Here is a 144,179-nt window from a genome sequence, read left to right as displayed (position 1 = left end):
CGGCTGGGGTGGGTGTTAGGTGCGTACATACACGGGTGGGGGTTCGGGGCGTACATACACGGCTGGGGGGGGTTCGGGGGCGTACATACACGGGTGGTGGTTCGGTGCGTACATACACGGCTGGGGTGGGTGTTAGGTGCGTACATACACGGGTGGGGGTTTGGTGCGTACATACACGGCTGGGGGGGGTTCGGGGGCGTACATACACGGGTGGTGGTTCGGTGCGTACATACACGGGTGGTGGTTCGGTGCGTACATACACGGCTGGGGTGGGGGTTTGGTGCGTACATACACGGGTGGGCGTTTGGTGCGTACATACACGGGTGGTGGTTTGGTGCGTACATACACGGCTGGGGTGGTGGTTTGGTGCGTACATACACGGGTGGTGGTTTGGTGCGTACATACACGGCTGGGGTGGGGGTTCGGTCCGTACATACACGGGTGGGGGTTCGGGGCGTACATACCAGGGTGGGGTGGGGGTTCGGGGCGTACATACACGGGTGGCGCTTGGGTGCGTACATACACGGGTGGCGGTTCGGGGCGTACATACACGGGTGGGGGTTCGGGGCGTACATACACGAGTGGGGGTTCGGGGCGTACATGCACGGGTGGGGGTACGGGCCGTACTTCCACGGGTGGGGGTACGGTCCGTACATACCCCTGCCCACGCTCTGCGTGCCTGGGTACGGGCCGTACCCATGCCTTTGGTGTGTGGGTACGGTGCGTCCCACCATTGTTGCGGGCCGTGGGGTCCGCACCGTACACAGGCCTTGGGGGCGTGGCTACGGGTCGTACCACGCGTACCCCTACATGACCCCAGCAATGCTGGTACGAGCTGTACCAAGGCCTTTCTGACGTGGGTACGGGCCGTACCGCTATTGTTGGAGTGACGTAGGGGGACGCGTGGTACGTTCCGTACCCACGCTCTTGCGGCCTGGGTAGGGTACGTACCGGTTCGCGTGACCATCCACTTCCGTTGTGGCGGACGCTTGCGTTGCTGGCCTTGCCCCCACCCCCTGGAAGTGACCAGGCCCTGATGGTCAGGTATGTCCAGGCCATGTGTGATTTGGTACCATGTGTTGGTGTTGTGTGTCCTGCCCCTGCCCCCCCCTTTGCCCCTGGTTGTTGTGCTGACCTTCTGCGGCGTCTGCGTCGGTTCCTGTACGCCAGGTGGACTGCTAGGAGGGCAGGGATGGCACGTAGGTTCGGGTCCATGTCTGTTCGTCGCGTCCAGCTGCTCCTTGCGTGTGTCGTCCTGATTTCCCGGCAGTTTTTGGCAGCCGGTAAATATTTTCCGTGCGGGATGACGTCGGTTCGAATCGTACTTCCTGGTTCGTGAAACGTAGGCTGGATGCGTACCGACGTCACGTCGGCTCCTTTCAGGATCGGAATTGTGTTTAGTTTCTGTTCGGTCGGTGTTTTGTTCGAATCGTACGGAAATGGTGTTTCCGTATGATTCGTACTTGCATTTTCGGATGGATTTCGCACCGGGTACGAGTCGGACGGAGAAAAGGCTCCGTCCGACGGTTCGTACCCGGTTTTTACCGGATCGGAATTGGCACCATTGTCTCTAAGTTAAGCCTAACTGCTTTATGTACTAAGCTTCCCAGGGTTAAGCTTAGGCTAATTAAGTGACTTTTTGTGGTTCACCCTTCAAGTGAATGTGGCTGTTGCTTGACCAGCGTTCAAACCCCAATCAACCAACAACCCAATTCCTCACAAGAATCTATTTTCATTCCTTGAATTTTCTCCTCTAGGGCATTGGGCAACAGGGTCTGTAAATAAGAATATAAGAAATTGAATTTTGGGTATATTTCTCACTCAATGTGGGCTGTGTAGCCAATATTCCATAGTTTGGGTGACATTTAAGGCCTACACCCGAGTACAATGCATATCCAAACATTGTAGAGTGTTGAAAACGATTCGCATTTCTTTAGCCACACTGGAGAGTCAGCTTCAGAGACTGGAGTTTGAATATGCACTCGGAGCTAATTTTTCAATTCGTGGTAAATTATTGGCTGCTCTGGCTGAATGCAAGCGACATGAGGAAAAGAAATTCAATTCCTGTATAAACAGGTCAAGGCTCACCAGTATGAGCAAGGGGATAGACCAAGCAGATGGGGCTTGCATATTAAAACCCAGATGGGCCGCTAGGGACACTGTAGAGATAATTGGGCGATCAGGGTCTGAGATACACTACTACACAAGATATTTATCAAAGTCACTTATTTTTATACTCAACTATACGGGGCTCAGCTGCCTGCTGGGGTAGGTACACCACAAGCCTCATTGGACGGGATCACATTGGCCTGGCTGGAGCTAAATAAGCGTGAACCACTTAATGATTCACCTAGCCTTTAGGGAGGAAAAGCAGTCATTAAGTCTCATCTGGATGGTGGAGCACCTAGTTCTGATGGTCTAGTACCCAAATTCTGTAAGGAAGTCTCACACATCATAGCCTCTTCGCCTCTTGCAAGCTTATAGAGATCAAGGCAGGTTAGTGTACTTCCCCCTCCCCTCTGTGAAGCAGTCAGTTTGATTCCTTTAAAACCTGATAATGACCCTGAGAATCACTGACACAATATCGAAAGACAAAAAATCGACCTACAAATATATCGATACAAAATAATCGATCACATTATTATCGACATCATATACTTATTTAAAACATTACAAAAATATCGAACACACAATTTCGAACTACATAAATATAGGTACACAAAATATCGGCAACACAAATATCGAAATCCTAAAATATCGATGCTCAATAATATACATATACTTCATAACAAAATATCGTAAACTAAAATATCGACCACTAAAATATCTCCATTTTACTAATATCGACTATATAACATTTAATGAAAACCTAAAATCAAACTACATAAACACCAAATAATGTCTTTTATCTCTACACAAAATTATTATTAAACAATTATATATTTACTACATTTAAAAATGGATTTAAATAATTAACTCTTTACTAAAACATTATTAACAACATTCCTACATTAAACAACTATATTATTAAATTATACTTTATCAATTCATGCATCCAATACATAATATAATGTTTAGAAAAATACATATAGAATAATACACCACAAAACCACTAATTAGCGTTTTCCTTATTAGGAAACTAACTACCAGAAAAAAAAAAAAAAAATTCGAACTAACCAATAAAAACACTCCGAATTCAAACTGACCAATAAAACACATATTACAACATCCAAAGCACTATAAAAAGAAGTTCAACTTCATTCACAGTCCAAAACCAAAAAAACGAAATTGAATGAAGAGGAAAATCGACTGGATTGCAACTACAGATATAAGAAAATCAACATACAGGAAATGTTTAAAACTATCAAAAGTAAGTTAACTATATTATTCTCATGAAGACTCAAATAGAATAAATTGTAATTACAATATACATACACTATAAATAAATTAATGTCTTCTTTCTATTTCATGTTTTCACTACAGGAAACTCCAAAAGAAACTAAGAAAATACAGAACAGCACCAAAAAAGATACAACTAAAAAGTAAGTATTTCACAACCAAAAATCAACTAATAGATTAAAATACCACCCTAATTAAATCCCAATTGCAAATCCCCTAACCATTCCCTATAAAAATATAGAAACAATTATTACAACACATTTCCTTTTCTTTTCCAGACAAAGAAAATACTAGAGGAAAATCCCACAAATAAAGAATCAGGAGCATTCTACTCAAACACATCAAAACCAACGTTGTAAGTATATAGTAACTAAATCTTGTTTTTTTCTACTGAAAATTAATATAACATCATATATAATAACTATAATATATATTTTTCATAGATAAAGCTACATCAAAATGACTGAAGGAGCTGAATTCATAACAAGCCAGAAGGGAAAAATGTTACTATGCTATATGGGGTACACTTACACACAGGAAAAAGTGTATGGTTTAAAAGTTAACTGGAAATGCACTAAATACTACTCTAATAAGTGCTATGGGCGTGCTACAACACGACAAACAACAGTACTATACACTAGAGAACATAACCACCCACCAAACATTACTGAAATCGAAGTCAGATCTGCTTTAGAAACTATAAAGGAAGCTAGCACAAGTTCTCAAAAACCTACCAGTGTAATTTTAAAAGAGCAGCTTCCCAAAATTCCTAAAACTGCTACTACACAAATGCCATCTGTAACTTCACTCAAAAGAACTATTGCACGTACTAAAAAAACCACTACTACTTCAACCCCAATTCCTCACACATACAGTGAAGTTATTCTAAGTCCAGAACAAAGTATAACTTTCAACAAAGAACCATTTGTCATTTTTGATAATAAAAACAATGACAAAAGAATAATAATATTTGGAACAGCTAAAAATCTCTGTAAACTACAAGAATCACATAACTGGATGATGGATGGGACTTTTACCATATGTCCCAAACCATTTTTCCAACTATATACAATACATGTCATATATCACAATTGCAATATACCATTAATTTACACATTATTACCAAACAAACATAACTCCACATACACTGAACTATTAAATATAATAAAACAAAAAACAAATGACTTTTCCCCACAAAAAATAATCCTAGATTTTGAACATGCAATGATTAATTCTATATTAAAAACACACCCCCATACCTCCATACAAGGCTGTTACTATCATTTTAATCAATGCCTATGGAGACACATGCAAAAATCAGCCCTAAGCATTGAATATGCAACTAATTCATCTTTTGCATATCAAATAAAAAAACTCATAGCACTAGCTTATGTACCTGACACAGACGTAACAGAACATTACAACATTTTAATAGACAGCGCCTTCTACAAACAAAATGAAGAAAAACTAAGTTCACTATTGGACTATTTCGAAGATACATGGGTCGGCAGACTACATAGATCTGGCCACAGAAGAAACCCTAAATTCTTAATTCCCTGGTGGAACGTATACAGAAGCACCTTAAATGGAGAATCCAAAACTAATAACGCAGTTGAAGGATGGCATAACGCCTTCCTACAATCAACAGGCAGAACAAAACCAACACTAGAAAGATTTATATCATGCCTACAAAAAGAACAGAGTTATCAAGAGTTCCGAATGGAACAATCCATAACTCAGCTAACTCCAAAAACCTCAAAACAAACTAAACAAATGTATAAATATCTAGAGCAACAAGTAAAATTGTACCCTACTACCAAAGGCCTAGAATACCTAAACATCATAGCTAAAACACTTCTTTAAAGTACAAATACAAATAAATGACTAATTACCCATTTTCAATAATATCAAACACATAAAATATATGTATCTTATTACAAAAATAATTACTGTGTGTAACATATTTATACATATTGTCAAAAATATATTAACACACATTAATAATATTTGTAATAAAATAAAAATGAACAATAATATTAAACAATACCCACCCACAAGAAATAATAATAAATTAACTTACCACGTTTATTCCAAAGTCTGAAAAATCCATTTCCTGCTTACACAATCCAAACATTAAAAAAATGGTTCCCAAAAAAAAATGCAAAAATACAACTGGCGATTAAATCCATAAGCCATTCACCAAATATCCTTCGAAAATCCATGAAAAACCCGAAAATAGCTAAAAATATTAAAAAACGATCCATGAAAACCGAAACATTTAAAGTAGTGTAAAAACCATATTGTTCAATAAAACGAACACACACTTCTTTAAAAAAAAAAAAGAGTCCATCCGAAACGAATAACCTAGAAAAGAAATAGTAAAAACAAAGCAACTGACATTCCCACCCACATAAAACAACACATAAACACGTACTAACAATAATACTAGATTTAAAACACTTCTAAATATACATTAAACACCTTAAACCTAACTTTCGAAACATGCCTACACATCGTTAAAAACACGTAAAAACACAACACGCAACTCTAACACATAACATTTCCAAATATAACTAATATATGTACAGCTACACTAAACATTATCTAACTAGGCTCAAAAGTAAATTTAAAACCATCTAAAACACATAAAACAAACCTTACCTTTCACGACGCGAAGTAACTCCCAACCGCGAGCTTCCCTTCAAACCAAATGACCCAAAACAACATTACCCGGTTACAAAATAGAGTGTCCAAAACATAATAAAACATTTAACTATACTAAAAAGCCCTAAATAAATCAGGTAAAACAGTAAATTCACACACAAATATTTTATATTATTTAGTAAAAATATACCTATTTTTTTAATTTACCTACAAATTGTCAACAAATGTTCCTAATTTGTAAAATTATATTAATAAATATTTTAAAATTTAAAATATTTATTATTATAATTTCTAAAAAGATAATACTACAGAACAATGTATGAAAAATTGTTAAATTTTTTTTTGCATAAATGCTAAAATTTTATTTATGTTAAAAAGATGTTTGTTTCGAAAACATTGTAAAAATAATTAATATTAATATTTTACATATTAATATTAATAAAAAAGGTATAACATGTTTGTACTACAAATATTAAAATGTTTATATATGAAAATATTTGTTAAAAGTTTTGTATAAAGATTTACAAAACCTATTGCTATGTTAATTTTAATTTAAAACACTACATTGTACAACATTATTAATAATCTTTATAATTTACTTAAAAATGTTTGAAAATATACTTAATGTACATAAAATTTGTTCTGACCTATATTCAATATGTTTGAATGTAATTACAATGTAAATAATACTATTTCTGAATGATCTTACTCAAATGAATAAACAATAACAAATTTAAAAAACTACAATAAAAACCATGTTCTTGTCTTATGAATTGTGTTTCTCTGATTATTAATATTAATCTTCTATTATGAATATTTAACATATAGAATAATTATTTTATAAAAAATTACAAATCAATCAATATTATAAAATTACAGAATGCCATTACCCATTATTCCAATACAAAATATTCATATATTTTTCCTAATAATAATATTAAATATTCCAAACATATCAAATTAAAAGGTTACATGTATATATTATCCTAAACTATAAATATAGAATTAATTACTACAAATCCAATATATAAACATACAATACAAATAATATTCACTTAAATATATTTTTATAACTACTATATCAATGTAATTTAATTAAATTAAATACCAGACAGATTAGAGTAGTTGCTGGACACTGACCATAAACAATTTACTATTCCCACTCCACTCTATAATAAATAAAAGTAGATGCTTGACACTGACCATAAATAATTTACTATTCCCACTCCAGTCTATAATAAATTAGAGTAGGTGCTGGACACTAACCATAAATAATTTACTATTCCCACTCCAGTATATAAAAAATTAGAGTAGGTGCTGGACAGTGACCATAAATAATTTACTATTCCCACTCCAGTCTATAATAAATTAGAGTAGGTGCTGGACACTAACCATAAATAATTTACTATTCCCACTCCAGTCTATAATAAATTAGAGTAGGTGCTGGACACTGACCATAAATAATTTACTATTCCCACTCCAGTCTATAAAAAATTAGAGTAGGTGCTGGACAGTGACCATCAATAATTTACTATTCCCACTCCAGTCTATAATAAAATAGAGTAGGTGCTGGACACTAACCATAAAAAATTTACTATTCCCACTCCAGTCTATAATAAATTAGAGTATGTGCTGGACACTGACCATAAATAATTTACTATTCCCACTCCAGTCTATAAAAAATTAGAGTAGGTGCTGGACAGTGACCATAAATAATTTACTATTCCCACTCCAGTCTATAATAAATTAGAGTAGGTGCTGGACACTGACCATAACTAATTTACTATTCCCACTCCAGTCTATAATAAATTAGAGTAGGTGCTGGACAGTGACCATAAATAATTTACTATTCCCACTCCAGTCTATAAAAAATTACAGTAGGTGCTGGACAGTGACCATAAATAATTTACTATTCCCACTCCAGTCTATAATAAATTAGAGTAGGTGCTGGACAGTGACCATAAATAATTTACTATTCCCACTCCAGTCTATAAAAAATTACAGTAGGTGCTGGACAGTGACCATAAATAATTTACTATTCCCACTCCAGTCTATAATAAATTAGAGTAGGTGCTGGACAGTGACCATAAATAATTTACTATTCCCACTCCAGTCTATAAAAAATTACAGTAGGTGCTGGACAGTGACCATAAATAATTTACTATTCCCACTCCAGTCTATAATAAATTAGAGTAGGTGCTGGACACTAACCATAACTAATTTACTATTCCCACTCCAGTCTATAATAAATTAGAGTAGGTGCTGTACACTGACCATAACTAATTTACTATTCCCACTCCAGTCTATAATAAATTAGAGTATGTGCTGGACACTGACCATAATTAATTTACTATTCCCACTCCAGTCTATAATAAATTAGAGTAGGTGCTGGACACTAACCATAAAAAATTTACTATTCCCACTCCAGTCTACAATAAATTAGAGTATGTGCTGGACACTGACCATAACTAATTTACTATTCCCACTCCAGTCTATAATAAATTAGAGTAGGTGCTGGACACTGACCATAAATAATTTACTATTCCCACTCCAGTCTATAATACATTTGAGTAGGTGCTGGACAGTGACCATAAATAATTTACTATTCCCACTCCAGTCTATAAAAAATTACAGTAGGTGCTGGACAGTGACCATAAATAATTTACTATTCCCACTCCAATCTATATTGAATTAGGATTACTATATATGTTAGATTTTTTCAAACAATTACTAATTTGTAAACACTACCCACCCTTATCCCCTATAAATCCTACATCACTCTTATTAAATGAATTATCTTCTTAAAATTGTTAAATGTTAATTAAAATAACATTTCTAAATGGAAATAATTTTTTATGAATAATAAAATTTTGATATATTTATAAAACACTCCCCACCCTTATCCCCTATAACCCCAAAATACCACTTATGAAATTTTTTTTATTATTAAAAATATTAAAATTTACTTTTATTAAGAAATTAGAACTTTGCATTATATTTTTCAAAAATAAAATATTACATATATTTTGAATGCACTCCCCACCCTTATCCCCTATAACCCCCAATTCCCACTTATGAAATTTATTGTATTAGTAATTTATTTAATTTTAATTTTTAAACTCAAAAATTAAATTTCAATTTTTTTTTTATAAAATATTAAATATTTCTCAAAAACACTCCCCACCCTTATCCCCTATAACCCCAAAATCCCACTTATTAAATGTATTTTATTAGTAAAATGTTTAATTGTAAATTTTAATACAAAATTTTAAATGTAAATTTTTTTGAATTCAATATTAAATAATAAATATATATCTAAAACACTCCCCAGCCTTATCCCCTTTAACCCCAAAATCCCACGTATTACATTTATTTTCTTATTACAATTTTCACATGTAAAATTTTAAAACTAATTTGAAATGTTTTTATTTCTAAATATAATATTTCAAAATTTATATCATAAATTATTAAATTTTATTACTAAAATTTTTAATTTTAAATTTTCATACCAAATTTGAAATTTTTTTTTTTAATTAAATATTAAATATTAAATATATATCTAATACACTCCCCACCCTTATCCCCTATAACCCCAAAATCCCACTGATTACATTTATTTTATTATTACAATTTTCACATTTAAAATTTAAAAACACATTTGAATTTTTTTATTTTTTTTTAAATATAATATTTCTAAATTTATATCCTAAAATATTAAATTTAATATTTATTTCCAAAACACTCCCCACCCTTAACCCCTATATACACAACATCCCACTAACAATATTTTTTTTCGTTATTAAAATTTAAATATTACTATTTTGTTCAAAATTTAAATTCAAATTATACAAATATTTATTAAAATATTTTATTTCTAATATATATTTTTAAAACACTCCCCACCCTTATCCCCTATAAACCCAACATCCCGCTCCTAAAATTATATATCCAAATTTAAAAAATTATATTAATAATAGTTAAATAATTATATCCTAAAATATTAAATATAATATTTATTTCCAAAATACTCCCCACCCTTAACCCCTATATACACAACATCCCACTAAAAATTTTTTTTTTCACAATTAAATTTTAAATAATTGAATTTTGTTCAAAATTTAAATTTAAATTCTACAAAAATTTATTAAAATATTTTATTTCAAATATATTTTTTTAAAACACTCCCCACCCTTATCCCCTATAAACCCAACATCCCGCTCCTAAAATTATATATCAAAATTTAAAAAATTATATTAATAGAAAGAAAATTGTTATTTTTAATACACTTAAATAAACATTTGCTGACACTTCTAAACAATAATTTTTTACAAATCACAAAGTGACTTAATACTATACTTTTTCGATATTTTTACTACACGATATTATGTCTTTCGATATACTATACCTCGATATTTTACTACACATCACAATCTCGACATTTTTTACATCGATATTGTTGACAGAGATATATTGTTCCATCGATATTTTGACTTCGATATTTCTGTATATCGATATTACATTTCCGATATTTTGTCTACTCACCGACCCTGAGAACTGCCCCTCCTATAGGCCTCTATTACTACTTAGTTTAGATACCAAAATTATTGCCAGGATAATAGTAAAGAGAGTTCAACCATATGTGAGAGGTTTGATATCCCCTGAACAGCAAAAAAGTTGCTTCAGATAATCTGTGCACGTTTTTCGCTCTCTAGCATGCAAGTTGACCCAGATATACAGGCAGCTGTCATCTTTTTAGATATGCAAAACGTATTTGATCCTTTAGACTGGACTTATTCAATTGCAGTCCTCAATAAAATGGGCATTGGAAAGAGAATTATTGGCTGGATTTCCTAGTTATATATAAATCCGATGACCCGTATTAGGATCAATGGACAACTTATTCCATTGATTCTGATTAAGTGGAGCACCAGGCAGGGATGCCTGTTATGACCTCTACTCTTTATGAGAGTAACAGAAACCCTCATAAATATTATAAGAGAAAATCGAGCCCATAGGGGACTTTAAATGCTGGGAAGAAGCTTCAATTTATCTCTATTCATGGACAACACTGCAATATGTAAAGAGGCCTTCTCTTAATTGTTCCTACTAATTAGGGAGATTATCAGTTATAGAGATTATTAATCAAATGGACTAAATCGGTCACGTTCCTGCTAACAGCGAACACCCCCAGGCCTAGTTTGACCTGTTTCTTACAGTGGTATCCAGTACTTGGGTGGGCGTTAAGGTCCATATTGAACATTGGTTATCTAGGAGAATGAAGACACCCATTATAAGGAGAAATTAGGCCAAGGTGGAGAAATGGGTGCTGTCTCCACTGTTAATGGCCAGCAAGATAGCAATAGTTAAAAGGGTTGCACTCCCCCAATTTACTATACCTCTTTCTGCATATCCCATTCATATTATCCGTTAAACAGGTCTCCAACCTCTTGGTAATCCTGGGAAAATTTATATGGGTGGGCAAACACCTCCATATTAATTGGAGCATGCTAACTCTCGCTTATGCCAAGGGTGATTTCTCTGTACCCAATACTGAGTCCTACTACTGGGTAGCACAGGCTAGAAATATCCATGGATGGATCATGTGGAGCAGAGATCACCAGCTTACCTGATAGGGGTGGATATGATACTCCCAGGTGCATTGAGGACCATTATTGTTAAGCTCTGATCTTGGCCTTCTATTCATAGTATTTAGTGCACACTACTGTATATGCCTGGTATAGACTGGTCCGGCTAAAATATCTGGGTAATATTTATGAGCCGGTAATACCCCTAGCAGCCGATCCTCAGCAGAACATGAGACAAAACAACAGTTAAAGGACATTGGATTGATAATTGTTCACATTGAATAACTACAAGAAAAATGAAGTTAAATCTCCGCTAGATGTCTTATTATTTTACTTTAGACTGTGCCTTGCATTGAGGGACTATTACTCAGACTTTCTGGAGGAATCTGCCTCATTTTCAGATTTGGGCACGGTGATGCCCACAGAGTCTCCTTGTAAAATGGTTCCTAGACTCTGCAATGCAATCTCCGAGCTGAGGAGTCTAACTTTAAACCAAGACTTAGGTGCCAATTCCGATCCGGTAAAAACCGGGTACGAACCGTCGGACGGAGCCTTTTCTCCGTCCGACTCGTACCCGGTGCGAAATCCATCCGAAAATGCAAGTACGATTCATACGGAAACACCATTTCCGTACGATTCGAACAAAACACCGACCGAACAGAAACTAAACACAATTCCGATCCTGAAAGGAGCCGACGTGACGTCGGTACGCATCCAGCCTACGTTTCACGAACCAGGAAGTACGATTCGAACCGACGTCATCCCGCACGGAAAATATTTACCGGCTGCCAAAAACTGCCGGGAAATCAGGACGACACACGCAAGGAGCAGCTGGACGCGACGAACAGACATGGACCCGAACCTACGTGCCATCCCTGCCCTCCTAGCAGTCCACCTGGCGTACAGGAACCGACGCAGACGCCGCAGAAGGTCAGCACAACAACCAGGGGCAAAGGGGGGGGCAGGGGCAGGACACACAACACCAACACATGGTACCAAATCACACATGGCCTGGACATACCTGACCATCAGGGCCTGGTCACTTCCAGGGGGTGGGGGCAAGGCCAGCAACGCAAGCGTCCGCCACAACGGAAGTGGATGGTCACGCGAACCGGTACGTACCCTACCCAGGCCGCAAGAGCGTGGGTACGGAACGTACCACGCGTCCCCCTACGTCACTCCAACAATAGCGGTACGGCCCGTACCCACGTCAGAAAGGCCTTGGTACAGCTCGTACCAGCATTGCTGGGGTCATGTAGGGGTACGCGTGGTACGACCCGTAGCCACGCCCCCAAGGCCTGTGTACGGTGCGGACCCCACGGCCCGCAACAATGGTGGGACGCACCGTACCCACACACCAAAGGCATGGGTACGGCCCGTACCCAGGCACGCAGAGCGTGGGCAGGGGTATGTACGGACCGTACCCCCACCCGTGGAAGTACGGCCCGTACCCCCACCCGTGCATGTACGCCCCGAACCCCCACTCGTGTATGTACGCCCCGAACCCCCACCCGTGTATGTACGCCCCGAACCGCCACCCGTGTATGTACGCACCCAAGCGCCACCCGTGTATGTACGCCCCGAACCCCCACCCCACCCTGGTATGTACGCCCCGAACCCCCACCCGTGTATGTACGCACCATACCCCCACCCGTGTATGTACGCACCAAACCACCACACCAGCCGTGTATGTACGCACCAAACCCCCACCCCAGCCGTGTATGTACGCACCGAACCACCACCCGTGTATGTACGCACCGAACCACCACCCGTGTATGTACGCCCCCGAACCCCCACCCCAGCAGAGTATGTACATACACGGCTGGGGTGGGGGTTTGGTGCGTACATACACGGCTGGTGGTTCGGTGCGTACATACACGGCTGGTGGTTCGGTGCGTACATACACGGCTGGGGGGGGTTCGGGGGCGTACATACACGGCTGGTGGTTCGGTGCGTACATACACGGCTGGGGGGGGGTTCGGGGGCGTACATACACGGGTGGGTGTTTGGTGCGTACATACACGGCTGGTGGTTCGGTGCGTACATACACGGCTGGGGGGGGTTCGGGGGCGTACATACACGGCTGGTGGTTCGGTGCGTACATACAGGGCTGGGGGGGGGGTTTGGTGCGTACATACACGGCTGGTGGTTCGGTGCGTACATACACGGGTGGGGGTTCGGGGCGTACATACGCGGGCGGGGGGTGGTGGGGTGTTCGGCGCGTATGCGGGCACATGTCTCCATGGTTGCTATGGGAGTTCGGTTCGGACGGTGTTTTTTGCGTACGGTTGTGAAATGGGGAGGACGGGAGGGATCGTACTTGCGCAGTCGGACTTTATTTTTCCGCACGGTGGGTTTCTCGCCCGGGGACGTGTCGGTGACTTTTCCCGACCCGAGGACGTGTGGGGAAATCTTCCCAATGCGATTCGTATGGACTTTTTTCCGTTCGAATCGTACTTGGCAGTTTGTACGCTACTTTGACGATTCGGACGGAAAAAAATCCGGATACGAGTCGGACGGGGAATTTTTTTACCGGATCGGAATTGGCACCTTAGATGGGAGGAAGATGTTCAGGTGCCCATTACTAATACGTCTTTATTGCTGTACACACGCAACCAAGGTTTCCCTTACTAGTAGACATCACTTATTCCATTTTAAATTTCTCCATCCTATTTATTACTTCCCAACGAGATTTTCTTCAATGGGCCATGGGTGGAGTCACACTGTGCTAAATGTTCAGCCCCAATAGCTGATTTCATAGACCGTACATGGTAATGCCCACAGTTTACTAGATTTTGACTGAAGGTCATTGGGAAACTTCACCCGTCCAGTCTTACTGATTGGATATGTAAAGAAGATATCCAAAGTAGTGTGGCTAAAGCGGACCTGCTACCTAGGGGCAAAGTGGTGCTTAGATTGGTAGGGTCCAACCATCAAAAATCGGTAATTGGCTGAAGGATCTTCACTACAGAAGACACATAGGGGGATATGTACAAGGAAGTGGCGGAGAGAGGCGTTAGTCTTCCTGACTTAACGCCTCTCTCCTCCACTTCTAAAACGCAAGGCTGCACCATATTTACAAGAATGCTGTGCAGCCTTGCGTTTCCCTCTGCGATGGCGCTAAGTTTAGCAACTTAGCGCCAACGCAGGCAACCTTGCACCAGAGCACAAGGGTGTCTGCGTGCAGGGCAGGATTGTTTAGGTGCAGGAATGTGTCCCCTCCGGCATATAAACACAATCCTAGAAATGTCATTCTGTCACTTTTGCACACATGAAAGTGACAAAATTGCATTTTTTTTAAAGTTTGTTCATGTACAGGAAGGGACACCTTCCTGTACATAAACAAACCATATCATTTTGTTTTTTCCATGTTTGTTGCACAAGGCAGCAGACATGGAAAATGCAAAAACAAGGAGAAATAATGCATTTCTCCTTGTTTCGCCAACTTAGGACCAGTTTTTACCTGGTCTTAATTTTGGCGCTGCCTCCTATGTACGCCACCCTTGTACATAGGGGGGCAGCATCAAAATGAATGGGTGTTGCAGTTGAAGGCCCACCGCAACACCCACTGCCAACCCTTTCACACTAACCATAGTGTGAAAGGGGGCCTTATGCATAAGGCAGTGTTAAGCCAAGTTAAGTAGCTTAATGCTGCCTTGTACGTAAGGCGCAGCCCCTATCGCCACCACAACGTCAATATAGGTGACGTTGTGGTGGCGAAAGGGGTTTGTACATATGCTCCATATAGTGATACTCTTCCTACCGTTTTACGTGTTAAGAATATTTGGTCTCCTCTTCAACATATTATCTCAAACTCAGAACTTGCTAAAATTGATACCCGAGTGGATGTGGGGAGTTCGGATAGTCTCTGAGATAGCTGGGGGGTGGGGGGTGCATATTTCCCCTCAGTGAATGGGGTGGGCTTAACTTCTTCTCTGTCTAGCAGATGAATATTTATATCATATATCATGAGTTTGATTCGTAATACTGGTTGGGGTCGCCTATGGGCCATGCTTTACAGACTGCTAAAAGATTTGTAATTGTGCAGACGCGCTGACTATGCACCCTTCATTATGCTTAGAACGGATTATGACATGGTATTCTTCGTCCACTATAGTTCCATTCTCACAGGTATTGTTTCTTAATTGTTTAATCATGGTACTGGTAAAGCCTGATGTGAGCACTTGCGCACAGTTATGCGTTCTTAGGGGCATATTTACAAGGGCCATATCTCTGCTTTTTTGGCTTTGAAAGCCAAAAGAGCGGAGATAAAAATATCGCCCTATTTATAAGAGGGTGCTAACATGCATTACCGCATGTTAGCACCCTTTTTTCCGACGCCTCCCTTTGCATCTCTAATGAGATGCAAAGTGGGCGTCACTGGGCAGTACAACCTTGTAAATATCGCTGATGTGCACATCGCGATATTTACAAGGTGGCCCATGCATTTTAGCATACGTTAGTTTTGAGCGAAAACCGCTGTTTTCGCCAAAAACTAACGTCTGCTAAAATCATGACTAACCCATACCTAACATGGGGGATGTGGATTCTTGTGTTACGACCACATGGTCGTATCAACAAGCATATCGCCGTTTTGCAGGGAACATCGCTGGAAAATCAGCGATGTTCCCTGCAAAACGGCGATTTCCCAGCTATCGCTGGAATTTATATCGCCATTGCGCTATGCGTTGTAAATACAGCGCAAGCATGGCGATAAATTCCAGCGATAGACGGCGATAAATATAAAAGTGCTAAGCGCGCTTTGCGATATTTATCGCCGTCTGTTGTAAATATGCCCCTTACTTCTGTTGTGAAATGACAAATATAAATAATAAAAAAAGCAAACAATAACTTAAAGTAATTTTATAAGGGAAACGTCGTTTAACTGAATTTCAAGTAGTTTCTTTATACTCGTTATCAGATAGTGCAAAGTCTAAAACTCTGTTACAGAGGTAAACAGTCACACCAATTAAAGTACGCTTCGCAATTTAATTTTCTGCAAAGGTACACTCTTCTAAATAGTGCATATGGCAATATATTAAGGGGCTTATTAACAAGCCCCTTGCGCCGCCGTCACTTTTTCCCATATTAAAAGTGACGCACTGGCGACGCAATGGGCATGTAAATAACTAAATAACCCTTCAAGCGTCACATACTGGGCAAAGGTTTACATAGATGACGCTGTATAGGGAATTGAGACAGGAAAGCAACTCATGGAATGTCGTTTGCGTTGGTTTTGAACGCCATTCCTTTATGACCTTGGTCAGCACATTGTCCAGTGACAAGCTCGGGCAAATCGTGTTTTAGTGGCGTCGTTTTCTAGGCTTTCGTAACCTCTCTCTTTTTTTTCCAAAATCTATTCATCAAACCAGGTGGGTCTAGAATTATGTCAGTGTGAAGTGCAAAGCTGCAGCTCCCTTCAGCATCCTAGTCTTCGGGGAATGCTCGTGCAGGCCGGGAGACAGCTAAACTGTCCTTCTGAATCATTCACAATGAATTCATTTTCAACTGAGGGAGACGGAACTCGAAAACCTAGGGCTCGTTGGAATCATATTCTCGACGTGCCAGCATAAGAAAAATAGGCCAGACATGTTTTGATGGATCGCAGCAAAAAAGCAACGAGAACAGAAGGGGCCCCGAGGAATTCCTACAAAAGTTGAAAGGCACTTCCCGTGTTTCGTTATGAATTAGCTGTTGCACCTGAACATTTGTTCCTTTTTAAGAAGACGGAGACTCCTCAGTCATTCCGGGTGAATTAAGGACACCACTGTAAACATCATTTAAAAAATAAATGACTGAGATCAAGGTCATATTCCACCCTTGCCCGGCATTCATTTTGCATTCCACGAGGAACAGGCATTGGCAAATCCAAAAGGTTTATGTTCTTACAATAGCAGTGTTAGTGCATTAGAGAAAAATATAGCGTTTGACACAATGCCGTAACCCACTCTCATCCAATGCCTACACGACATCGGAATCCAAGGACATGCACTCCAAAGGGTCTGCTCCTTGTGGACTGGAAGGACCGAATCTCTTAGCCTTGCACTGTACACCTCGGACGCCCTTGTCTGCGGAGATCTGCAAGTATTCTCCCTGACCCCGATCCTCTTCATTGCATACATGATCCTTCTAGCATGGTCCGCTCTCTCAACATCAACGTCCTCTCTAGGCTGATGACAGTCAACTAATTAACTCTCCCTCATGGGCAAACGGTCTGTACCCGGATCAAGTTTAATGCCTGCGTGTCAGACATCACCCTCTGGATGAAGAGCTGAACACCGACAAGACAGAAATTGTCATCTTCAGGAACAGCAATTCATTTTGAGACTTAACTTGATGGCTAAGAGAGCTAGTTCTGCCACTCACCCCCACCACCCATGCCAAGGACCTATAGATCATCATCTACAGCAAACTCAACATGACCTCCCAAGTCAACACTGTCACTGCCTCATGCTTACATATCCTGGCGATGATAAGGAAGATTTAGAAACAGGTCCTAATCAGCACCCGGAAAACTGTCGTGCACAGCCCTGTCACAAATAAGCTGGATTTTTGGAACCCCTTCTTGGCAGCCAGATTCACTCTTGGCCTCCAATTCCTGACTCACATCACACCACCCTGAAGGAGCTTCACTGGCTCCCCCTACAGAAATGAGCGCAATTCAAACTCCTCACCAACACTATCAAGGCACTATATAACACTGTTGTATATAACACTGTTGCTCATCATACTGCAACAATTGCATTTGCTTTCACAAACCGTTCAGATACCTCCGCTTGTCTGGACACATCCCACACATACTGTAAACCAGATGCAGCGGTCAAGCCTTTTAGATTGCCTGTCGTGAAACGACCTGCTGCTAGATATAAGAGCCTCCTCACTTCTTAAATTCTGCAAGACGCTGAAAACCTTGCTTTTCCAGAAGACTCACTAGGCCCTAAGTTTGGTTAGACTCACACCTACTCTGTGAAAGGATTTCCTCCTGAGTGATTGTACACTCTACTAAATATTCGCAAGATAACATGACATAATATAACACCTGGGCGAAAGGTAGAAAGTATAGGGAGGGCTGTAGTTGGAACGTCGCCAATCATCTCTAGCAGTTCAATGCAACCACTCAAGTGAAATGGGATGGATACCCCTATATAGCCAATTGCATCAGGTGACAGATGAGTACTCCACTTGGCTGAGAAAATTCATGAATGACAAAGTCTCCAGCCAATGGATAAAAGATCCAAAGCAATATACAAAGCATGTATATTGTTCGCAAAGGGTCTGTATGAATAGGTCTGTATGATAGCTGTCCTGAGCTCAGACATTTTGAAAAGCTGTAGGGGTGCATGCTTGAGTAGACCTGGTTTACTCATTGGTTCACTATCTACCTCACTCTGGCAGCTCAATGCGTAAGTTTAGTTGGCTCTAAACGTTACAGGAATGGGCAATAATCCTATTGTGCTTGTGTAACATCTGCTATAGGAACAGAATACGGAAACACAACTTAAAAATCACTTTACCTCTGTCATGGTTGTGGATTCAGAAAACCCAAAGGGCCTCATTTATGAGTTTTTGCCATAGGACAGCACCACAGGCCTTCCAGCTGCACTGCCCTACGGCAAAAGAAAAGGGCAAGAATGTGCCATATTTATCAGATACGGTGCATTCCTGTACTTTTCCCCTGTGCTGGCGCTCAATGGGCTGTCGTTTGCCAATACAGGCACCTTTGCACCATGGTGCAAGGGTGCCTGTGTTGCAGGGATGCTGGTTTTTGTGTAGGAAGGGACACCTTCCTACACAAAAACAATCACAAGAGTCTTATTCTTCTTTCTATGTGTGCTGCAGAATGCAGCACACATAGAAATGGAAAAACAAGGTGAAATAAAGATATTTCTCCTCATTGTGCCTCCTGTATGCCTCCCCTGGGGAGGCGTATGTTTTTGGTGCTGCCTTAGAGGCATGATTTCTCATAAATCTGGAACAGTGTCAAAAAGTCATGGATGTTGCTGGGAACGCCTCCAGCCACACCCATTGCACGTCCCTTTAACGCAGAAAACTGCATTAAATGGAGCCATATTTACAAGGCAACATTAAGCCAAAAATGGTGGCTTAGTGCTGCTTGGTGAATATGGAGCAGGCTCCTTCGCCACTGGAGCATCAGGGGCTAATAAATAAGCCCATTAGTCCTTTGCCTGCCATGTATGTTAACCAAGACAGAAAAGCACGCAAAGCTACTGAATGACATACACAGAAAATGTATTTATCCAATCTGTCACTGTAGCAACAGGGCCAATACAACATTTAAAAACCACAGCTCAGCAGAAATTGGGGGTACATCACTCTCATATGAGGAGCACATGATCAATCATCCTGTAACTTGTTCTCTGGTCCTTTTAGCTCACACTTATATTGGTAAAGTTACAGTTAGGCCTGGGTGAAGTTTTAGTCTTGTGGGTGAAATGTGCAAAATTTCTCAAAATGTCACTGTAAGAAAGTGCCCTCTTTTTGCATGGTTGCCCCCACTTTTTGCCAAACTTCTGATGTACTGTGACTGAGTGTGCCCTGGGTTCCTGCCAAACAGATACCCAGGGCCTATGTTCTTTCCCTAAAACTGCATTAAGACAAAACCAAAATTGGCACTCTTGCCACAGGCCAGTCCCTTGTAAATGGTACCACAGGTACCAAGGGCACTGTGGCCAGGGAAGGCCTCTAAGGGCTGCACCCCTTTTTGTGCCACCCTTAGGAGCCCTGTACCTTTTTGCACACACACTGCCATTGCAGGCTGTGTGTTTTAGTGCAGAACAAATTGAAGAATCAACATGGCACACATCCCTGTGTGCCATGCCAACAACCCACTGCCCTTGCATAGGTCAGCCACCCTTCTAGCTAGGTGCACTATACCAGTGGTGAGGGTACAGGTGATATAGCGGTAATTTCACAGTAATTTCTCAATGCAAAACCTCATTTACCTCTAATTTACCGCTGTAAAGGTGTTGGACATTGCCACCGTGTATTACCTTCAGGAGATTTTACATAAACATGAAAAATCAAAAATGCAATTAATATTTAGGCCAATAAAGAGAGTTGTAAGTATTTTTTAAAGGGTTTTATTTTCTAGTTAAGGTTCTCTGACCCTTTATTCCTTAGTCAAATATCAATCAGGTTACAGAATTGAAAATAGGAAAAATAGAATTAATACAAAACATATTATAGGTTGCATGCAAAGCACTCCATAAAGGAGGAAAAACCCCAAATTCTATGTCAGTAAGAACTCAAGAGTTTCATGAAAATATAATTCAAGAGTGAGTTTGCAAGGCTAATCAATAATTAATAATTGGCAAAAACCTCCCATGAAGAGAAATAAATGCATAAGACAAATAAATCTTTTTCAAACTAGTTAATTAGTCAAAGCATAAACTTAGAGTTTTAGCATCTAAATCTAAACCTGTTCCATCAGCTGTACTCTCTGCCCTGGTCTGTTCATTCTGCCTTTCTGTGCTTCACAGAGAGAGACAGCCCGCCCTTCACAAGACCACAGAGGAATGTGATCTGCCTTGCCAAAAATATGACGTGCAAGGACTCTCTGAAAACAAATATGAGCAAGAACCCCCACATCCCTCTGTCTCTCCTCGGACGCAATCCCCACCCATGCTGCACCTGCGACGTTCACAGACCTAACCCATATGATGTCTGGTCTCATCTGCTCCCTCTCCTCTCACCTCCTATCTCTTCTAGTCTGACACGCACCCTAAGGGGTCATTATTTATACTCTAATTCTTGGCTGACTACACTAATAATGTTGCAGTTTCAGTATAAACTCGCACTGTGATTGGTTAGTATAGGTGACACGAGGGGCTCACCATCCTGTTCTCATTGGAAATCCAACTCATACCGCTTTTAACAAAGGAAGCGTTAATGCTTAATACAGTCTTATGTTTCACCATCAATAATTATACAAATATGCAACATTAAGGCAGAAGAATGTATCAGTCCATTTCCTCCTTCCTTTCACATCGCACGCAGGAATGACACTCTCCCACCACCACTGGTACATTGGCACGATGACAAGAATGTACAGTTCACTGTGGCCTTGACCCATGTGTCTTCACTTGAGGCAAGCTGGTTCTGCGCATGCGTCTCTCATTCAGCCCAACTCTCAGCCATGCTGGATTCCCAGGCAGCCATTTTATAGTAGGCCAAAAACAAAACAAACACAAAAGAGTATTAATTCATGAAATAAAACCCATTATGTTTACCTACCCCATACTAGTACCCTGTATTAGTTATTACCTAGCAAAAGCTATTAGTTTAAAGCAGTTATCTATTATTTGTGCACATCGTGCAAAAAATGGGCACTGTACAACATAGCATAAACATGCACCAGTGCACATTTTCAAAGCGCAAACAGTTAATACATCAACATGCTCTAATGTTTTAGATAGCTTTTCATGCAAAATGCTTTTGCCCCACTTGTAGTGGTAATGCATGGTTGCTTAATTAATACACATTATAAAAAGATGTGTGTTATGAACTGAATAAGCATTGTCTAAATATGCAACAAAGCCAGAGTCTCTTGAGACGGGAACAGGGAGTGTAGATTATAAGGGAAAGGAGTTGGGAGGAGAGAACACATTCCATTTTATCTTCAAAGCTAAAAAGGAAACTGCAATCATGAGTTTCTCTACACTGCAAAAACACATGATGCCAGTGTTTGATTTAATGGAAAATGCACTCAAAGGGCATCTTAGAGATGCCCCCTGAAAAACAACCTAACACTAGTGTCCAGGATGAGTGGCTGCTCACCAGCTGTCACCACCAGACATGTTTCTGGACCCCTCGGTCAAGAGCCTGCTGCACTCGGGGGTCTGAAACAATGCACATCCTGGGACGAGGTGCCAAGCCTCCTCCCCAGGATGGGAAGGGTCCATGAAGGGAAAGCTTCAAAGGCTTGCTTCCTTTGTGAGCTATGCCAGGCATTTGCTGCTTCCAACAACTGGCCCCCACCGGTTCTGACTTACACTTTGGGCGGGAGAATTGGCGGGAAAACCAAGTGAGGAAGGGAGGTGTGCATACCTTTGCCAACCCCACCGCTCGGGTGGGGTAGGCAAGGCGAAACACAACTCCCAGCTCCTGCCATCTTGCAGATGGGGGGACCGGGCCAACCAAAGTAAGGCATATGCCCCACTCCCACTGGAGGGTGGCATAATATGGGGTGTACCCACCCCAAGGAAGGGACCCATTGGTCCCAACCTTTACCTACCTTTAATGCCCCTAGATCTAGTATTTAGGGGCAACCCTGAACCTTGCCTCCTCAGACAAGAATCTACAAGAAGAAGAGAGGAAAAAGGACCAAAGAAGCTGTGCTGAAACTAAGAAGAGGAGGATGCACACTGACTTGGACCCAGCCCTACCGGCCTGTCCCCACCTTGAACCTACTCCAGCAAAATCCCAGTGTGTCCTGCAGCCAGCAACCTCAAGAACCCGGAGGACCTGCCCTGCCTTCCAAACCAAAGACTTTGCCTCCCGTGAATGCCGGATTTGCTCTCCCACAGACTCAGGCACCAGCCAAAAACACGAGTCTGCACCACTCTGCACCCGCCGCCCATGACCCGAGTTCAAGTGGCCCAACACCACGAGGAGGTCTCCCTGGAAATCCAGACTAATATCTGCTGATCTCTGACCTGCCTCGAAACTCCAAGGGAAGCCTGCAACCTTTTTCTGGAGGATCCTCCTGACCGGAGCTGGTAATAAAATCCAACACCTAAAGACACCCCTGCACCCGACATCCCACAGCCTTGGGTGGCCTAACTGACGGTGGCCCAGCATTTCCAGGCATCCTAGTTTACCTCTCTCATCCGGTGCTCACCTCCAGAAGGTCTTCGTCTCCGAGCCTGCAGTCTTTGTTGCAACTGGAGAATACCCATTGAAAGCAACAGGGTACCTGATGCCAAAACAACGCCCTGCACCCAGCCGCCCCTGCACCGCTGCGGGTGTACTTTGGATGCTAACTCGGATCCCCCTCTTCCCTGAGCCTAACACCAGGAACTGTACTCCCACAACCTTGTGTCTTGCTCGTGAGCAGCCGCCAGCCCGACGCCTCCTATCCCCCATTGGATAACACTAGACCTCAACAGTCTGCACCCGGCCGCCCTAGTGCTGCAGAGGGTGCTTTGAGAGTGCATCCTTGACCCTGGAGGAACCCTGGTTCTAACCCCAGAATACTAACTGGTTGGTTTTGTATGAGAACTTGAAAAACTGCAAATAGCTTAAAACTGCTTTACTTACCTTTTCTCTAGGAAATGTCCCAGTGTGATATCTAGGCAAATCATACTAAGTAGAAAAGTAGTCCATAAAGGAATCTGAAAAGTAATCTAAAGTAATCTAATTGTAATTTTCACTGTATTGAAAAAATATACAAACCTGTAACTAAGACATTTTTAATTCAGCTTTCTTGTATTGTTCAACCTGCCATGAAAAGTACAATTTACATCTACCTGTACCAGGCTGCTTGGTTCTAGAAAATAAATATATATAATTTTTTTTTTTATACAAACAAATTGGTCTGAGTTTGGTCTTTGAGCGTGTGACATCATTTGCTGCCTGAGTGTATACAACAGATGCTTAACACTACCCTCTGATAAAGCCTTACTGCTCGCCCACATTACCACAAATAGAGAGATAGGTGCTATCTACTTTAACCTCTGCCTAACTCTGGGGTTTCACAGGACTCTGTGCACCCTATACCTCATTTTGGTATAATATATACAGAGCCAGCTTGCTACGGTCACATTATGCGATTGTGTGTAATTTTCTTATGCTGGAGACTGAATCAGACAGAAAATGTCTCGCTGAGATACTTTTTTTCCTTGAATTTGTTTCCTGTCGATATCTCATGTGACATTTTGATATGAGGTGTGCCCTTTTAGTAATTAGAAATGTTGTAGAAGAAAGTGCACAGTTTTGCACACTCCTGGTTGTAATCCTTCCTACTTTCCAATATGGGCACCGTATTCCTCCATGATGAGTTAAATCCAGAAGTGTCTTACACCAGCTCTGGAGTGGTGCACAATAAATAGTGAGGCTGGGTTACATTGTGCAAGCCACTATGAGGAAAATTATTCCTAATCCTTTTATGGTCCACCTAAATGTTGGGCCCTTCTAAAAGTCCTGTCATGAAAGTACAAAGCTAGTGCCAATGGATGTGGGCTGAAGTCGGTAGGAAGGATATATTCCACAATGATAAAATCAAGGTCTCTGAGCTCTGAACTCATCAAAAGGACAGTGGGCCCTTCGTTATGACTTGCTGTGCATCACCCACAGGCTATGAAAACATGGATGGAGTACCCAGCGCAACAGGAGGGCTAATGGCTATAAATGTGTGAAAAACAAACTTCTGCCTTCTTTGGAAATCAGTCAGGAAGTGATCATATACTTAGAATTAATCGTTCTGTATCATAATTCTAATAAAAAGATATTCAACATATCAATATATTTTCATTTTTAGAACAAATCAAGCACTTACAAAAAAGTTTATGTCACACATATAAGCATTTCACTCTTTTTAAGAAGCTATAACACATTTATTTATGCACCATCAATGAGTAGTGAAGAGCATATTTGAAAGACAAACTTCATTACATATCATTAGTATTTATCAATGGTCATTTAGTTACATCCAAAAATATTGTCAATGTGGTGACCCTTGTTAATCAAAATTTCTTATGCAAGTGACATTTTCTGCTCCATGCCAACCACATGTTGCTTGCCAGCTGGTATCCATTCAGGGCTGCCCTGGGGGTTAGTACCCAAAAGCACTGCCCCATTCTCTTCATAGACCAGCTGTCAGTTACCCTAACTGCATCGTCTTTCCTTCCTGAAAGAGACACAATATCAGCTTTGTCTTGGACAAGTCTGTGTCCAAGCACACAGACTTGCCTTGCAGGCATCTGAACAATTTACTCCCTGCAGTTACATACCTCCCTGCATGAATATCCACATATACTTGAAGGAAAGTAGACCTACGCCCCTCCCATTCAAGAATTGCCCTTCTGGTATGGTTACATAATTTGTATTCACACATTTGGACACCAAGTAGAATGCATGATGCATGCACTCATTTAGTTGTCTTACGACATTCCTTCAGTCCCTAAGTCAAATATTCCCAAAATACTCCCAACTATGTACATATGTAACAGGCATGCTAGGTGTTCTTAAAAACTATATATGCCAACCATGATTCCACAACTCTGCTTGCTGAATGGATAGGCAGTGTTTAAATTTAGAAGGCATAGAACTTTGTTAAGCTTTTCAAAAGATCTTCTAAAGATGAACGCGACTTCCAATCTGAACAAGAGAAGCTGCACTGGAGGGTAACAAAGATATGAGACTGTTATTTCTAATAGCTGGCACAGAATTGAAGTAGAAAGACTGGACCGGGTCTTTAAAAATTGCAAGATAGATTGTAATATTTCTGTCAATTAGCTCAGGAGACAGACCTGGAAACATTTATGTTCTAACAAGGACTCCTTGCCAGTTCGTATTGTAAGGTGACATGGGAAACCATGATTATTTACAGTTGTGTTCCTACACAGCTGAAACCTATCTTTTCAGAATTTGACTGCCTGGTATGTGTTGGCATTTTCCCACCTGATCACCAACGGATAAAATGAATTTCTGTACAGGGGATGTGAAATGAACTAATTTAAATAAACCTCTCATTTCCGCCATTGGTTTACCCTTCTCTCCTGTTGAAATGAAAATAGGCAGGACTACAAGATACACTGAATCATGTAGCAATTTTTACACAATTTTGATACCAAGAAAACACTAAGAGGCCGATAATGATGTCGACCGGAAAGGCTCTGAACGTCATTCGGATTGTCCAAATCCAATTCGGAACATATGTTTCAAATCGAATTGAATACATCTCCGACCGACTGATTATTATGCAAGGAAGCCATTCGGGCTGTCCGAATCAGTTCCGATTGGCATGCGGAGAGCACGGGTTGTTCGGAGCCGAATATTACAGCTCTATGGACACGGTTTCTGACCGAGCGATTACGATAGCCGGTTCTGACAGCCGTTCCGAATCAGTTTGCCCAACATAAAATGGCTGTGAGAATCAGACTCTGGGGGCCCATAGCAGGCCCCCCTTCACCCGTAGGCCTCTGGATGGGGCCCAGGGGGTACCCATGGTTCCCCTCTTTCCAACCATGCACAGTGTGGAAAGCCCCATGAGGTGCCCGCAACAGGGTGCAAGTTTTTATCCAACACCCCATTTTTAAATGAGAGCCTGAGTTAACGTTTGGAACACAGGCTCGTATTGTAGTCAATGCGAGTCCGACCGAAATATGTTGGGAAGCATCGTAATCAGTCGGTTGGACTCACAGAACCCAATTCGGTCGGAAACCATTTCGAAACCGATTTGGTCAGAAGAGTTTCCGACCGGCATCGTAATCTGGCCCTAAATTATGTCACAACACTATGTGAGATAATTGCTTTACTAATGAAGTCTCAAATTTGCACCAACAAGTCAGTGATATGTGGTGAGTCCAGATTTGCAACACAATAATTCTCCAGTGGCAGTGTCCTAGACCATCACAGTTTGTTCTGGGATGTTGATGCCTTCTTCGACTCTTGCATAGAAAATTACCTAAAAATTCACTGTTAGTCTTGGCATCTTTGGCGTGGTTTTCCCCCTAACTTTTTGCCTTCAGACCTCTTGCCTGATGACTGCGTTTTGATGGCTTCAGGACCCTGCACACTTTACCCCTACTTACCAGTGCTAAAGTGCTTATGCTCTCTCCTTAAAACATGGTATAATTGGCTGATATCCAATTGGCATTATTAATTTACTTGTAAGTCCCTAGTAAAGCGCATTATCTGTGCCCAGAGCCTGTACAATAAATGCTACTAGTGGGTCTCCAGCACTGATTGTGCCATCCACTTACGCCGTACTTTAAGCATGTCTCAGACCTGCCATTGCAGCACATGTTGTATAGTTTTAAGCTGCCATTTTGACATAACAAGATATACCTTTTGCCAAACCCAAACCTTACTTGTTAACACATATAAATCATCCCAGTGTAGACCCTGGACAGCCTAGAGGACAGGGGTCAATGTGTTTAAAAAGTAGGACATGAACAGAGGTAGAGTGCAATAGAAAGGGAAGCCTTTGTAGTGGTCTGGGCACTGAAGAAGCTGAGACCATACCCGTTAGGTGTCTTATGATTCTTAATAATTCAATAAGACTGTGCGTTTGGGCAACATATGTGTCAAAACTATGGGGGACTGAGTCAACTGATACCATCAGAATATGTTGAACTAGTTCCTGGCTAGCTCACAGTATGCGATCTGGACCTCTATCCCTTACAAGGTACCAGATGGTGTCTGCAACCTCAGAACATGATGATCCAAATTCCCCCAAGGAAATCATGGGAACAGATCTACATTTTCAGTGTTAACTCAGGCATTCCCAAAGAGAGACACAAAGAATACACAAATTGGCTTTTCAAACATTTATTGAAGCAATTAAATTCTTGTGTAACATATGTGTGCTTCAATTATTAGTAGAATAAAGCAGAGGATAATAATCAGCATTACCACAATGGTGAAAAAGATAAACAATTCAACTATTGTGCATCTACATTGATTATATGAATACCTATAATTGTACTCCTACCTAGCCTAGAGAGCAAATGGTGGATACTATTCTTCCAGATACCTTGGAGTGGTCTAACTCCCCATTTACCAGCGTGCAAGGGTCATCTAGTAGCCAGACGTGGTGTAGATCAGGCTGCCATCCCTCTTGGGATAGTGATGGAATTTAGCAGGGCTAGAATTTAAGTACTAGGCATCCGCGACAATCCATCAAAATGCTCCTCTGCCTAAACAAAGGCTTGGTGTAGTATATATAATAAAACTGAACAAATTTGCACTGTGTCTAAGCTCTAGTCTGGCTGTCATGTTGATTCTACCCACCAAGGGCTGTCATTGAACAGACAACAACAAACAAGGCCAATTTCTGGAGAGTACCCGGTCCTTGAACAGAATGTTCCTAGGTATGATAATGTGTCCATTAGGAAATGTAATTTTAAGCAAACTTTTTCCGAGTACAATATTTCAAATGGTTGCTCAAGCAAATGTGTGCAAAACGTCGTCGTTTAAAAAGATGTCAACTTAAACGTGAGCATGTAAAATGGAAGTGTTTGTGCACAGGACCTAATAACCTCACTACATTGGCGCACACTTTAAGGTTCAGACAGCCAACAGACGCTTCAGATGGCTAATGCAGATGAGTGGTGAGAATCCCAAACTGTTGAGGTGAACCATCTTACTACAGGGAAAGGACTTTATGGTGGAACACCATACTGGAATAGACCACACCAATGTTGATGGTCTGTCCAGGTTTTTCTGCCTTAGTGAAGATAACTCCCAAGAGGATGGGTAATTCTCCCCACTTTCAGCTGGGGTGACTTGTGTTAGACCTGACATCCTTGCTATGGGTTTTTCCCTAAATGTGTGCATTCAGACCATGTCCCTAGTAAAGCAGCGCTACATGCTCCCGGGGCATCCAAATTAATTGCTACCAGTGGACCTGCAGCACTGAATGTGCCACCTACTTAAGTAACACTTTAAACATGCCTCAGGCCTGCCATTGCAAACTGTGTGAGCAGTTATAAACTGCCAATTCGACCTGGCAAAAAAAAACTTTTGCCAGGCCCAAACCTTCCTTGTTAATACATTCAAGTCACCCCTAAGGTAGGCCCTGGACAGCCCAGAAGGCACGATGCGTGTGTTTAAAACGTAGGACATGTACTTTAAAAAATGTCATGTCCTTTTAATGAAGAACTCTTAAATTAGTTTTTCACTATTGCAAGGCCTACCTCTTCCGTAGGATTATATTGGGGTTACCATATTACATTTAATAGCTGTAACTTCCAAATGGCAACAGTTAATTCATTCAAGTTTGGTATCTTTGGAATTATAATGAAAAATACTCTCCTATGTTGGAGTTGGATTTTAAATTGCAATTTTTAAAATGACACTTTTAGTAAGTTGCCATTTTCCTGCCTCAGCCTTTTTGTGCCTGGAGTCTGTCCCTGGGTCACACGACTGGGTGTAGCTGACAGTTGAGATTTGTGTATTCCACCTAAACAGCCACACACAATAGGGAGCTTAGGCGGGCCTAGTTGGGTAATCTCTGGCAGGATCAGAGGGTGGAGCTGTGCTCTGAACCCACACAAACTGCTACATTCTCCTCGCAGTTAGTCTGGAATGAGGGCATGGAGGGCAGGGCACCTGAGTACTTCAAAAGCCTGCCTCTAGAAGCTTCTCCCACTCCAAAGGCAGAACTGGGTGTACATATCAGACCTAAGACAGCAACTCTTCAGTACACTTCTAGACCTGAGTATTCTTGCCAGGAAAGACTGCTGTGCTTCTGAAAAGACTGCCACTCTGCTGGACTGCTGCTCTGAAAGACTGCTGCCCTGCTGTGCTGACCTGCTGTCTTCTTGGCAAATGTAGCGCACAGGAGAAGGTAGTCTCAGTTAGCTTTGGAGAGCAGACAGAAGTGAACCTAGTTTTCCAGTCGATAAGGAGATGGTGCCAAAAGCCCATTTGCCTGCAAATACTTGCAAGTATAGGCTGTAGGTCTCCATCAATGGGCAATGGGTGGAGGTTCTGAGGGATACATGAGCCAGCTTGACTTCTGTAAGGTGTCATTTGGTGCCCTCAGAGCATCCAAATCTACAAATGTAATGTTCCCTCAAGACCTGCATTTTTTTCAGTTGTGGCTTCTCAAAGCTCAAACATAGGGCATAAAGAACATTATTCTCCACACAGAGGTGCTGATTCCGATCCATTTAAAAAATGTTGCGTACGACTCGTATCCGTATATTTTCACTTACGAATCGTACAAGTACCGTACAAACTGCGAAGTACGAATCTTGCGTGAAAAATACATACGAATTGCGTCGGGAAAATGGTCCGAGAGGGAGCCGTACATTTTTACGTCGGAATAGCTTCGTGAAAAGTGTCCGATAGGAAGCCGGACATTTTTACGTGCAAATCCTAAAACAGAAGTCCGAGCGCGCAAGTACGATCCGTACCGCCCGTCCGAATACACAACCGCATGTAAAAGGCCCCGTACGGAGTGAACGCTGTAGCCTACATGTACACGGGTAAACTTGTGCCCGGATACGAGTCGTACAGCCCCCCTCACCCTGCACATGTCAGCACCGTACCCCAACACCGTAGCACAGCCCCGCACCTGTACGCGCCGCACCCAAGGTCTGTCTCCCAGGCCCGCACCTGTACGCCCCGTACCCCAGGACCGTACCCCAGCCCCCCACCTGTACGCGCCGCACCCCAGGCCCGTCTCCCAGCCCCGTACCTGTACGCACCGTACCCCAACATCGTAGCCCAGCCCCGTACCTGAACGCACCATACCCCAACACCATAGCACAGCCCCGCACCTGTACGCACTGTACCCCAACACCCTAGCACATCCCCGCACCTGTACGCACCGTACCCCAACACCGTAGCACAGGCCCGCACCTGTACGCACTGTACCCCAACACCGTAGCACATCCCCGCACCAGTACGCACCGTACCCCAACACCGCAGCACAGCCCCGCACCTGTACGCACCGTACCCCAACACCGTAGCACAGCCCCGCACCTGTACGCACCGTACCCCAACACCGTAGCCCAGCCCCGTACCTGTACGCACCGTACCCCAATACCGTAGCCCAGGCCCGTATCTGTATGCACCGTACCCCAACACCGTAGCACAGCCCCGCACCAGTACGCACCGTACCCCAACACCGTAGCACAGCCCCTCACCAGTACGCACCGTACCACAACACCGTAGCACAGCACCCTCACCCAGCATCGAGTATGTACGGACCTTACCTACGCGAAAAACACTCGTACAGACCCAGGACACTGTAAAACAGCACAAGGAGGGTCAATTCGACTCGCACAACACCACAAAACACGTCAACATGACAAAATACATCTCTATGACCGACCTGGCACATCCAAACAGGCAAACAGAGGCCCTAAATCACAACCACCTCTTATAACACACCCACCACAAATTCAAACCCAGCCACACCCACAAATGGACCAATAAAAAGGTCCCACACACACAACCCATGAGCCTTTGCAACAGACCCACTGCTGACAGACCCCATAGACAAACAACTGCACCTTACTTATACCTTAACTACACCTTAACTTGCACACCGTCACACAACCTCATTCACAAACACCCCCTCTTCACATTCACACACACACTGTCACATTCACACCCACACACCCACAACCATCCACACCCACACCCCACACCATGCCCACAGACAAGAATCCAAAGTTCACAAGGGCGGAGCTGGACCTCCTCGTCAACGAAGTCATCAGAGTCGAGCCGCAGCTGTTTGGAACATTGGTCAGACAGACCAGCATAGCCCAAAAAACAAGCCTGTGGCAGATGATTGTCGATAAGGTGAATGCTGTTGCGCCCATCCGAAGGACCAGGCATGAATGCCAAGCCCGGTGGTACAATCTGCGCAGGGCAGTCAAGAGGAAAATGAACAAGGAATACACCCAGAGTAACATCACTGGAGGCGGGCTGCCCCGCAGACCCGTACATTACCATCCCTGGGAGGAGAAGGTGATGGCCATGCTTCCGCCGATGGGAGTGCTCGGAGTCGAAGGAGTCGCAGAGCCTGGTGAGTACACAAACAACTCACGTAACATGGGGGGAATGCCATCCACACCACAAATACACAAAATGCACGCAACTTCCCCCAAGCCCTCACCGCACACAACACACTCAAAAACCACGCTCATGCCACTAACGTCTCCATGCCCCATTCACAAATAAAGGCAATGCCATGTCCCAGGCCACACCAACCACAAACCCAAGACTGGATGTCCGGGATGCTGGGAGGGTGGGACTCACATAACACATTGTGCAACTCCGAAGCAGACACCAATGCCCTCAGCCTATATGGCCTAGGTACATACCCATGCACCATGTCCAATGCACAGGGACTGGCAAAGTACTGACAAGGTAGCTGACACTTGGCCCTGCTGTATGCAGCACAAGGCCCTTCTGTGACCACTGTACACTCAAACACCAACTACACAAGCTCAGATATCTAGCACAGGCACTCAAACTCATTGTCATGCCAGCATGCACCATGAGGGGACAGATACATCACCTGGGAGACCCAATGACAAATCACACTACACCCAACAGCAGGCCCGGTCACACACCCCCCCTCACACAAGCACACACCCCCGGGGCAGGCAACGGATTTACCCACTCTCTCAATGGACATGTGACACAACAAGACCAATACATCGCCAAATAAGCATCCGAGCCAAAATTCTACTGGTCAAACACTCAGGAGAACATGCCAATCTTGCCCCCGTAACATACCCATCCCCAAGTGGACATTGAGAGGAATGCTAGGCACATCCAACTACCTGGAGGATCTGTGACAACTTGAATATGTATGAAACATGGATGTGGCATGAAACAGCATTACCATTGTCTCTCTCTCACACACAGGGCAACGTCATCGACCTCCCCCCAACAATGGGGGGAACAATCACAGTCCCAGGCTCAGCGTGAAGATGATCCCACCGGCAGCGACGACTCTCACCACTCCGTGGATGACCGTGACCAACCTGGACCCTCTAGTGCCCAAGCCCCTGCAGCACCTGCGTCAGGTACATCTGTGCCAACCCCCACCCCCATTCCTGCCACATCCCAGGAGATACCCAGGAGCCCTGCTCACACTGAACAACAGAGCCAGTCTGACCAGGAGGGACAAGGTTCTCTGGGCACCCAGGAAGAGGCAGACAACCCCGCAAATGCCATCCCTCAGGGGTCCCGTAGACCCGATGTGCCCACAACAACAGGTCAGGCTCATGTGGGCAGGGGTGGTGGGAGTGGAGGCAGGCGGAGGCGCAAACCTGACCAGCCAGCTGAGGGAACCGGCATGTCACACATACGCCACATCCTGGACACATACCGGCGTGACACCAGGGGCATCAGCCAGGTAGTGTCGAGCCTCACAGAGATGAAGGGGACCCTCGACGAGATGAAGAACCTGCAGGCCGAGCAACATGCCAGTCAAATACAACACCAAGGACGGATGGAGGCAAGACTGGCTGAGCTCCTGGCGGTGCAAACGGACATGAGCCGTTCACTCCGTTGGATCGCCGACAACATGGGCAACCCTCCCTGTGCCAGCAGGTGAAGACCACCACCAGCCACAGGGAGGGAGGAGGAGGAGTATTCGTCCGACGGAGCATCACAAGCATCGTCAAGGCCTGCATCTGAGGGTCCCCCCAGGAAGGTGGGTCATCCACGGAAAAGACCGTGAGAGTCAGCGGACCATCCACATCTCCCAGGTCACCTGGCCTGGCACCTGGCCCTCTGGCGCAACAGCAGCACCTCACCCAATGAAATTCTCTGCCACATGGACTTGCTGGTCACAGTCTGACCAATGATGACCAACACTGTGGTCTGGACTCTGATGACTCCAACTGACAAGGATGCCATCTCCCCCTGCGAACTTTGGATTCTATGCACCCGGTAGAGCACCTTAGTACATCTACCAAAAGACTTACCCCACCAAAAATAAAAAATAAATTTTTTCATGAGATGTTGCTGTCATTTGGCATTAGTCCACAACATATGTGTGTGTAAATGTTAAACTATGCCTGAGTGTTGAACTAACTCCAGCCATCCATACCCTGGGATCTGAGTCTGGTACAGGACACACATGGGTCACAATTTATCAGTCAATGCAGACATGGAGCACAATACTCACCTGTGATGGCCTCAAGCTGCTGAGGGGTTGCTTGCAATACTGTGTGGACAGATCTATTTGGAAGAGTATCATTAAGGCGTAGAGGTCATGCCTCATTTGGAGGTTCCCGGGGAGGGAGTCCCAGGTATGTGTTCCCAGGTGGGAGATCTATGTCCTGCATGCTGGAGTACGGTGGATCTGAAGAATGGTGGCCAGGTCAAGGTTGGATGCACGGAGATGGCACTACGGGTTCTCAGATGACAGTGGTACAAGGTTGGTGTTGGGTCGGGGTTGTGGCGTGCCTCCTGAGTGTGGGTGGGGAGTCTGAAGGTCATCCTGCAGCACACAGTGATCCATTGCAGCTATCTCTGCTGGACGGTGATGTGGCTGGGGCGCGGTATGTTGCAGCTGAGGTGTTCAGATGCAGCCTGGATGTGGACAAGTGTCCTGGGAGTTTGGATGTGGCTGCCCCATAGAGGGCAGGGCAGTATTTGACACGGATGTTGTCGTGGATCTGGGGGATGGTCCTTCTTTCCTTGGAGTGGATCTATCTGGAGATCATGGGCATAATGCAGAGGGTGTTGCAGTCTGAGGCACAGATGCTGGTGATTACCATGGCAAATGTGAGCAAGCAATCCATGATGCACACCATCTTGTGTGCATGGACACTGGGTGCTTGTGCGGGGCTTCTGCGGGTGGGACACAAGCAGTTGACCCAGCTGTAAGGGGGCAATCCTCAGATGTTGACCTCAGTCCTGTACAAGTCCAGCCTCAGGTGGCTGCTGTTCTGCCATTCATCAATGGATCTCATGCAATCTAGAATATTGGAACTGGCAATGTCTGCGTCCTTGGTGAGGGTGAGGAGCACGTGGCTGTCAATGGCATACGAGTTGATGATGAGGTTGTGTGCGCATGTGATGGTGGAGAGGGGGGTCCTGGACACACTGTAGATTGACATGCTGAGAGATGATACCTGTGCCATGTGCCTCACAATGACAGCATACTACATGCAGAAGCCTTGAGTCCCACTCCCATGGCCTTGCCGGGGTACAGAGCCGGTGGGGAGTAGGAGGGACATGACCTGGTGGGTGTGACAGGGCCTGGAAGGCGTGGCTGCGCTGTGTAGACAGTCGGAGTTGCACACTCATCATGCAAAGGTGTTGTGTGTGCGCTTAGTGTATGCCTGAGAGCTGGTGGCAGATGTGTGGATGGACATTGCTTGGAGGGTGGCTGCAACATCAGACTGTAGTGTGATGTGGGTCATGCAAGGACATGAGGCTCGTGCAATGTGCACGTTGCATGTGCAGACGGTCCAGCCTTTGGCACCGCGTGGCCGCAACTGTGACACAGACAAGCTGATGACAGCCAAATGAATGGGTTGATGGAGGAAGGGAGGAGCATCTTTGATGTGTGTGTGTTGCCAAATCAGGAAACAGTGTGCCCTTGCTGCAGTGGCTGCAACAGCAGGCGGCATGTCCTGGGAACTATGCCACAATTTCCACACAAAGACTAGGATGTCAGAAAGGACTACTGCAACAGGTGTATGTCAAGGAAGGAGTGACCGGTTTTCAATGGCACACCCAGAGACAAAGGATGCACAATGCCCAAAGATGACTGACACCGGATCATGAAACTGAAGGCCAAGCTGCGCACAGGAAACACACCCCAGAAGGTGTTGACGGCCCGTTGTGGGGACCAACATACCAAAACACATACACAGCCATGGACTTCATGCACAATAGAGAATCAAACACATGTAGAACAGCATGCAGGTTGCTAATCTAAACATAGACTCATATGCACAATCATTGACAACCATGCCAGAAATGGCGCATTCACAGTGGCAAGAGACCTGCATTGACAGAGATGAGGCACCTTGGAGGGTGAGGAACACCTTTATTACTCAGGCTCACACCTATGGAAATGCATCAATATGAACAGACTCACAGGTCTTTTGGATGAACATGTGGGACCTACACTGGACACCCCCTTCACACTACAGATGCTGTAAAACACATGGGAGTGGCACACAAGTGAAGGGGGTGAGCCAAACATCCCCTGCTGCACACGGAGAGGCTTCAATTCCCCATTGAGCATCTTATGGGGATGTCCCGCAATATGTCCACCCGCAGCCTCCCGTATGTTTCCGAGGGAAGTTGTACACACATTGATGCCTTCATCACAAACCACAATCCCATTACAGATGACTGTCACGAAGTGTGACTATCAATTCATGTGAGTCATGCTACATGTCATGGGCCCCATGGTGAGTCGACATGTATGCATAGTAACAAAACCTGCACAGGAACAGTGCCCACACATTACAAACAACTACCACACCCAAAAAGCCTTGCTGCAATCCTTACCCAAAGGAGACTTTTCACCATGTCCGTGCACGTAACGCTGATTCAGCACACGTTGCATTACTCATGAGGAATAGCAGGAGCACAATGATGCCACGAGCAGACAGCATGCGCAACTACCTGGGGATGAGAGACACACAAGAAGTCAGGAAAAACATAGTCATCCGCATGCATGGTCATGTACTCTACATGAATAAGGTTGACACCATGCTAGTTGTCAATTGAGTGTGTCAGCTAAAATGTGTGGAATGACATCAGCACTCGAGTGACACATCAGCACACACCTCAAAGTCACTTAGCATACAGTCAGCTGGACACACACATTGCAACACATGCCACACAAGGCTCCAAGCGTGCACACTCAGACCCAGGGACTCACCATTATGAGAAGAAGTTGCGTATGAGCTGACTCCGAATGTCCTCCTCCTCCTCCTCCTCCTCCTCCTCACTTGCCTCGCGACCAAGGCCGTCATCCTCCACGGGGGGATGTTCCTGCTCCTCGGGATCCAGGATGAGTGGCACAGCTTTCTCCACTGCCATGTTGTGCAGCATGTAGCACACAAGGAAGATTTTGCAGATTTTCACCGGTGCATATGGGAGGGACCTGCCGGTTTTGTGGAGGCAGCGGAATCGGCTCTTCAGGAGACCAAACGTCCTCTCAATCACTCGCCTGGTCTGCCCATGGGCGTTGTTGTAACGGTGATCTGCAGCTGTTCTCGGGTTGCGGAGAGGCATCACCAGCCATGGCATGTTGGGATAGCCAGAGTCCCCTACATGGAAACATCATGTAAAGAAGTGGGTCAGGAGATGCCGTCACATACTAAGATACCGCTGAATACTGGACAAACAGAGTCTACCCACCAACAAGACATGCTCGTTCGTTGTGCAGCTGCAGCATCATTTCTGGCACCCTGCTACGCCTCGTGATGTAGGCATCGTGTGCTGACCCTGGAAAACGTGCACAGACATGGGAAATCAGCATGTTAGCAAGACACACCACAAGGGCATTAATGGAGTGGTAATGTTTACGGTTACGAAAGGCTACCTCCTGTGCCTGTGGTGGTACCAAAGCCACATGTGTCCCATCAATGGACCCAATTACATTGGGCATCCCTCCCAGGGCATAGAACTCACCCTTGATACCTGTCAACTGCTCAGGAGTTGGAAAATGGATGAATTCATCCAGGTGCTCCAACATGGCTTCTAAAACATCATGCAGGACACGGCTGAACATGGTCTGGGACATGCCACAATATGGTCAATTGAAACGTACCGGTGGCAACGAAATGTAGGGCTGACATCACCTTCATCTTTGGGGTCAGCGCAGTAGGATAACTGTGTCGTGGTTGGAGATATGGTGCTAGCCTGTTTGTCAGGTCCACAATTAACCGTTGGGGGAATCTGTAGCGGCGTAAGCAGTCACGTTCCCTCATGGCAGCCAATTCTGGCATTGGTCAGGGGAGAGGCGGTGCCCTGCAGAAATTTGGAAGGAATAACGAAGATTGAGTACATTACTACACCATTGTCAATGAACTGAGCACATGTTCAACAGCTAATACACATATGCTACATACAGAGTCTGGTCTGTGCAATCCATCCAGCACATGTATGCCAGCCAGGTGATACTCCTACCAAGAGCCAGCTACAAACGTGGATTGTCAAGGTCTACATGACATGCCATGAAAGTAGCTGTGGGCCAGTGTGAGTGAACTAAGCCTGGGCGAAGCACTACGCTACGCTCGCGTAGTTTGCGAAGTTCGCGCTACTTCGCACTACGCGAACTGCACGTAGCACAGTGCGAACACGCGTAGCGTAGTGTTGCGTAGTGCTGCGGACATTGTTTGCTTGCTCGCGGTCCTCAACGTCAAGATGGCGACCGCGAGCAAGCAAAATGACATCCCGGCGAGACTTTTTCCTTGTTCGCGATCAGCAACTGCAAGTTGGCGATTGCGAGCATGGAAAATAAACTTCCCGGCGAGATTCCCAACGCGAGGAGGTCAGGTTTCTCATTGCGAGTGGTCGCGTATGCTCGCGACCACTCGCGATGAGAAACTACCAGTTCGCGTTGAGAAAGCTGAAGCTCGAGTAAAAATCTACTCGAGCAGCAGAAAACTACAGCTCGCACTGTGCAAGATGCCATTTTCAATGATTTCACAGTGCCGGTTGCTTGTCCGCACTGTGCAATCATTGAAAACAACATCTTGCACAGTGCGAACATGTTACTATGCAGTTCGCGAAGTGTGACATACATCCACATATGTGCATTTGAAGGATCTCATCTCATACAGACAGCTGCCGTCAAGCTAGGCGCACAGGTCACATGTCATGGAAAAAGGACAGACCACACACCTTGCCATGAAGGGGTGCATGTCAACAATGATCACACAGACATTGAGACTACGCAGATATGTCCTATGCTCGCAAGTCCCTGTTCGATGCATACAGACACACGTTACGTGTTATTCCACATGTGTCGTGGTGTGCGTAATAGTGTGACATTGGCATCTACACACAGACACATGTTGGATGCAGCTACAGCAGATGCCATTGACGGAACACCAACAGCAGGATCATGGGAACACATGACACACACATGACATAGTCACATCGGGGCACGCTGGTAGTGAGATGTCAGGTGTCATCATCCATGTACCTGGCATCAGGGGACAGTTGCGGGTGTTGGTGACTGTGCCATGCCAGTGATGCAGTGCTTGACAAGTTTGAACTACATGCACACATGTAAAAGGTGTGAAGGGGAAGTGCGCCACATAGTGCCCCATCACACATGACATGTATACACAGGTCATCACACAACTATTGGGTTAAAACATGAGGAGACATGTGCCAGCTCACTGCCTGACACACCTAGGCCCTACACATGAAGTACTGCACTGACAATGACTTGATGTCCATCCTTGTGCGAGTCAGACACCTCCATTCCTTTCCTGTGCACCTCCTATCACCTGTGTAAGCTGTGAAACGCACCGTACACACGCTCTGAGGGCGTGTGTACGGTCGTATCACTATATGTGATTTGGGTAGGAGTACGCGTGTGTGTACGGACCGTACACACGTACGTGTACACACTGGTCCTATCCCTATGGGAGTGTCGCCGTAGACGTACGCCATAGAGATACGGCTCGTACACGCGTGTGTAGGGCCCGTAGCACTATGGTAGTGTTGGCGTAGGTGTACGATATAGTGCTATGGGCCGTACCCGCGTGAGTACGGCCCGTAGCACTATGGCGTACGCCTATGGCAACACTACCATAGTGCTACGGGCCCTAGACACGCATGTACAGCCCGTAGCACTATGGCGTACGCCTACGGCGACACTACCATAGTGCTACGGGCCGTACACGCGCGTGTACGGCCTGTAGCACTATGGCGTATGCCTACGGCGACACTACCATAGTGCTACGGGCCGTACCCGCAAGAGTACGGCCCGTAGCACTATGGCGTATGCCTACGGCAACACTACCATAGTGCTACGGGCCCTACACACGCGGGTACGGCCCGTAGCACTAGAGTAGTGGTGCCCTAGGGGTACACCATAGTGCTACGGGCCGTACACGCATGTGTACGGCCCGTAGCACTATGGTAGTGTTGCGGTAGACGTACGCCATAGTGCTACGGGCCGTACCCGCGTGTGTAGGGCCCGGAGCACTATGGTAGTGTTGCTGTAGGCGTACGCCATAGTGCTGCGGGCCGTACCCTCGTGTGTAGGGCCCGTAGCACTATGGTGTACGCCTACGGCGACACTACCATAGTGCTATGGGCCCTACACACGCGGGTACGGCCCATAGCACTATGGCGTACGCCTACGGCGACACTACCATAGTGCTACGGGCCGTACACACGCGTGTACGGCCCGTAGCACTATGTCGTACGCCGTACGCCTACGGCAACACTACCATAGTGCTACGGGCCCTACACACGCGGGTACGGCCCGCAGCACTAGAGTAGTGGTGCCCTGGGGGTACGCCATAGTGCTACGGGCCATACATGCGTGTGAACGGCCCGTAGCACTATGGTAGTGTTGCCGTAGGCATACGCCATAGTGCTACGGGCCGTACCCACGTGTGTAGGGCCCGTAGCACTATGGTAGTGTTGCCGTAGGTGTACGCCATAGTGCTACGGGCCATACCCACGTGTGTAGGGCCCGTAGCACTATGGCAGTGTTGCCGTAGGCGTACGCCATAGTGCTACGGGCTGTACCCGCGTATGTAGGGCCCGTAGCACTATGGCAGTGTTGCCGTAGGCGTATGCCATAGTGCTACGGGCCGTACCCGCGTGTGTAGGGCCCGTAGCACTATGGCAGTGTTGCCGTGGGCGTACGCCATAGTGCTACGGGCCGTACCTACGTGTGTACGGCCCGTAGCACTATGGCGTACGCCTACGGCAACACTACCATAGTGCTACAGGCCCTACACACGCGGGTACGGCCCGTAGCACTATGGCGTATGTCTATGGCAACACTACCATAGTGCTACGGGCCGTACACACGCGGGTACGGCCCGTAGCACTAGAGTAGTGGTGCCCTAGGGGTATGTGTGAAACGCACCGTACCTGTGTGGGGATTTGACATTTACAATGGGGACACATAAGGGACAAGTATTAGGGCCTACATGCATGCTGGTTGTCATGGATACCCAGTTTGAAGTTAAATTTTTCCATCATGTGGCCTGGAAAAAGCAGTTGGCCACAATATACATTGTTGCAAAGTGGTTGTTGACTTGACATGATGCTGCAAATTTAAAAAAATGCTAATGCTGTCACTGGTGTATGTTTAAAGGGATTGGAGGAAACGTAGGATGCAAAGGAGTCTGACCAATCACTCTGCACTCCCGTTACTGAAATAGGCCAGCAAGGCAGATATAAGTCAGGCAGAACCCATGAGAGGGCACTTGCCTGCACAACCTTTGATTCGACACCACTGCTGCTGCTTGTGATTCATCTGGCACCATGTCACGGTCTGTGGAGAGGGCCCGGCCATTCACACAGGAAGAGAATGAGGCGTTGCTGGACGTCATCCTCCCACAGTTCCCCAGCCTATATGGTAGACCAGGGGTGCAGGTGAGTGCTGACTTCACTACCTTTGACTGTGCCCCTTCTTTTTGTGACTGGCACTTCTGGCATTGTGTCCAGGTGTGACAGACATGAAATGTTGTTTAGAGTGGGTCCCAGGGGGGGAGGGGATGGCTCATGTCTGTCATGCAGAGCATGATGTGGTTCATGTGTGCACTCCTCACTTGCATTGTGCTTACTGTGACATTCACTGCATGCTGCATGGCACATTCAGCATAGCTAATGCTCTTGGCCCTTCTTGTTCTATAGTCCTGAGGTGATTCAGTGTTCCCCCCGTGTGACAGGTGACTGTACCCACAGATGTGTGTGAGTTGAGTGGAGCTGTGGTGAGAGTGTCCAAATGATCTGGACATTGATGTGTATGAATGTTCCTTGTCATGTGGGTGAGTGTCTATGTGGAGTGTTGCACCACAGCTGCATGGAGGAGGCAACAGCTCGACCCATCTGATGTGAGAAGTGATCCGTGCTGTGTGTCTGACTTGCTGGGCAGGTGAATGATCTGTGCCTGTGTGTGTCTGTGTAGTCTGTTGTTGTTGGGTCAGTGGCCTGGGGCATGTGACTGCTTGGGGGTGCTGGCCATCAGCTTTGTGTTGCTTGTGATGTCCAGTGTGTGCCATGATCAGGGAGTGTGTCGCACCCCTCATGCCACCTGTGTACTTTCAATGTCATGTAGTGCATTTGGGCTTCCACAGAGCCTAATGTCCCTATGACAAAGGTGCTATTCGTTGGCAGCATACTATGCCCTGTTCAACATATCAAAGATGTTCAAATGTGTGTCTCTGTGACATGGAGCAGGTGTAGTGATGTTGTCTCACTTTGTCATCCTCACAGGTAACCGCCTACGAGAAGGGGGAGATATGGAAGCGGGCCGTCAGGGCCGTGAGATCTGTGGAGGGTCGCAGTCGGCGCCTGGCACAGGTGAGGAAACGCTGGCAGGACATCCGGTGCTGGACCAGGAGGATCGCCCGGGTCCTGCTGGGGGACTCACCAGAAGGCAAGAACCGCGGGCGCCGGTGCCTGACCCACCAAATGAAGCGTGTCCTGGCGGTGGTCTTCCCTGACATGGATAGGCGGTTACAGGTGATGCAGCAGCAGCAAGAGGGTAGGTACATGTGTGTTTGTTGTGTGTCACCAGCTTTGGGAAGTGCCCAGTCGCATGGATACACTGACAGGGTTAATATGTGTATTGCATTTCCTGTTCCCCAAAGTCATCCGCTGCTGTTCTTCCTCCTTTCCCCTACTTGACATGTGTTCCCTTGTCTGTGTGTAATCACTATTGCACATGGTCATCTAGGCTGGCGGTTAATCCAAGTGCACATTGCTGTCCGCATCATGTGGGGGTGGGGTCAGAGACATGTGTTTTTACCTTGCCTGTGTCCTGTCCTGTTCAGTCATTTGGGGGTCCATATCAGTTGGCACTGATGCTGAGCCTCAACATAGGAGTGTGAGTGTTCAAATGAACAGACTTGAAGCATGCATGACCGATGTAGTGGCCTCAGACATGATGTGCATGAGTGGGAGATATGCATAGTGCCGGGACGGTAGCTCATGTTACAGTCAGATAATTCCAGGCCCATGGAGCAGTGTGCACACTTCAGTACCCTAAGACACCCTTGCCTCGGTATCATGTGTGTCATCCAACACTGTGCCCATTCTCAATGTGTTCAGCATAGTTTTCCCTCTGTGGTATTGTTCCCTGGCCTCATTTGTATTTATCTAAAGTGTGCTACATGTGCCCATTGTGCAGGCTGACCCCATTTTGCTTCTGCATCCTCACACTGGCCAGTGCCTGTGTGTCTATGTACAACAATCTGTTGAGGTTTTGTGTCACAAATATGTGTTGGCAGCCTCACGAGGTGATGTGGAGTACATTTAGGATTTCCTGATGCACTTTTTAGTAAACCCAGCTTGAGAGGTGTCACTTTTTGAGCTGTCTCAATCACATTGTCTCAGGTATGGGTTGTTTTTGCGGCCAAGGACTACATGTCCATACCTTATGTCCCCTTGCCAGGTCTGACCAGTGTGTGATGATTGTCTGGACAGGCACTCAACGTGCAGTGACCCAGGCATGTTGTGCAGGGTGTCATGTTTGTGCTTTGCAGCATGTGTCACAAGTTAAAAAACATGTTTCCTGCTCATCCATTATTGGCACGGGTGTGTGCTCCAGATGCTATGTGGTTTGGTCTGTGTGTGCTGACATCTGTGTGGACATTCTTCGTTCACATCAGGGTGTCTCCTCAGTGCAGGTGCTCCTTACTCCAACACAATTTAAGGGCCATTTGCTAATGCATTGTCCTGTGTCTGGACATGTGTGCCACTCCACATGACAGGTAGTGTGTCAGATGTGTTGTCCAACTGTGTCAGCATGGTACGGATGGCCATGTGACAGGTGGCATGTTTTAAGTTGGTATTCAAGAAGGCATGTGCCCTGGCACTCACTACACTTGTCAACATGTCCCAATAGTTTATATGCTTCACTTTGATTTTTGTGAAGGATAATGATGTGCCTGCATGACAGAGGTCTCCCAAGGGAGTGCACAAGTACCACTTTTAAACTTTTGTGGAACACGCTGGCACAATTAGAACATGGGCACATTTCAGGCCAAAATTTGTTTAGGATTTATACATATCCATGTTCCCACAGTGTGTTAGCATTTGGGTTAGTTCTTGGTTGTTGCTGAAGGCAACTTACCGGTGTCAAGTCATCCCGACCACCGTGGTGCCATGTATGTGTACTTCCTGATACCACATTTCTTCTTAACACTGGCTTCTTGCTATAAGGCGGGCAGCTCATACTATGACTGTGTAAATGTAGTTTTGTGTACACCTCCTTGTGTGACTTCTGATATTCATGCACATATGTGTTCTGTTCCACAGGTGGGACATTCACACATTCCAAATATGTCAATTGTTAAAGTTTTGTGCTTCCCAATGGATCAGATAGTATTACATTTGCTTTTCTACAGTACTCACAGGTCTATGAGTGTGGGGACCCCTTCAGCATTGGCGTCTGTTATTTGGCATTGGGTGCACCAATACTATTTCGTTCACAGTGACCAGGAGGTGGCATGCCGTCATGGTCTGCCTGTGCTCCACTGTTCACAGACACTAGCTTCTCTGTATAATTGGATATCCAGTTATTTGCTGTGGTGTCCTGATTTTCATTATTTCAGGGGGCATGTTGGGTGAACCAACTAGTTAGTGCAGGGCTTACATATGTGCTGGGTATTCTAAATGTTCCTCAAGATGCTTTTCATGATATGCACTGTGACCTATTTAGTTTGGACTCATGTGTCAGATGTACACAGGTGACTGATTATTTCCTGTCTCTTCACCTTGCCCACAGCATCATCGGGGGACACCGAGGGAGACACCTGCACGGACGTGGAGGAGGGATCCAGCACCAGTGCCACCACACCTGGCGAGTCGGCAGCATCAAGTGGCACAGTGGGAGAGGGGAGTGCAGCGGAGGACATGGGTAGTACCACCACCGACTACGACGCAGACGGGTCTGAGGCTGAACTCCCTGAGGGGGCGGAGGCTGCTCCAACAGCTGGCAGCAGCACTGCAACTGTCACCGCCCCCTCCATTCCCATCACCGCCCTCTCACTTGCTCGGGTCCCTTCTGTCCATGTAGGGCAACAACGTGTCTCCTTCGTGCCAGGCACCGCACCCCCTGCCCCTGTCTCCCCTGCTGCCCTCACTGCCGAGTCTGTGGATATTCAGCGGCAGTTGCAGGTTGGGCAGACATCGATCCTGACTGTCCTCCATGGCCACACCAGACTGCTGACACAGATGGTGTCGTACATGGAGGGCATGTCATCAGCGATGTCTGACCAACGGATGTTGCTGAGGTCCATGGACTCGTCACTGACGGCAGCAGTGAGTCTCCTGCAGCGCTTCGTCCCCCCACCTACCCCTGCGCCATCCACACTTCCCACTCCCATTTCTGTCCCAAGCACACACACACCTTCCCAGGCAGGCACCACACCAGACACAGGCAGCACACCAACAGGGAAGGGCAAGTGCACACCTCCTGTCACGCACACTCAGGGGGAAGAAGGCACACCCACTGGGTGTAGGGCACACAGGCAGACACGCAGCCACAGTAGGAGTCCCCATGCCTCACTCCCCAGTCCCTCCGAAGTCACTCCCCTCGGCTACCCTGCCCCAAAGTCTGAGAAGGAGAGCTACTTGGCTGTGCTGGGCCTCAGCCCCACTGTTTCACCTGCGCACAAACGGGCAAGGCACTCCACGGGTAGGGGAGTAGAGTCCCCCCCTGTCCACCACCTCCCCCAGTAGCGCTGCAACCCATCCCTCCGAACCCCCCCTCCTTGGGGCCTGTGGTTCCTTCGGGTGCAGGGGAGACGCTGCAAGATCCTGCGGACGTGTGCAGCGCAGTACTGACCTCCACCTTTGGCGCTGCCCCACCCCCTGTGGTGGAGTCGTCCGTCCCTGCACCCCCAACACCTGCCCTACCCCCTCCTGTCCCTGCGGTGCCTGGTCCTTCCCCACATGATGCCCCTACCCCAGTCGATCAACCAGAGGTATCTGATGTGCAGGCAAGCTAGGGGAGACACATGGCCATGTGTCCCCCCCCAGGACTTCGTGTCTGGACTGGCCTATGGCCTTTGTAAATAGTGTCCTTTTCTACTTTTTGTTTTCATGCTGAATAAAGCATTTTGTTTTTCCTTTGCTCACAATTGCTTTTCAGGTATTGATGTTGGTGCTGATGCTCCATGAGTTGGGGTGGTGATCATATGTTGGGTATCTGGGAAATATAGTAGTCTGCTGCTCATGGGGTGTGCCCTGGTATATGCGTGGCATCACAAGGTCTCTGCAATGATTCTTTGGTCATGTATGCTCTTTGTGTTTTGAGACATTGTCCCAAGGAGTGTTCCTTCCTCTGTGGCACCTGACATCTTCCCTGCAGGGAGTTGCACCATTGTTATGCTGACCTGTGTCTACATTCCCTTGGTGGCTGATGGATCCCTTCAACTATGTCCATGCCTGCTCAGCAATGTGTCCGGCTGCATCGTCTGTGCCATCCTTGGTAGTCACTGTACTTGTGTATAGAGTATGTTGCCATGCCTCCATGGGGAGATTGTCCCTTTTCCGCACTATGCATGTGTGTACTCCCAGCCTAGCACACATATGGTACTTGTTCTGCAGGGTATTTGGTCACCTGACTGACAATTGTGGGCATTGTATCTGTGGGAAGTCCACCCTATTCCTTCCATGGGAGACAACAACTTGGTGGCTGTGCCAGCACCTGTACATTCCTATCAGTCCTGGAATGTGCGTGACAATGTGTGTTTCCTTTGGCTCTCTTAGTTTAGTGGGTTTCACATGACTATACAGTCTTGTGACATGATCTCAGTGTGTGTATTGTGCAGCCTCCGCAAGGGGTGGGTATGCATGTGTCATTTGTCATCGCACCCACATGTGGTGTGTCATGCAGTGGGGGAATGACATCCATCCTCATGGGAGTGGGACACTGCTGTCAGTGATGTATTGATATGGCACTCTCAACATAGTCGCACATTGCGGATGCGTTCATGGACCCATGGATGTTGTGGTCATCTAAGGATGATGCACCCACCCCTCATATGTCTGGGCACTGCTGGGAGTGATATGCACCCACCCCTCATATGTCTGGGCACTGCTGGGAGTCCTCTGCACCCCCCCTCATATGTCTGGGCAGTGCTGGGAGTCCTCTGCACCCACCCCTCATATGTCTGGGCACTGCTGGGAGTGATATGCACCCACCCCTCATATGTCTGGGCACTGCTGGGAGTCCTCTGCACCCACCCCTCATATGTCTGGGCACTGCTGGGAGGCCTCTGCACCCACCCCTCACATGTCTGGGCACTGCTGGGAGTGATATGCACCCACCCCTCATATGTCTGGGCACTGCTGGGAGTGATATGCACCCACCCCTCATATGTCTGGGCACTGCTGGGAGTCCTCTGCACCCACCCCTCATATGTCTGGGCACTGCTGGGAGTCCTCTGCACCCACCCCTCATATGTCTGGGCACTGCTGGGAGTGATATGCACCCACCCCTCATACGTCTGGGCACTGCTGGGAGTCCTCTGCACCCACCCCTCATATGTCTGGGCACTGCTGGGAGTGATATGCACCCACCCCTCATATGTCTGGGCACTGCTGGGAGTCCTCTGCACCCACCCCTCGTATGTCTGGGCACTGCTGGGAGTGATATGCACCCACCCCTCATATGTCTGGGCACTGCTGGGAGTCCTCTGCACCCACCCCTCATATGTCTGGGCACTGCTGGGAGTCCTCTGCACCCAGCCCTCATATGTCTGGGCACTGCTGGGAGGCCTCTGCACCCACCCCTTATATGTCTGGGCACTGCTGGGAGTGATATGCACCCAACCCTCATATGTCTGGGCACTGATGGGAGTCCTCTGCACCCACCCCTCATATGTCTGGGCACTGCTGGGAGTCCTCTGCACCCACCCCTCATATGTCTGGGCACTGCTGGGAGGCTTCTGCACCCACCCCTCATATGTCTGGGCACTGCTGGGAGTGATATGCACCCAACCCTCATATGTCTGGGCACTGATGGGAGTCCTCTGCACCCACCCCTCATATGTCTGGGCACTGCTGGGAGTCCTCTGCACCCACCCCTCATATGTCTGGGCACTGCTGGGAGGCTTCTGCACCCACCCCTCATATGTCTGGGCACTGCTGGGAGTGATATGCACCCACCCCTCATATGTCTGGGCACTGCTGGGAGTCCTCTGCACCCACCCCTCATATGTCTGGGCACTGCTGGGAGTGATATGCACCCACCCCTCATATATCTGGGCACTGCTGGGAGTCCTCTGCACCCACCCCTCATATGTCTGGGCACTGCTGGGAGTGATATGCACCCACCCCTCATATGTCTGGGCACTGCTGGGAGTCCACTGCACCCACCCCTCGTATGTCTGGGCACTGCTGGGAGTGATATGCACCCACCCCTCATATGTCTGGGCACTGCTGGGAGTGATATGCACCCACCCCTCATATGTCTGGGCACTGCTGGGAGTGATATGCACCCACCCCTCATATGTCTGGGCACTGCTGGGAGTCCTCTGCACCCACCCCTCATATGTCTGGGCACTGCTGGGAGTGATATGCACCCACCCCTCATATGTCTGGGCACTGCTGGGAGTCCTCTGCACCCACCCCTCGTATGTCTGGGCACTGCTGGGAGTGATATGCACCCACCCCTCATATGTCTGGGCACTGCTGGGAGTCCTCTGCACCCACCCCTCATATGTCTGGGCACTGCTGAGAGTCCTCTGCACCCACCCCTCATATGTCTGGGCACTGCTGGGAGTCCCTGCACCCACCCCTCATATGTCTGGGCACTGCTGGGAGTCCTCTGCACCCAGCCCTCATATGTCTGGGCACTGCTGGGAGGCCTCTGCACCCACCCCTCATATGTCTGGGCACTGCTGGGAGTGATATGCACCCAACCCTCATATGTCTGGGCACTGCTGGGAGTCCTCTGCACCCACCCCTCATATGTCTGGGCACTGCTGGGAGTCCTCTGCACCCACCCCTCATATGTCTGGGCACTGCTGGGAGGCTTCTGCACCCACCCCTCATATGTCTGGGCACTGCTGGGAGTGATATGCACCCACCCCTCATATGTCTGGGCACTGCTGGGAGGCCTCTGCACCCACCCCTCATATGTCTGGGCACTGCTGGGAGTCCTCTGCACCCACCCCTCATATGTCTGGACACTGCTGGGAGTGATATGCACCCACCCCTCATATGTCTGGGCACTGCTGGGAGTCCTCTGCAGCCACCCACCCACCCACCCGCTCCCTTGGTGTAGTACACTGCTCTCCTGTGCATACACACACACCAATATACTGCTTATATGCTGCAACAGGCCCTATGCCAACATTCGTGGCGTGTGTACGCCTTGTATCCATTCTGTACTGGTGCCGTAGGGGTAGAGGATGGACGGACCCTAACCCCGCATTCATAGGGTGTACGCGCTGTACCCACGCTGTGGGGGCGTGGGTACGGGCCGTACCACCATTGGGGTGGTGATGGACGGGTACGCGCCATACCCACGCTGTAGCGGCGTGGGTATGGGCCGTACCACCAGTGGAGTGGTGATGGAGGTGTACGTGCCGTATCCACGCTGTGGGGGCGTGGTAAACGGGCCGTACCACCAGTGGAGTGGTGATGGAGGTGTACGCGCCGTACCCACGCTGTGGAGGCGTGGGTACGGGCTGTACCACCAGTGGAGTGGTGATGGAGGGGTACGCGCCGTACCCACGCTGTGAGGGCATGGGTACGGCGCATACCCCTCCATCACCACCCCAATGGTGGTATGGCCCGTACCCACGCTCTGGGGGGCGTGGGTACGGCCCGTACCACCAGTGGAGGGGTGATGGAGGGGTACGCGCCGTACCCATGCTGTGGGGGTGTGGGTACGGCCCGTACCACCAGTGGAGTGGTGATGGAGGGGTACGCGCCGTACCCACGCCCTCACAGCGTGGGTACGGCGCGTACCCCTCCATCACCACCCCAATGGTGGTACGGCCCGTACCACCGCCCCCACAGCGTGGGTACGGCGCATACCCCTCCATCACCAGCCCAATGGTGGTACGGCCCATACCCGTGCTCTGGGGGGTGTGGGTACGGCCCGTACCACCAGTGGAGTGGTGATGGAGGGGTACGCGCCATACCCACGCTGTGAGGTTGTGGGTACGGCGCGTACCCCACCATCACCACTTCACTGGTGGTACGGGCCGTACCCACACCCCCACAGCGTGGGTACGGCACATACCCCTCCATCACCACCCCAATGGCGGTATGGCCCGTACCCAACCCCGCATTCATAGGGTGTACGCGCTGTACCCACGCTGTGGGCGCGTGGGTACGGGCCGTACCACCATTGGGGTGGTGATGGAGGGGTACGCGCCATACCCACGCTGTGGGGGCGTGGGTACGGGCCGTACCACCAGTGGAGTGTTGATGGAGGTGTACGGGCTGTACCCACGCTGTGGGGGCGTGGGTATGGGCCGTACCACCAGTGGAGTGGTGATGGAGGTGTACGCGCCATACCCACGCTGTGGGGGCGTGGGTAGGGGCCGTACCACCAGTAGAGTGGTGATGGAGGGGTACGCGCCGTACCCACGCTGTGAGGGCATGGGTACGGCACGTACCCCTCCATCACCACCCCAATGGTGGTACGGCCCGTACCCAACCCCACATTCATAGGGTGTATGCGCTGTACCCACGCTGTGGGGGCGTGGGTACAGCCCGTACCACCAGTGGAGTGGTGATGGAGGGGTACGCGCCGTACCCATGCCCTCACAGCGTGGGTACGGCGCATACCCCTCCATCACCACCCCAATGGTGGTACGGCCCGTACCAACGCCCCCACAGCGTGGGTAGGGCGCGTACCCCTCCATCACCACCCCAATGGTGGTACGCCCATACCCGTGCTCTGGGGGGCGTGGGTACGGCCCGTACCACCAGTGGAGTGGTGATGGAGGGGTACGCGCCATACCCACGCTGTGAGGGCGTGGGTACGGCGCGTACCCCACCATCACCACTCCACTGGTGGTACGGGTCGTACCCATGCCCCCACAGCGTGGGTATGGCACATACCCCTCCATCACCACCCCAATGGTGGTATGGCCCGTACCCATGCCCCCAAAGCGTGGGTACAGCGCGTACACGTCCATCACCACTACAAGGGTGGTACGGCCCGTACCCACGCCCCCAGAGCATGGGTACGGCCCGTACCACCATTGTAGTGGTGACGGGTACGCGTCCACGTCCACTTCCGTTGTGGCGGTACGTGGGATTGGTGGACACGCCCCCCGAAGTGACCAGACCATGGGGGTAAGTTATGTGCAGGATTTATATGTTTTAACTTGGGGGGGTTATGTTTCCTGCCCCTCACCCCCCACCCCTTTGCCCCTGGGTGTTGTTCTGACCTTCTGCGGCATCTGCGTCGGTTTCGGTGCACCAGGTCGCAGGCTAGGAGGGCCGGAATGACACGTAGGATGGGGTCCATGGCTGTCCGTCGCGTACCGGTGCTCCTTGCTCGCGTCGTCCTCAATTTCCCGGCAGTTTTTGGCTCCCGTAAAAAATGGTCTGTGCGGAGTGACGTAGGCACGAATCGTACTTGCTGGTCCGTAAAACGCTGCCTGACTCCGTCCGGACGTCATGTACGCGATGTCCCGGATCGGAATTGTGGGTATTTTTTCGCCACACGTAGTTTTGTACGATTCGTACGGAAATGGTATTTCTGTACGAATCGTACTTGCTGCTTTGTAAGGTGGATTTCCCGGGTACTAGTCGTATGGAGAATACGCTCCGTACGACCATTTGTATCCGGGTTTTACAAGATCGGAATCGGCACCAGAATGATTACTTATTCTTGCATATTTGATTTCATTTTTCCTTTTTTTATTTTAGTATTTCACATTCTTACATTTTTTTTATATATCTTTTCAATTATTTTCTCAATGTATTTACAACAATATGACTGTCATCATCTTTCAAGTTATGCTATACATAAGATACAATTAATCTCAGCACCTGTACAGTCACATCTGACTGGATAATATCAGTTTAATTCAACACATCCCCACACACACTCACACCTCTATCAACTCTGCAAACATATCCCTTGCGCTCAGTACATTCACACTCTGCACCCCAGAACAACACTCCGTGCACAGATGGAAAAATGCGGGTGATAAAATTAAGGGTGGGCGTAGTTCACGAAGTAGCACTTCGCGAAGCTACGCAAAGTGAAGTTCGCACTATGCGAGCTACGCCTAGCACTTCGCGAACTGCGTAGTAACATGTTCGCACTGTGCAAGATGTTGTTTTCAATGATTGCACAGTGCGGTCAAGCAACCGGCACTGTGCAATCATTGAAAATGGCATCTTGCACAGTGCGAGCTGTAGTTTTCTGCTGCTCAAGTAGATTTTTACTCGAGCTTCAGCTTTCTCAACGCGAACTGGTAGTTTCTCATCGCGAGTGGTCGCGAGCATACGCGACCACTACCAATGAGAAACCTGACCTCCTCGCGTTGGGAATCTCGCTGGGAGGTTTATTTTCCATGCTCGCGATCGCCAACTTGCAGTTGCTGATCGCGAACAAGGAAAAAGTCTCGCCGGGATATCATTTTGCTTGCTCGCGGTCGCCATCTTGACGTTGAGGACCGCGAGCAAGCAAAAAATGACCGCAGCACTACGCAACACTACGCCACGCGTGTTCGCACTGTGGTACGTGCAGTTCGCGTAGTGCGAAGTAGCGCGAACTTCGCAAACTACGCGAGTGTAGCGTAGTGCTTCGCCCAGGCTTAGATAAAATCAACCCTCGCTTGCTGTGCTGGTAGCTAGGGGGTCGCCTTGTTAATCCAAGTGCCCCCAGAGCAGGTCATCTCTAATACATTTAGTCAAGCCATAGTCGCCGGCAATAGTGAGAGTCATCTGCTGGTGGCTCTTCATATTTTTGAATGGGGGGGTCTCAGGTTTTCTAAACATAGCTGTGATCCATGCCATACCTGTAGATGTCTGTTAGGAAAAGCCCTGGAGCACACTATCTGGAAAGAAGTAGAGCTCAGGTCACACTTAGAGATGTTGGGATTGCCTGAATGAGTTTATATGACCATAAGATCCATGGCTTCCTGGGAAGTGCCTCATGGGTACATGGAGCAATGGCCCAGGCAGCTGCAAAGAAGCGGGAGAGCAAGGGGCATGGAAAACCAGCCCCTGAAGTTCCACTGGTTGAGGTTGATGGAGTTCTTAAGGAGGACGCCCCTGAGCCAACCCTGCCTTCCTAGGTGACCTGCCTGAGCAAGTTGACAAGCTGAGGGCTGACCCACAAAGGAGGAATTCTGTGAAGAGGGCTTGATGTGGCATGTTGTTGAGGCCCAGGCAGCAGGTGACACATCTGGAGATCACCTGATTTATTGGGAGACTGTCCTCCTATATAACAAGCCTAAGGTTCCTGGATCTGGGACAGCCCATGTACTGGTTGTCCCACAGTGTTACAGGACCTTCTTACTAGTTGTGGCTCATGCCATACTCCTAGCAGGACATCTGGGGCAAGACAAGACATTTACCAAACTTGTTGTCCACTTCTATTGGCCCGGATGAAGAAGTCCTCAGATGCATTCAGTAGGTCCTGTTCCACCTGGCAGAACTGTGGGAAGTTACATGTCAATGGCACCCCCTTTGAGAGAGTAGCCATTGACATTGGCGGACCTTGGACCACAAGACAGCTTTAGACAACAGATTCATCCTGCTCTTGGTGGACCACACACTCACTTCCCAAAGGCCATCCTTTTGAGGTTGGTGACTGCACCTGCAGTGGCCAGGGCCCTGATGGGGATCCTTACCTGTGTGGTGTTCCCCAAAGAGGTAGTGCCTGAGAAAAGCCCAAACTTCATGTCCGCGTACATGAAGTCCATGTGGGATGAGTGTGGCGGAACTTAGAAGTTCTCCACACACTATCACCCCCAAAACAACAGTCTTGTGGAGAGATAAACCAAGACGTTGAAGGGCATGATAATGGGCCTACCGAAGACCACGAGGCATAAGTGGGATGTTCTCCTTCCATGCTTTCTCTTTGCCTACAGGGAGATGCCACAGAAGGAAGTGGGGTCTACAGCCCTCTTGTTAGGGGACCTCTTTTCCTTTTGAGAGAGGGATGTGAGCAAGCTCTCAGGGAGGCCCCTCAGGATGTGGTCAGATACATGCTGTATTCCACATCCAGATGCGCAGTTTCTGGTAGAAGGCAAAAAGCAATCTTCAGGCCAGAAAGAAATTATGAAACTCTGGTATGACCAGAAGGCCACTCTGGCAGAGTTTCAACCTGTTCAGAGCATGTGGGTTATGGAGCCTGTGGAGCTCAGAGCTCTCTAGCATCTCTGTACAGGCCCATACGAGGTAAAAGAGTTGAAGGGAGAGGCCACTTACTTGGTGGATCTCCAGACACCTGGAAACCCTTTAACGGTGCTCAATTTGAACCGCCTCAAACTGCACTTTGACGGGTAAGAACTGAGCAGACAGATGAAGGTGTGGAAGAGAAGAGCAAGCCTCTCCCTGACCACCTCTGTGCCAAGGAAAGCAATGGATAAGTGGAGGGTGTCAAACTCTCTATAAACACATTCAAATCTGCAGACGCCACATCATAATATTGGCATAGTTCTTGATATTTAATATAATAATATGTTCGTGATCCGAGACATCCATAGTAAACCCATCTATTACTGAAATTGTTTTTCTGTGTGTAACTCTCACTTTTTTATCTTGTATAGCATAAGTATATTAATATGTTTTATCAGAAGAAAATTCCAATCACAAAATCAGTTTCAAGAAACATATTACAAAATGCACCAAACACCTATGAAATTTATGTAATTTATAGTAAGCCACCGGCACTCAACTCATACTAAAAAAAGTCACATCCATACTTCAATCAGTCATACTTCATTCACTCTAGCTCATCCAGACTACAAACCATTAAAAACAAAATGCCTTGTCAAACCAAATGATACCCTTAAATACAGTGTGAATTACCACATAGTTTGCTCAATAAAATGCAATAATCCTGATTTTCATGAAAAGATATTCAAAGATAGATTATACTAGGCCTGGGCTAAAATTTCGTTCCGTTCGCAGAAATTGCGATAATTTGACATTTTCGCGTTCCGCGGAAAGCGCAAAAATGTCAAAATTTCCACATTCCGCAGCTTGGCGATAATTTGTTTCTTGCTCGCGCTGTAAAATAATACATTCTCGCGCGCGATCGCCTTACCTGAATCCCTGCGTTCGCCGACAAGTTTACTTGATCCGGTCGCGTTCTCCATGAGATGTTGCATTGTTTTTAGCCATTTGCGCTGTCTCGCGACAGTTCGAGCCCGCAGTGACGTCATGCGTCGCGCGATCACGTCTTTCTTCTCGCGATCATGCACCGCGAGACAACTGAAAACAAGATGGCCGCGCCCGCGAGCAACCACATGGGTAAGTTGGTGAGCCGCAACCATGCAGAAAATCTCGCGAACATGCGGGAAAAAAACTTCTGCATCTTCGCGATATTTCCGCGTGTTTGCGATAATTTTTTACATTTTCGCGATAATTTGCTAAAGTGGATTTCGCAAATTCCGCCTACCCCTAGATTATACAAAACAGTTTTAATCTTTTCAGTTATTGCATCAGAACAATATTTCATCACAGAGATTACAATCTTTTCACTGGTTCACACTCACGTTGTAGTGACGCTGATGTGTGCTTCGGTGAGACACCAAAATACGGACCACCTTCTTCAGGGTGCTACAGGACAAACTAGACAATATAGGATGTGAAGCAAACAGAGGGAACACAGGGGCTATCCAAAAAATATAACGAATGTCTGAAAATAAGAAAGGTCTCAAATTAAAAAATTATATGGAACATCTTATCAATGAAAGACATGTATTCCGACAACCAACACCATGTGAAAACAACATGCAGCATTTCATTCAACTAAAAGGAATATCTTTGCTGAGACTTACCAAGATTTGTGGGTGATTATGTGTAACACCCTGCTATTTCCAATAGACAAAGTGTAATATACTAAAGTAAAAAGGCATTCCATAGCTGGACATTCCACCATAGATTGTGGTATGAGCATGCAAGAAAAGTGTGCCAGGAGTAGTCTCTACACCAGTTGAACTTTTGACATCTCAAGCATATGGAAGCAAAATCATACCTATGATGGGTCAAAGAAAGGAATGCTACCAAAAGGGGTAGCCAAAGTTAATATATAGAACAATGGGGCAAACAGAACTATTCACTCACAGGGCAATGCCCCTTAATAGATGAGTGCAATGGAGAGATCCATGAAATGTTACCGCACGGTGAAGCTTATATCCGCTATACACAATACATCGGGGACAAAAAATGTACCTAGGTGGAAACCACGCTTGATAAGCAAGTAGCTTAATGTCTCATTGTGGTGGGCTGCTAGGCACCTACAAAGGACCCTCATATAGCGGGGGCTTCTCCAAGGCTTCAACAGGGGGAAAAAGGTCCTCTATAAGCAGACAAAGTAGTGTAACTAAGGAGGGAATAGCCAAGAAATCTTTTGAGAACAACAAATGGAATACATGTAAACTGAGTTAAGCTATCCCACTGGATGAAAAGTTTAAAGGCATGAGATAATTAGAGGAAAGAATAGAATGCAGGGTGGCTTGTCAGCCAATGGGAACTAATGTAGGACTGTGTGTAAAGGATGCAAATGTACCGAAAGATACCACAACATACCACAACTCTCAACTTAAAACAGATCTACATAAGTCCCTAAAGATTATGTGGGCCAAGAAAAATATTTGATTAAATTGCTACATGCTGCACAAACTACTGAGCACCTAGTAAACCGATTACAACACAGCGATGGCTAACAGGCTTAAATCTCATAGCTCCAACAGTAACTAGTTAGTTGAGTGCTCCAAGAACACCTGAAGGTATACAAATCTAGTAAGGGTGTTACCTATTTAGAGGGGCAGCCTAAAAAGAAAATATATTTAAGAATAAAAGATAAAGGTGTGATCCCAAACTCCCCACTGTATTTAACAGCTAGCGAGCCAATCCAAGATATATCACAGCCCACCAGCGCCGACACAAATAATTTCATATACAATGAAGTAGATCCCTTCTATGGGAATGTTCAACAATGGGCCAGATAAATAGTTGACATTTTTTATTTAGAAAGCAGAAGAAGAACAACTCCAGGAATTCCTGCTGTGGATCAAGACTTGTAAACCACTTGTCAAGTTACTCCCAAAAATGCAAAAACAACAATTGATGGACAGAATGCAGAACAATGTCATACATTCACCCCAGTACACAGATCTGGGCCTAAATCCATAGTTTTTTTGCTCACCGTGCCATTCCAGTTTGGTCCCAGCCATATGCAAATTAGTCTTGACCCTGCGACCAATGGGAACAGTTCAGCCCGAACTGCCAGGCCAGGTCCTCCCTGGACTGGAAACAAGCATCCTAGGACCGGTTTCGGGCTTTCAGCCCTCATCAGCCAGGATAGCTTGACTCCAATGGCACGGGGCCCTCTCCGTCCATCCATCCATTGTGTGTCTTTTGATTTCTTGCCCTAAGTGCGCCAGGTATGCCCAGACATGGGTCATGGGCTCACTGTGCCACTGGAATCACGCCATCCTAGCTGAAGAGGGGTGAACCCCCGAAATAGGTCCTAGGATGCTTGTTTCCGGTCCAGGGAGGACCTGGCTTGGCAGTTCGGGCTGGACTGCTCCAATGAGGCACAGGGTGAACACTGATTTGCAATTGGCCAGGTCTAAACTGGAGTGGCATGCTGAGCAAAAGAATGATGGATTTAACCCAGATCTCTTGACTGGGGTTGAATGTTTTGATTTGTTCTGCATTCCGTCCATCCATTGTGTGTCTTTTGCTCTTTCGCCCTAAGTGCACTAGGTATGCCTAGACGTGGGTCCTGGGCTCACTGTGCCACTGGAATCACGCAATCCTGGCTGAAGAGGGGTGAAACCCCGAAACCGGTCCTAAGATGTTTTTTTCTGTTCCAGGGAGGACCTGGCTTGGCAGTTCGGGCTGGACTGCTCCAATGAGGCACAGGGTGAAGACTGATTTGCAAATGGCCAGGTCTAAACTGGAGTGGCATGGTGAGCAACAGAATGATGGATTTAACCCAGATCTCTTGACTGGGGGTGAATGTTTTGATTTGTTCTGCATTCCGTACACCCATTGTGTGTCTTTTGCTCTTTCGCCCTAAGTGCACCAGGTATGCCTAGACGTGGGTCCTGGGCTCACTGTGCCACTGGAATCACGAAATCCTGGCTGAAGAGGGGTGAAACCCCGAAACCGGTCCTAGGATGTTTGTTTCTGTTCCATGGAGGAGCTGGCATGGCTGTTCGGGCTGGACTGTTCCCATGAGGCACAGGGTCAAGACTGATTTGCATATGGCCAGGTCAAAACTGGGGTGGCATGGTGAGCAAAAGAATGATGGATTTAACCCGGATCTCTTGACTGGGGGTGAATGTTTTGAGTTGTTCTGTATTCCGTCCATCAATTGTGTGTCTTTTGCTTTCTTGCCCTAAGTGGGCCAGGTATTCCCAGACGTGGGTCCTGGGCTCACTGTGCCAGTGGAATCAAGCTATCCTGGTGGAAAAATGGTGAATCCCTGAAAGCGGTGCTAGGATGCTTGTTTCCGGTCCAGGGAAGACCTGGCTTGGCAGATCGGGCTGGACTGTTCCCATGAGGCACAGGTTCAAGACTGATTTGCATATGAAAAGGTCTAAACTGGGGTGGCATGGTGAGCAAAAGAATGAATGATTTAACCCATATCTCTTGACTGGGGGTGAATATGTTGATTTGTTCTGCATTCCGTCCATCAATTGTGTGTCTTTTGCTTTCTTGCCCTAAGTGCGCCAGGTATTCCCAGACGTGGGTTCTGGGCTCACTGTGCCACTGGAATCAAGCTATCCTGGCTGAAAAAGGGTGAATCCCTGAAACCGATCCTAGGATGCTTGTTTCCGGTCCAGGAAGGACCTGGCTTGGTAGTTTGGGCAGGACTGTTCCCATGAGGCACAGGGTCAAGACTGATTTGCATATGGGCAGGTCTAAACTGGGGTGGCATGGTGAGCAAAAGAATGATGGATTTAACCCAGATCTCTTGACTGGGGGTGAATGTTTTGATTTGTTCTGCATTCCGTCCATCAATTGTGTGTTTTTTTGCTTTCTCACCTTAAGTGCGCCGGGTATGCCCAGACCTGGGTCCTAGGCTCACTGTGCCACTGTAATCAAGCTATCCTGGCTGAAGAAGGGTGAATCCCTGAAACCGGTCCTAGGATGCTTGTTTCCGGTTCAGGGAGGACCTAGCTTGGCAGTTCGGGCTGGACTGTTCCCATGAGGCACAGGGTCAAGACTGATTTGCATATGACCAGGTGTAAACTGGGGTGGCATGGTGAGCAAAAGAATGAATGATTTAACCCATATCTCTTGACTGGGGGTGAATATGTTGATTTGTTCTGCCTTCTGTCCATCAATTGTGTATCTTTTGCAGACGTGGGTCCTGGGCTCACTGTGCCACTGGAATCACGCTATCCTGGCTGAAGAGGGGTGAAACCCCGAAACTGATCCTAGGATGCTTGTTTCCGGTCCAGGGAGGTCCTGGCTTGGCAGTTTGGGCTGGACTGGTTCCATGAGGCACAGGGTCAAAACTGATTTGCATATGGCCAGGTCTAAACTAGGGTGGCATGGTGAGCAAAAGAATGATGGATTTAACCCAGATCTCTTGAATGGGGGTGAATGTTTTAATTTGTTCTGCATTCCGCCCATCCATTGTGTGTCTTTTGCTTACTCCCAAAATGAGCAGGTAAAAAGATGAGTTCCTGGTCATATGGAAACAGCATCAGAAGCAACAGATCGGTGTCTCATTTTACTAAACACACAGCAAGAAATACCCTGGTACATTCTGACAGTTTCCATCCGCGTTGTCAGAAGACTGCCATCCCCTTCAGGCAGTTCCTACGATTGTGAAGGAACTTTACCAGTGGGCACTTTAGCACTGTGGTCCAATATAAAGTGCGTGCGCTCTCTGTGTACGTGTGGTGAGGTTGGCCTGCCCTCCCATAGGAATGCATTGGGGATTCCCTGATCAGTGTGTGTAAGTGGTAATTCATGGTATGGGAGGAGCAGAGTGGTCAAGCTTAGTATGTATGGAATGGTAATAATAAATGCTGCGCAATGGTTGGCGCAGATTTATTATGACTACGTGGGAAATGCCACTTTTAGAAGTTGGCGTTTCTGTGTACTATATGTCTGCCTGCATGATGTGAATTGCATATCTGGCTTGTGAGTGACAGGGGCTGGGAGGTGTGTGTGGCTCCAAGAGGGGCGGGGTGAGTCAGCGCTATGCTGAATGGGACATCTGTGCTGGGAGCAGAGGGAGGGGTAATCCCCTGACTCTGAATAGGATGGTGCCTGCTCTAGTGAATGCTGGCTCTGCCCCCCCGTGGTGTGTCTGATGACGAGCCCCCACCTGACAAAGGGGAAGAGGAGCTTGGAAAACAAAGTGCTACAAATCCCCCCTGAACCAGTTGCATCTAGTTCCCCCATGCCCTGCACTACAGACAAAGAGATTTTGTGGTATAAGTATAGGGGCTGTGACCCCATGAAATTGTTCAGTTCTGGTCTTGTGCTGTTCCTGACTGGGGGGGGGCGTGCTGCTGCTGGGGCCCAGGAGTAACTGCTATGGGGGCTTACCTCCCTGCTGGAGGGCCCTGTGTGCTGTCCTCCCTGGGCTCAGCTATGCGCCCTGGACCCTGGAGGGTCCTTGCGCCATAGGAGCGCTTTTCCCTTTCACTTTCCAGGACTTTGGGGGACTTTTGAAACTTCTAGCGCTTTTATTTTTATTTCCCCCAGAAGAAGAGGAGAGCTTGGGCTGCGCAGGGATTCCGCCGTGATGCGGGCCCATCCCGCAGTTTTGCGCACCGAAACGGGTGCCAACCCCATATTTTGCTACCTTTGATTGGCGGGTGCCCATCCCGCTTATGGGATTATTCAATTAAGGCGGGTGGCCACCCCGCTTTATATGTCAAATTAAGAGGGAGCCTACCCCTCATTGCCGCCAGAAAGAAAAGAAATCGCGGCCGCCGCGATCGTGTGGCCCATAAGCCAGGCAAGAGCGACCTGACTGTGGGCGGGGCCTGGTACGCACCGCCGGAAGTGACCGGGGCTCCCGTGAGCCTTGGGAGGCCCACATGTAGGAGAAGTCAGGCGGGAGCCCACCCCACACTGGCAAACTGAAGATGGAAGTCCGGCGGGAGCCCACCCCGCCTTCATGAATGCCGTGTAGTGCGGCCGGAGCAGGAATCCAGGTGGGGCTCCTGTAATGAAGATGGAGCCCCGCGTGTTCCCGCACCGCCAGAGGAGAAGAGAGTTCCCGAGAAGTGGGGGCTCTCCAGAGATATGGCAGCCCAGTCCAGAGTGTGGACCAGCCAAGGAGCAGTCTTCCGCCAGTCCCTCAGCGAGAGGAGACGAAGTCTGCACGCAGCAGCCCGGTGAGTGGGGCCGAATGCTGGCACCTTGTGAATGCCCGTGTCCTGAGCATACCACCCATTGCGGACCGCTCCCATGATGGGGGCATGGTTGTTTTGGAGCCCGGGGTACCGGGCCCCTTGAGGGCTAATTGTCACAGCTGCACCGCCATAGCCGACAGCTGCAACATGGACGTATTTGTCCATAGGACCCAAGGGTGGGTCCTGAGGGCACCGAGGTGCCCCTGCCTGTCTTGCCCATTCCCAGCTGCACCGCCATAGCGGGCAGCTGCAACATGTGTTTAGTAATGAGGAGTCCCTGAGTGGGACAGAAGAGGCACAGTGAGTGCCAGGCCTTCCTTACATCACAGTTGCCCGGCAATTAGCGGGCAGCTGCTACGTTTAGGCCAGGGTGTATTGAGTAGTCCCAGGAGGCACCGTGGTGCCAGCGCATTGCACACTTTTTGCTTCAGCTGCAAGAGGCAGCTTAGTGCCCTGACATTCTGGACAGAGGGCATTTGAGCCCTAGAGAAGGCCAGTTGGCCCAGGGTCATAGGTAGGATGGTGAAAGGGCGCAAGGCCCTCAGGTGATGTATGCACCTGGTAGTGGTGTTACTGCGGTGCACTGCTGGGTTCCTGCCTGAAATGTATTATGTGCCAAATGTGAATTATGCACCCTGGATTATGCCTAATGATGTTTATTCTCATGAGGTTATGGCATAATGTGTTTATGCGGGTGAGGCCTAATGCGTAAGGTGTGCTTAGGGTGGGGTCTAATGCTAATATGAGAATGCTTAGGTCATTATGGTACCAGTAGTTACTGGTTGTATTCTATGATTATTATATGTCCTACATTTGCTAAGTTCACTTTGTGATGGTGCTGACAGTGGTCCCAGTGGCCCTGTCAGGTGTATATAATCCCCTGTAGATGTTGCCCCGTGCCGTTGGCACAGTGTAAATGTGTGATTACTATTCTGTGTGTTTATGATAATTAAAAGGCTATTTTTGATATAACATTGTGTGGAGTTTCTTTTGTGGTGTGACTAGTGTGTTGCTGCTGTGTGTGTGTGTTGCACAAACTCCTTACACATTGCCTCCGGGATAAGCCTGACTGCTCGTGCCAAGCTACTAAGGGGGTGAGCAGGGGTTATCTTCGGCTTGTAACTCCCTTGCCCTGACTGGAGTGATGGTCTCTGCCTGGATTTGGCACCTTAGCCAACCAGAGATCCCATTTCTAACAACTAGTATGCATAATTTTCTCATCAATGCAGCGATTTTGAACAAGAAACTATTTTCCAGAGGGTACCACAGATATCTGGTTCATGACTCTTTCAAAAGAGCAAAATACTGTGACAGATATGCCATGTTCCAGAATGGAATCAGAAATAATGAAAAGTTGGTATGTGCAGTGCGACACTCCAATTTGGATCACAAGATCAGACAGATAGTCAACCCTCAATGCCATATCTTCAACAAGTACCCTAGACCAGGATTGTTACCCAAACCCATCTTTGCGTTTAACTGGAATTGTAATTTGAGGAACATCCTGGTAATACCCAGGGTAGACAAAAAATAATGATTTCTATCAAAAATCCATAACTGGACAACTGATTAATGGAGACCACAAATAGTGGTTCTTGCCATGCCTGTGAAGGACCTTTGGTAACCAACTTCATACAATGGAGACAAACAAGAATCACCTTGTTCGACATGACGAATTGCAGAACATTGAACGCTATATATCTTATTCAATGTCTTACCAGACAGGATATGTTGATGAAACAAGCAATGAGTTAAGAATAAGATACAGCGAGCTTAAGTCGGCTAGCCACAACAAAAAAAAACTTTCAGATCAATAGGGCTGAAACATGTTGACCTTTTACATCGAGCAGATTAAAGCTCTATACTGCTCTATTTGCACTGCTTTTTAACCCTGATGGTGAAACCTACAAAATAAAAATATTTTGGTTCTCACCACTCAGTTTTAACTTCACCACACTATTTTTCCTAAATTAGCTTATTGTTTGTGCTGCTGCTTTCTCACTCCACTCACCGCATAAGGGACTAAAAAGGATCTCCTTTGTATACAGCCTCATCTTTACATATAACATCCCTGGACTCCTCCCTCACAGTGAGGGGGTTGTAGCCCTCAGTGGAACTATGTTTTTCCATCGGGAGAAAGAACCCAATGATGAAGCATGTCACCTAGGGTGAGTGAGGGTTCCAGTCCTATAAAGGGATTTTTCCTAGTGGGAGTTTACCGTAGCTAACCTCTGTCACTTGTGATCATTGTTCACTCTTAGACCCAAGATAGTTCTTTGGGTTTTGTAGTAAACTTGATTGGGGTATTACTATCTTGCATGTCTATAAACTTTTCTCCCTTGGACCCTCCCCCATTGTTGTGTTTTCGACATTAGTTTATACCCAATTGGCATATTTAATTTCCCTAGTAAAGTGCACTACATGTGCCCAGGGCCTATACATGAAATGCTACTAGTAGGTCTGTGGCATTAATTGTGCCACCCACTTAAAAGGCCCTTTACACATCTCAGGCCTGCCATTGCAGCCTGCGTGTCTGTGTTGTTTAAACTGCCATTTCGACCTGGCAAAATAAACTTTTTGCCATGCCAAAACCTTCCTTTTTAATACATATAAGTCACCCCTAGGGTAGGCCCTGGACAGCCCAGGGGGCACGGTGCAATGTATTTAAAAAGCTGGACATTTACTTGTAAGTTTTACTTATTCTGTGTGTGAAAAACTCTAACATTTATTTTTCATCACTATAATGCCTATCTCTCCAGTAGGATAACATTGGATTTGAGTTAACTGTAATTTTCAAAAGGGAAGAGATGACCAGTTTATGTTTGATGTCTCTGGAATCACAATTGAAATTATGGTGAAGTTGTACTTTAAATTGTAAATCAGAAAAGCATTTGTTATTAGGTTCCTGTAGCCTGTCTCTAGTTACATGACTGGGTGTAGCTGACAGTTGGGCTTTGTTTATTCCTCCTAGACATCCACACACTATAGGGAGCTTAAATGTGCCTGGAGGAGCTATCACTGGCAGGGTGGGAGGGAGGAGCTGGGCACAACCCCACTTGCACCTGAATACACTGTGCTCTGTCTCCACACAATGGATTGCATACCCCCTGTAGTCAGTCTGTAGCCAGGACAGGCATTACGAACAAAATACAGATGGATTAATACCCAGATCTTTGACTGGGGGTGAATGTTTGACAATGTTCAACATTACGTCCAACATCTTTCTGTGTTGCATGCCAGGACAGGCAAGGCAGGATTTCAGGGGACTTAACAGGCACAACTGGGTATAAATACTGGCCCTCAGGCACTAACTCTTCAGTACACGTCTGGACCTGTGGATGCCAGGAAGAAGGAATGCTGTGCCTGTACAAAGACTGCCACCCTGCTGGACTGCTGCTCTAAAGGTACTGCTGTCCAGCTGTGCTGACCTGCTGCCTGCTCTCCTCTAGCCTGGGGAGTAAGAACTAGAATTTCAACTTCTTCTTGTACCTAGTACCCCGTAGTTACTCAAAGGGATAAACTACTGGCCTCTTGTTCTGAGCCTCGGGGACATAAAAGACTCCCTAACCATCTCCTGGACCTAGCTGCAGCAAGTTCCTGCCCCTAAGTCGTATCCCTAAGGTCAAGGACACTTTAGGTGGCTCAACAAGCTTAAACCAAGCTTTCTTCACAAATATGAACGGGCACATTGGCACCTAACCTGCACTGCATGCAGCGAGGATTAGCATGAGCCACCGCCAGCCCAGCTCTTCCTACAGCAGCATTGATCCACCATGGGGGACTGCCAATAAAAAGCCCCAGTCCACCCATCTGCGATGCCTGGCCTGTTCTTTACATCACACCAACAGCCTCATACGGCGCTCTCCTTGGTCCTCATGGCCCTCTCCAATGCGAACGGGACACTTGACACAAACACTAAGAAGTTAACTCTTCACTGGAGCTTATCTAAGACTGTATCCACCCCACGCTTCATCGCAGTTGGGTTGAACTTTGACATGGCCCAGTCCGGCGCTTTGTGCTTTCAGGCACTATTTTACCCTTTATTCTTTTGAAAAATGATAACTCTGGTTGTACTGATTGTTTTTTTTTTCATTTTGGTCTTGTTTTATTTATTAAATTCAGCTCTAATTTTCTAACCTGGTGTGGGATCCTTTTTTGTCTCATGTTTTCACTGTGTTATAGTTTGAATTGTTGCACAAAAACTTTACACATTGCCTCTAAGTTAAGCATGACTGCCCAGTGCGTGCTAAGCTACCAGGGAATTGAGCACAGGTTATTTTGGGGTTTGCCTGTGCTTTACCCTGACAGGATTGTTTTTTCTGCTTGATGAGGACTCACATCCCAGTTAACTATCAACCCAATTTCTTACACTATTGATTGTACATTTTTTATATTTTCCTTTTTCTTATGATCACAATTCTCCATCTTTATATCTACACCTAATAAGTGATGATCCTCTGCTATGTACTACACGTAAGCAATGGAAATCAATAAATCATGATTGCAAAAAAAACAAAAAACTATGAGGTCCTCAAACTAAATACATGATAATTAGGGGCCCAGAGGCAACAAAGTCAGAGCCATTTTCTGCAGGAAGCTGCTGTGCCCAATCCTTGCCTGCCTGCATGTTTCAGCATTGTGGGAACCAAAGAAACATCTCCCAGATGAAGTAAAATGATACCTTCCCTCCTGCCACCCCATATCCCCATCTGCCCACCCACTAGCCAAAGCCCCTGTAGCATTTACCGCCTGCATGACGCAGTTGGTAAATGTTTGAAGAATTGGACCAGTTGTTTTCCCCAAAGGAGGAAAACATGCAGAATTTGACCTTGTACTACTGGTTCTGGAGGGAACAACTTATAACCCACAGATACCTGCCTACTCTTAAAAAGTTAAAGTTAAACGGTTCATTTTTTAATTGAAATGCATTTCATTTTCCTTGAAGAAAAATGGGCTGAGTTTTAAATAGATTTTTTTTCATTTAAAACCAATCACAGATACGGTGGTCTGCCCAGCAGGACTCCATCCCTGTGATAGCTATCATTCTGAATGGATCGCAACCTGTAACCTGCCTCATTAATAATAATCCACATTTATAAAGTGCAAACAATCACCCGTAAGGGTCTCTAGGCACTGGGGGCCATCAGGAAGATTAAGCAAGCTATTGCCCAGAGTCACATGGTGCTGGGCTAATCTGCCACCGGCGCCGGGGATCGAACCGTTATCCCCAGATTCCAGAGTCAGTCACCCTGGCCGCAGCCCCACACCTCATTAATATTCTTGAAGTAGGGCAATTTGTGACCCACTAGGAATCAGTAATTTAAAAATACATTGGGAATAGTGAATATATAATTGTGATTCGGAGAAAATCATAATTTGGAAATCACTATTCTCAGTATTAGTACATCTAGCCCTAAGTCCCTTGGGCAAGTAGAATCAATATGACCTGCCACAACAACATTTTCTAGGGCACCAGTAGATTTCCAGGCTGACCATATTCCCTTTGTGTACCCTTCTTCCTTTCTGTGCATCTCTCCTTTGCTCTGTGGTTTGGGAGACATTCCTTTTCTTAAGTGATTCAATCCATCTATACTCAGAATAACTTTGAGCAACCCAAACTCTGCATCACAAATGCTTTCACAAGTGGGAAGTATATGCTTTAGGGACTTTTCTTCATACATAGCAAATCCACAGAAGTGTGCAGTTCAACTTTACCTGACATGTTTTGGGGGCTTACCCAAACATGAGCTGAGTCAGAAATGGCTTTCCAACTAGCAATGTGCAGTTTGTAACTCCCTGTAATTGTGTACCAGGAGGGGTGGAGCGTGAAATGTGCTTCCCTCAATCACAGTCATAATGCAATGGATCAGTAGTTTGAAACCACAATTGCGGTCACAAATCATTGACTGGTTGTAAATGCCCAAAAGGTGGTGACAGTCATTTGCAAAGTGGAAGTTGTGGGGATAGTTCCTGTATCCCTGATAGGCTCTGCACATTGGAATAATATACACTATAGTTTTGACATAGGACTCAGGTCAGTATGTCTCTATCGAGTACATTAAACTTAATTACTTGTGTGTGCCAGCTAACTCAGAGGTCACTAGAAACTTCTCAAATAAACAAGAAGGGATTAATTTCTGACAACTGCATAAACATGACAACTTTGTTTCCCTTAGAGTCGGAACAATCTCAGAACCGTGGAAACAATAGATAACAGTTTTAGGCAGTCAATCGTGCATGCTTCATTTCTACAGAGTTGCATAGAAATAGAGAGACGGGCTTTTCAATAAAAAGGGTTGATTGAACAGTCTTATTTCTCGTGCAAGAGATATCAACTGCTCCAATCGTAAGACAGGCTGCGAAGTACAATATGTACAGAGTTAGCAGTAAGATAAAATAATACTGCAATAGCATGGTTTGTAGCTATGACATATATGAATTAAAATACATACTTAAGTAACACAGGCTAAAATGTAAATACTCATCTGATGCTTCTAAATTGTTCTACCCCAGTGTACCCAACCTAAGTGTAGTACGAGGTAAGAAGTAGGTGCTGTTTTCTAAAGTATAGCTAGCTATAGTTTTAGTTTTGCCAAGAGTTGCCAAAAGTTTCTCTAAATTCTAGTCTGTTCCATGCCTTAGAATGTGTGAGGTTGGAATCTCTCTCTGGGACTCGATATCTAACACCCCACAAGGGGAGTCAGAAACACTGGAGCTGGATTCTCTGCGAGGAGGATGACAGCGTCTGGTCAGTGTATCAGGCTGGAACTCGATCTCCTTCCGAACTTGCCGTGGCGAACCGCAAGTAGGCAGTCGAACTGGAACGTACCGGAGCCGTGGTTTGCCAGAGTAAGTGCAGGTATAGATTTATTTATTTAAGTGATCGGTCTTTTAAAAGCAAAAACCATTACACCAATGACATTTAAATAGTACTACTGCATACTATATAAACAAGTAAAATCATTAGTAGAATTTTTACACAGTTGATCTACAACATACTTCTATACATCAATTATTTAAAATTTCGTTTAAAATGTAGATTTGGGAGGTTTTTTTTTTCTTGTTTTTTTTTGTCCTCATTTGCCTGCCCCACAATCCCAGAAAAGAAGCGCCAGTCACCTTAGATGTCGTCTGGAACTAGGTACTGTTATTATCCCAGACCTGGACACCAAAGAAGTATAGACCGGCGAAAGACACTCTCCGGGATGTTATTGTGGGAAGAGAGAGAAGAATGAGAGGGCACATCGACCCCTTGCTACTCCATCCAGATTTAATAAGCCTTGTAGAAGGAACCACCAAGGCACCTGGAGTATGATGGCATAATCATTGGACCCGGGAAAAAAAAAAAAACCCCGGAGACTCAACAGAGCCTTATTTCCACTGGACCAGCAAGTTCCAAAAAGAGAGGTTACGTTGGCTACATGATCTGGCCATGTCCACCTTAGATGTATCGTATATGGACTCTAACCAGCCTGCGTGTGAAGGTGCCTTCTGGTCTACCCAATATTTACAAATCTGCCGTCTAGCCAACAGAATTGCATAAAACAGGAAACTCTTTGCCTGCCCCGTGATACTATCATCCACCCCAAATATAATTAACGGCAAAGTAAGAGATATGGATTTCTTAAGGATGGCGTCCAAAGTAATCTTTACTTCCTCCCAAAAGGTGTTAATAAGTGGACAGTCTATAAACATATGAACATCGGAGGCTGCAGGGAGATTACACTTATTACATGCTTTTCCCGGCTGGAATTTAGATAACCTTTGAGGGGATAAATAGGCTCGGTGGAGGGTAAACAGATGGTTCCGCCTCAACCAAGCCGGCTTAACCACTTTATACAGGAGAGTGAAAGATCTTATCCATATAGCTTCACACTGCATACCCATGAGCCCTCCCCACTGTTCATCGGGTAGAGTGAAGTCCCCGTCCACCTTCTCCTGGATGGCCCAGTACCAAAAGGCAACCTCTTTTCCCCCCTCTTATCTCTCTATCAAATGTTCCTCCAAGAAGCTGTTCCTCCCCAAGTGTATCTTTTTCCTAGTCAATTCCCGGGACCAGCTAGCAAGCTGCATGTATTTAAATCTAGATAGAGTGGGGCCAACCTTCTCATATAACTCCTCCCACCCCACCAGCGCATCCGTCCACTAGCAGCTGTCCCCAACTTACTATCCCTGCCTCCCTGATAGGTGTTGCAAGACCATACCTTAAACATGGAGGGAGCCCCGGGGAGTCCCAAATCAAGGCAAGCCTAGAAAAATATGACAACCCCACCCTTTCTCTAATCAATTTCCAAGCTTTAGCCAATGATAGTAAGGTCTTTAACCTCACCTTCTTGAAGAACTTCCGGTCTCCGAATTTAAAAAGAAAACCATCAAGAGGCAAATCTGCCCCATTCAACATAGCCTTAAACATTCTACCAATTGGTGCGCTTGATGGAGATTTCAGCAGCATCCTGGAGTATGATAACTGAAATGCCCAGGCATAATATTGTAGGTCCGGGAGTGTAAGCCCCCCCTTCTCCCTCCTCCTTCTCAGTTTTTTCCAGGCCAGTCTCGTTGTTTTGTAATTCCAAACAAATGAGTTTATGTCTTGCTGACATTTTTTAAGTTGCTTATGGTCAAAGGCTAGAGGGATGGTGTTAAAAATAAACGTATACTTGGGGAGGATGGACATTTTTACTAAACTGACTCTCCCAAGTATTGTCAGTGGAAGAAAGGCCCAGGCTTTTAATAGTGCCCGACATTCTCGAAAAACCTGATCCAAATTAATATCTGCCATTTTACCAATCTCCTGAGTAATCTTAATTCCCAAATAGCGCATGGATGGAACGACGACCGAATTCGGATTTGGAACATTCCAGGTCATCACCTCCGTCTTTCCTTCGTTGATTTCATACCCAGAAATCCGCCCAAATTCCTTCGCTCTATTGATAATAACGGGGAAAGCCTGCACAGGGTCGTTTGTATAAACAATAATATCGTCCGCATAGAGTCCTATCCGCTTAACCCATCCTCCAAACTCAAAAGAGGGGATACTGGCATCGTCTCTCAGAATTTGAGCAAAGGGTTCGATGTATAAATTGAATAGGAGGGGAGAAAGCGGGCAACCCTGCCTGGTACCCCTCGTGATTTTAAAATGCTCAGTAAGGGCCCCATTAACCAGAAGTCTAGCCCTTGGATCCTTATAAAGGAGTATGATATCTCGACGGAAATTTTCTCCTAAGTTAACCATTTTCAGAACCGCGGCCAGATAGGGCCAGTTGACCCTATCAAAGGCTTTGGTGGCGTCCAGGGTAAAGGTAGCCAATGGGAGACAAAATTAAGTAGCAATATCAATTGCTCCAGCCAAATCATGAGTGAGATCTGCCAGCTGTAGCCCTCTTATAAATCCCTTCTGGCCATGATGGATTATTGACCCAATCTCACTCCCTCACCTTCCTGCGAGAATGGCCGCAAAGATCTTATAGTCATTGTTTAGGAGTGAGATTGGTCTATATGACCCGCAGTCAGCCGGGTCCTTGCCAGATTTAGGGATTAGCACAATAGTTGCCTCATTCCACGAGTCTGGCGGGGCCATGCCTTCCATGAATATGGCATTAAAAAGGGCGGTCAAAGATGGAACTATTACCGAACCCAGTGCACTGTACACTTCCCCTGGAAGGCCAGTGCTGACTTTGCCCTCTGTTATTTTGGCGTCCAAATGTTCGCACTGGTCTGATGAAAATGTGAGGAGGTGAGCCTCCTCTAACCATGCCTCCCTGGCCTCCTTAGCCGAGAGGTCATCTACGATGTCTTCCTTGTAGATATTTTGAAAGAAGTCCTGAAAGGCGGTCCCTATTTCTGCAGTAGTAGATCTAGCCTTGGCTTCCCCTACCCGTTTTATTTCCTTAATATGTTTTTTGGCCTGGTCTGCTTTTATTTTCCATGCCAGGATTTTACCCGCCGACTCTCCGTATTCAAAATGTGACAACTTACTTGCCTCCCATCTCTTGGCCACCCTTTCCTGAAGTAAATTGTCAAGCTTTGTTTTCACCGCAGCCTGCTTCTCCAGGTCCTCTGCCGAGAGTGGGACGCTTTTCAGCTCTATCTGCCTAAGCTCCTGCTCTATATTAGTGACTGCGATTCTATAGACCTTGCGTCTATACGAGGCTCTGTTTGTTATACAGCCTCTTATGAAAGCTTTCAGTGCTTCCCATACGGTGGCTATTGAGGCTGAATTTGTATTAATGTCCAAAAATATGCTTACTTCAGCAACGAGGAAGCAAATTTCGTCCTCTTCAAGCAGAATCGTCCGATCAAAGGACCAAGAGGTTTGCCTGGTCTGCTGATGGTGTAACAGGATGAAAAAAATGGCCGAATGGTCGGAGAGGTAGGAGGGGATATATGATATCTCTTTCAAGCCGTCTGTCAACTTATGACTGAAAAAGGCGTAATCAATTCTTGATTTGTGTTTATATTTGTAGTTATGAAAGGAAACCCCTGGTATACTGCCCGATCTCTGCCTCCATTCATCCACCAGCCCCAGATTCGACATTATACCTATAAGAGTTTGCCTAGATTTAGAAAGTGTTATTGCTCTTGAGTTAGATGATTTGTCCAGCTTAGGGTTTAAAACTATATTAAAGTTTCCCTCCCAAATAATGGGGTCTTGGCAAGAAATCAGATAATTCTGAATTTTGTTCAGAAAAGACGGATCGTCTTGATTCGGGCCATAATAACCCACTAGGGTGTACACTAGCCCTTCTAACTGCACTCTTATCAATAGCCATCTACCACTAAGATCTTCCTTTTGATCCAAAATCTGAACGCTAATCTGTTTTTGAAATATTATAAGGATCCCTTGTATGTTGGCATTGTGGTCCGTGCGTACAAATTTGTCCACCCACTTCGAATTCTTTAGCATATCCCTGACCTCGTGTTTTAGTAAGTGTGTCTCCTGGATGACAATGACCTGTGCGGGGGAGTCTTTCAGATACTGTAAGATTCTATGTCTTCTAGCCTTCACCCACAGTCCGTTGACATTCCAAGATAAAAATGACAACCCAGTCATAGTGCCTTAGCCTTTCCCATCGCGCCTATCCCTCTACCTATAGAACCAATCTCTCTAAAACGGTCCCTACGACAACTCCTGACCAGAGCTTCACCAAAAACTGAATTATAGACTACAGGGAAAAATGAGACAAACTTATGAGGACATATTAACTCCCCCCCCCCCCCCTGGAAAACCCTCCCTTGATGCTACTGGCGTAATGTAATGCCAGTTTAACGTCAGAAAAAGACCCTCCCTAAGCCCCCACAGCACCCAATACGAAAAGGAACCGGCTTACCTGCCCCTCAAATTCTAATTGGCTACCAAGGCAAAAATATTTGCGGGGAGGGCACAGGGATAGACACAATGACGAGCTGGAATCGGAAGAAGGGAAGGGGCCCCTCAGCTATTGCTACCCAAATTAACTTGTCATATTCATGACCCCCTTTTCTATATATATATATATATTTTTTTCTTCTTTCTTTTTTCCCTCCCTCCTTATTCTCTTCTTTTTTAACCTTTTTTCATCTTTATTATCCCCTTTTCCCTCTTATCCCAACCTTTGTGAAATATATATTTTTTCTTTTTCTTTTTTTTTTCTTTTTTTTTCCCCTTTCAGTTAATTTTTGTAAATATTCATTTTTATCTTTTCTCCCCTATTCTCGCCTCGTTCTTAACTTGCTGTAATCCATTCCCCCCTATCTCTCCCCAACCCCTTATTTAAGTTATCTTCTCTGGTCACAACACCCTTTATTCTTGAATATCTCATAATCAAATTATTATATTCCTCAGAGCAAAACCCACAATTAACCAGGTGACACTGTCCAACTGGGCCATTTTAAGAGTTTTTGTCGCGAGGACAGAACCTGAGGGCCGGGAGCCTATAAAAGGAAAAGGAGAAAAGGAAAAAAAGAAAAAGAGCACCTCAACTTGGAAGCCCAATCAGTTTCCCTTCTCAGGGGTGCTGGCTTATGGAGGCTATTAGGTCGTCTGCCTCCTGAGGGGATCGTATATTATACATTTTGTTGTTATGCATCACCCTCAGGAAGGCAGAAAATCTCATCTGCACAGTTGACCCTACTGCTCTAAACTTATCCATTTTTTGGCCTAGCTCCCACTGTCTGTGTAAGGTGGTTTTAGACAGATCTGACCGAATCTCAAAAGAGAAGCCAGAAGCCGTCACTGACTTCGCTTTTAGTGCTAAATTAAGAATCTTTTCCTTGAGGGAATAGGTGAGGAAATTCACCAGAATCTTTCTAGGTTTCACTCTCCCGGGGTTAAGGCGGAAAGGATCTCTGTGGATCCTCTGAAAGTCCCTCCCGAGACTCTCTGCCGTTTCATCAAGGTTGAATGAGTTTTTTATTAGGATCACCACAAATGCCTTGATGTCATTACCCTCCTTCCCCTCTGGTACTTTTAATAGGCGGATGTTATTCCTTCTAGAGTAGTTTTCTAGAGACTCCACTCTCTCCTTCATAACATCACTTTCCTTTAACAGAGATTGAATCTTAGATTCTGCTGACTCCAGGCTAGATTCCAAACGCCCTACTGAGTTTTCCAAATGCTCTGTTCTTTCAGAGAGACCATCAACCTTCTTCTCGAGAGTCTCACAAACGGCCCTAATCTCATTTTGATTGTTTTTTGATTCCGCAAATCCACACCTTATCTCCTCCCTCATAGTGTTCAAGAACATCTCCAGAGCACCACCACGTTCGGCCCCCTCCCCAGAGGAGTCGCCGTTGGTGGCACTAGTAGTCCCCATAACTTCCACATTGTGGACCACAGAGGGCCAAATTTCCCGGGGTCCGGTAAGGCCTTCGTGCCCTCAACTAGAACATCCATTGCTGGTCTAGCCCCAAGAGGCTCAGTCAAGCCAGATATATCTTCACTGTGAGAGGAATCTGCCTTATTTTTATCGCTCATAGGTCCTTCCAAATTTCCCGCAATATCGCTGACAGCCTCTGGGCCAAGTTGAATGTCCAAAATTTGAGGCCGCACCCTGTAATATGAAAGCAGCGAAGGGGTTATACGGATGGTACTTTTACGTATCTCCCTTTTTCCTTCCCTTCCGACTGACTGGGAGGTGGCGTTGTTTTTAAGGAATATAGTCGCTTTGCCTCTTTTTTCTATGGGTACTTCTAATGTCTTTGACGCTGAAGAAGTAACTTGTTGGGGGGTCTTAAGACTACCCCCTTGCTTACCCCCCAGGGTGCTACACGTGGGGCCTCTCCCCCTTCTTCTGGTTTTGCCCCCCCTGGTTGATGATACACCGCCAATAGGTTTCTTGGGCCTTGGCGTCCCCGTTCCCTCCACCCGTCCCTCCTCCTTACTGCTCACTCCTTTGTAGTCCGTGGGGAAACAAGGGACGTCTGCAGCACCATCCAACTCTCCGGCCTTTACTTCTGTGCCCACCGTATCTTCTTCTTCCGGATCCCGAAGGTGCCCTTCACCTTGCTGACCCCGGCAACTCCCCCTCAGGAGCCCGCGAGCCGCCGTCCTGCGTCCCCGCCTGTGCTCCACGGCTGCCTGCTTCCACCGCAAGGAGGAGGCGGGGGAGAGCTTCAGGCTGGAACTGTCACACATCAGCGCCAGTCAGATGCTGGCGTTACCGCTCCTTACGCTGAAGAAGAGAGAGCACCGTCCAAAAAACCAAAAAACCAATAGACTGGACCTTAATTTAACACGGAAAAACTTCAGAGGCCATGTTTTCCCCCTTATAATCTTTTTTCCATCAAATTGTACAATAGGGGAAATTATAGAATAAAGAAAATGGTATTCAAGCGAATCTCGTTGTTCGCAAGTACACAATACTTATGGCTTCACTCCACCGTGACGCGGAGAATTTTCAGAAGCCAAAGCAGACACAGGGAACTAACACACAGAACCGCCTAATCTGCTTAATCTGCAGTGGCCATACTTTCCCCCAGCGATTTAGTTGTTAAATTACCCGTAGTTCAAAAAAAAATACCAGGTTGATCCACGAGGAAAAGAGCCAAAAAAACTGTCACATTCAGAGCCCGAGAAAGTCAGCCTTTGTCTTACCCAGACGTATCCGCCTCGTGCTTTCCCCACTCCGGAGATCCCGGGACTGCAGCTCCGATTATATCAAAGGTGCTCCGCGCAGAACTGCATCGGTGCGCCCCTCCTTACCATATGAAGCAAAAAACCATTGGACGATTCCAAACACTGGGCAGCACGAAGAGCAAAACCAATCGCGGGCTCAGCACGGACAGATTTCCGAAGGCACAAACACCTCCATTCCGCAAGAGAGACCCGGTAATTGCGGCGCCCAACGGAGGATCAGGAAGGTCAGATCTGACGCGCGAGCCGCCTAACCTGCGGCCGCCATGTTTTCCATCTCTGAAGATGCCAAACAGCGTAGATTTGGGAGTTCTTGTCTTTGTAACAGTCTATTGTGATCTCCACTGAGTTTCAGCCAATTTCCTTTAAATACACATTTAAAAGTTTCACCCCCCTGCATACTAGAGGGATTGAGGCCCCGTCAAGCCAGGTGATTACGGCTTCTCTGCACGTTTGTATGTTCATACTATTCAGTAGTGCTTTTATTAGTGTCTTCCGTTCTTTTAGTAACTTCGGGCATACTCAAAAAATATGTTGAATCGATTCGTATTTGTATCCACAAAGTCTGCAGTCTCGGTTATCACTTTTATCCTTCCATGCTGGGATTAAATCTTTTGTTTCCCACATGCCAAGACGCAGCCTCATAAATTGATGTTTTAGGGTAGGCTAGAAATAGGGCGATAAATATTCCTGTGGCTTCCTTTTTCCATATGGACTGATAACCGTCCAGGCGTGCCGTCTTAGCAGTAAGGTATTCTCATCCGTTGAATGAGAAAAGAGTTTTATTGTGGTGTTAATTAATTTGTTAAAAGCCTTTTTCCCTATGCTGAGATTACAAATATCTTGCGCAGACAGATCCTCCATCACCTGGTTTAAATAAATTCCCCAGGATCCGTGCATCCTTTTTTCGTTTTGTCTACCTATTTCTTTCCAGCATAGTTGGTCTATGGACCCGCTTTCAGAGGCACGTAACCTCCAACATAATTTAATGAAGGCGCCTTTGCTCCGAAATTCTTGCTTTTGTAACCCATACTCTAGCCGCACCTGGGCAGGCGATGCACATAGTTGGATATGAAAAGCTTTTTTATAGACTTTTGTTTGTATTTTTTTCAAAGCAGGGATGACACATCCTTTCATTATTTTAGTGCCATAGGTTACTGTTGGCACTAACTGTGCCTGCATGACAGTTCATAGGTTACCGTATGATGGACAGCTTAATTTCTTTTTTAGAACGTTAAAACCATATATCAGGTTTTGAGATTTTGACCTCATTGAGGTGAGCTGTGATTTATGGCTCAATTTTTGTTCTACCATGAACCCAAGATATTTATAAGAGGTGACTGCTTCAACTTTTTTACCCTCAATGTGCCATGTGATTCTTTTGTATTTGGCATTCACCAACCGCGCAACCTTTGTTTTTAGTAAATTCAGTTCTAGGCCTTGTGCTGTCAAATATTTGGCTAAGGCGCTCATTCCTCGTTGTAAGCCGATTGGAGTTTGGCTTAATAGTACTAGGTCGTCGGCGTACTGAAGGCACCTGATTTCCTCATTGGCGATCGATGGGGGATGACTATTGGTTTCCAGGAGAGCGTCCTCAAGATCAGATATGTACAGATTGAAAAGAATTGGAGCTAACACGCACCCTTGTTTCAGACCATTTTGGTTGTATATTTTCTTTGTTATCCACTGGCCATCCCCTAACTTTACCCGACTCCATGTACACGAATATAGTTCTCTGATGGCGTTTAATAACTTTATAAGAGGTGACTGCTTCAACTTTTTTACCCTCAATGTGCCATGTGATTCTTTTGTATTTGGCATTCACCAACCGCGCAACCTTTGTTTTTAGTAAATTCAGTTCTAGGCCTTGTGCTGTCAAATATTTGGCTAAGGCGCTCATTCCTCGTTGTAAGCCGATTGGAGTTTGGCTTAATAGTACTAGGTCGTCGGCGTACTGAAGGCACCTGATTTCCTCATTGGCGATCGATGGGGGATGACTATTGGTTTCCAGGAGAGCGTCCTCAAGATCAGATATGTACAGATTGAAAAGAATTGGAGCTAACACGCACCCTTGTTTCAGACCATTTTGGTTGTATATTTTCTTTGTTATCCACTGGCCATCCCCTAACTTTACCCGACTCCATGTACACGAATATAGTTCTCTGATGGCGTTTAATAACTTTGTTGGGATGCCCAAGCTGTCCCGTTTTTCCCATAAACGTTTACGGGGCACACTGTTGAAAGCTTGCTTAAGGTCCACAAAACAGGCAAATAAGCGGGTGTTCTTAAATTTGGCTTTTTCGACTAGCAATGTTAGTGCCGTTAGGTTTGATAGCGTGCCTGCTCCAGTCCAAACCCTGTTTGAGATCTTGCAATGAGGTTGCGATTGTCTGACCATTTTTTCAATTGGGTTAACAAGCAGCTTGCATATAACTTTGCTTCAACATCTATTAAAGAAATCAATCTGTAATTTGTCGCCTTTGTTGTGTTTCCTCCTTTGAAAATTGGCTGGATGATGCTTCCCCTCCATGATTCTGGGATTCCATTTGTAATGAACAACTCGTTGAATAGTGGAGTAAAGTAATGGGCCCAATATGAGGCGTCTCCCCTAAAAAGGGCATTGGGGATTCCATTGGGGCCTGGTGCGCCCTCTGATTTTAATTTCTTTATAATTTTTATTAATTCGCTTACTTCCGTTAATTCGTCCGAGTTTTTGTGTTGTAGGGCGATATGTTTGTTATTCAAGTTGATGACCCCCGGGGGAATTTCCTTTTTTCATTCCTCGCTCCTCCTGCAATCCTTGTTTGCTGTTTGACTGGCTGATGTTGATTTGGCTTTGGTTCTTTGTACATAGTCATTATGTGTGCTACCTATATATCTTCGTTCATCCCATTTTTAGCTGGTTTGAGACAGCTCTTAATTTACGCACTATTAGGTTTTTCTGTTTTCGTAATTCATGGCTGAACCAGGGATGGTGACTGCTTGTCCAAATGTGCTTCCTGTGACACTTAGAGGGATGTTTCCTCTTGTTGTCCGCGAAGCTTTCCATTAGGGCTCCCACTAGATTTTCCCAAGCGCTTAATCTCTCGCCCTTCCCTGTTTGCGTTGTCTCTGAAATTCCGGGTTCCTCTAGGCTTCCTTTACTCGTGCCTGCTTTGCGATATACTGTGATATATAAGTGCAGGTATATTTATACTTTGAAGGTGTTTAGGAATGCGTGTATTGACGTAAAAGTCAGGCATCGGAACGTCATGAATGAGCCCCTAAGGAATAGATGTTCATGCATAATAATGAGTTCTTGGAGAAATCAATATCCAAGCAAGGGAAATTCCTAAAGGCTTAAGAGTCTGGTTTTCCAAGAACTCGTTGTGATGTGGATTGACGGATGTAGGAGACCATGCCTGTATTTGGTTAGCAAGGACAATGCCTAATTAAGGGCTGGATTTTTCTATGCCTAAATAAGGGCAATATGTATTGTACCTATATAAGGGACTAAATCGGGAAACCTATATACGGAATCTAAATCTACACACAACAGTAGACATTGAGGGAGTAAATATGGGGCCATAGGACTGCTGCATTTTACCCCCAATGCCTTTCACAGAATTCCTAATATATTTTTTATCGCAGCACCTTTCCTTTTAATGGTAAAGGTCTGACATTTTTAAAAGAACAAACATTCTATGAATGTGATTGCAGACCTGGCGACCTTCTTTCCTAGCCTCCATTCCTGCATTCGCAGGTGGTTCGGTAGGATTCGCAAACATCAATCTCAATTGATATTCAAGGGTCAGGATTCCGACTATCTTACAGAATTATCATTTTGCTTTGAAATGTATTTGTGTATGGCCCAAGATTAAAGTTGTGTTGCAAATCAGTCACTTAAAAAACATCACAAATGCTTTTGGACCTCACTTTTGGTCCATGAGGCTGTAAATCCCCAGGGTAGTCAGCATTCCATCTTCCTTGTTTGCTGAAGCAACTCAACAGAGGGAGCAAGAAAGAGAAAGACAAAGAGATAAAGATCCAGGAGTTCAGTTTCCCACAGGGCAGATGACCGGCAAGTCACAACAGAGACACATTTTGTGGTCTTTGTCCTCTGTTGTGTTCACTGAGCAGAAAATCCTTCCTCCCTCAAAGTTAACATTTTTGGTATAGACCGGGCGTGGCTCTGAGTTAACAGTTTACAGAAAATAAAGACTTACAATTCCTCTGTATACAACATTTATGCCAACATTTTGAACCTGGTAAGTCTTTTGGAGGTGGTCTCCTCCATAGTCATGAAAACAGCCAATTTCACGATCATTGGAGATCTTAACCTGCATATGGATGCTCCTCTTTTCAACTCGGTCCATAGTTTCTTAGCTGATCTTGAAGCTTTTCAATTATTCCAACTGGTAGAATCACCTACTCATACTGGCGGACATTTGCTTGACCCCTTTTTGACGAATATCTCCACTAATATCTCAGTGCTCCAGCCCAAGCCTATGGCCTGGACCGATCATTATTTGATCGAGACGCATATCGTCACTAATATTCCTCCCTCTAGGACCAACACTCCTGATATTCTCAAACGTCCCTGGAGAAACCTGAATTTAGAGCACTTTCATCATCTTTTGATGAAGCACCATCCTCATCCTCCTAAGGAAGTTTCCCTTGGCTACGATAGCTTTTGTAAGTGGTTGGACCGCTCATTAGATATTCTTATACCTGCTAGGTGGAGTAAGACTAGATCAAGTCCTTCCAGCCCTTGGTACAACGACTCCCTTAAGCTGATGAAATCTTCCTGCAAAAAAGCGGAACGCGCATGGCGCAGAACCTATGATGCTGACCCCTAAATCAGCCTATAGGACATGAACCAGAATGTACCATCGGGCCATATGCACAGCCAGGGCAGGCTTTTACTCTCAGGAGATTAAGAATAGTACGAACCCGACTAAGGTTATCTTCAGGGTATGTAAGGACCTCACCAGCAGAAAGACCGCTACTACTTTTTCAGCTTCCATGGCTCACTGTGAGGATTTGGCCTCGTTCTTTGTTGAAAAGGTTGACGCCATCTACAGGTCATTCTCTCAGCTCCCCATCAGCGAGAATATTAGAGCCCCATTGACTTCCAAACGGCTTCAGGTTATTCCAAGCCCTACGCAAGAGGAGCTCAAAGCTTTGACGATTAAAGTCAAATCCGGGTCACCTGATGACCCTATGAGACCAACTCAGTTTCGGGAACTTGCCGAGTGTTGCTATCCGGCTATGCACAGTCTTATTGATCTCTCTTTTAGCACTGGTAGTGTCCCCATTGCTTGGAAGCAGGCTACCGTTATACCTATTCTTAAAAAACCCTCCCTTGACCCTACAAAATCAGAGCATTACCGACCCATCTCCCTTCTCCCCTGGATGGCCAAATTAGCTGAAGCTCATGCGAATTATTCTATCTTCTCACCTGCAAGAAGCTAACATACTGGATAAATCCCAGAATGGATTTTGTGCGGGCCACAGTACCGAGACTGCTCTTTTGGTGGTGGTGGAACATATTAGGAAATTGCTGGACCAGGGTCAAACGGCGGCACTGATCCTATTGGATCTCAGTGCCGCCTTTGACACGGTCTCCCACCATATCCTTTTACAGCGTCTTGGGGAGGCAGGAGTTGGAGAGATGGCTCTTGAATGTTTTCGCTCCTTTCTTATGGATCGAACCTTCAAGGTATCTTTACCGCCCTATGTCTCTGCCCCTCGCTCCATTCTCCAGGGTGTTCCGCAGGGTTCGGCTCTCAGCCCTACCCTATTTAATCTGTATGTTCAGCCACTGGCGGAGGTAGCCCATAGTTTTGGTCTCACCATGGTGTCATACGCCGATGACACACAGCTGGCGGTGGCACTTAATGGTGATTCCAATATGGATGCCTCTACCTTTCAGTCAGCTCTTAAGGCAGTGGCAGGCTGGATGGCTAAAAATAGACTCCAACTTAACGCCACTAAGACCGAGGTTATCATCTTTGGTAAGGAAACTGGGCTATGGGGAGACAATTGGTGGCCATTGGAGTTGGGTCCTGTTCCCATTCCTGTAGCTGAAGTCAGAAATCTTGGCGTATGGCTTGACGACAAACTCTCTTTCACCCCCCATACCAAACGCGTAGCTGGTATCTGTTTTGGTGCCCTGCAGTGCCTTCGGCCCATTTTTAAATTTTTTGATGCGGACACAAGGCAGATCATAGTGCAAGCTCTGGTTCTTACTAGATTGGACTATGCCAGCTCTCTGCTTCTGGGTGTGAATCAGACAGAACTAGCTCGCCTTCAGCGGGTTCAAAATGCAGCGGCCAGAATGCTGGTCGGCCTTCCTAAGTTTGTCTCTGTCCGTCGTACTATCAAAGATCTTCACTGGCTACCAGTAAGCCAGAGAATTAAGTTTAAAGCACTCTGCGTAACTTTCAAAATTCTTAAGTTAGCCTCCCCTCCTATTCTTACCCAGACTATCCTCCACTATGTTCCTTCCAGAACCCTCCGATCTGCAGGGTCCAACTTAGCTATTGTTCCGCGCTTCAAAAAAGCGAGAATAGGTGGTCGTTCCTTTTCGGTGTTGGCAGCCACCCTTTGGAACTCTCTGCCTGCCTCACTTCGTGCTATCCCGGACCTGCTTCCTTTTAGGAAGTCACTAAAAACCTTCCTATTTTCCACAGTTTAGCCTCCTTCCCCTCTGGTTATCTCTGTGGTGTTGTGTTTCTTTATCTCCAAAGCGCCGGGACGCCTCTTGGCTGCGGCAGCTGTGCGCTATATAAAATCAAATAACATAACATAACATAACATAACAAGAGGGAGCTTTTGAAAAAAACATTGGGGTAGTTGAATTTCCACACTGACTTACATTGTAGAGGAGGGGTTTTAGGCGTGAGGCACCTGAAATAAACCCAATTTCGGCTTAAAAAAACAGGTGTCTCCCACCTGAATCAGGTCTTTTGGCATGTATGATACAGACTTCTGTCCCCGTACAAGTCAGTTATTTTACTTATTTAAGTGCCCTCGTTGTACAAGATATTGGGATAGATAAGGATGGTATTTGCAATATGCAAAGTTGGAGCAAACACTGAACGCTGCTATGTCCACTAGGGTGGACCTTTATCACAAATTGAGGCTGAAATCACAAATTCAATACCATCTTGATTGAAAGGAAGCAGGTTTTGCCCCACAATAATGACAGAGAAAAATTCAAGGTTAATTAGAAGATTGTCAAGGGACAATCTCGAAGCAATTAGATTAAACATAAATCAATAGTCACCCGACTACAGAATGTATGAATATAAACCAGGCATTTCAAATCAGCAAATGCAAGTACATGTAATTAAATAAGCCTATGCTGCAGGGGAGCTTGTGGGGCTGCGGGGGCCCTGGGCCTTCCCCCACATCCCCCAATGAGAGACACGCGGTTGGGTGGGCAACCACTTAAACTATAATACAATGGCTCCTTCAGGTGCAGGAAATAGATGGGGTCATTGGGCCCTGGGGACACTCCATGACCCCCAAGAATTGCAATTATGTGGTATGCCCCGGGTAGGCACCACAGCAGCCTGTAAATACAAAAAGTAAATGCCGGCTCCTGTGCAGCCCCATGAAATGTGCTGACTGTAGGGACCCAGCGAGGCCACGGGGGCCCTGAGTCTCCCCCGCAGCCTGCAAGTCAATCATGGCCTGGGGTGCCCCAGATGGGCACCAGGGTACCCTATAAAATGTTATAATGCTGGCTCCTGCACATAGGGCTACTTGCAGGAAGTCAGCGAGGCAGAGGGGATTGTGGGGCCCCTGGGGCTGCTCCTCTGGCCTCCTAAACAAAAACAAAAATTCTGTCTGTCTCGGGTGGGACTGGGACAACCAGAAAAAAAAAGAAAAGTGAATAATAAATGAGCAGCCACAGCCGCTAATTTATTATTCACCGTTTCTTCAAGGAGTGCCCTATAATGCCCTGGGAAGTCTATTTACATAGATGTTGTATTGAGTGATGTCCCTAGAAGGGGAAGAGACATTGCAAAAACATTTTTCAATGTTGTGTGGGGGGCTGCAGGGAGTTCTGCAGCCCTCCAGCAACACTGTTAAAAAACATAAATCTACTGGGTCAGTGAAAGAATGACAGTAGGAGAACTTACCATATTTTTAAAAAGCATTTCCTAGCTTGTAAAGCAGTGACATCCAGGGGCCCGTTCTATGGTTGAATTTTAAGTAGCCTGAATAGGTATCACATCAAATACAAAGCGTTTTGTGATAATTTTTATTCTTGCATTTTTTGAAGTGTGAAATGTTAAACTGCAGACTCAGAGACATGTTTGTTTTATTATTTGTTCTTAAAGAATAAATATTATCTCTCTGATTACTTGTTTGCACAGTTTTCACCCCCAAAATGTAGTAATAAAAGCTATGTAAAAAAGAAAGAGCCAGAGACATGTAGTTTAATACTACTTTATGTATTTTTAAGTAATCAACGATAATTAACATTGCATTGTGTGCATTATTGAAATATCTATTTGAATAAAATTATTGATAATATTTGGAGAAAGATAGGGGCCACCCAGAGGCCAGGATTTGTGGCCAACCCCCCCACTACACAAGGCCAATGGCAGTGCGCAGCATGGGGTTGGCTGCCTGCGGGGCACTGTTGACTTTAATTATGGTGATAAAATATTACTTTATGTTAAAAACAATGGAAATTCCCTGAAAACCCCATAAGTTTAAGTAACATTATAGTTAGGTAAAATGTTCAGTAAAAACAAAACATTTTAAACTCTAAACAAAATAGAAATTCACAAAACATAGTTATGATTATCTCAAGTAACTATAACTCATGCCCTAAGGGAACTATAACTCGTTGCCTCACCATCCATTAATTAATTGATTGATTCTCTTTGACACATGCAGCACGAAGTTCACTGACAGAGGAAGGCACATGTGTGTCTCGAGCTTTGAGAACTTGTGCTTCGACTCCTGGGCTCCTTATCGGTGCAGCTCTAAGGGCAGAGGACAGAGGAGATGAGGGACGGAGGTGCGAGTGAGGTGTGTGAGCGCATCTGTATCAGCTATCTGCCACAGGGCACGAGCCACCGAGGATGGCCTGATGAGCTCTCGCTCAGACCCACTCTACATGCCGAGACTCCATACCCCACAACGCATTTCTGGCCACAGCTCCACTCTACCACCGACTTGCTCTTCCTCAAGACAGTGCTTTTGTCACAGAGAGCCCACCATGGCCCCGGAAGCAGCTGGCGAAACCTGTGGCTGCGTCTGGCAGAGATGCTCATAGAGGAGTGCGCGTAGACCCCCTGAGCTCTGAGCCCCGCATCTCTTTGGTGGGCTGGACTCCGGGGTACACTGCTCAAAGGAGAGCCTGAAACTCAGCTCGCAAGCTGGTTAGGCGAGGTGCAGTGATACTACATTACTGCATAACAGCAGGTGGTGAACAGCACTTGAGGACAAAAGCATGGCTCCTGTTGTCACAGAGAAGTGAGACCAGGCTCCCTACCAAAGCGGTCCAGCAAGGTCTCGGTGCAGCTTGTGGGGTGGTGTGCTACCGGTGCATTCCAGCACAATTTGACCCCCACTTCCTGCCCACAACCACAGTGGAAGGCACCCCTTTCACTTCCCCCTCCCGTAACCGAGCAGCAAGAAGAAAACAAAAAAAAACAGATCAGATGGACCCATTTACAATCTACAGCATAAATCCAACAGCGCCCCAAATCTGCAATTCAACACAAGAGGTTCACAGAGGGAGTGTGGCAGCTCTGTGAACAGGACAAACAACCAGGTCATAGTCTCTAGAGTGGGAATCATTCGCACATTCCTCGCTGTGAGGCACATTATTTATTTTAAGTTCACCTGACTCTTCTGTGAACCTAGTGTTCAAGGGTGTAGCAGGAGCAGAACAATTAGGCACAATCGAAGTGGCCATCACGGGTGGCCTCCGTGCTGAAATCGGTTGTTACCTATAGAGCTGACAAATTTGTCTCTCCTTGCTTACTTTACCGTCCCCCACTGTTATCATGAGATGAAGAAAGATTTGCAACACAGCAAAAATTATGAAGAAGTGCGGGCCACACCCACAGCAACTACACCCACACAACCTATTAAACCAAATGCACTCAAGAAGATAAAAATTACAGACTTTTTGAAATCCCCAAGGATCCAAGGCATACCACCTACACAAACCAGCGCTACCCACATTTGACTGAGAAGCTCCTCAATAACCCAAATAATCATACTCTACTTCAAATTAAAGTGCAAGTACATGCATCAGAAGTTGAACAACAAACTGGGGAGTTATCAACCTGTCTCCCCCCAGATAATGCAGTTTGGGGAAGTTCCCTCAACTTACAAACCCCTCTCCATTCTAGAGACCACAGTCAAGACAACACATCACTTGCAATACAATTGAAGGCTTCAACAGAGTGGCAAGATCTCCTACTGAGCCCTTTTGAAGAGACTTATGGTGGTGCAAAGGAACAGTTAAACATCTCAGCCAATTCCAGTCCAAAACAAAATTATATTGCCCTGCTCTCTTCAATCAAGCTACAGCATGGCAACTGTATTACTAAACCTAGCAATACCCCACATGATAAGTCTAGTACCGAAGTACAACTAAATCATAACATTGGCACCCCTTCCTTCAAGGCCATCGATACAGTGGTGCACTCACTAGAAGACAGTCATGCCACAGACAATAATTCTTTTATTCTAGTCTCTCTGTGGGTCCCACTGTTGAATACAGTGAAGGTGATCTCCTCGGCTTTAACATTCCATTCAGAAATTGAGCAAAATCTTCAGGAATTAAATTGACCCTGACACTGTCCACCACTCATATCAATGTTCCTCAACCTTGGAACTTTTTAAAATTTAAAACCATCCCTAACGTCGTGTCGGATATCCTAGGGGAAGTCAAATCATCAAATCCCCTGACATTGACCAACATAGCATCTACAGCAAGGCTGGGTAAGTCTGATCCCTCTTCCCCAAGGCAGGCTTCCTTAACCAAGAATGGAAGTAAGGGCCCCCAGCATATTGAGAAGAACTAAAAGTTGCCCTCTAATGACCTGCAACTAGCAAAAACATCAAACAGTCACACATGGGGGGACCTTCATCATCCAATGACTCCAACCCGTTGAAGCACCAACGACTTTCCTTAACTAAAAGAAAGCGTAAACACCTTAGGAAAGCAAGGAATAATACGCAGAAAAGTCAAACAGGACAAGGACAAAGCCTACCTCACAACAACTATTTTCAAACAGGACAAGACAGGAAACTTCAAAAGAAAGTGAAATCAAGCAGGGGGTAGTCCTTGCCCAATAGTCCAAAAGAAATGAAGGGCCCTCAAAGATCCTAAGCTGAAAGAGAACAATCACCCAATCATGATAGAAAGGGACATGAACTCTATGCTCAAGAAGGCCATGAGACTGTCAGCTAAGCAGCCTCCTATGCCTAACCGCTCTGAGATATAAACCCTCCAGGAAGCCCATCTCTGAGATACAAACCCTACAGGAAGCCCATCTTCCAATTATGGATAGAGCAGAACAGGACACAACTCATCCTGTAGTTAACATCTGGGATGGGTCAAGTCACCCATCATTGTGCACGATTTCAAGCCCATCCCTCCAATACCCTTATAGCAGCATCAGGATAACCTGTGCAAATGCAACGGTCCAGGCCATTAACTGATGGCCAACTCTTCCCAGTACAACCTAATCAATTACACTCCATAGAGCCAGATCAATTGTATCAGTCCAGGCCACAGATTCATGACTAAACTCTTCCAGAACAACCAAATCATCCAGTAGTGTCATGACTAATTATCATGTCACCTTCAAGGCACCCAAGTCTAGTAGCATCAGCAAGACAACAAGCCGTCATGGATCCAATTGGATCTAATCCACCATAATCACCCACTGCAGGTCCAAAGCAACTCAAGCAACATTCAGAAGCACACACATGGGCAGAGACCCAGTCCTTCAACAATTTGAAACTGACACTGAAAATGACCTTCTGAATCTTGAAATTATTCTATGCTACAGGTCCAGAGGATGGCATGAAACACTAAACAGAAGCGCCATTTTAAAATTGGTAACTTCACTAGACAACCTTAAACACATTTGAACACACTACATCGAAAGAATAGAGTTTAAACCTAACCCAGCAATGGCTGGTGGAGAAATAACGGTTGTTACCTGGACTAATCCAATGATAGCCACAGAAGTATGGCAACACAGGGACTGTATTTTGAAATGGGGCATTACACTAAAAAGAACAGTTTTAGAGCTCTACCACAGTCCTCTTTGTCCACAACTGAAGTGACTCCTGAATGGCAACACCCCCACTAATGGGGTACTGAGGGAAGCAATTGGCCCTCAGATCAATATCTTCACAGACTACATAACCTAAGCATTCACCATACTGTTGTCTCAGGAGCTCCCAGCTACATGAGGCATGTTTCCCTGCTAACATTGCAGGGTCTTGCCAAATGTGGCAAGAGGGAAGCAAGAACGCAACAATAAATTGAAAAAATGATACCCACCTTCCCCTAACATTGTGCTCTTGGAAATGTTAATGGCCTCAGTAGTAAGGTGGGGGAGAATGATTTTACTATCTACCTTCAAAAATTGACATCCTCCTTTTACAGGAATCCTGGGCTTAACAACCATCTCCAATTACAGGTTTCAAGAAGTTCCATCAAGAAGCATCAAAGAGATCTAAGCTGTGTAGAGCCGGAGGTGGCCTCTTCACATATTTAGCAACCCACCTATGGTGGCACCAAGAACAAATAGGCATTGGATTAACATAGACACAATGCGTTAAACATTCACCCGCGACAAAACCAACAACACAAATGAACGTCTGTAACGTTAAATTTCTGATTTGCATGGAAGGAAAGCTATAATCACTAACAGCAATATTAAAATCATTGCAATACACTTTCCAACAAGATTGCATCATCTTGTCAAGAGATTTCAACATGTACCTACTGCAAACCAATACTTATCATTACCATCAACATTCAAGCAATACCACGCAAACCATACCCCAGTAATTGCATCTCATTCCAAATTCGACCATCACAGGAAAGAATGTACCACCACCCTTGAGAACATCGGGCTGCTTACTCTCAATGGGCGCCTCCATCAAGACCAACCAGCAGCTTTTACTAGGGCATTGAATAAAACTCACTCCATTATGGATTATACATTTGTATAAACAGAGCTATTACACATGATCACTTATTTCCACATAACAGCCAGAGTGGAGAGTGACCACTGCCCCCAGCATGTGGTGTTTTTGATATGTCTACCAAGAGCACCTCGGGATACAGATCTGTTGTCGAATCCAGTGCCTATAATGTGAAACGCCTTAGGGAATGGAATGGTGGTAGCCACAATAATGGATTATATAACCACATACATAACCCAAATGAATTGTACTCTCAGATGTCGACACCGTGGAAATATTGGGAGACCTTGACAGTGGCACTCACCCCGGTGAACACCCTAAATATCAACTGCCCAGAATATCGAAGTTAAAATATAGAGTGAACAGAATATCGAATTATCAAAATATAGATAGGTCAGAATATCGAAATTGGGGTACAAAATATCGATTTCCATAATATAGAATTTAAAAATATAGAATTCCATAATATCGATTTGTAAAATATAGATTACCATAATATCGATTTAAAAAATATGGATATCTATAATATCGATTTTTTTTAAGTGTTATGTATGGTAGTATATGTGTTAACATTATGTAATATTTTTGTAATGTATATTTAATTTATTTAAACTAATGAATGTTATCTAATTTAATGTTTGCTTAATTTAATTCCGTAGCGGGTTGTGGGTTTATAGGGGAATAGGGTGGGAAGTAATTTAATTATGGTTAATTAAATATTAATTATATGTATATGTTTTAATGATTAATTGATTGATAATTAATTATTAATTGGTAAATCATTTTTATTAATTGGTAATTAATTTATATTAATTGATTAATTGAGAATTATGTTAATTGTATTTTTTATTATTAGGAGCGGGTTGTGGGTTTGTAAGTAATTTAATTGTAATAAAGTAAATAATTATTTTTTTATATATGTGTATTGATAATTAATTGATAATTAATTTTAATTGGTAATTAATTAGTATTAATGGGTAAATAATGTGTATGAATTGTTAATTATTTTTATTAATTGCAAGATTATTTTTATTAATTGATAATGTTAATTGTATTTTTTATTATTGGGAGTGGGTTGTGGGTTTATAGGGGAATTGGGTGGGAAGTAAATTAATTGTAATAAAGTAAATATTAATGTTTTTATTAATGTGTATTGATAATTGATAATTAATTATTAATTGGTAATTAATTTGTATTAATTGGTAACTCATTTTTATTAATTGCTAATTAATATTTTCCAATGGTAATTAATTGTTATTAATTGGTAATTATTTTTAATTAACTTTTTATTGGTATTGATAATTAATGTAATCTTATTTTACATTTAAATCATTACTTTCCCAACTTTTGCACTCTCAGGAGTGGGAATAGTATTTTTTACCCTCCTCTATCCACCTCTTTCCCTACTGTTGCACTCACTGGAGTGGGAATAGTAATTTTTACCCTCCTGCTATCCAACGCTTTCCCTACTGTTACACTCTTTGGAGTGGGAATAGTAATTTTTACCCCTACACTATCCAGCGTTTTCCCATATGTTGCATTCACTGCAGTGGGAATAGTAATTTGTACCCCTACGCTATCCAACGCTTTCCCTACTGTTGCACTCACTGGAGTGGGAATAGTAATTTTTCCCTTCCCGCTATCCAACTCTTTCCCTACTGTTGCACTCTCTGGAGTGGGAATAGTAAATTTTATCCTCCCGCTATCCAAAGGTTTCCCTACTGTTGCACTCTTTGGCGTGGGAATAGTAATTTTTACCCCTACGCTATCCAACGTTCTCCATACTTTTGCACTCACTGGAGTGGGAATAGTAATTTTTCCCTTCCCGCTATCCAACGCTTTCCCTACTGTTGCACTCTCTGGAGTGGGAATAGTAAATTTTATCGTCCCGCTATCCAACGCTTTCCCTACTGTGGCACTCTTTGGAGTGGGAATAGTAATTTTTACCCCTACGCTATCCAACGTTTTCCATACTGTTGCACTCACTTGAGTGGGAATAGTACTTTTTACCCCTTCGCTATCCAACGCTTTCCCCACTGTTGCACTCATTGGAGTGTGAATAGTATTTTTTCTCTTCCTGCTATCCAAGGCTTTCTGTACTGTTGCACTCTCTGGAGTGGGAATAGTAATTTTTACCCCTACGCTATCCAATGCTTTCCCTACTGTTGGAGTCGCTAGAGTGGGAATAGTAATTTTTCCCTTCCCGCTATCCAACGATTTCCCTACTGTTGCACTCTCTGGAGTGGGAATAGTAATTTTAACTCTCCCGCTATCCAATGCTTTCCCTACTGTTGCACTCTTTGGAGTGTGAATAGCAATTTTCACCCCTACGCTATCCAACGTTTTCCCTACTGTTGCACTCACTGGAGTGGGAATAGTAATTTTTACCCCTACGCTATCCAACGCTTTCCCTACTGTTGCACTCTCTGGAGTGGGAATAGTAATTTTTACCCTCCCGCTATCCAACGCTTTCCCTACTGTTGCACTCTCTGGAGTGGGAATAGTAATTTTTACCCCTACGCTATCCAACGCTTTCCCTACTGTTGCACTCACTGGAGTGGGAATAGTAATTTTTACGCTCTCACTATCCAACAAAAGCTCTACTTTTTTTACATTACTTTTATTATGTTTACATTTTAAGCTTTTTTATATTATATTATGTATGTTTTATTGAATTGTTTTTAATATTTAATTACTTTTATATTATTGTTAATACATTTAAAAAATTCGATATTTTAGCTAACTATATTTTAACATTCTATATTTTGGAATCGATATTTTAGTACTTAGCTGTTTGTAGATAGGGAGTCGATATTCTGTCCTTCTATATTTTGGCGTCGATATTTTGGGCATTCTATATTATGTCCCTCGATATTTAGTCACTGAACCCTCACCCCTCCCTTTTCATCTAATTTCACACAACACTCTAACACTCTGAGCAAAGGTGCAGCCTGGTTTACCACATCCCTTTTATGGGAAAAAAGAGAATTAAAGAAGAAGATCAGGAAACTCTAGAAAGGGGACCCACGTTTAACCCGCGCCACTAGGAACCACAGTGCAACCCTCAGGCGAACCAATTAAAAGGCCATCTGGACAGCCCAAAGAACTTAGCAGATGAATACATGGCATGTGATCCTCCACACAAGCAAAAAGAAAAACAGGACACTTTTTTGTGCTGAAATTTAAACTCTTGCAAATGGCAGATTCTGCCACCACAATGTTGACATCTCAGAAGCTGATTAGATAACCTATATAAGTGGCATTCCCTGTGCAAGAGGCAGACAACACAAAGAAGATTGTCACAAAACACATGACAACTATTTTTCCAGAAAACTCATCAATAAAACTTTCAGAAGGCTAATGGCCGGAAGTTGCGTACGTCTGGAAATCCCTCAAGAGGTTGAGATCAGACAGGGCTCCAGGACCAAATGGTCTCCCAAATGCCTTCTTTAAGTATGATCAACCTTTTTCGGCCCTGTACCTTACCCCCTGTTAATTCAGGCCTTTATTACCAACTTCATTCTGGCATCTTGGAGAGGCAGTGTTTTACACCCTATCTTTAAATTTGGCTCTTGGCCCTCCCTAGCGAATTAAAGATTATCACTCTCATTGATGTTGAAGCCAAACTGTACGCCTCCAATTTACAAATAGAACGGAAGACTCGGTTTTATCCTAAAACATCATCCCAAATACTGAGACAGATTTGGAGACGTATGAGCACAAAAGACCAATCATCTTGCACTCAGTCTCCTTGTTGAAAAAACCAAATAAAAATGATCAAAACTATACACCTGCTTCATCGATCTAAAAGCAGCATTCAAGAAGGTCCAGAGAGACCGTCTTTGCGCAAAGATGGCCAGATGGGGTGTAACATTGAAATTATTGGAGGCCATAATCAATCTGTACTCAGATACCTGGCTTCGAGTAACAATAGGCAAAAGAGACGGAACAACCAGCAAGATCACCACATATACCAGCTTAAAGCAAGGGTGCATCCTTGGCCCTGCCTATTCAACATCTTCATGGCGAATCTCGACTCACGATTATTGGAGGTAACAGGCAACCATCCCAAACTAGCAAACAAACCAGTAGGGTGTCTTCAAAATGTGGATGACATCATTTTATGCAGCCAGACACCGGTTGGCCTCCAGGGCCTAATCACAAATCTTGTTGTATACATCGAAACACTGGATCTAGAACTAAATTACGGCAAAACAGAGGTAATTTGTTTTTCTGAAAAGTCCAGCCCACACAATGCAATGTTTATGTGGAAAGCAGCTGCAAAATGAGATCTAACCAAAGCCTGCAAATTTTTAGGCTTGCTAATGGACACTAGACTAACCTTCAAGAAACACCTACTACAAAGCGGGGCCCTGGCCATCAAGTTAGGCTTCACCTTCAATTTGCTGCAAAATAAGATGGGGCACACATCTCAGTTCTACCTATTACTGGCCATTAGGGCTAAGTTCCTCCCTTCACTCACCCATAACTCAAAACTGTTAAAGGGGAGCGATGCTACCACCCTCAAGCAACTCCAATCCCTCTTGTTCAAACGCATTTTCAGACTCCAGCAATATTTCTCACAAGCACAGGTGCGATTGAAGTTTGGGTTATTCCACCAATCCCCGGTAAGGATGGGCGCAATCATCAAACTGCGCTGGAAAATGAGATCAGTTTCACCTGATTCACTGGCTGCCCTGTGCTGGTCAGAAATGAAGAACCAGCATACACAAAAAAAAATACTGTCCAACGGTTTCACTGCAAGTATTAACCACCTTAAACCTGTCCCAAGCCTGGGATTCATACATCTGTTTCACCACCTTGAAAAAAGCACTAGTAAGGCAGCCAAACTACATTCCTGGTCGCTTGCCAAAGCAGAGATGGCCCATATGGAACACGGATGATCAGTTCTATATGTCTATACCCACTGAAGCCAACAACCTTACCTCAAACAACATCTAACACTTTCTTCTCCTAAACCATATGGGTACCTTGCCATCAAAAGATCAGGTCCAAGCCTGAAAGCAAATCTGGCCGGACTCTCTCTTTTGACTATGTGGTCTCTTAGAGGAGGGAGTATAACATTTCTTGTGCATTTGCCCCACTGCCATTCTCCTCAGACAGAAACTTTTACATCCTGCCCTGAGGGCTCTCCAGATAAGATCCAGCAGTGATGGCGCTACTAATTGGACATAACATCCAGCTCTCCTGCAGGGCAACAAAGTTTTTACCACATGTCAAAATACAGCTACCAGCACAGTAGGTGACCTCTGGCAAAATATAATATTCTCTCTGTTTTTTCCCCTCTGTTAGAAATGGGATTTCTGGTTGGCTAGGGCAAGCGCCTAAGCCAGGCAGAAACCACCACTCTAGTCAGGGCAAGGGAGTTACACGCTGAAGATAACCCCTGCTCACCCCCTTGGTAGCTTGGCACGAGCAGTCAGGCTTATCCCAGAGGCAATGTGTAAAGCGTTTGAGCAACACACACAGACAGCAGCAACACACTAGGCACACCACAAAAGAAACTCCACACAAGGTTATATAAAAAAATAGCCTTTGTATTATCATAAACACATTAGAATCATAGTCACACAATATACACTGTGCCAACTGGCACAAGGCAATATTCACAGGGGATTATATAGAGGACAGGGCCAATCGGGCCACTGTCAGGACCATCAGAACAGGTAAGTAAATATAAAACAAATCTAAAGGGGATGATGGACGGAGTGTTGAACATTGCAAGCACTCACCCCCAGTCAACTGATCTGGGTTTAATCCATCATTATTCTTTAGCTCACTCCACCACCCCAGTTCAGACATGGCCTTATGCAAATCAGTCTGACCCTGTGCCTCATGGGAACAGTCCAGCCCGAACTGCCAAGCCATTTCTTCCCTGGACCGGAAACAAGCATCCTGGGACCGGTTTCGGGTTCATGACCCTCACTGTCAGGCAGGGCAGCTGTGACAATACCCGACACCGGCACCAACGTGCCTCTCAGTCCCACTCCGGGACTCTGGCACCAGGATTGCCCGAAAAGAAAATCAGCACAGGAGCCCCGGTGCCTCCGGGTGTGCCGCAATGCCCCAAGTACAGCCCCACTCACCGGGGCTGTTCACCACCTTCCCCAACGTCGGCCTGGCATCTGGAACTCTCCTGGAGTTCCTCGTGTTGACTCCTCCTCAGGATACTGACTGCCCTCGAGGCTCCGGGCTTCCTGTCGTGGGATAGGCACGTCTGCGAGGCTCCGTCTCTGTCAGGGCCGGTACGCGGGGCCTCTCCTCCTCCACACGGGGAGGTACTGCATACCATCAGCATGCAGGGCTCTCTTCGGCCACGGGAGCCCCGCCTTGGTGCAGGCAACCTTTTTCCTGCCTTCCGCTTCCCTTACGCCCTCTTCCTCAGGGCTTCAGGCCACGACCCCAACCAGGCAAGGCCGCCTGGCTTCCGGATTGCGTTTGGCAGCAGCCCAGCGATTCCTTTCGGCGGCTTCTTTCTTCACTCGGCAAATTGCGGGTGGGAACCTTCTTCAGAGGAAAGCAATTGCAGGGTGGGCACCCGCTGCAAATAAAGCCATTGCAGGGTGGGCAGGGCACCCGCTCGTCAACACCATAAGCGGGGTGGACACCCGCAAATAATTAATTCAAATGCGGGTTGAGCTCCTGCTCGACAGGCTTAATGCGGGGTGGGCTCCCGCTCCACAAAGAAGCTCGGGGGAATCTCTTCGACGGGGATTCCCTCAGAAAAATGGGCAGCTCAACGGTGCGAAGCCCACACGCTCCTCTTCTTGAAATAAGATAAAGAGCGTATGAGGTGCTAAGTCCTGCACAGTTCAAGGGGGCAAAGCTGGGCCCAGGCAGGCCAGCACACAGGGCCCTCCAGCAGGGAGGCAGTCCCTCATGGCGGTTTCTCCTGGAGCCCAGCAGCAGCAATAGCCCCCCCAAATCATAGGAACAGCTCAACATTTCATGGGGTCACAGCCTCTATATTTATATTTCATATTTGCTTTGTCAACCCCTGGCACAGGGCTTGGGGGAACCAGCTAAAACTGGTTCAGGGGGGAATTGGAGCACTTTGTTTACAAGACTCCGCTTCCCCTTTGTCAGGTGGGGGCTCGTCATCAGACACACCACAGGGGGGTGGGGCCAGCCTTGTACAGGCTAGGCACAGACCGGTATACAACCTTTACAACGCAACTTTTACAACGCACTACACTTACAACGCATTTTTTACAACGCAACATCCACTACAACGCATTCCATTACAACGCAGGACACTACAACGCATTTTTAAAAACTACCTTTACAACGCATTCCATTACAACGCATACTACCTTGGCCCAAAATTATAGGTGTTTCTGAAATGTCAAACCCACATAACACACTTCTAAGATATGATGTAGGTATGTCATAAGGCATGGTGTTAAGTGCTTAAAATAGATGTTCTTTTGAGTTGAATAAGTTACTTGTGTACTTGCAGGCCTCTATGCCATGTACCACATACAGTATGCAGCCCTAAAGCAACTGACATACATGTTCACAAAACCATTGACGTCTCTTTTACCTACTAAGACAGCTACAGAGGCACCCATATTTATTTATTTTATTTATTTTATTTAGTTCTCTACTGAGAACAACAAATAAAACGATAAGACAATAAAATTACATTTATAATTGGCAAAATTGTGAACGCTTATCCTAATAAAAAATGTAAACAGATTATAGCATACAAATTCATTGGGAGGTGATTTAAGAAGGGAAATCAAACTCTGTACACTTGTAGAGTTACACTTTGTTTGAATTGATTTTAAAAAACGCTTTCCGGCGACGACTACTGTGGAGTTAGGACAAACAAACAAAATATGCATCAGATCTTGAACTCCTCCTTTGCAAAGGTCACATAAACTGCTGGGATTATTGTCATTTGTCCATTTACAGATAAAAGATTTGAGAGGGAGGATCCCAAACCGAAGTAAAATCATGCAACGCCGGGCACCGTGTCTTAAAGTGAAAGTAAGATATTGTTGCCTTTGTTTAAATTCAATTGACTCAGCATATACCTTATAACATTGCAATTTTGTACAGTGCTGGAAATCGAGATCGTAGCTTATCCTTGGAGTCAAGTGTTTTAAAAAGAGTTTCAAATGTGCTGGGGTCCAGGTTTTCAGCAGATCGATTGTACATTCTGACAACTTGAGTGCAAACATTAAATTTCGATAAAAGACATATTTTGAGGATCCTTCGTCAAAGATTTCCAGTTTTAGTAGAGCTCTTAAAGTACCTTGTTCAGCATGTAAAATGTTATCTGTCCATCGAATAATACTAGTGATTCCTCTAGCATATGTACTAGTTAGAAAAAACTCGAGGCGCAGGACTTGCACAGGTACAGCTTGAGACATTTTGGTTAATTTCCGAAGAATCTTGCTTTCTTTGAGTTGTATTGGATGCCATTGATATATTGGAATATGCTCAAGAGCATATGAAAGAACTGGAGGGATCTTGATACTAAAAACCTGTAAAAGGGTTGAAAAGTGACTATGCCCGGTGGAAGAGTATAATCTTTGGAGCGCCCCGGCATGAACATCAGCTTTGTAGCCCAGGTGCTGGAGATGGGAATGATGTTTTAAAGTTTGAGAAAAATTTCAACCTAAATAGATGTATTTGTTCACTATTTCTAACGGTTGCCCTCCTAAGGTCCAGCTATATTTTATGTATCTTCGTCTTCCTCGAAAAGGAACTATTTTTGTCTTTGTTATGTTAGGGACCCAAAAACTTTTTTCTGCATATAACGCAAGTGCGTGCAAGTTCCTTTGGAGGCTGAACGGAGTAAGATCAAGGATAATCACATCATCTGCATACAACAAAGTATGAATTTTGTGTTGTGATATTTTCGGAGGGAAATTAGTTATCTGCATAAAACAATCTGGGAGATCACTAAGGTAGAGGGAAAATAATAGAGGAGCTAAAAGACACCCTTGTCTTAGGCCATTCGATGTTTTAATTGGGAATGTGAGGCCCTTCTCTTTCCCCAGTAATACTTGGCATCAGGTTTCGGAGTGGAGTGACACAATTGTATGTAATAAGTTATCCGGGATGCCCAGATTTTTTAGCTTACACCAAAGTGTTGGTCTGTCCACTCTGTTGAAAGCTGTTGAGAAATCAACAAAGACAGAGTAGACGACCTGTGATTTCGAGACCACACATTTATCAATTATTGTTTGTAACATCGCAATGTTATCAGTTACAGAATGTTTGTTGCGAAACCCAGCTTGGTTAAATGGGATTGATCCAGTTGAGAAGGCCCACTCTTTAAGATGGTCCAATACACAGGCCGTGAATATCTTTCATGTCGCATCGAGCAGGGCAATCTGTCGGTAGTTGCCGGGAGACAGTCGGGAGCCCTTCTTATAAATAGGGATAATTATACTTCCTTTCCAAGATTAGGGAATTAGTGGTGAAGCTATGGGAGAAGAGGGAGGCTAAAAACAAACTCTACTCCTTTGGTTTCTTTTGGAGCACCTTTATTGGAATTTGATCTGGACCCATTGCTGCAGATGTTCTTGCATTTCTTATATGAAGTTCAATTAGAGATGGTGAAGGGGCAGGATCATCGAGAGTAGTGACTCATATCTTGCCTGATGGTCGTATCATGATTTCTTTCCTCCCATTTATTTTGTATAAGTTTGTTAAATACACTTCCCATTCCCTTGGGGGACTGGTGAGGCTTGTAAAGGTTGTTTTGTGCCTGCTTCTTTTGCAATAAGAGTCCAGTATTCACGTATATTTGTTCGTTTAGCCGCTATCTGAATGTCCATCCATTTTTTATCCTGTTCTGCTATTCTTTGTTTTTCTTTCACCCTCCATTTACGATTTAAAAGTATTTTAATTTTCTGTTGCACCTATACAATCAGTCACTTACCAGAAACTATGTATGCATTCAGCAAACTCGAAGGTAGTTGCAGAGACAAATATATAGGCCTCTATTTGAGGTATTTGTGCAGCCACTTGAAGATTTAGACAGCCATTGAGGTACCAAAACACGCAGTTACATGCCGGCACATTTACTTAAACATCTCATGGCACTGACACAGGTGTACTCCTACACTTACTGAGATAGGTAGGCAAGTACTGACATAACCTTGTTAACCATGCAAAGAAATAGTCCTTTAACCATAGGTGATGGCTGCTAGTGCAGACTGTTTTTGCACTCACACTGCATGATTCACTTGGTATGTAATAGGTTTTTTCTCAAGTGTCAACTCTACGTTTTAGTATACATAACACACTGGTAAGATATGCTGTAGGTATGCCATAAAGGTTGCTGTTTTGTGCTTAGGATATTGAGAAATGTCCTTTTGAACTAAATTAGTTACTTGAACTTAGTTACTTGAACTCTTGAAGTGTTGGCATTAAACAAACTATAGGCTTCTGTTCTTAGATTAAATTGTGTATTAGTTCAGCTGCTGTATTATTAGATAGAAATAACTTCTTGATAAGACGACTTTCCAAAGCACGTTTACTCTCTTTTTTTAACTCCTATTCTAAAGTCCGTATATCTGCATAATTGACAACAACTGAATATCTACATTGCTAATACTGCCCAGAGAAAATCTTATCTCATTATGCAAAAGTGCTTTGAAAACAGGTTGTCCTTTTATGGGGGTGATTTGTAGTGAGTCAACACGTACAATTGAATGCTTTCCTTCAAAGAGCACATCACAGTTTGTTCTTAAAATCAGCTGCATCCCCAAGTGTAAAAAAGCAAGCATTAAGTTAGATACCATGCGGATCTCATCAATGATTAAAAGCTTCAGTTTCCCCAATACTCTTGATACCTCATGACAAGATTCACCAGATAGTTTCTGCTATTTGATTTTACTATCATGTTCAGCAGGTAGCATTAGTAGGTGATGTAAAGTAACACCTTTAATGTACTGTGCAGCTAATCCTGTTGGTGCTGTTACTACACATGACAAATTTGATTGTGTAGTCTTCTGTAGACAACCAGTGAGAACCTTAATTAGGAAGCTTTTTCTAGTGCCAGCTTGACCACTGATGTACAGAAATATTGGATGGTATGAAGAACAATCACACTGTTTCCTCTCATGGAGAAATCCATGCTCTATTTTATCTTTAACTTCATTATAAATGTATTTTTGCTCATTGTTCAGTTGTTCATATAAGTCCACAGTTTCCTCTCTTGCTAGCTGCATTACAGGCTCTACCTCATTTATAGGTAGAGCTTGTTTATTTTACATAATTTGTTCACCAAGAGGATTTTGTCTTGCTGGTGCAGAACCTTGGCTGCATTGTGAACTCTCCTTGGCTATCTCAGGAAAGATGGTTTCTTGCTGTTCAATCTCATCTCTCAACATTTGCAGGTAGGTTGGAAAGAATGAGCATTCAATGCTGTCTTTCGCAGAGTTGAATGAGTCTTCGTAACAAACCCAGTGTCCACGTAATTCTGATTCGGTGCGCCATGGCTTGAACAACTGCAAAAGTGCCAAGTGGAAGAACTCTCTTCTCTCTGGGGTTTGGCAACTAAGTTTTCAGTGGTTAATTTGATTCCCTTTGTTGTGGGTCACCAAACAATCATCACATTCAAATACTCAATATCTTCTTTCTTCTTTCTTCAATGTTTTCAGTTACATTACTTCTCTATGTGTAGTGCTGAAGTACTTCATAGAGACACATGTTTTGAAGATGAGGACTTCTTCTTGGTTACTATGTGTCCAGCATGTTAGTTTTCAAAATATCTCTACTTTTTGGACCAAATCCTGCGAGATACTGTATTTCTGGTAAATACTTTAGTACTCTCTTTCAGCTGCTTGCAAGATCTAGGCTTACCCACACAATTCCTCTTGACTTGGAGAACAAACTAGTCAAGCTCAACCTGTCTGAGCATTTATAAGAACCCATTTCTCTGTGGGAAAGCATTTTCTAGCTGAAGCTTTACAAGTTATTGCTATGGCTCTTTTCTGCAGAAATCTCCATCCAGATCTATATCATCTCTGTCTGATTGTGTTATATATGAGGTTACTTAGCGAGCAACAGCGTTGGAGTTGTCTGCAACAAATTTTAGATCCATCTTTGCATTCCACATCTTCAGAATCACAGGGTTGTAGTCATTGATCATCTGTCAAAAGTTAGAATGCCACAGACGAAAATCCTGCTCAAGCAAAGAAGTGGCAGCTAGTCTTTGCATTATATTCTGGAAGCCTGAGTTAAGAGAAATTTGACACTTGACATATGTCAGCTCTGAAAAAGAATAGCCTGCATTTTCTTTCACAAATGGATGTGTAAGAGAAACAACTCCAGCAGGCCTCTTTGAGGCAAGGGGGTTAGGCAGACAACCAGTAGGCTTAATCCATGGGGGGAGGTGACACGTAGGTGACAGGGATGTCCTTCACTTTGATTAAAACAATGCTGAAAGGAGAGATCTATGGGCACAGGTAGAAAGACAAGAGAGGGAAATATAGACAAGGGCATCCCCATTGTCATTTCGAAAAGCTGAGAGATTTTGCCATGTGGGCAAGGTTTCTTCCATAAGTCAAAGAAGCTAGATCACACTGTTAAAACAATAGGTTAGGCTATCATGCAGGAAGTCAGTATAAATTGTTCAAATGTTTTAGATTCCTATAATACAATGTCCTCCTCACCCACAACTCAAAGACTGCCTGTATATGAGTTGTCAAGAAAACAAGATTGCTGCTAGGAGAATTTCTGTCTGTTTGTGAAGGCGCTGAAAACTGTTTCTGCTTTCTCTTGTCTATTTTATAAATACAACGAAGCACATACAATCACACAAATCATTCCAGTAGGTAAGGTTGACATTATTGCAAAGACATTCATTAAGAGAGATCAACTCAGATGAACACACAATCAGTACAAAATCAGAATAGTGCTTCTCAGTGGGCCTCATTTGAGGCAAGGGTCTCTCAGCATCTAAAGGCAGACGGTGTCCAACCTTTTGCAGGATTCGTTTGAGAATTGTTTGACTCTTAAGACTACTATAATGTCAGACAACTGGCCTTTGCAGATCCACTGAGGGAATTTGTTTCAGAACATCATTACAAGAAAAATCAGCAATACCAGTGGCTGTGGTCCTGACTAGCGATGATGAAAAAAACATTTCCTCTTTGAACGTGTGATCCGGTGTCCACAAGGCAGTCCCTTATGATTTGGAGACACATGTATCACTAAAAAACATGATCTTGACCTTTGAGAAGTCATCAGAGATATCACTGACCATGTCATGAGCGATGTAATATGTGAGGTCATAAGCAGTGCATTGTGGGGGCGTACGTTATAGTTAGGTCAGGTAACTGCAACTGCTGAATTTTCCTGGTTTTATACAAGTGAAATGTGAGCCTAACTATAACATCGATGTAACCTTTGATTATTTTCTGTGAATTTCTATGTTTTTTTAAATTCTATTTCTTAACTATAACATCCCAGTAATCTTTGCTTTTTTAGTGAATTTCTAAGTTTTTTTAAATTTCTATTTTCAAACTTGAACGGCCCTGTAACCTTTGTTTTTTTAAATGATACCCAGATTGTGAAAGCTCTGCATACATAATCTCATTCCTGGGTTTTAAAACGTCCACAGACATAATCAGTGTCTTTTTAGAGAACAGAAGTTGCTGCCTACGCCATTGATGGGCACAAAGCCCCACCTCTTTCTAAGTCCATTCCACTTTAATGCCTGACAGACTTCAAGACCATCCCCTCTCTTGGCCCTACCCTTGTCAAACCCTTAACTCCTCTTCAACATGGTAAAAAGATATTCAAGGTTGGCAAGTATGCAATGCTGATGTGGCATTACATTCTTTATGGCTTTTTGTATGCAGTATTTGCAAGAAGGCAATCACACCAGAGTGAGTGTCAAGAACAAGTCTTTTTAGCAACAGGTTTGGGAATTTCTTTGTGTGGAGAAAGGGCCTGCTAATTCCAGTAACAATTTCCGGATCCAGGATGCAACAGAAAGGCAAGAGGTGGAATGGAAAATAACAGCATGGCAGAAGTAAAAATTCTGGAGACCAGTAAAACACCTTTCCACCACTCCAGATCTGTCATCAGAACGAACAGAACTAAACCTTGAGAACAAACTGTATATAAGATAAATACGCTGGAGCATTAAGAGACCCCAATGAGTAAAATAAGTATTCCGCAAGTGAATGTGAACTTAATTTGGTCCCCTTAAACAGGAACTCCCAAAAAGTGAAACTGCAAAAAACTAAAACAGGAAATATGATTACATTATATTGTCTAGGGAGTATAATTGAGCAGGATTATTTAGGTTTCTTTTCAAAATAGCAACAAATGAACTAGAATAATTGTAGAAAAAATAAGAAGTTATAAAAGGGGTGCCTGCAACATCACAGAGGTGCTGAAGGCTGAACTCATAAGATCGATCCCCCTGCATGTGACATTACGGCAGCGCCACATTCAGTTTAGCGCACAGTGCTCCAAAAGCACCAGAGGATTGTAATAGTTTACGCGTATTCAACTCATGTGTTTTTGAAATGATTGCCCCCTGTGATGAAATGTACTACATTCCAATACCTTTTTGAGTGTAACCTAGGTAGTGTAGAATGGTGTGCTTGGGACAGAGGTTTAGCTGTTGACCAGTGGAACTGGTTAAGCGGCAGCTTGACCATGTAGCCTGATTATATTAAACCACATGAAGAACTACTGAAGGGGCATATCAGCAACAGCCGGCGATAATTATCGCTAAGCGTGGTTAGCGTGAGGATAATTATCGCCGGCTATCGCTGGATTTTATCGCAGAGATAGCATGCTATCAGCAACGCTTATCTCCAATGCGATAAAAGATCCAGCGATAGCTGCTAAATGTGCGATTATCGCTGGAAATCCAGCAATAATCGCACAGCGATAGGCGATACATTGATGATAGGGCAGGGTGGTCTCATCCTCAGAATCCACCACCCATAGGCTATAATGGATTAGTCAGTTGAAAAGCAGGTGTAATGAAACCTGTGATAAGCGCGGTTAGCGCTACTTTTCTCGTCGCTACACAGGTTAGCGATTTGCTTGATAATTGGAGAAATGTCTGTTAGCGACATTGTCCACGTTATTTGAGTAGTTTACGCCCACTTTGCATACTATTGGCATTACAAAGATGGGCGTTAGGGAAACTGGCGCTGAGGCATAGGAACATGCGTTGGCGTGTCCTTGCTGATAGTGCGATAGAATTATCGCCGCTTTTCGCCCGAAAACGGACGCTAAAGCGGTGATAATTATATTGCTTCCATTTGATGAAATGCCCCGAAGTTCCTTAGTGTACTCACTTCACATTTGTGGTGACGATTGGCCACACAGTGGAACCTGCATGCCTCATCCTCCTAGCTGAGTTGCTGATGACTTTCTCTGTTCTAGACGAAGCATGCTGTTGAGCCCCCTTAGCACCAGTGTTGCCGGGCATGCAGTAATCCTCATTGGTCATTTCTGGTTGCTCACTGAGCAGTGCTGGCCATATTGAAAATGTCTACAGTGAGCTAATAGGTGCAGCAATGCAATCTGGCACGCTTCATCCGCTCTAGTTGTACGCTGGCATAGCGCACCGCCATCTTGGGAGTAATCAAGCTTACGTTCAGCCATAATTCTGTTGTCACAGCAAGCTGCCTGGATGTTCTTCACTCGTTTCTCCCGTGCAGAAGTTTGGTGATTTGTGTTCTCCTACAGGTGCGAACTAAACCCCGGCCATTTTTTTATTATTGTTCAGCAATTCAGCTGCAAGGAGTCTCGACAGCCTTAACCCTGCCGGCCAGTGGATTTCCAGTATTTGGCGCAAACAGTGATTTGCACACCTACGCTAACATTGCCCTGTACACCTCGTTTCTTTTTCTGGACGTTGTGCTAATGCACTCACAGTGAAGTGCACACCTTGTTCAAACTTTATCAAGTCCTGATTTAAGGATTTTCATTCTGCCTGTGTTCTTGGGGGGCATGTTATGATGTGCGTAGCCACCTTGTCTTTGCTGGTATATTATTCCTTTATGTTCTGCACAGTCTTTATCTTGAGCTTCCTTGCCCACATCTCAGTGTTGTTTTCTTCTTTATTTCTTCATTTCCCTTACTTTTTTTCCCTTTCCTGTTCCTGTTTCTGGTGCAGATCTGTTGCGACAGTGGTTCATCCAACACCTGTCATCAATTTATGGTGTTTTATCACTATTCGCCATTTGTATTTAAACTCAATATTGTGATACGTTCTAGTTCTGAGCAATGTGCACCATAGATGAGGTAAATCCTCCACCTGTTTTTCAGAGCATCCAGGAGAACCGCCAGTAAGGTGGGAGATTTGGCATGCCGCTTTTGAGACCTACTTAGGAGCAATTGGAGCCCTCAAATTGGGGGCTGAAAGGAAAAAGTGCTTAATTCTTCATTCCCTTCGATTCGAAGGTCACTTAGGGGCATATTATCAAGGATGGCGTTAAACTTATCGCCGGTTTAGCGGCAGAAAACTGCCGCTAAAGCGGCGATAATGGGCTTGATAATATGTCCTGGAGAAATCCAATAGAAGCCCAGGTTCACACCAGAACATGGACTTCTATTGGAATTCTCAAGGGCATATTATCAAGCCCATTATCGCCGCTTTAGCAGCAGTTTTCTGCCGATAAACCGGCGATAATTTTTAACGACGTCCTTGATAATATGCCCCTTAATCTTTAAACATCTTACAGACCTACCACAACAGGAATTTGGCGACAAGGATGAATACCATGAGACTGTCCTTAAACTGAAGAATAAATTTGACAAGCAACCCAGTCTGATGGTCACTAGACATAAGTTTTTTAAAAGGATACACACTGATGGTGAAGATGTAAATACTTACATATCAGTGCTATGTAGCTTGGCAGTTGACTCGTTTTGAGGCATTTACTGAACAATTGATCAGAGATCAGTTTGTCTTTCACTGCAAGGACAACCAGATGAGGCAAAAGGTATTGAGTATGGGCAATCCCACTCTAGATGAGCCTATCAAGGTTGCAAAAAGCATTGAGACTTCATTAGTTTCCTTAAAATAATTAGACAATAAGCCCATAGAAAGTGTGAATGTTGTTAATGGGGGCATGCCTAAACAGAGGAGGGTATGCAACTCCATTGCAAATGGTTCTAAACCTGGCAGGTTTGATAATGATGGTCATATGAGTGGGAACATGTGTTTGGGTTGTGGTAATGTGCATCACATTAAAGGTGGAAGATGTCCTGCAGTTAATGTTACATGCAACACCTGTAGAAAAATAGGACACTTTGCCAAAGTTTGTCTAAAATGGAAATCTGACAAAAGGAACACTGCAGTTGTATGTGAGTCTGATGAAGAGTCTGATTCTGAAGTGGTTTCATGGTGTTGGATGAGAATGGCTGTTCAGGGAACACACCTGTTGAAGATGAGTCATCCTGCTGTGGACAAAACTTTGAACATATTGGTAGACTAAGGAGCCAGGATCAGCATGATAACCCAAAAGCTTTTTGAGGAAACATTGGGTGCAAGACAGCTGTTTCTCCCTAATCGCTCTCCTGTGTCAATGAAAGCCACAGGATAGAACAGTTGGAATACCTTGAGGATGAGTTGGAATTTAAGAGCAGGAAAATCAGAGGGAAGGTCTTAGTAACTGTAAAGGGCCATAACATTCTAGGGTGGTTTCACCAGGGCTTTTTGGGATGATTCTTTGACTAGGGGCTAGAGAACAAGCCCTCGTTGACTGTGATGTTGATGATGGTCAGAGATGGAGGAGACAATTTCCTACTGTAGTTGGCAAGGATATAGGCAAAAGTTAGCGTTTCTAGCACAAAATCCTCAAAAAAGAGGGTGCAGTCCCCATTAAACAAAAACACCAAACATAAACTCAGAGGGGTGCCTTTTAGTTTGAGAAAGGATTTAGACAATGAAATGAATGAAAGAATGGAAGAGCGGACTTTCTGCCTCATTTCCCTCTTGGAATCGATTATCATGATAATATTCTCTTGTGTAATTTTCTCTGATGAGGACTGCGAGGATTGTTTAGTTGTGACCTTAGAAATACCAGAACTCAAACTGAGTTCAGAGAAGGATTGGGCAACTGCTATTCAAAATTACCAGGTTCTACAGGACATGTGAGAGTTAGTCAAGTCTGGATGGCCCAGAGAAAAGGTCTTGTCTCCTTTAATGTAGCCCTATTGTAAGGTTAACAGGGAAATTTCTTTGGAAAATGGGTTGCTATTATGTTCCGACTTTAACCAAACGTCGGGTCCGTGAGATTTTCTGGTGGCCAGGCATGCATTCTGAGGCTGATGAGGTGGTGGCTAATTGTGGTGTATGTTGTTCTGCTGACAAGAGCCTCAAGGTTGTGACTCCACCTCTTATGCCAATTGTGTGCCCTTAGAGACCATGGGTTAATCTAGATTTGGATGTCATGGGACCAGATGACTCTCTGCCTGCTGGGTGCAGGTATATCCTTCTTCTCATGGATTACACCTCCAGATGGCCTGAGGTCATGATGGTGAAGGAACCCAATACCAGTGTTGTAATAACGTTCCTTAATGAGGTTTTCATGAAGGAAGGGTTTTCTGAGGTGATCGTAACTGATAATGGGACACAGATTGTGAGCAGTGAGATGTGTGTGTTCCTGGAGTCGTGTGGTATCAACCATCTAAAGAGCTCTCTATATAATCCCCAAACAAATGGCCTGGTTGAAAGGATGAACAGAGTAGTGGGTGAGTGTGTTCAGAGGGCTAAGGCGTGCAATAAGGATGTGGGCAGTGCGTTGAGAAGCATGGTTTGGTCCTACAGAACTACACCCTATTTGTCTACCAAGGTGACTCCTTTTGAGTTCCTATGGGGACGTGTAGCAAACACCTTGTTTAGACCTGGGTGGATGTCGAAGTGGCTCAAAACAGAGTCTGATGTCAAACAGTTAATGTCCATTGAGAAGGAAAATATGACTCAGTCACAGGAGAAACAAATAATTTGATACAACAAGAAAGTGGGTGCCAAAGTTGTTCCATTGGTTCCTGGAGACATGGTCAGAGTTAACTCTCCTGTCCATGTCAAAAAGGGCATATCCGAGTTTGATAAACCTGTGAGAACTTTGTACGTCAGAGGCGCTGCTGTACAGGTTGAAGAAGGTCATTGGTGCAATCTTTCTAAGATTTTCAAAGTTAAATCCAGTCCTGACTATGTGCTGGTTAGAGACAGTGGTGTGTCATGTGAAAACATGAATATGAAAAATCTGAATTCGGTGTCACACAGTTGTGTGTTTCCAAGAAGAAGAACCAGAGTTAAGGTTATTCCAAGCCGTTTCCGAGATTAATAAGTTCCTTCCTTTTGTGTTTTGTTGGGTTTTTTTGTTTTGTTGTTTTGAAGAAGGTGAGATATGAGATATGTATGAGTTTAGTCTTATTCAGCTCATGTGTTTTTGTAATGATTGCTCCTCTGTGATGTAATGTACTACATTTTTCAGAACCTTTTGGAGTGTAACCTAGGTAGCATGGAATGGTGTGCTTTGAACAGAGATGTGGTTGTTGACCAGTGCAGTTAGTTAAGTGGCTGCTTGACCGTGTAGACTGATTACATTAAACCACATGAAGAAATACTGAAGCGCCTCAGTGTACTTACTTGACACATATACTGCACTGGGCTCCAGGATGTTGAGGGCATCATGGAAGAAGCGGCCAGAAACAGCTTTGTGCCATACCACCAGGATGGCACCTTATGCGAAGGTGCTGCACAACCTTACATGCCACCAGTGAAGACTGTGGCAGAAAGGGAACAAGCATGTCACAAAGAGAGTGGAACATTATCAGTAACATTTGCATCACTATCTTGGGTGCAATACAAATGCCACTAACATCTGAGTAAGGATGTATTGCTTTATGTGCTGCCTAGCGCTGGGTTAAATTATTAATTTGAGCTTGTAGTAAGCAGAAGCAAATCTTGGGGTGTGTCTAACATTTTCCGGTGATCCTCTAGAGCCAACAATGGCCCAAAATTTACTGCGGGTATTATTTCACAGGAGTCCACAAACAGTTGCAAGACTACAGACATTGACGCATTTTCAGGCATATGCCCTATACTTAACCTAAATGACATCTGAATGGGCTTAACAAAAGGATTTATTCTGAAGGGTTAAAATGATGGCCAATCAGGCTGCTGAATAATATCAATCTGATTAGCAGTCCTTTCAACCATATGGAGTAAGTCCACGTTCTGGGCCCATTCTGATTGGGTTCTGACAGCCTCTCAGAATCCCTGCAGGGAATAAATATAGGTGGATATCTAGATTTGGACATGCAAACTGGCACTTCTCAACTTGGTTTAAGGAATGGATTTATGGATTTTTTCACCTCAATTTCAATCCTCCGAGAACTAAAAATAGGGAGACTTTCCACCACCATGCTGATCATAGTAGTAAGGAGTATTTCATAAGTGAGACTGTGCACTTGTATACGAATGTACTTAAACGTGGATTACATACAATGTCCACGTGAGGCAATCTGCAGCAAGGTGCTGTGTAGCATAATATTATCTATTACAAGGTCGTCCAATTTTGCTACAGTATTTTTTACAATGGGCAAAGCTGTATTCTAGCAACAAGAATACATGTTCTTATTTTATTTATGTAGAAGCAATGCACAGATTGATTTTTAATGATAGAAAAGAATGCTGTGAAAAAATGTAAAAAAAAGCTAAGTGGCATGCCTATATAACATGCAAAATGGTGCTAAATAGAACTTGGGTGCAAACTGCACTTAATTTAGCAAATAGATCCACAAATTAGTCATCATGGGCACTTTGCAACTTGATCACTTTTCTTTTATGTTTACCAACCAGGCAACAGCGAATAGTAAATCAAATCGCAAAATGAAACTTCAGTAGCATGCTATTTTCCTCACAATCAGCCGCAACTTTTTGGAGAGTTGCAGGCAGCTCTGTCTTCTATTTTGGCCAATAACTTTTTGCTCCTATTGGATGCATGCGTTGTCAACGTGAATCCTGTGTTTGTGATTTGTTGGTTTTATTTTTGTCTTGTGTTCTTTCCTTTTCTGGAGTATTGCTATTTTACAAAGTTTTTGATTGGTGTCTGTGTTGAATGCTTAGCCAATTAGTGTGTGGGGTATTACTTTTGTTTTCGCTTGTGCCACCCTGTTCGTTGGATTTATTTTTTCAGTATGTTACAGTGTGGGTACATTGTGGTTCTGTGAACGCTTTATTTTGTTTTCAGTATATTACTTTTGCATTTCGCATTCTGTCCTTTGCATTTTTGTTCCTTACTATATTACGAGTGTACATTGTGGTGTGTGTAGCGTGCTTTATTTTGCTCAACTTTCATAAAGCTGCTACACGTGTCATTATTTCTTCTGGTTCATATGTACTGCTTAAATTGCAAGTATTTTTTATAAAATATTTGACTAGGTATTTACAGTACATTTCCTATTGGGCTGCAAGTTTAAGCTGTTTACCAGTGAGTTTTAAGTATGGCTATCACTTGTGCTTTTATTCTAATAGGCATAGTTTTACGTTCCTGCAAAAAGCAATTATAAGCTTATTTTCCTTGAAGCCTCTATTTTCTTTAACATCTAGATACATTTTATATTTTGTCATGTACTTAACCAACTTTTATAACCCGTTTAGCAAGGTTACACTGGCAGGACACGACTCTGCGTTTGTTAAAAGAAAGCAGTCTTGATAAAAACATGTGCCACATTTTAATGCCTTTCGCAGTGAACTTAAAGTCCAAAATAAATCGCTATAAAGTGTACAATATTCACGCACCTAACATACTAAATGGCTAAATAGGTAAATACTATAAAGACAATGCTATATTAATACCAATATTTTTTATGTTGCTCTAAAAAGCTATTCAGACATTATTGTCTGTACCAATCCCTTCCTGGAGGTAAAGCTGGTATTTGTTCACATGCTTAGGTAATTGACTACATTTTGGATTGTTTTGTTTAATATGCTTTCTGTAACTTTCAGGATGTTACATTTGGCATTCTGGCCCTTACATTTACATTATTTTTAGTATATTACACTGTATAAAAATTATGGTATGTAGCACATTTTGTTTTGTTTTTTGTATGTTATGGTGCATGGTGCATGTATGTTGTACATGTTTTCAAGTGTGTGCGCTTTGTCTTGTGCAGCACCATTTATTTTGTTTTCATTATGTTACAATATTTAAAGACTGTGCTGTGCAGCACACTCTGTATTGTTTATTTGGCTTTCACCAGGTTTGAATATATTTCCTTTTTGTAAGTGAATATGATTTATTTAATTAGTAATGTTGTTCAAAGTGCATGGGGATGCTCTACATAGTGAGTGTTCTGTGACTGGGAATTGTTAGTCGGCTTACATACTTGTGCTTTGAGCTTGTGAGTGACACACAGCAAATATGCTGGTTTCCTTTGATTGCTTTTTTCTATTTATTTTATTGCATTTTAATAGCATGTAATGAAGTAAAAAAATGTGGCATAATACATTGAGGGCTGTAGCATGCGAACATGGCTTTATTAAGGGACTCCGGGGCATATTATCAAGAGAAGTATCGCCGCTTTTCCGGGACATATCGCCGAAAAAGCGGCGATTTTTCTATCGTATTATTAACAAGGACTCGCTATCAAGCATTAGCGCTTGTTACCTTGAGTTAGCAGCCGTTGTTTTTGCCACTTTGCATGTCAGCGATATTTATCGCTAATGACATGCAAAGTGGGCGTTCCTTCACACAACTCCATGACAAACACTCGCTAAGACAGCTTTGGGATAGTAACAAGGCTGCACCAGACCCGTGATGCGAGAATGAGAGCCGCGCTAAGCCTCCTTTATCGCAGGTTTTTAACTCCTGCGAAAAATGCGACTTAGCCATCTTTAATGTGGGAGATAGATTGCACGGCTAAGTCCAAACCTGCCTATTAGCAAGGTTTCCAGTATCGCAGGAAAATTATAGCTTATTTTCTCACGACAAAGCATGTTCTCACGGCTATGGCTGGATTTCATATCGCCTTGGAGCAAAGCATTGGTAATACCCCGCTACCACGGCAATGGAATCAAGCAATAGCCGGCGATAATAAAAAACGCGCTAAGTGCGCTTTGCGATATTAATCGCAATCTGTTGATAATATGCCCCTCCGTATTTAGGCAATCTAGTTTGCTATATTTTTATGCCTTTATGTGATACTGTCAATTGAGTTTTGGAGGTCATTTGCTTGTCACTTTTTTGGGATGGATACTTTGATTCTTGCTATATTCCGCCTACTAATTTGTAAAACAAAATTCTGTCTCTTTTTTCATAGCACTACATGTATACTTTAGCAGTTGAATTTAAATTGCTTCAAGTAATTGTGCTCAACAAATGGCAGCTCCGTAAAATAAACTGTTAAACATAGTAACTATGCCAATGCTAGGAATTGTTTGCACCTTATCTTCAACTTTTGTTTCACATTTTCAAATGTACATTCATTTTGTGTTTTGAACCTGGGTTACACACATAACAGGTAAAAAAATGAAACAGTAAAACCTTCTTTCTGTGGTAATGGAAAGAGTCATTAACATTTCCTCTTCACCTTTAGGCACATATTTGCATTTGTAAATTCCCTATATGTGGTACTTTTAGCACTCATTTACCCTCCCAAAAAACAGCAAACGGTTGTTAAATTAGTCTTTTGACTAAAGTGCCCACCTGCCTGCCTGATTGAAATAAATAAAAACCTACTGGCTCTATGTTTTTTTCTTCCCAACTGATCTTAATTGTCTTACCAGTCTCTTGGCCAGTATGTCTTGTCCAGGTTCGCATTGGTCCCTAGCTTCATTCTCAATACATTTTTTCGATGGTGAACTTTCCCAGCTATGTCCAAATTAAAATTGTTCTTCTTCTTGAAACCTACAGCAACACATATGCAATGACCTGCCTTGTTCCCCAATAATTATCACTACAAATCTTCCTCATTTATTAGGGCAGGAGATGGGCATACTTTTAAGGCAGGGATTCATAATTTCCTACTTTGCATGTGCATGATACCCATTTGATGCCAATCTGATGGCCCAGAAGCCGTCATGTAACACGTCATCACTGATGTGCTTATTCCACAAAATCCCTGAGAGAAGACTGTTGTTCTTTTCTTTCTACCCAGTGCCCGTTTTCAGGGCACACATCTTCCCATCTTGGTGACTCCTTTATGGAACATTCTCCCATCTGCACCAAGGTGTGGCACAAAGCTGCCCTACTTGGGCAAAAAACTCAGTATTTGGGAATATTCTACTTGAGGCATGTAGCATTTTACTGCTCAACTTCTCCCTTGCACAGTGAAAGCCAATGGGTAAGTTTGTACGCTCTGTAAAAAGTTAAAATAACGTAAGATAATATTGTGCTATTGTGCATGTTTCTATTCAGCAGATATTGCAAAATATGCACATATGAACTAATTTGGCTGCACAATAATACAGGACCTGTTTCTATAGACTTTTTTTTATATCTGACTTTTTAATGTGCTTTTGCTATCTTTCCAGCCATTTTTTCCCCAGAACAATCATGCATAATATACATACATAGATGGTCGGAATGCTACATCCATCATTCACATTTTGCATACATCCATCATGGCAGACAGAGTAGGGCAACTGGTCAACCCACTTCATTCACTGGCTCCGTTAACTTTGATGCCATTTTGCACATCTGTTAAAAAATTGTTTCTTTTTCATCAGTCACAACATCTTTCGAAGTGCACTTTCTTAAATGTATGTTTGTATATTATCTCTAAAAATGGAATGCAGGTGCACAGTTGGAGGGTGATTTCACATCTCATTTTTAAAGATGTTGTTATAAAGTGTTTCTGTCACATCATACAATTGTAGTTGTCTGCAACTCGATTGCTTGTTGGGTGATGATTTCTTCTTGCCGCGTACACAAAATATAATAATAATAAAGTACATTACACAACTAAAACAACACTAGCAACAGAGCCACGTCAGTCAATGATTTTTAAATTTAACATTTTTATGGTAAGCATATTGCGGCCAAATTTAGATGGTTTCATGTTTTTTTTTAATGATAACATTGCAATAAAAATGTAAAAGCAAGCATTGGAAATTCATTAGGTTTCGCCTATGTGATTAATAATAAGCAGTTTTTTTGTTGTAAATAGTAGCTTCTTGAGTAGGTGTACAGTATAAGTTACAGAAAGTCTGTTTAAGTGTTATGACTTGTTTGTGTACAAAAAGGCAATATATTGTGCTGTTACTAGTAGTATAGTGCGGCAAAGTAATAGCAACATTTTGGAAAATGAGATTAAAGAATTAATAGAATTAACTGATGTAATAGCAATATTATGTGTTCAGAAGAGTTCTGACAAGATTTGGGCAAGGTGCCACTGCACCTGCTTCACCATACAAATCATGCCCCTAGTGCCTACAAGATAACTGTATTTGTGACTGCTTGTTGAGTAGTAAAATATAGCAATATTTGGTGTTTAGAGGGGTTCCTAGAGCTTTAGTCCCCCTTTTCACTGCACCTACTGCAATATAGAAATCACAACCCTAGTGCCTGCAAGGTAACTTGACCTGTGACTGTTTATTTAGTAGTTAAATATAGCAATATTTGGTGTTCAGAGGAGTTCTGACAACTTTTGGCCCGGTGCCATTGCACCTGCAGCAACATTGAAATCATGGCCATAGTGCCTGCAAGAAAACTGCACTTGTGACTGCCTGTTTAGTAGTAGAATCTTGCAATATTCTGTGTTTAGTGGGGTCCCTAAAGCTTTTTTGGACTGGGTACCACCGCACCCGTTGCACCATTCAAATCAAGCCCTTTTTAACTGCAAGATAACTGCAATTGTGCCTGCCTGTATAGTAGTAAAATATAGCAATAGTGTGTATTTTAAGACTTTCTGACAACTTTTGGGCCCGGTGCCACTGCACCTGCCGCACCATTCAAATCATGACCTTGTTGTCTGCAATCTAACTGCATTTTGTGGATGCCTGCTGGGGGGGTCGATTCCGATACCAGGTCGGACAGCTCTCCGAGAGCTGTCCGTAGCCTTACAGTGCGACCGACACTTACCCGTAGCCGGTCCGTCCTGCAGAGAAAGTACGATGCGCATACCTGCTAAAAACACGACCGACACGTAGGCTGTGATTCAAGCTCCATTCTCTGTCTGAGCCGTAACTCCTAACGCTGAACTGAGTCGCCCGGAAGCAGTATCCATAGCAGTTTCCGGCATGACAAGTACGATGCGTACTTCCTACGTGCCGGACGGGTCGACACGTACGGGACGTCACAGCATCCGGAAAACAAGCATATCAGCTACGATTCGTGCCACAACTCAATCCACGGCTACGAGACGGACCAGCTTGCAGCGGGTACGAGACGGAGCAACAAGCAGCGTGTACGACACAAACAAATCATGAATTCCATCGTGCAGGTCATACCACTACTATACATCTATGACCGACTCAGGAACTGACGCCGACGGCACAGGCGGTAAGTCAGACACCTACAACATAAACAAACAACACGTACCCGCAAGATGGTACACACACACAGGGGATCCACATCCTGGCCACTAACAACAGGCCACCATAGGGGTTGTATGGCCAGCACCACTACAACCTCCCCACTCGTAGGGCTTATGTTGCCCATCACCCCTGCCACCCCCACTCATAATGTACCTGTTGCCCATCACTCCTGCCACCCCCACTCATAGGGGACCTGTTGCCCATCAGCCCTGCCAACCCCACTCATAGGGGACCTGTTGCCCATCACTACTGCCACCCCCACTCATAGGGGACCTGTTGCCCATCACCCCTGCCACCCCCAGCCATAGGGCTAATGCTGGCCATCACCCCTGCCACCCCCACTCATATGGGACCTGTTGCACATCACTACTGCCACCCCCACTAATAGGGGACCTGTTGCCCATCACCCCTGCCACTCCCAGCCATAGGGCTAATGTTGGCCATCACCCCTGCCACCCCCACTCATAGGGGACCTGTTGCCCATCACTACTGCCACCCCCACTCATAGGGGACCTGTTGCCCATCACTACTGCCACCCCCACTCATAGGGGACCTGTTGCCCATCACCCCTGCCACCCCCAGCCATAGGGCTAATGTTGGCCATCACCCCTGCCACACCCACTCATATGGGACCTGTTGCACATCACTACTGCCACCCCCACTCATAGGGGACCTGTTGCCCATCACCCCTGCCACCCCCAGCCATAGGGATAATGTTGGCCATCACCCCTGCCACCCCCACTCATAGGGGACCTGTTGCCCATCACTACTGCCACCCCCACTCATAGGGGACCTGTTGCCCATCACCCCTGCCACCCCCACTCATAGGGCTTATGTTGCACATCACCCCTGCCACCCCCACTCATAGGGGACCTGTTGCCCATCACTACTGCCACCCCCTCTCATAGGGGACCTGTTGCCCATCATACCTGCCACCCCCAGCCATAGGGCTAATGTTGGCCATCACGCCTGCCACCCCCACTCATAGGGCTTATGTTGCCCATCACCCCTGCCACCCCCAGCCATAGTGGACCTGTTGACCATCACTCCTGTCACCCCCACTCATAGGGCTTATGTTGCCCATCACCCCTGCCACCCCCACTCATAGTGGACCTGTTGACCATCACTCCTGCCACCCCCACTCATAGGGGACCTGTTGCCCCATCACCCCTACCACCCCCACTCATAGGGTTTATGTTGCCCATCACCCCTGCCACCCACACTCATAGGGGACCTGTTGCCCATCACTACCGCCACCCCCACTCATAGGGGACCTGTTGCCCATCACCCCTGCCACCCCCAGCCATAGGGCTACTGTTGGCCATCACCACTGGCACCCCCACTCATAGGGGACCTGTTGCCCATCACCCCTGCCACCCCCAACCATAGGGATAATGTTGGCCATCACCCCTGCCACCCCCACGCATTGAGGACCTGTTGCCCATCACTACTGCCACCCCCACTCATAGGGGACCTGTTGCCCATCACCCCTGCCACCCCCACTCAAAGGGGACCTGTTGCCCATCACTACTGCCACCCCCACTCATAGGGGACCTGTTGCCCATCACCCCTGCCACCCCCAGCCATAGGGCTAATGTTGCCCATCACCCCTGCCACCCCACTCATAGGGCTTATGTTGCCCTTCACCCCTGTCACCCCCAGCCATAGGGCTAATGTTGCCCATTACCCCTGCCACCCCCACCCCTAGTGGACCCGTTGCCCATCACCCCTGCCACCCCCACTCATAGGATGGGTGATGCACCACACATGTGTAGTCTGTGACAAATGCACTCAACAGTGATTATGACTTGAATGTAAAAAGAACACCCCCTCACAGAGTAGAACAGAAGTTAAGTGTGGTCTTTCAAACAGCAGCAGATGTTGAGCATTGTGGTGATGGGGTCTAAACCCCCCCTCATCACAGTGACCAAAAGGTAAGTGTCATCAGGGTCAAAGCTGCAAATAACAAACAGCATGTATGATCCCTGCTCCCAACACATTAAACACTTCTGTGGCAAACTAGTGGTTGTGTCCCATTCCCACGGAGATGTGGGGAGGCTAACAGTGCTGTGAAAACCTAACACACTCTCGGCCATGTGCAGACAAGCACCACACATGGGGGCTGACAATGCCTACAGTGTACAATGACACAAGAGCAGAAGTGACCATCACCAAGCATACACACATCTCGAAAATAGACACACCAATCAAAACAACCTGTGTAGACTGTAGGTGTCAGCTCACAAACTCCCATTCCATGCCAGCAATGGCACCTAACAACCAGGATGAATGTGCACAATGACGTAATATGACTCACAGGGACAGCAGGGAAAATCACAGAAACAGCATCCAGACAAAGGCCCACAACAGCAATACCAATGCACTGATGCAGATGCACAAACACAAACAGGCAACCTCACACTGCACATCTGAGACAGCACGTGTGTGTGTCACAGTATCCCCAGGCAACTACACAACACATGAGGGGGGCTGAACCACAGAGACACAGATGTGGACACTGTGCCATACAAAAGTAAACCATCATTGGGACACCCTTAGTGGGCAATCAGGCATTGTGAGATGAGAGGGAGCGCAAAAGACACATGTGACACAAGCTGGAATGAACACCAACTAACACAGCAAGAGACTGACACACAACAGCACTACCCCCAGGGACCAGACATTGGGGTGACACAAGCATGCATGACACCTCCACTGTGATGACAAAGGCAGATGTCGTACATACTGGGAAGCGCAGACATGTGTCCTGTTCCACAAACGTACATCCCACATACACAAACACAAATCACTCAGCATGGCCCCTCATCCATGGACAAACGGGAGCTAGGGGACCATCCATGCAAACATTTACATCAGTCCTTCCTCAACACCACACACCCTGAACTGCAACAATGTGCATCTGTGAAGCCCACATGGATAGGTGACATTGCACATGCATCCATGACAAACACAGGAATGTTGGGAGGAACTAAGGTGCACAGACCCATCACACAAGGACAGTTTACAAACCTGGGGAATGGCAGACATACTGCACAGTGTGAGGTACATGGCCATGACTTCAAAGCTCACGTAACCTTCAGAATACCTGCCACAGTCAGAAGCCAAGGAGAACCAAAGGGCACACATGCTGCCAACTGCCAACATTGCAGCCATGAACCCGACAAGTGGGAGCAGTCACACATACATACAAATGTGTCAATCCCTGAAAGGTACCACCTAGGGACAACTACATGATTTTGCAAATAAACAAGTGCCTCTGGGAAACATATCTGTGTCCCATCTGTGTCTGACAACATCATCACCACTCAGAACTGACAAATCCCAATGATGATACACCAATTAACAGTAGTGTGTCATGCACCCACACATCTGGTAGCCCATGGCAAAGTAGTGGGATGAACCCAGTACCACTCACCAAGCATCAACAACAGGAACTTATCAAGGGAACACTGTCTGTGTATGAACAGGGATGTGGACACACACACATGCTCATACAACACACACAATGGGCCCAGGCTATGTCACGGGACAACACACTTACTTGAGGGGACCCAACTCATGTGGAAGCCCAGCTGTGCCAAACATATTCACAGCACCTCTCACCTAAGTCATCTGCACATACTCAAAACATATGTCTATCAAGTTGCACAGAGGACACAGTTGCTCCTATACCAATGATGCCCACACCTGTAGGTCCAGTGGTGATGCACACAAAGTTTGAGGAATTGACAAATTGGACAACAGGAAGCACATCATATGTGTATGGGTGCAAGCCAGAGATGTGACCATGCAAATGAAATGTTCACAGAGATGTCCACAAATAGTTGATCATGACACATCTAGGTAGTTGCAAAGGATGACATGGACACCCACCAGAATAGGATACATATCTCATGGACCACATGGAGTACCTCACAGCAACACATCAGTATTCAACATTGGAAACCAAGCATTACAGATGCAAGGGCATGTTAAACATCATCAACATAATGTACAGCTAAATCAAGTTCACAGGGATAAAGAAGAAAGCTTTATTCAGCATATTAAAAGTTAAACGTCCGTTCAAACAAAAGGCCAATGGCCAGTCCATGTCTAAATGCCAAGGAGTGAACTAGAGTGGCAACTGTCACACGTTGCTTGCCTGCACTGCTAAGGACCGGGGTCATCCCCTCGGAGGGGGATACATGGGGGCAGGCCAGGCACCGCAGGGACAGGATCAGGGCGCAGCAGAAGGAGGCAGTGAAGAGGTGGTGGATGCAGGCGAGACACTTGCAACTGCAGTGGAGCTGACTGAAGTGGTGGGTACTGTCACAACTGTGGGGCACAAGTCAGATGTGGTGTGTGCTGGCACAACTCCGGTGGGCAGGTCAGATGGAGTGGATTGGGTCCCCACTGCAGTGCCCAAGTCAGACGGGGTGGTCGTGGACTCCACTGCAGTGCCTACATCCATGGGAGTGGAATGGGGGCAGGTGAGGTCGGCAGGACAGGGGTGGGGACACGGTCCCCACATCAGTGGCACTAACTGTCTGACCAGGTGTGGAGGAGCAAGTGGTAGGGGGGATGGTGTTAGCATTTTGGGGATGGTGTATCTGTGGGTGGGGGAACCCGGGCAGGGAGTGCCTTTTGAACCTCTGGAGTGGTGGCCTGGGGGATGGAGGACGGAGACTTTGCCTTGGAGTGGCGTGGTGGCGGGGGGTCTTGCTCTTCTGGCTCCGGGGGGACTTGCGGGTGGGGGTCTCAGTCTGACTGCGCCTGGGGGAGGGTGTCCGGGTGTGAGGGGCACTCCCCTCTGTGTGTGAGGACTTCCTCTTCCTCTTGTAATCAGGATCTGCTGGGTCGGTGGGAAAGAGGCCAAGGTCACAGAGGAAGATCTTCTGGGGAGATGGGGTTGCAGGTGATACAAGGGAAGGGGGCTGGGAGGGAGAGGTCTCGGAGGACTGCGGAGTGGTTGTGGATGACTGGGTGTGTGTCTGCAAACCAGCCCCTGTGAGTGTGGTATCGGTCCCCTGCGCTTGCTTGTGTGCACGTCTAGACCTTGGTTTGGGTGTTTGTGTGATTGGGACAGGTAGGCTGCTAGGAATCATGGGTGGTGCAAGGGTAGGAGGGGTGCGGGACTGTTGAAGGAGGGACACTGCTGCCATCAGGGAGGAGGCCATGGACTGATTGGTCCTCTGTAGGGCAGACATGCCCAAGGAAATGCCCTTCATGAACGACACCAGTTGTGTCAACAGACTTGTGTGTGCATGGAGGACCTTCAGCATTGACATCTACCCTACATGGATCTGTCTAAGTAAGTCCACAGACTCCTCACTCAGGGCAGCAGGGGACACAGGGTCAGAGGGTGAGGTGCCTGGCACAAAGGAGACATGCTCACGAACACGGGAGCCTTCAGGGACCTCTGGGATGGGAGCCGATGGGAGGGTGGTGGTGGTGGCGGGGACAGCCTCACTAGCTGGGGCTTGGTGGCTGCTGACACCCGCCTCCACAAGGGAGTCATCCTCAGAGCTGCTGTGGCCCTCAGCTGGGGGTCATGGTGCTGACGACTTCTCTGTGTGGCTCCACTCGCCCTCCGAGCCACTGGGTCCCCCCGTCTCCTCTCCTTCTGTCCCTGTCAGGCTCTAAGGCTCCTCCTGGTCAGTGGAGCTGTCCCCTCCTGTGGCCGTGGATGTATCTGGATCGAATTTGGAAAAAAGAGAACAGCATCAGTCACCTGCAACGACTGCACATACAACAGTGAGTTCATCACATCACAGGGCAAGCCCTGGCATCATCAGCTGAACACAGCTCAAAGTGCCAACACTGTTTAAAATAAGCCAATTGTCATTCTCAACATCAACCATGGCACACATATCCCTCCTTGACTTGCACACATATGTCTGTTGCATGTTGGATGCTAACACCCCAATGTGCCAACATGCACCACCCACACCTAATTTGGACATGCAAGTGAACATGTAGGAGTATTTCACTATCCACACCTCTTGCTACTGACTCAGTACAGGTGTCCGGATGAAGGGATGGGCAGAGACTCATTTCACATGCTTGTGATGCATGCCAGCAACACACACTATGATGTTCTCATGACCTGATGGGCAATGCCACAATGGGGTGCATGCTGCACACTTGAACACAATGTAGGATAACTCATAGCAAGTTAAATGCCATGGCACTGGGATGCCCGGAAAGTCAGTCAACACTGTCTCATGTCACAGGGGCAGGGCATCCAGACAACAACAATATGCACTGACTCACAATCCTAGCTCAGGGGTAAAGCTAACTCTGTAGATGACCGGCACACTTGCCCATCCCCTACAAACAACATATACACGACCCAGAAGACCTCACATCATGCAAATCAGACACATGAGTCTCTGTAAACACAACTCCCTGTACATTAACACACCACAGTCTGCCATGCATGTAACCCAGCTGCATGAATGACACAGTTGCATACACCATTGTGCACTGTCAGACTATCACACACCTATATGTCACACAGGTCTTGTCTCTCACAGTCACATTTCAGATGTAATGCTGACCCTCTGAATCATGGACACCCCAGTTGTACGTAATAACAAGCCACACCTTAATCACACCGAGGCAGACACCTGAGGGCACATTTCACTAAGCACAACCTACTATTTGATACACAGGAGTGGGATTACAGAGTGTTTCTAAATGCCCTTGAGGAGCCATGACTGGCCAGGTCTACATGAAAAAGTGTTTGGCCCTGGACAGTAGTCAGGTGGCTAAGCAAGTGTGACATACTTGATATACATTCTCCTGAGGCCCCAAAATTGGAGTCCCCTGCTGCATGGGTTTGTTTGGAATACCCCAGCCACATGTGGCGAGTCAGACCAGCAATTGAAACACATCTCAAGGGCACACACAGATCACATGTCAGATCTCAGACATTGGGTAAACAATTGACCCACCCATGAAACACACACCAGAGTCACGGGAACAGATGCTGTCAGGTAGATGTAGCATAGCTGACTGCAGGGACACAGTGCCCCAGTGACATAAGCAACAGACAATTGAGGGACCTGAGTATTGGACTACAAGACCTACGTAATGTGGAAGTGTGACCAGGCCAAAAGACTGCAATTGGCATGTCAGACATAGTACACAGATTAGGCATGGACTTACCCCCTTCCTGCTGCTGTCTGGCCTTCAGCTGCCTATCCAGGTCGGCAAGACCACTGCCAGGATCTGGAGCATGTGGGGGGTCAGGGTCCGGTGTCCGCCCCTCCTGCGCGGAGGTGACAACTTCAGCTGGACTCTAGCTATCCTCCGGGTCCAGCCCCGAAGGTCCTGCCACCTCTTCTGGCAGTTGCGGATCCGGCACTTTTAGACCCCCACCGAATGAACAGCCCGGGTGATGGTCACCTAGATCACCTGCTTCTGGTGGGCATCAACTTGTGAGGATGACAAAGTGAAAAGTACATTAACACACATGCTCCAGATTTGTGCAGCACACATTTGGATATACATGTCATCGTCACAAAGGGAAATACAGGTAGTGCAACCATGGGGAAGGAAAAATCACCTGTCTGACATGTTAACAATGCCTGGATAGTTTAACCTTGCACCAATGCGCTTTAGCAGCAGGACACCTGTTCATTACATGTACCTACACACTTTGGGTCATGAAAGTAGTCAGTGAGAATGCTTGCCACTGGTGTACACACTGCTAGTCCTGCTAGTCAGACAACATGCATAATTATGAAGGCAGTGGACTGCACACTCACCTGCTCCCCTGGTTTCCCATAGAGCTTGCTGTACTGTGGAAGGAGCCCATCCAGCAGGGCCTGGTTCTCCTCCTCAGTGAAGGCTGGGGCCCTCTCCAGAGTACGTGCCATAGCAGGAGCCAGAGGATGCAGAGACAGCAGCAGTGACAGCAGGGATGTGGTCCAATAGCATGTAGTGCAGGCAAGTGAGCTCCCTGGGGGCCAGCCAGCCTTATATCTGTACTGCAGAGGCAGAATCTGTGCCATGTGTCTAAAGTGATAGGTCCAACACGGTTGCATTCTATGAATCTGGCCAATCCATTTAAATGTAAGACTCATATACGCCTTCCGCATCGTTCAAATCTTCACCTTCATGAAACACTTGAAATTGCAACATTGTTGTAGCCATCCAACTGAATTTCCAGTGAACAACTCGTACAAGTTTTGAATCCGCATCCGTCTCCATGATAGTCCGGAGCCAATGGGTGTGCCTGGCTCGTTCAACTGAGTGTACAACGCGTATTTTGAAAATACACATGCACCCGTCTCCATACGATTCAATGGCCAAGGCGTACTCTTGTCTCGGAACATGCCTGCCCGACGCGTATGCATTATAGTCACCCGCGTCGGACCTCATTGCATTCAATGACAAAGCGTACGCACGGCTCGGTCATGAACCGTGCAATGCGTATGCATTGTCACCCGCGTCGGACCTCATAGCATTCAATGACAAAGCGTACGCACGGCTCGGTCATGAACGGTTCAATGCGTACGCATTGTCACCCCATCGGACCTCATTGGTGAGACTATTCTACGGATGCAACACACATTTACTGGCCAGCGACACCTGTGCACACCTACCACACTACAACATTGGCCACACAGTGTCCCATGGCATGTAAGGCTGCATTCCCTGGGTGTTTGGGGGGGCCACATCTGGTTTGTTGGGTGGCACTTTTGTGCAGCCACTCCCAGGCTGTGCACGTGTACATGGGGGCAGAATCCTTTGTGTGTTGGGCACATTACCATTGTGATGTGCAATTGTACAGTAATGGGCATGAGTCACGGACACAGTTTCATGTTGAATATGTTTGGGGCATGTCACATACACCCTGAGTCCAGGGGCTGATGGCATGTACATCACAGTGAGACCTGTAGCCACAATACTGATGTGCACCCACAGTCTGTGTGCATGTTGTGTCTCAGATGTGCCTGATCAAATGTGCCCAATGGGTGGCAGTCTCCACATCCATGTGGTATATGCATCAACCTTGATGGTGTGTGTGTGTCTAAGAGATGTACATGTAGGGCCGGCAGGAACAACAGTGGCCACTACCTGTGGAACTTACGCTTGCCTTGTGGTGTGTACGTGACACGCTATGTCCATGCCAGTGTCGATGTGGCAATACAGGGACCCTGGGTTTCAGCATGACAAAGATCTGTGATGCCTGGGAGACATCAGTCCTCACTAGTCACTGTGGTGTGTGTTTGGAACGTTGCAGCAGTACATAGGTTGGGTGACACAGCCAGATGATTGGCCATTGCACTACATGTGACTCATGTGGACATGTGGAATTGAGATGTGAGGTGGTGGTCATGTAGGTGACATATGTGTCCATGCACAACAGCACACACATCAGTACATTGTGTAATGTCATGATCTATCATGTGCGATTGAGCCTGGTCATGGCTACATGGGTGGATGAACTGACAATCTTCCTTTGTGCATCTCTGTACTGCAGGGCACCAGCTGTCCATCGACCGTTCCAGACCTTGCAACCATGCAGGAACGCGACTGCATCAGACGGTACCGCTTCACCAGGCCACTGATTGAGGAGTTGGCGGAGCAGCTGGCACCACATCTGCTACCTGGCCGGACATACCCTACAACACTGACCCCAGAGGTGAAGGTGATGGTAGCCCTGCACTTCTTTGCTACTGGTACTTTCAAGTACACTGTGGCTACTGCTGGTGGTATGTCGCAAACAATGTTTAGTCGGGTGCTACGCGATGTCTTGGAGGGGATGTTGCATTTCCTAGACCTTTACATCAAGTTCCCTAGCCCAGCTGAACTCCCGGAGATAAAGGATGCCTTTTATACACTGGTGAGGATGCCGAACATCATCGGATCTATTGATGGGACACATGTGGCCCTGATACCACCACAGGCACATGAGCAGGCATACCGGAATAGGAAGCACTACCACTCCATCAATGCTCTGGTGGTATGTCTTGCTGACATGTCTATCACACATGTGTGCACGGTTCCCTGGTTCTGCGCACAATGCCTACATTGTGAGGAGTAGTCGCATTGCAACGCTGATGTCACAGATCCGAGTTCAGCATGCCTGGCTTGTTGGTGTGTACTGACTGTTTCTCATTGTGTGTGTTTGTCAATGTTGTATTCCGCACTCCTACAAAACTCAGCTACTTATTAATTTTTGTGTGTGTAGGTGACTCCGGATAGCCCAACATGCCGTGGTTGCTGACACCCCTCAGGGACCCTGTGACACCAGCCGAGCTGCGCTACAATGAGGCACATGGTCAGAGCAGGAGGGTGATTGAGCGGACATTTGGCATACTTAAAAGCCGTTTTCGCTGCCTGGACAAGACCGGTGGGGCCCTCCCATATGAGCCTGAAAAGGTGTGCAAAATAATCCTTGTATGCTGCATGCTACACAACATGGCAGTGCGGAAAGAGGTGCCTCTCATCCAGGATGACGATGACCAACCACCGGCACCTGTGGAGGATCCCGGGCTGGGCCAAGATGCCAGTGATGATGAGGATGAGGATGACGTCCGCTCACAGCTCATCAAGAACTTCTTCAGCTGAATGGGAGTTTCAAGTGTTGTTATATAAATGAATGGAGGTAGCCTGGAATGTGTTGTGGCAGCTCTGTTGCTGTCTGAGTGTGTCTGTGTGCCACTTGACTGGATGCGTGCAGTGATGTGTCCATTCAGGTGGTGTGTACTCCACAATAGCGTAGTATTGCTAACTTGTTTTTGTGTAGGTTTCTTGCGACATGTTTTGTACATGTGTATTGCATTTCTCTTCTGTTCTGCTGTGCTTTTGACTGTGTCTTGTGTCTGTCCTTCCCAGGGTACTTTGCCTGTTGTTTATTCAACACTGACCCCCAAACGCCCAGAAGCCAATACCAGTGTGGAAGTTGTCAATTCCCATCAACTGATGTACCACACATCCCTGGACTTCAATTCTCCAACACGTTGTGAAAGTGTGTGTCCACTGTTAAGTGGGATTACCGTGCAACTATTGTGGAATAAACGTGTTGCTGATGTGTAATGAAACTGTGCTATGCTTTGTTATGTGCGTTGTCTGTCTTCCCACATCTGAGTGACATCTGCTTAACCCACCTGTGGACTTGTTACCACTGACTGGGGTTGGTGTTGTGTCTGGGCATGCCAATGTGTTTCAGGTCATCATCATTGTGTGTGATGAACAACATGGCCATGGTGAGTATGTGTTGTGGTGCCATAGTGGTGTGTCTCCCTCACATGTGTCACATCCCCATGACTCACCTTACGTTGGTCACATTATTTGAGTATTTGGCATGCACTGTGTTGTGTAGCAGATCGACATCTCCCTGAACATGACAAGTTGGAATCACAACAGAGGCAAGAATGGTGTACTGGTGAGTTTATTTTCAAACATGTGTGAGGGAAGTGCACAGGATGGTGGGCGCTGTACATTGTTTTTGGAATCCAAAGTTCACATTAGAGTTGGAAGTGCCGGGACGCACAGGTGACACTGGGACTCCTTGGGTGGTGTTGCTGGTGGTGTTTGCTGTAGCTTCCTGGGGGTCCTGTGTCCCTGTGCTGTGGGTGTTCATTGGCCTTGGTCTGTCCGTGTTGGCGGTGGTGCCCTGTCGGTGTACAGATGCTGGAGGCGTGGGTACATGGGGTGCAGATGTTGATGCTGCTGGTACTGCATGATGGCTCACATCCCAGGTGCCCGGTTGGTCGTCGTCATCCGAAGAGGACAGAGAGAGAGAGAGTCAGACCAGAGAGCTCAGTGTCCGCCAGAGTCTGGGCCGGTGAATCATCATCATTTGGTGCTGGGTGCCCAGCACCACCACTGTTTGGAAGAGACACACGATGTGAGTTATGTTTCTACATGCATTGATGGTTCACAAACATGACAATTTCTACTTTTCAAACAGATGCCTGCCTGTACACTGCTTTTTCTCAGCTTGTTATGGACAGAGTTTGATATTGTTGTTGGCCATTTCCCAGCATGACCTTGTGCTCCCCACAACAGAACCCAGTGTCAGACATCTTATCAGTCCCTTGCCACTCCCTGTGAGGCGAGTATGGTTCAGTGTGAGCTTGCTGGGCCATGTGGGTGGGTGTAGATTGTCTGTGACTGCAACTCCCATCATACCCTTGGCTACACCCCCCTTCCCAGCATGCCCATACTTCCTTCCTCTTGACTCTGCTTCCCTGTGAGGGGGTGTGACAGCAATGGCAAGATGGCTGACTGTGCAGTCCTGGTGTTTGTGGTTGGCCATTTCCCAGCATGGCCTTGTGCTCCCCACAACAGTGCCCAGTGTCAGACATCTTGTCAGTCCATTCCCACTCCCTGTGAGGTGAGCATGGTTCACTGTGAGCTTGCTGGACCATGTGGGTGGGTGTAGATTGTCTGTGACTGAGACTTCCATCATACTCTTGGCTACACCCCCCTTCCCACCATGTCCATACTTCCTTCCTCTTGACTCTGCTTCCCTGTGAGGGGGTCTGACAGCAATGGCAAGATGGCTGACTGTGAAATCCTGGTGTTTGTTTGACTACAAGTCCAAAGAGAGCCCCTGTGCTTCACACAGCAGCACCCAGTATGGGGTATCTTTTGCTGATATTTCAATGAGGTCTGTGTCAATGCATTCTACCCGGTGAGTTGTGTGGAGTTTGTGTTGAGGTGTCTGTCCTCCTTCCCATCATGAAACGTGCTTCCATTGTAGGGCGTGCAAGTTGTCTTTCAGGATGTCAGTCAGTGGTGTCCTGCTTCTGATTTGCACACAACCCCTAGCAGGGCCTTGTGCTCCCCACAGCAGGAGACAGTGTGAGCCATCTTGTCTGTCATTTTCCACTCCCTGTGATGTGGGCATGTTTCAGTGAGGTCTTGATGGGCCAATCAGGAGGGGGAACATTCTCTGTGACTACAGGCCCCATCATGCTTTTGCATCCACTAACTTCACCTGCATCTTCACAATTCCTTCCTGTCAGTCAGCTGCACTGTGAGGTAGTGTGTTTGTGGTGGCAAACTGTCAGGCAGTGTCTATTTAGCTTTGTGCCACTGGCTTGCTCTATTTGTTTGTAGGTTGGTGCATGTCATGACACAGTTCCTAGTCACTATGAGATGGCAGGTATTGTGTTTGTCTGACTGGCATACACATCTTGGGATGATTATCTATTGGTTACTGTAGCTTTGTTTGGGGTGCATGGTTTCACTGTCCCCTTGCCACACAATCTTGGGTATGTTGCTTGTGTACTCACCAGGCTCTGGGATGTCTGTTAGGCCATGGATGCTCTCTGGTGGTAGGATGTCCTGCACCTTCTCTTCCCAGGTCCTGAAGTAGACTGGTTTGGCAGGAGGGCCACCGCCGGTGCACTGACTCAGGGCGTGATCTTTTTCGATGAGTTTCTTGACCCTCCGGCGCACGTCATACCACCTGTTCTGGATATCGTCCTTTCTGCACCTTGCTGGTGCCTGGGCATTCACCTTGTCCACAATCCTCACCCACTTCTTTGTTTTCTGTGAGATGGGGGTCCTTTGGACCAATGTACCAAACAAATGTGGCTCTACTCTGATGATCTCGTCTACCAGTACTTCTAACTCACTATCTGTGAATTTTGGATTCTTCTTTGGGGGCATGGTGATGGGTGGTGGTGGTGAGGGATGTGTGTGTGAGGGTGCGAGTGAGGGTGGGTTGGTATTGGTTTTGCTGGCTGTATGTGTGTGTGCTTTTGGATGAGGTGCTGATGGTGTGTGGGTTGCGTGATGTGTGAGTTGTGAGTGTGTCTTTGGTTGCTGTGTAATGGTGTTTGCTGCTGGCTGTGCCTCCTGTTTGCAAGGGATGATGGTAGTGATTGTAGTCCTTTATATAGTTGGATTTGTGGGTGTGTCTTTGTCCCATGTTTTTTTATTTGGTATTTATTGGCTTTGTCATTGCTTGTTTGGTCATTTTTTTGTCTTTTTTCCTTTGGGTTTTGTAGGCATGAAGGAGACGTTCATGTGACGAAACGGACGCTGCTGTTGTCTCGTGCGGGCTTCTCTGCCTCGTTCACGCTGCCTATCTTCTGTGTTTGATACGCGTCGGTCGCGAAGGTCTGTATTGCTTGTGTGCCCAGTTTTCTGTGCGTGTCAGTCGTGCAGCTTGGTCTCTGTGCGAGTCAGTCTGGTTTTACACGCATTGCATTGTACTGCGCGGATCGAACATCGCGGGTACGGGTCGGTCAGGTTCATTCCGGGTTCATGTCGGTCGGTGAAATTTGTGTCAGTTTTCCGGCCGGATCACTATTTTCCCTACGGCTCAGTCGTACGGATTGTATTCCGTACATGTCGGTTGTAATTCACTTGCGTTGCGTCGTACTGCACGGGTCGTACAGCGCTGGTCCGTGTCTGTCGGTATTGGGTCCGGGTCCGTGTCGGTCAGTTCGTTTTGCGTCCGGTATCGTAATCGGCCCATTAGTAGTAAAATATGGCAATATTCGGTGTTTAGTGGGGTGCCTAGAGCTTTTGGTCCTGGTGCTACTACACCTGCTGCACCATTCAAATCACGATCCTATTGCCTGCTAGATTAATGCACTAGTGACTGTCTTATATAGTAGTAAAGTTTAGCAATAATCTGCATTTAGTGGGGTCCCTAGAGCTTTTGCCCCAGAGCCACTGCATCCGCTGTGACATTCAAATCAAGTTCCTTTTAACTTCAAGTTAACTGCAATTGTGACTGCCTGTTTAGTAGTCAAATATAGCAATAGTATGTGTTTAGAGGAGTTCTGAGAACTGTTGGGTCTGGTACTACTGTACCTGCTGCATCACTCAAATCATGACCGTGTTGTCTGCAAGGTAACTGCACTTGCAGTTGCCTGTTTAGGAATGAAATATAGCAATAATAGATGTTGGAGTGGAGTACTTGGAGCTTTTGGTCCCGGTGCCACTGCACCTGCTGCACTAGTGAAATCATGACCCTAGTGCTTGCTAGATAACCGTACTTCTGACAGTTTAGCAGTAAAATATAGTGGTATTTGGTGTTTAGTGGAGTTAGGACAACTTTTGGCCCCAGTGCCACTGCATCTGCTGCACCATTTAAATGAAGCCCCTTACAATTGCAAAGTAACTGCAATTGTGACTGCATTTTTAGTAGTGAAATATAGCAATATTAGGTGTTTAGAGGAGTTCTGGCAACTTTTTGGGCTGGTACCACTGCACCTGCTGCACCATTCAAATCATGACCCTAAGATAAATGCACTTGTAACAGCCTGTTAAGTAGTAGAATATAGACATTTTAAGTATTTAGTGGGGTGCGTAGAACTTTTGGTCCTGGTGTCACTGCACCTGCTACAACATTAAAAGCATAGCCCAGTGTCTGAAAGGTAACTGCATTTGTCACTGCCTGCTTAGTTTTACATTTTAGCAATAATCTGCGATTAGGCGGGTCACTAGACCTTTGGCCCCGGTGGCACTGCACCTGCTGCACCATTCAAATCAAGTCCCTTTTAACTGCAAGGTAACTGCAATTGTGACGGCTGTTTTGTTGTCAAATATAGCAATAGTATGTGTTTAGAGGAGGTCTGACAACTATTGGGCCTGATGCTACTGCACCTGCTGCATCATTCAAATCATAACCCTGCCATCTGCAAGGTAACTGCACTTGTGACTGCCTGTTTAGTAGTAGAATATAGCAATTTTAGGTGTTTAGTGGGGTGCCTAGAACTTTTGGTCCTGGTGTCACTGCACCTTCTGCAACATTGAAAGCATTACCCTGTTGTCTGCAAGGTAACTGCATTTGTGACTGCCTGTTTAGTTTTACATTTTAGCAATAATCTGGGTTTAGGGGGGTCCCTAGAGCTTTTGGCCCCAGTGCCAGGGCCAAACTGGGAACTAAAACCGGCCCTGGCAAACTGCTAGGCCAGCCACCAGGAGAGGGAAGGGGTCAGGGTGTGGCTGAGCTGTTTGCTATGGCCGGTTTTGGATGATTTCGTTACAGGGGGCCGATATTGCCGGCCCCTGGTAACAGAAATTACCCCACAGGGTTCCAAAACCAGCCCCCACCCTGGCGGCCCACCAGGGAAACACCCTGTGCCCACCTCAGCCAGTTTGGCCCTGCCCGATGCTACTACACCCGCTGCACCATTCAATCAAGTCCCCTTTAACTGCAAGATAACTGTAATTGTGACGGCCTGTTTAGTAGTCAAACATAGCAATATTATCTGTTTAGAGGAGTTCTGACAACTTTTGGGCCCGGTGCTACTGCACCTGCTGCATCATTCAAATCATGACCCTGCTGTCTGCAATGTATCTGCACTTGTGGCTGCCTGTTTAGTAGTAAAATGTAGCATAGCTTTTGTATAGTAACTTTATTTTTAACGCAACATGGTTATTAAATTTAGAATTTGATCATTATGACCAAATAGATTAAGTTAAAAAAATCAATCTGATAATGCCTACAAAGCCCAAAGAAAGGTACTGAGGCACAAATACGAAATGTCACAAACCTTTTGAGGCTAAAGCATCAGCTTTACACAACTAAGGGGCATATTATAAAGAAACGGAGTTAAAATTATCGCCGCTTTAGCGGCAGAAAACTGCCGCTAAAGCGGCCATAATGGGCTTGATAATATGCCCTTGAGAATTCCCATAGAAGCCTATGTTCTGGTGTGAACATGGGCTTCTGTTGGAATTCTCAAGGGCATATTACCAAGCCCATTGTCGCCGCTTTAGCGGCAGTTTTCTGCCGCTAAAGTGGCGATAATTTTAACGCCGTGCTTGACAATATGCCCCCAAGAAATAAAAAAGCAAGCATTTGAGCATACTGTTAGAAGCTCTCTGCCTTTTCCGTGGGAAGAGATCTTATCTTGACAGTGAATGTGGCTTAAACTGTGTGAACAGCTTTAGTAGGAGTATCGTAAATGTGTGCAACCAGGGGAAAATAATAAACAAAATTCCACACAAAAGCGAATTAACACAGTAATTAAGGGTTTTGGGAACCAATAGGAGCCCCCTTTTAAGATATATTGAAAACAAGAGATTTCACAAGCACAGCGCAAGACCTGTACAGGCAAACCTAAAAAAGAACCAATGTAACAGCATGCAAAGGACCGACCTATTTATTGCCTTTGCCGATACCTGCTGTTAACCTGTGAACTTAACTGAAAATGTGAGCACTTCTCTCCACCCCTCTGTAAGATCATTGTCTGATCTCGAAGCCAAAATATGTGAACAAAATATGCATGGGCACAGATGCTCCGCTTCTGTTATAGACCTGAATATTTCCCGTTATCTTACAATTCTCAGTACAGCAGCACTGTGGAGTGAGTCGCTGGAGTGAAAGGGAGAGTAATTCCCTGATTTCTATTTAGCTATGCAGAGTGACACGGATAAAACCTCATGTAATTTAGAGAGTCTAATTTTCGATTAGGTCTCATGAATCATTTCAGGATGCAAATGAGTGCCAGATCTGTGAGAACTGTTCCTTTCTTGCAATTAGATTTTTCCTATTTTGCTTAATTATGAAATATGACCGTGTCTTCTTTCTTTCAAAAGGGTATGTGACCTGAAAGCAAGCGCTGAATTTGCAGTGAGGCCTTTTATTGCATTGATCTCATGGGGCTGACTTAATTCCAGTCGTATGAGGATCAAATACCTATTAACTTCAGAGCACAATGGTTTCCCGTCAGACAATTGGAGCGGAGGTCAGACATTCATTTCCACGTCAGTATGAGACGTTGTCTGCGTGCCCTTGCTGCTCACGCAAATGTCGTCAGTGAACTGGCAGCCTGCTGCTGGGACGAAAAGGGAATCCAGGAAGTGACCGGCGAACGTGCTGTGTCTAGCAGGTCCACTATGAATGCTGCTCAGATTTAATCTCCCCTTCAACATTTGATTATTCCCGAAAGACCTAGTCAAAGAGGCCTGTGTTTATGTGCACGGACTACAAAAAGCATAATTCTCCTAGCTCTGCTATGGGAACTCACCCAGCCCACTTCACAGCTTTTTCTATCATAGAGATCTGCCTCGGTAAATTGAAGACTGCTCTTCAGAGGCGGTGGCATATTTTACAATGCGCATACCCACAGTTTGAAGAGGACAATGATTCAGGTTGCTGCACTTTTTAAAATAGATACACAACGCTGTGGGCAGCCATTACCATGAAGTACTCCCACCTATGCACCCCCCCCCCCCTCGAAGCGGAGGGGTCAGGCGTGCAACGCCCATAGGGCTCAAATGGCCTCAGCCCGCACCCCCTGTTGTGTGTGTCAGCCCGGGCTTAGACAGCCTCCCGGGCACATACACAGACAGTTTTTGAGCTGCTGTAGGCTGGCTGGTCTGGTGGCCATCGTATTTAAGCACCACCGAGGACTTCACAGGTCTTTAAAAGACCATTTACTTGTTAATGAGGCTTTGTTGTTTTTTCACCCCTCCCTAGAGCCCCTACATCTCCACTCTGCCTACTCCTGTAAGAATTAGCCCCCCCTGAAATTTGGCTCTAGTTGTGCCTCTGGGTGGGGTGGGGATGGTTGTGGGGGGGGAGAGGTGGTGTTGGGATAAATGGGGAAATCTCTTGGGAGCCTAAATAAAAATTTGGCCTCCAGGCATACCAGTTGTACTGGTAATGGGATGCAGCTAGACACAGGGATCAAGAATGAAGCACACACTTGTTTTGAATCAGGCCTTTAATTGGGAAAAATAAGTGCAGGTCAGTGGTCGAAGTGGGGAAAAAAATTAGGGGAACTGTAGGCGGAGAATCAGAGGGCGGGAAGAACCCGAGGATTGGGTGAGTGGGTGGAGTCAGAGGTGTGGCCAGAAAGAGCAAATCATTCTATTTTTTAGTATTTGTTTGGCATTTCACTACCCAGTTAGGGTTTATTATGTTATTTAATTCAAACAATTGATACATGTTTATTTAAGAGTAAATATGAGTTATTGACATTAAAATACATTCACAAAGTGGTATATGTTTCCATTCACAGAATGTCCCAAATACACTTAAAAGTGGAAGTACAAGTCATTTGTCTCTGAGTCTTGCAGTTTCTGTATCTGCACTTCTCCCTTTTTCCACAAGAGCAGGTCAAACATGAATTGCAAATTATCCTAGTTTGCAAATATTTTTGATATAATTATGGCTCTGCGATATTTGCAACATAATGCATCATCTGCTGCATAATTTGATGATTTTAACTAAGGAATTGTAGCTCAAACTGATCAAAAGTTAAAAAAAATGTGACTTGTGTTTATGCAAAGAGGACAGCCCTATACAAAGGTTGACTGAGGCTTTTGTTTCTGCTGCATTTGTATCTTACACCGGAACTAATAAGGCAAAATCTTTGGAGAGACTGTTAGCATGTGTAAAAATAATATAGTAACAGAAAATATACGCATAACGCTGCAGCCTTTTTTTTGCTGCATATTTGAGTCAACTTGCGGCATAATTTTGTCCTCTATTGCTGCATACTTCCAGTGTCCCCAAAGCAGGCAGCATGTGTTAAAAGTGCTTGTGCATGAAGCAGAGAGACCATGAAGTTTGTTAACTTAGGGCCAGATGTACGACCATTGTAAATTGCGACGCGCAAATTGCGTCAAATTGCGAGTCACAACTTCCAATGTACAACAGGGTCTGAGACACTGCTTTCGATTCCCAATGGGGTCGCAAATTGCATGCCTCATGAATATTAATGAGGCTGGCCCAATTTCAGATTCCATTGGGAATGGCTGGTACTCCCAGGGATGGTGGCCTGATGGGGTCAGCAGACCTCCATGTCTGAAATAGAGCAGTTTTTTTAATGAAGCCTTTTTTCCTTAAAGGAAAACAGGATGCATTAAAAAAAAATCACTTTTCATTTTTACTTTTTAAGGGCAGGCAGTGGTCCCTGGGAAAATGTTTGCACATGCATTCGCACTCTCAAAGGGGAAGGGGTCCCCTGGGTACCCCTTCCCATTTGCGAGTGCTTTACCACCCTTCTGAGAAGGGTGGTAAACTGCGAGTGTTTTGTGACCGCAATTGTGGTCGCAAAACATTCTTACATAGCTGTTGGGGTCGCTATTAGAAAGGGAACACCCCTTCCTTATAGTGAGTCGCTAAACACTATTTTGCGATTCGCAAATTATTTGCGACTCGCAAAATAGGGGTAGTACATGGCCCACAGGATTTTTGCATGTGCAAATGGGTCTAAAACCCATTTGCGCATGCAAAAATCCATCGTACATCTGGCCCCAAGTTTGGTGTGCGTGCAAATCCTGCATTGCCGACCCCTAATGTGTTGCAGCTATTACTGCTGAAACAAGGCCAATGGAGGTACTGATGGGAGTGGCGGACTGGCCTCAAGGGCAGGGCCGGCTTTAGTGGTGGTCAGCCGCGGAAAGTGCAGGTAATAGCGGTGAGGCCGGGTGGGGGGAGTTTTGACAGATGACGATGAGGGAAAGTGAATTATTTATTTATTTTTCCCTCGTGGGCTTTGTCAAATACCCCCCAACCCGGCCCCACCCCTCTTACCTGCACGGGCTGTGGCTGGTGCAGCCCTGTGCAACAAAGTTTGTTGGTGTCCCCTAATGACTCCATCTGCCACGGATTCCCTCACTACCACCCTTTAACAGTGCCCCTCAAGTCTCCATAACCGCACTCTCACTCAATACATTTAATTTGATTTACAGCACAACTAATACCAGTGTAGGGTGTCAGAGCAATTTCCATCACACACATTACACAGAGACAATCAATCATATGGGTGTAAGTCACTGTACAGTAAATGTTACATAAGACAAAGGACTACAAGGTGTAGGAGTCACATGACAACCATACTAGGTGGCAGGGAAGTTTAATAGTGATTGGTCTGGAGAAACACAAACTTAAAATTTAGAACGTAATAGCATGGTTGGGGATTCTCTTTAATAACCAGAATTGATTTCTATCCAAATGAACCCTTCTTCAACATTAGGATAATCAAAGACTGGGGAAAAACCATAAGGCTCTAATTTTTACCTTGCAGTTTGCATGCAGCTCTTAGATGACAGTTAATTGCTCACTGTTCTATGTTAGGATTTTGACTTATAATCTGGACTTACAAACGGCCTTTATTAATAGTACGAACAGCTTCACTTTCCAACAATTAAAAGCATTCAACTGTAGCCCTGACTCGTTTCGAGATGTCCTCTTTATCAAAGGCATCTGAAAACGCCTGCTCGTCTTCACCTTCCTTAATTAGCGATATCGCATGCCCTGATTGGACACCTCTGAATAGTGATGCGTTGCTTTCTGGTCCGTGAAGTCCGTAATTTTACCCACAGATAGAAGCGCTTTATCAATGTGTGCTTATTCAAGGCTCTCCCATGAGCCCTGGACCATCCCCACAGAGCTTGATAATATATAATATATATACTTATTAATATTTTTTAATAATTATTTTAATAAATTCTACATTGTTAAAAAATATCTTATAAATTATAAATACAGCTATACACGAAACAATAATATAAATACAAATTAAATAAATATATATAACAAATTTAAAAAATCAAAATTATTTTTAATCTTTTTAAAATTAATTATATATTACATCAACTAAAATCTTTAAAAAAATACTACATAGCGGATGGAATAAAATTACTATTCCAACTCCAAACAGTACAACAATAGGGAAACTGTTGGATAGAGTAGGGGTAAAAATTAGTATTCCCACTGCAGTAATTGCAACAGTAGGGAAAGTGTTGGATAGCGTAAGGATAAAAATTAATATTCCAACTCCAAACAATAGAAGAGTAGGGAAAGTGTCAGATAGAGTAGGGGTAAAAATTACTATTCCCACTCCAGTGAGCGCAACAGTAGAGACAGTGCTGGATAGCGTAAGGGTGAAAATTACTATTCCCACTCCAGTCAGTGCAACAGTAGGGAAAGTGTTGGATAGCATAGGGTTTAAAATGACTATTCACACTCCAGGGAGTGCAACAGTAGGGAAAGTGTTGGATAGCGTAGGGGTAAAAATTACTAATCCCACTCCAGTGAGAGCAACAGTAGGGAAAGTGTTGGATAGCGTAGGGGTTAAATTAACATACAAATTAATTAAATATTTTTGTGAAATAGATAACTTATTAATAATTAATTAACCAAACAATTAATAAAAAACACCAATAAAATTAAATTAATATTTACTTAGATAACATTAAATTACTTCCCACCCTATTCCCACATAAACACACAACCCGCTACACATAAAAACAACACAATGAATTTAATTATCAATGATTGAATTAATAACAATTAATTACCAATTAATTATTAATTAACAATAAATTAATAATCAATACCAATTAAGAAAAATTGCTAATTACTTAATTATAATAAATTACTTCCCACCCTATTCTCCAATAAACCCACAACCCGCAAAATATAAAAAATGAACACAATTAATTTAATTATCAATTAATCAATTAATAAAAATTAATTACCAATTTATAATAAATTTACAATAAATTAACAATAACAATAAATAAAAATAAAACAGTTAATTATAATTAATATAATGATATATTAATCAATTGATAAAAATGTATTACCAATTAATAAAAACATAATAATTAATTAATTAAAATTAAATTACTTCCCACCCTATTCCCCTATAAATCCACAACCCGCTACACATAAAAAATAACATAAATAATTGAATTATCAATTGATCAATTAATACAAATTATTTACTAGTTAATAATTAATTAACAATACATTAATTAACAATAACAATAAATAAAAAATAGTAAATTCATTAATTATAATCAATATAATGATACATTAATCAATTAATAAAAATGATTGCCAATTAATAATTAATTAACAATACATTAATAATCAATAACAATAAATAAAAACATATTAATTAATTATAATTAAATTACTTCCCACCCTATTCCCCTATAAACCCACAACACGCTCTGATACTAAAACGCAAAATTTACTTTAAAAAAAATACTAATTTCTGTACATTTAATACATATATTTAAAAATAATAAAAATACATTACAATAAATGGTAAACATACATATAAAATACATACTAAAATACATAACACTAATATAAATATCAATATTATTAATAACAATATTTTTGCTAACGATATTACTTACTTCGATATTACTTACTTCGATATAAAAAAAGCGATATTACTTACCTTAAGGTCGATATTCTGGTCACCGATACTCTTGACATCGATATTCTGTCCTCATGATATAAAAAAATCAATATTAGTGTAGGTCGATATTTTGACTGCGCACCCATCGCTGAAGACGGAGCCACAGTGCACAATTTGTTTTCTAATCCACCCATCAAGCATGCATTGCGTGTACCTCCAGAAATGTTGCACTTTCCCACCCAGGGAAAACAATGTAGTGGAAAGAAAGACGAGTAAACAAAAGTAGCGCTTCACTGGCAAATTCTTTAAAGCAGCGCCAATATGTTTGGGTGTGAATAAAATCAATCTGGCCACTTTGTGACTGCTCTTTTTTGCTTTCTTTAGTTGTTTTTTAAATATTGAACCTTTTATTTCTCTCGTCCCAAGGCGGCACTTTGGAATTGAAAAATGTCCGAAAAAGACAATATTTCCAACAAAAGTGTTTTTTTTTTAAATCCATATCACGGAGGAGCAAATAAACGAAAGGAGAGGAAAGAGGGAGTAATAATCATTTCTTGAAGTCATGATTTTCAGTAAGTGAGGAGGAGCAAGACAGAAAGAGAGGGAGAAAGAATCAGAAAGAGGAGGTGCAGGTGCAGCTGCCAGCGGCAGAGCAGAAGTGGACACTATCCTTGTCCTCTTAGGGCAGGAAGGAAAAGACAGAGTCCTTTTCCTTCTCTGCCCGCCCGCCTGTCCCCGAACAACCACTAACGCCGAGCCTTATCTGTGGGCCTCGGCTATTTCTGCCGTCCTGGGATGCATGTTTAAAATAAAAAAAGTAGGGGAATGGAATCTATTAAATTTATGAAGTAGGGGCACGGTGTGCCCTGCCGATCCTGCCCACTTCTACCAATGGTGCAGGCAAATCGAGCCATGGACTAAGGGTGGAGTTTGGGGTGAAACTAGGAGATGGGCTAAGAGGAAAGCATTTACTAACAAAATTAAAACTTGCAGTTTACCATTGTGCATTAGGATGCAGGAACACTTCTGCTATCTGTATTATTATTTTTGCATGTACAAAAGAATACAATTAGCAATTCCTCCCTCCTACTCTCTATGCTTTCCATCAGTCCCTTCCCTCCTCCTATCTTTAACTAAATCTCTGTGACTCCCTGTCTGAATCCTCCTGTCTTCCACTAAACATTGCTCTAGTCTTCACCCCTCATTTTTCTTCAATCACTCTCTCATCTTTGTGTCTCTTTCTCCTTCTTTAGTACCTTCCATTCACTCTTTCTCCAACCCTTATCCTCATTCCTATTCCTCTTTTTCACCCAATCTCCACATTGTCTCCCTTCTCCTTTCTGCCTCCATCTCCTTTCGAATGGTCTAGATGTGCTCATGCAAAGCTCAGGATTAGACAACTCAGCCAGATCGCCAGTCAATCATTGTTACTCTCACATACTGACTTCATACAGATTAAATTTCAGAAAGCGCTATCTGCCTGAGATTCAGTGGCAAACAGAATTAGGCTTGTCACAGCTGTCAAACCCCTGGGTCATATATTTCGGGGCACTGGTTTGAAACCCTATATTCAAGGCCACTGGAATTATGTGATTCTGGGTCCCATTCTGATCTGGGTCGGAAAGCTCTCTGACCGAGCCGGATCCGGAGTGTTTTCTGACCGAGCCGGAGTCCTGCAGTCTGATCGAGTGAGTAAGATGCGGCCGCATGCTGCCAGACTCCGTTCAGTCGGACTCCCATAGAAGTCAGTGGGAGCCGGTCGCATGACGCGCAGATGGGCTCCCATTGACTGAATTGGTACGTCTCGCACAAGGGCACCCCCTACAGTGGGTACGCGTCGGTGCCATCCACACAGTATATGCCTGTGTTGGGGAGACCCTTAGGTCTCCCCCTGTGTCCGAGTCATAAGGCTGTGGGTGACAGGGGGTCCGATGCGGACCTCCAAAGGCAACTTGCCGGACGTTTTGCGAGCCGGAAACTTCGGCTCACACCGGCTGTCCGACGCGCGCATCGTACTGGCTCTGTCGTAAATCGCATCCATTGCACGGCGTGGTTCACTTACGGACGAGACGTACAGAGCAGTTCGGACCCAGAAACGACTCGGTCAGTGAATTTCACGTTGGTCGCATCGTACTTGCTTGCTCGTACAGCTGTACGAGTCGGGCGGAAAACACACTTACGGCTTGTTCTTTTTCCGGCCGGATCGTGTTCGGTGCCCTTCTGAGCGAGATCGGAATCGGCCACTCTGTGTCTGCTGCATTTTCTCCATGATTATGGAATTGCCACATTTGCCACATAAACCATCATCTGCTTCATAATCTGCAGAATTTACCCCAAAAAATGTTTCCAGCTGAAGTGGATCAAAAGTTACTAAAAACATGGTGGCAAATGTTCCCGTACAGTGGAAAGCCCTTCGCAAAGGTTGGCAGGTCATCTTTGAGTTTCCTATTGCTGTTTTGGAGTATTAAACTGGTACTAATAAGGTGAAATATTTTCCCAGACAGAGTTTCTATGTGTTAACATGACAAAATAATGAGGTAATACTATCATGGGGCCGATTCCGTGTCCGGCCGCAAAATGAACCGACCGACACGGACCCGGACCGAATACCGACCGACATGGACCAGTGCCGTACGACCTGTGCAGTACGATGCAACGCGTGTGAATTACAACCGACACGTACGGAATACAAGCCGTATGACCGAGCCGTAGGGAAAATAGTGATCCGGCCGGAAGACCGACGCGATTATCACCGACCGACACGAACCCGGAATGAACCCGACCGACCCGTACCCTCAATGTACGATTTGCGCAGTACGATGCAATGTGTGTAAAACCAGACTGACTCGCAAGGAGACCAAACACGCAAAGACAACCTGGCACACAAGCAATAGAGACCGCCGCGACCGACGCGTTCCAAACACAGAAGATAGGCAGCGTGAACGAGGCGGAGAAGCCCGCACGAGTCAACAGCAGCGTCCGTTTCCGTCACATGAACGTCTCCTTCATGCCTACAAAACCCAAAGGAAAAAATACAAAAAAAGGACCAAACAAGCAATGACAAAGCCTATAAATACCAACAAAAAAACATGGGACAAATGCACACCCACAACTCCAACTATATAAAGGACTACAATCACTACCATCATCCCTTGCAAACAGAAGACACAGCCAGCAGCAAACACCAGTACACAGCAACCACAGACACACTCACAACTCCCCCATCGCACAACTCACACACCATCAGCACCTCATACAAAAGCATACATACATAGACCCAGCAAAACCAATACCACCCCACCCTCACTTGCACCCTCACACACACATCCCTCGCCACCACCACCCATCACGATGCCCCCAAACAAGAATCCAAAGTTCACAGGTAGTGAGTTAGAAGTGCTGGTAGACGAGATCATCAGAGTAGTACCACAATTGTTTGGTACATTGGTCCAAAGGACTCCCATCTCACAGAAAACCAAGATGTGGGTGAGAATTGTGGACAAGGTGAACGCCCAAGCATCAGCAAGGCGCACAAAGGACGATATCCAGAACAGGTGGTATGACATGCGCAGGAGGGTCAAGAAACTCATCGAAAAAGATCACGCCCTGAGTCAGTGCACCGGCGGTGGCCCTCCTGCCAAACCAGTCTACTTCAGGACCTGTGAGGAGAAGGTGCGGGACATCCTACCACCAGAGGGCGTCCATGGCCTAACAGACATCCCAGAGCCCGGTGAGTACACAAACAACATACCCAAGATTGTGTGGCAAGGGGACAGTGAAACCATGCACCGCAGGGAAAGCTACACTAACCAATAGATAATCAGCCCAAGATGTGTATGCCAGTCAGACAAACACAATACCTGGCATCTCAGAGTGACTGAGAACTGTGTCATGACATACACCAACCTACAAACAAATAGAGCAAGCCAGTGGCACAAAGCCAAATAGACCCTGCCAGACAGTTTGCCACCACAACAACACCACCTCACAGTGTAGCTGACTGTCAGGAAGGAATTGTGGGGATGCAGGTGAAGTGAGTGTATCCAAAAGCATGATGGGGCCTGTAGTCACAGATAATGCTCCCCCTCCTGATTGGCCCATCAAGACCTCTCTGAAACATGCCCACATCACAGGGAGTGGAAAATGACTGACAAGATGGCTGACACTGGCTCCTGCTGTGGGGAGCACAAGGCCCTGCTCGGGGTTGTGTGCAAATCAGAAGCAGGACACCACTGACTGACATCCTGAAAGACAACTTGCACGCCCTACAATGGAAGCACGTTTCATGACGGGAAGGAGGACTGACAGCCCTGACCATACTTACCAGCATGGGGAGACACCGCCCTTCAACACAAACTCCACACAACTCACTGGTTTCAGTGCATTGACACACACCTCATTGAAAAATCAGCAAAAGATACCCTGTACTGGGTGCTGCTGTGTGAAGCACAGGGGCTCACTTTGGACTTGTAGCCGAACAAACACCAGGACTTCACAGTCAGCCATTGCTGTCACACCCCCTCACAGGGAAGCAGAGTCAAGAGGGAGGAAGTATGTGCATGCTGGGAAAGGGGGTGTAGCCAAGAGTATGATGGGACTTGCAGTCACAGACAACCTACACCCACCCACATGGCCCAGCAAGATCAAACTGAACCATACTCGCCTCACAGGGAGTGGGAAGGGACTGACAAGATATCTGACACTGGGCTCTGTTGTGGGGAGCACAAGGCCATGCAGGGAAATGGCCAACAACAATATCAAACTCTGTCCGTGACAAGCTGGGAAAAAGCAGTGGACAGGCAGGCATCTGTTCGAAAAGTAGAAAAAGTCATGTTTGTGAACCATCGCTGCATGTAGAAACATAAATCACATTGTGTGGCTCTTCCAAACACAGGTGGTGCTGGGCACCCAGCACCATATGATGAGGATACCAAGTTTCAGACTCTGGCGGACACTGACCTCTCTGGTCTGACTCTCTCACTGTCCTCTTCGGATGACGACGACCAACCTGGCCCCTCCGGTGTGAGCCATCATGCAGCACCATCAGCATCAACATCTGCACCCCCTGTGCCCACACCTCCAGCATCTGGACACCGACAGGGCACCCCCGTCAACATGGACAGACCAAGGCCAATCAACACACACAGCACAGGGACACAGGACCCCCTGGAAGCTACAGCAAACACCACCAGCAACACCACCCAAGGGGTCCCAGTGTCACCTGTGCGTCCC

The sequence above is a fragment of the Triturus cristatus genome, chromosome 1_2 (genome assembly GCF_964204655.1).
Source record: "Triturus cristatus chromosome 1_2, aTriCri1.1, whole genome shotgun sequence".
NCBI classification, from domain to species: domain Eukaryota; kingdom Metazoa; phylum Chordata; class Amphibia; order Caudata; family Salamandridae; genus Triturus; species Triturus cristatus.
Note: the sequence above shows the minus strand (reverse complement) of the source record.